The following is a 128,363-nucleotide window of genomic DNA, read 5'->3' as shown; positions in this document are numbered from 1 at the left end:
TTGTTCCAGCAGGGCTTTTGATGCCGACAGCTGGCATTTCCAACATTACACCAGACCACAAATAGACCCAGACACTCTTTCTCTCCAATTAAAAAATGCATGCTGCAAGCTTTATTAGGCTGTACAAGTCAAGTTTGATCTACGGTAAGATAGCGAGGAAAGAAATAGATGTTTATTTTGTAAATGAGAAAGGCACAAACAGATCACTGAGTCACACAATTCTTTCGAGACGACAGTCTGAACACCGATCTCTGAAATAACATTTCATTATCTGAGGCTCATTAAAGCAACTTTTTTTTTTTTTTTGAAAAGCCCTCAACACCCCTCACCACTCCCTGGTCCCACAGTTGCTGCACACGGCACACTCAGTCATGTGGCACACGCTGCCAGCAAAATGCCACGTAAAATCTGTCCGTGACCAATCTAAAAAATAAACTGTTTATGACGTGCTGGGCAGTGAACTCTCATATTGTCTCCAATCCCTTTATCATACAGATGTGTGAGGAAATGACACCACTATACTGTATGTACTTGAAATGGTAAAGCATTTACATCTTTTACGGAATTATTAGCAGAATAGTTTTGACTTGGTTTAATTTATTTGACAATTTAAAGGTAGGACAACTCTCCTTTAAGAATGACTTTTATTGTATTTGTGGTGGAAAAGTCTTCCAACAAAGTCGTATCCGAGTAGACCACTGCAACATGTTAGATAATAAAGATCAAGGTCTAAAAATACTCTGTGTCTCACAGTCTGACAGTCTTCTCTCATTACCCGATGTAATTAAAAGTAACTGAGGCCTTCCTGCTTGAAATAGCACACAACTGTTAATGTGAAGGAGTGACACTTGAAATCAAACACCTCGAGGTATAAGTTTGTTGCGAAAAACTGGAGCGGGTAACGTAGTGTTCTGAGTACTTCAATAAATGTGGGTCAGGAGAGAAGCTGCCCTGTTCGATTCAATGACCAAATGGAGTCAAATATTATATATCTGTGTGTAAATCACGACGTTGCGGGTCGACTCTGTTTGTCATACAGATTTAATGACGGGAGTGACATCGCAAGAGGTTTGTGATGTTTTCCCTCTTGTTATGTCTCACTTCAGCACAACTTTGACACTCTGTAGAAGGTTTTGTTGAGCGTCTCTGCTCCTCCCGAGGCACAGAATGACAGCACACAAAGGTCCCTGTGATGAGCTGGTGATCCCTCTTGAGATTCCCGTTCTCTTGGGTTTTTTAATGTATTCATCTCTGTTTATCACCCTACTGGATGCTTATCAAGTGCAAGGGGGGAGTATCCCAAACAACCACCGTTGCTTGTTTGCTTGACGGGTCCCTTTTTTCTCCAGCAGACGTACAAAGATCCAGATGATAACACAAGTTCTTTAATTATCTGCAATATTCACATGAGTCTATAGCTCCATTTATAAAATGTAGTCTCCATTGTACCGAGCTCATTAAAAATTGAACAAGGTCAGGAAGTAAATTATTCATTTTGTCCCTAATTCCAAGTATTATTAAATTAATCACCTGGTACAACTCAAATAATTCACTGTGTCATAAGTTGCTGGCTAATTTGAGCAAATTTCAATATACAAAACGTGCATCCTTGCATCTTTCCACACGCGTTATATAGAACAAGGCACCGTTAACAGTTTTTCCCCCTTTTTTCCTCAAAATTAAAGTCAGCAGAAATTTTCTTTGGCTACATCTATTAAAACGCATTCATCACATTCAAATCTACTTTCCTGGTTTTTAGGGGATAAATCTTTGATGTTATGTGAGTCTAAACGATCATTTTGTACTTAGGAATTTCACTGTTGGCTAATTTCACAGATTTTCTGACTTGATGATTGCATCATGAGCAAAAACGTGTGTAAGCGTGTCTGTGTACGTGTTAGTTTCTGACATCTCCAATGCCAGTGAGCAGGTGCCATCACTTCTCATTCCCACCATTTACGGTGAAAAGACATGTTGAGGACGAGCTGAATCAAGGGAGTCTGTAAAAAGGGAACGTGTGGGAGAAACCACTTTAGATTTCTGCCTCTCAGCCAGTTCTCCTTGGCATTTTGGTTATGATTACACATCAAGCGAAGGCTACTGTGATTCAGATTGTCAGAGGATGTCACAAAAAAACTGAGGACATCTAAATGTACCGTGACTGTACTCTACCTGAAAGCAAACTTTTTTTTAAAAGGGTGTTTTTAACTTTGTTTTAACACGAAACTTAAAATATGTTATATTGTGCATCATTTCAGACACGTTTGCATTCACAGATGTTCTATTATTATATTTTATGACTTGCTGCTACGCCGCTGCAATGCTGGAAAAAAAGGAATTAGCACAGTTACGCATCATCTCACTATGCTTCATTGCTGCTGAGTTGATTTCTGAGAACCTACCCTATCACGCATTTGTAGGTAGTAGGTGCCCAATTCTCTCTAAGCATTATGACTCACAACCAGGCATAGAGCAGCTATCCAGCTCTAATCCACGAGAGATAATTTGGTATTCATGTTTTACAAATGTGCTTGAGAGAAATCCCTAAATCTTTTTGGCAAGTGCAGCCGAGAAAGTCGTGCAAGCATGTCATCCACCATGAAAAGGCAGCGGCACCGTTGAGCAAAGCGAGGCTTTGTCTCCCGAATTCAGCCCCCAAGACGTTGCCATCATCAGCTTTCTTTGTTGCAGACTTTGTCTTTCCAGTATTTTACTGGTCTCTCAAAGGTAAATAGAGGCTTGACTCAGTGGGACACATGCAGTTTTCCTACAACAGGTAATAAATTTGCGTGTCAGGCCTGCGCGTCACAGATTAAACATGCTTTGTTTAGGATGATTTATGAGTGCAATGTCGTGCTGGGCGCACTTGGCTGTGAGGAGCTGTGGGTTTGATGGTGGTGAGGGTGTAGCAGGTGGGGCGGTGGGTTGGTGAGTGTCAGATTTGTCTTACAGGAAGACTGATCTGTAGCTGCTCCGAGGGTGCCCACTGCAACACACACCTCTGTCATTAATCACACACAGCCTCGGAGTCCAGAGTGCTTTGTCTTCTCCTCCTCTCACACCAGTGCAGCAAGCTGTCACCATCCCGAGAAAAGCTTGCTTCAGAACAACTATCAAGAAGTACACGACCCCGCCTGAACCCTCTGAAGCTGCAGGATATGGATGCGTTCTCACGGAGGAAGATGTAAAGTCGCAACGCGAAAACAGGACCCCCTCGCTCGTTATCCTCGCAGTGAAGCAGCTGTTGCACGCCAGTATCTCTACCGCCCATGGAAGTGTATCAAACCGAAGATCCTAAACCGTGCTATTCTTGTACTCGTCCTCCTGCAGAGAAGGTTACCTGAATATACAGGATTAAGATCACTCACTGTCCTTATGAGGAAACAGCTGATTCAGCGAGTAGCACAGCTAAAAGCATGTTGACTTATACTCCAAATACAGCTGACTGCTGATGCCCCACTTTCTACTAATGGCACTCACGCTCACTATTCAGATGCCAAATTCATGTAAATAATCACAGCAGGAATGGTATTAACTCCAGGATCTACTTTGAGGATGATTAGTTGATTTCTTACTGGAAACGTAAAAAATATTGCACTGCCATTTCCCTCAATAGTGATTGTATTTAACCCCAGTATTTACTAGTGGTAGCAGGTACCAAAGTAATCAAGCACTTAAGTTGATTATGCAGATAATTCTACTTGAGTATTTAATCTTCTCATACTTTTTCATACTCTGTACATAGGAGTATAGTTATCAGTACTTTTGCTCTTTCAGTCTGGCTCATTACCTGTTTAAACCTCTGCGTAGATGGCTTGTTGTAGGAGACGTAATAAAACAGAGAGTGGAAGTCAACCGGCTTCCACACGGCTTTATCCAAATTTGGGTTGCAGGATACTTGAACTGATCCGACTGATTATGGATGAGGACAGATGAGTCGCCAGTCTGTCACGGGGCAAACAGAGACACAGACAACCACACGCTCACACTACCAACTACGGGAAATTTAGGGTTACCAGTTCAACTCACACGCATGTTTTTTTTGATTGTGGGAGGAAGCCAGTGGGTCCAGGGGGAGTCCATGCACAACTAAGAAGAACATGCATGCGCCACACGGAAAGGCCTTGTCGCTGTGAGGCGAGAGCGCTAAACCACTGCACCACTCTTACCACTTGATGTCTATGTCTTATGACCTATCAACCTCAAGTTACCGTTTCTACTTTATTACCATGTAATATGATGGTGCTGCGAGTGTGAATGGGTCGATATCAGCTCTGACGAAGGAGGAAAGAAAGAAAGAAAGAAGATTAAACTTGTCAAAACCTATATGTACAGTATGAAAGTAAATAGGCCTTCACCTGAATGTCGTTGCTCAGTTAACTCAGTGACGGCAAATGCAATGAAAGAGGACAAATAATGTCATTGTGCTAAAGCTCTCGAAGGCAGAAGGAGATGTGCACTGATGTGTCTATGACTAAACATGTTATACCCCATGAAGGAATATGGAGGAAAGAGATGAAGAGGAATAGAAACCCGCTCATTATGCAGAACATACTCAATATGAGCCATCAAAGATTTGCATCAGGTTAATATCGGTGCATTTTAATGTGTTTTTATGCTCCTTGGAACTGTGAAAAATGTAATATCAAAATCTGTTTTCCTTGCAATGAAATATGGGTTCAAATTTGCCATCCACCCTAGGCATCTCATAAACAGTTAATTTCTGAATGTGACCCTAGGTGGTCAGGAAGGGGAATAACGATCTGTCAAAATAGAGCGCGCAGGTCCACAAAGCATGCTTTCACTGTGGAGAGCCAGATATGTGAAGTGTATAATTGCATGCACTGTTTAACATTTATTACATTCAGTACACCATTGCGGTTTGTTTATCAAAACATACCAGGCAAACAGAGTTAATGTGCCTAAGCAAATATTTGCAGCACTATATCAAATTCAGCTACCAAATTAAGAATATCAGAGGGGCCAAATAGGGTCGCGTGTGAAATAACAGAGTTGTTAGGCCATCCAGTGTTCCATACACAGATTGCCCTATCACACGAGTGGCTGAAGTGTTTGCACACAGAGCTTTGCCGCCTGCGGGCTTATATATCACACTGTGCCTTATTAAGAGCTTTTACAAAATCTGGCTTTCACCAGCCCCCCCTTCGTCACTACTCAGAGAGCAATGGTCTTCTGGACCACGGTTTGTACACAGCACAGGCTAAATGCTTAGTCCCCATAAACAGATTGGGCCAGTGTACATGTGAATGATAGATAAAAGCACAAGAATGGAGATATTATAGCTGTGGCGTATGAAGTCTGAGCAGAATTGGTTTAAAGTGATATCCTTTTCCCTCTAAGTGGTGTAGGAGATCAGACACGTTCAGCGTTATTGGATGTCATGGCTTGATGTGATTGAGTTTTATTTTTCACCACATTGAACTGCCTGTTAAGATGTGAGCCACAACATCCTTCACATTTTCCCCCTCAGCTTCTGAGTGTGACCCATATTCAAAACACTTCTACCCTTTCGAAATACCATTTCTAACCAAATTGCACGGTAACGAGTTCTGATAACCATGAAGACAGTGCGGTATTAGTCCCATGGTACAAGTTCAGCCGTCAGACAGACAAGCCATTTACTTTTATGCAAAAGTAATGAGCAGTGACCACTGACCCATAAATTAATTATCTCCAGCTGCACACTGACCCAATGAAATGACTTCACTGTAATCGTCAAAAGTTATGATGTGTGTCTGGGTGTAGCCTCGCTCTGTCCTGCCCCTATGGCCACCAAAATAGAGGACTCCATTTTATTATAGCATGCTGGGAATTCCCCACCATTTCCTCACACTGTTGACCTCCCACCCTCCATTGTATGTGGAAGGAGAAGGTCTGAGACCAGAGGCAGCCATGCAGCCCTGCCAGGCTGACAGATCGGCTCGACGTGCCCTCTGCTACTCCTTCTGCACTGCGGCTCCATTGTTCTGCCCTCTCAGGTCGAGCCACAGGGCAACTCCTCACCATTGTGTCTGACAGACCTGCAACCTGATACCATGGCAGGAGGCGCCTGCCTGCTTCCCAGTGGAGCGTTGATGCTGCATGTACTGTATGTGTGCATGTGGGTGCGTCTGAGCGCGTACATTCGTTTCTGACATTTACAATAAAGAACGCAAAAACTTTAAGACTTTTAGTGAAGGTGGGAAGTAATGAAAACCACATACTGAGCTGCTGCGGTATATTTATATATTTTTACATATAGTAATAGGACTTTACATATAGTGCATTTTTACTGCTCTAGCAGTTTCAACACACTTCACATGACCTATTCGCTCATTATCACACAACATTATCACAATGAGAGAAACTTGTAGTTCAGTATCTTCCACAATGACACTTGTTACAGGGGGTGATAGTTAATTCCTTATTGGTACTACTTTATTAGTTAGGTTGCCTCAAAAGAGATAGGAGAGAAGTATGCAAGAAAAAATTAAAATCAATCTATTTTACTTATTGTTGACTTCTGTACAATACCATAATACCATTCACACCAAAGGCTTTTTTCCCCCCTGAATGTTTACTTAAATATGTGAGTACGTTTGCCAACTCTTTGCCTTGAAACATTCCTGCAGCTGCTGTAAATATGGTTTAGGATTTGATAATTGGGAGCAGTCACCTGTTAGCAGTCACCGGCAGGCAACTTTCTTCACTTGGGTGCTCGTCGCGTAGGAAACATGAGCATGATCCAGGAGCCACATACGCAGGGACAAGCCAAGCCTATGAGTCCTGACGCTCCTATTTTGAAGTGAACTACACAGTCACATCTTCACTGCAACAAGAGGAAGACTGACATCTTATCGCACCTCCACAGAGAAATGGAAAGACTGAGCCTGAAGAAGCCTATAGTGCAGACACAACACAACAGCCTATACACATCAAAGCAAGCCCCAACCGAGCTGAGCATGCCGTTGTGTGTCACTGAGGAATAGTCCTCTTTTTATGTAACACACAGATGATTAAAGAGTTCAACACAGCAAGCAGACTAATGACTCCACTGGGTTGCAGGGGAACTCAGGAGAGAAGAAGGCAGGGCCTCTGGAGAATTCTTGCTGAAACGGGGATAGGTTCTAAAATATACAAATTTATTCATCAGAAAGCAGTCTTTTTATGTCATCGAAGTGTACGTATGCGAGTGTGTGCAGGTGGCGGAGAGTAAATGTGGCAAGGAAGGTGGAGGAGGAGAGGGAGGAGAGAGAGAGAGAGAGAGAGAGAAACGAGAGATGAGAGGGAGAAAGTCTGATAAGACATCAAGCAAACAGTAACAGCCACTGAAGAAAATGACAACTCCACCAGGGTGTTCACTTTCACTTTTCCTGCATCTTTGTTTTCTCCTAAATAGAATAATGGTTGTTGGAAATGGTATTAATAAGTTATCGTGCACAACTTATAGGATCAAATTAACTTTTCGTTTGCTTTCTTCCCAGTTTAATAGACCCTGTCATGGAAGCTGCAGCATGTGGGAACAAAGGAATCAGAATTTGCTCTGTGGCTCAGTGGACACCACTGTGAGTCTCACGTGAGAGGTTACGAGGTGATGAATGGATTTGGCATCTTTCAGACAAAGTGCAGAAGTCATTTACAGTTACAACTGGAAGTGAGATTAATTACTACCACCTGGTGAGAAAGCATAACGTACCAAAACACATGCAAAGAATAAGATTGAAATGAAACGTATCCAAGTTAATTGGGCTGTCAACTTTCACACATAGAAAGTGAAACTCAAGGCAGTAGCGCTTTCAAGATCATAAACCGCATGTCGTCTGTTTTTCAGTAACATATTTGAGTTGATGTTGTGCTTGCACAGGAATCACACACAAAGATTTTTCTTTTTTAGAACTGTTTGGATCATTATGGGCAATATGCGCTAATTAGAAGCCTTTACTATGAAAGTTAAAGTCTGCTGTAAGATCCGCTGCAACTGTTGTATCTATAACACTTATGGCTTTGCACTACAGTTGTTTGGGGTTTTTTTTTTCAACTGAATTACATTTCATTGCTTTTCCTTGACAATTATCACCTTTACACTCTTTTAATTCCTTTTTTTTTTTAAATCATGATTTCTTGTTAAGAATTACAGGAAATAAGACCTGCAGGTCATCCAAACTTTTTGCAGTGGCGTTGAATTGGATTTCAGCAGCAATATGCTAGTGACCAATTACTGTAATAAAATTAATAAAGTAGTTGCAGTTTTGTTATGCATAAGTTGGCGATCTGCATTGTCCTTAATTCATGTCTTTTTTTTCTCCCTAGAACAGGTGTTACGCCGAGTTCTGCATGCTTGCAGAAAATTGCCACCGCATTGCAGGAGTGTCATGCAGTTGAACAAACTGGACTTTAATAATGACAAATTAAATCAAATATGCCAAAATAACATGTCAGCAACACCATTTCATGTCAAACTAACTTAAGCAATGTCGATCTCAGTCATGGCAAATCTGAGAATAGATCAGTAAAATGTGAATTATTCTTTTTTTTTTATCAAAAATAGTCTCACTTTAGAAACACCCTCAAAGTAAGAAGGAATATGACAGTTTTAAGCCAAATATTGTTGTATGTGTTTGTTTTTTTTTTCATGGAGTTGATGGTGTTGCGATGTTCTATTTGTGTGTTTCTCCCCATCACTCATCCATTTTCTAATCCTGTTTATCCTGTTCAGTCGCAGGAGACCTGAGCTGTCCCTGCACACAGCGGAGAAAAGGGAGAGTAAAGGCTTCCAGGCAGATTCAAGGTCTCTCACAGACCATGTACTTTTTTTTTCATCTTTTTTACTTGCGACTCTGTTGCATTGCTTTGTACATTATAGCAGTTGGTTGTTTTTTCAATGCTATCATAACACAGGTTATACATATGGTATTTTAATCACAAAGACATGTGAATGAACCATCATTTTTCCACATTTTCTTTTTTTGTTTTTTTTTTGTATCCACAACAAAGTGGTACATTTTGAGTTCTGGGGGGATTCCATTCCTCTCTTGTTCACATTACTCTGGGGCTTTTGTTGTCCATTGTGTTGTGAGAGGAAACATACTTTGTCCTTAGAATGAGGTGCTATTTTTACAAAATCAGGTTACCAACAGACCAGTATGTACAATCAGTTTCATGATTAAAAAATAAATAAAAAAAGGTCTACACATGCCACTCTGTAACTGAACATAATGATTACGTTTATAAATAGTTGTATTTGTTTACGTCAAAGATTGCTTTAATTTCACTTTAATTGTCAACACACATAATGTTAAACATATATAAAATTATTTGTTTTAAGTATAAATTCACCATTTAAGCAAACCGGTTTGATTTGTTTTAGGTTTCCTCAAGTGAATTTGAGATTGTATCCCATCAGATTCAATATTAATCTCCGTCAATTTAATCTACGCTTGTGTAGATAAACCTTTTTTTTCATTTTCATCCACAAGAGATTTCTTACCACTTCTCCTTGGTTCAAGGGCTCTTTTAGAAATAGAACGTAATACCCAGAACATGCAAGGTTTCGGAGGAAGGGATCCTCATCCCTGGATATTGCATTGAAAATAGTAAATGCAAATCCACTAAAGTGGTTACTTCTCTTGAGTGCGATCCAGCAGGGATGACAACATAAACAATGGAGCAGATAGTTGTTCAAACCAGCTGCACAGAGCTATTGTTAGGATTAGTGGGGTAATCTCAGGGCTGGAAAAGCTCACCGTAGAGACACCTGATCAGCCAGGGTGGATAAGTACTTGTGTCTCTTTCAGCCTGCACAATTACTGCAAACAGCATTCCTTGTGATTACATATTTGGATAATTTCTTCGAAGTTTAAGTATTTTTCGCCACTGCTTGGTCTTCTTCCGTTTTGTTTTGTTTATTTGTTTTGTTTGCATTTCTTAGTTTGTCGACAGTTTTTTTCTGGACAAGTTAAAGTTGATTTCTTTAAATCTTTCTGACTTTCATATTCAGTGGAATATTGCCGAAAGTGAAATTTAGAGGTGGAAAACAATGTAGAGGAGCTCTGAAATGAAGTGAGAAAAAGAATGGAGGAAAATATAAAAAAAAAAAAAAAAAAAAAGGCGAACAAAATGAGAGCTTGTGTTTGTCTGGATGGGCAGAAGGCCTGCAGAGCTTGGCAGGAGTCCTGCTTCTGACGGCAGCTGCGGCCTCAGTTTTATATCTTAAGGTGGTGCCTTGACTCAACCACAGTCCTTCTATCTCCAGCTCTCATGTTTTCAATCAGAGGGGACCATAAATTATTGTCAGCAGTAATCACAGCTGTCCACTGTGGGGCTGCTGAGGGGTCCCAGCCTGTCCTGGTGCATTAAGTCACTCTGGATGGCAGCACCTCTGATATGGGTAGTGGGCTGGACCTGCGAGCAAACTGAGACGCGTCACAAAAGTTTCGAAGAGGCACTTAAAGAAGAACCTGAAGTCAGTGAAAATGATCTACTGAACTGTGTCTTAAAGACATAGCTTACCTGAAGCATGTGCCTTTCACCATAAGATATGCCAGGATCAGTATCTCAAGAGACCTTCTACAGCGGTGCGCAAATATGAGGGAAAAAAAGTATCAAACATACACAGTATTTTTTCATAAGGTACTGTAGATATCTGACCTCTGACCTACTGAAATTTTTTTCTGTCCTTTGTGATACCTTCCATTTTTCACTGGGATTTCAGGATAAATGATTGAAGCTTTTAATCTATGAGCATTTTGTTTTGGGTGAACTCGTTATTCTGTAACACTGTAACATTGGAAGGCAAATTCAAATGAGAGCCCGTACATCTGTGATCAAACACGATCATTAGTTGTTGCATTTGTGAGAAAAAAAAAAAAAGATGTGATTTTATTCAATTCTGATGAGATGACAGAATGCCCGTTAGATTTTCACTAAATGCTGGCACAGCGCTCCTCCCTAAAGTTGTAAAGCAGACAAAGTGGGTTTCCCCTCTTTCTTCCGTCCACGAAATTCATCTGGCTCTTTTGGCAAACTGCCTGGTTAGTCGTGGCACGGTTTGTGTTTTTCACGACAGCACTGTTATTTTGCTGTGAAAACTCTCAGCATGGGGTGGCACACCCACCTCTGGCAAGACACTGCTGTCAGAGCTGATCAGCAGAGAGCAGCCTTCCCTTTCAATTAGCCTTGTCTGTCTAAGAACAGGGCCAGGAGCACCAGCACACAGCCACACAGGCAGGCACCCAGTGAAGGAACAGCAAGGAGAGCAGGTGGGAGAAGAGGGGAGAGCTGGAGAAGTAAGCCCCAAAACTCCAGACGGGGACTGAAATACCCTCCACTGCTGTGCGCTAAGTCCCTCTGTACCAGAAAGGGCCCTGCCATGGCACGTCACAGTAAACACAGGCAGGCTCCATGGAAACACGGCCATTTGGCACGAAAGCATGGGATGAGATATGGCACCAATGAGGCAGATAATTCCCTAAATAACTATATCTTCCCCCTCTTGTGCTATCACGGTGATGAAGAGTGAGAGTGCATGTCTGCGTGAAAGACAGCATGGCGGCGACATGCAGGAAGCACTCGTATTTCATGGCAACCATAGCGTACCTCCGGAAAATTACGCCATCATTTATAAGCTACTAATCAAGCCAAATTAGAGGTTGTTTGGGGAACCTATGAAACGGGTCTGAGGGGCTTGAGAAGGAGCGCTGGCAGTGAAAAGAAGTGGTGGCAGCCGTGCCCCCAGGTTGTTTATTACAAATGCCACATCCAGGTGGGATTTGCAGCGTCGCACCCTAGCCACCATCTTCCTCTCAGTGGAAAGAGCCTGAGGTGAAGGATGGTAAACATGGGCAGCTGTAATGCAAGAATAAATGTCCTCTTATGCTCGCCTGAAGACTTTTCACAGGAGCTAAATGGAAGTTGTGCATTGATAACATCATTAAGTGTGGACATTTAAAAAAAAAATAAAAATTTCCAGTTCAACACCACCTTCCTAAAGCCGATGAAATTAGTCTGGACACACAGGAAGAACTTACATCAAAGGCCTGTCTCGAGATGAAACCATGCCAAGTTCATCATTTGCAATAGTAAAAGAAGACAACTAGAATTCACAGAGGGGAGAATCACTGTTTGCCAAAATGTTAAGTCAAGGTTTCCATAACAGCTGACAAGATAATCTATGATAATGAGCATCATGTGCTTAAAACTGCAGTAGAGGGCCGTTGTACCTAGAAAAGCAGCAGCTACGTGTGTTGACTAGCCGACTGGAATCTGGAAAGCCTGAAAATGTCATTTAAGCCTTAAAAAATTCTATACCTTAAACTTTAAGGTTTAGAAATTAATAACAAATACCCTAAACAACATTAATAAATAAAGATATTAAATAAATAAAGATAAATACTACTTTTGTTGATGTCATTTGTTCATCAGTGGCAGACCAGATTTGCCCAGTTGTGATGGAATCACAGATACTTAAATTTCTCCTTTTTGTTTTTTGGAGCACCTTTAACAATCACAAGAGGAGCTTGGAAAACACTGGGATGGTAGTCATTAGTGGGCAAAAACCCAATGTACTAATGAAGATCATGATTTTACTGAATAGGCCAAAACATGTTTTGTCAACAGTTGTTTCCAAGGTGTAATTATGTTTTGAGGATGTATCCAGCATTCTGGTAAAATGAGAAACTAAGTCAGGGCTCAAAATTCGTAGTTATTTCATTCTCTACATGGAGAGCACGTGTTGTTCCAGATGCTCCTACATTGTGGTTTTTTCTTTTTTTGTTATATCAGAATAGCTGAGAAGAAGCCAGGTGACTGTTTTGTTTTTGCACTGACATGGATGTGAGGCAGGAGTGAGTGTAATGATATTAGAGGTGCAAAGTTAGCTCTATTAGCAGGTGTCAAGCCACACAGAAAGTCTAAGTAGACAGTTGTTATCAATGTCACAACACAAGCACAATGTTATGATTATTAAGTGGTTCTGCATGTTCTATTTTTTGATTATTATGATGTGGGCTCTGTACCTCTGCACACTTTCAAGTGATGCCAAACGCCAAACTCCTGCTGCTTCTCTCATATCTCTCAGCCCATATGTATCCCGTTCCATCCAATATGTAAGTGAGGATGTGACTCGATCTCTTTGTTCTTTTGCCATTCACAAAGTTATCAATATAACATTTGTCGGAGAGTTTATGTTATCCTCATTTGACCAAACCGTGGTTGTAGTTTGAATTTTACTGCTGGGAAGAAAATATAGAAATCATGATAACAATAATAAAAGCAACATGATATCAACAGTGTTGTGAATGACATGTTGCTGTAAAAGGACTATAATATTCTAGTAACCAATATCTATTAAAAAAAAATTAATGATATAGTTATGATTACTGAAGTTATTGATCTTGGAGCTACATTTGTCATACTGTATGTGAAAACACTTGAGGAGCTGCTGTCTCTCTCTATCCTGCTCCTTGTGCCAACTGTTAACCTTTTACTTTTACCTAACTCTGACTGCAACATGTGAGAAGTCCAACTCGCACTGTTTGGTGCTTATGATTCCAAGCAAACATTAGTTTTGTCTTTATACTTTTGCTGTCTGCATGTTAATACTTTCTGTCATCTGTTTTATTGCCTTTTCTTCTTCTTCCTGTTCATTGATGTATCTGTTTACTTTGAAGAACTAGCCTCGCGCTGAAGTCTGCATGACTCCTGGAAGGTGCTTCCCCCTCACAGGAGTACTTGCAGTTGATTGACTGATTACTCAAACAGACCAAAATAACATGAGCGGAACCATTTTGACTTCCAACAAACTGATGTAACTTCAGTTGAACTCCACGAGCGAATCAGTCATTAATCCACCCACAGAGTGCTGACAGCTAAGCTATTGTGTCACAGCAATACTACAAATGTGTGCACATATTAGGACATTTTGATTAGGCAAGAAAATAAACAGTAATGCTCTGATCTAGTAGGTAACCACTACTCTTCCCCTATACTAAGAGTTTGAAGATCAAATTGTGATCAGATGGCACATTATTTGTTAGATCAGGCTTTCAATATGTTTTCTGCATTCTAAAGTTCTGTTTGAAGTATGTCACAAACGCAAAGCAGCTCATACGCATGAATGTTTGGTCGTTGATACGATGACTCCACATGTTATACTTTTAGGAAATTCAAGGAAGAGGCGAACACCTTTAGAAGCTGATAGAAGATCTTAGGGGGAGGACAGTTGGAAACAAAGTACAGAGGAAAGGACAGCATCCTCTCTCTTGCCTTTTCCAGCTGATGTGTGGGAAGGGGGCCCCTTCGGTGAGCGTTGTTGTCAGGCGAGACAAACTGCAGCTCCTGGGAGTGCCCCAGATCTGACAGCAACCTCCCCCTCCATCAGTCACGTCATCTGAGTCAGTGAAGGAGTCTGTGCCCTGCTCGCGGTCACACTAACCAGGAGACACAAGCTGTTCCTCTCCAGGTGCTCATTAATGCACTTGTCCTTGATACCTCCACCATACAACAACACAAAGACAAACACATGCCTGCCGTGTTCTAATTACACTTGCACGCACACACTCGCAAAGATGTGCATCATACATTTCACTAAGAGACTTGTAAATGTCAAACAACGGCAGACACCCCTTTACTTGCCCCTCCTGCTGTTGCTGTTCTTGTCTTTTAGTTTTTTGGTGTGTCTTTAGTGGAGGGGGGAGGGAGGTCTGTTGTTGGTGGAGTGCAGGAAGAGACAGAGTGAATGCAGTGATATGTAAAGACGGTTCAAGCCTTTGAAGTAGGGGACGTTGGGGACAGCTGATAGCGGAGCCAGCACTGAAGTGGAGAGCAAGGCTGGGAGAATTCATCAAGCTTCCTCAGCAATTAGCATATGGGTCTAATTATCACATGAAACCAATCCTCCATAACCAACTTCTGCCTCCAATATGACGTTCTATACCTCCACGTTATTGCCCATACGACTGCAAAACTGGTGGGCATGGTTGACCCTGGTATTGTCTTATACCTCTCCTCTCTAAGGCCTGGTTGAAAAACTACCATACCTCCGATGTTCCTTTTTCCATTATGCAGTTAAGCCAGACAGTTAATTATCCAGGAGCAGGGAGGCCAGGTCTCTTTGCTGCCTGCGATAACGATATGCTTTGCTGGGCAGAGAATGAAGAGGGCTCGCCCATAGGGGACCGTGCTGATGTCAGGCAATCTTTCAAAAAAAGGCCCAGGCAATTAGATGCACCAGTGCTACCAGGGATGACTAGTGTTATTGAGGATACTGGCTAGCTTCTCTAATGGGGGTATTTAGGGCAATTATGATAAAGATGTCAAGGCGACCTCCCTGCGACTGCTGCTTTTACAAGAGGTGCCTCTAAGTGCAAGATCACAGTGCAGAAATAAGGAGTGACTAAAGATGTGGCCAGTCCCGTGTGGAAGTCTTGCCACCAGCAGAACTGCACTTAAGACCCGTCTCATGTGGAAAATACTGTCTAGAGGTGCTAAATGGGCTAATCTTCCCCTTCAGAGTTGAGTTTTATGGGAATTTTGGAGTCTATTATAACTGTCTCAAGAAAATAAACACACCGGTGCTCAATTAAAAAGCAAAACCCGACTGATTTGTTTCCATTTCACATCATATCCCTTCAGCACATCTGGCCCGGGGAGACATGGAGTACTGTTATTATTTAATGGACGAGGGAAGCTGACCATCTGTATGGTAGCAGAGGCCCACAAAGGTTTTTTTTTTTTCATGTGGCCACTGTTGTTCACACCGCTTACATTTGAATTGTTTCCATATACACTTTTCACCTCAGCCATCACCTTTCCATCACTGGCATCCACCAACTCACATCAAAGTTACAGCTCAAGGACACGGCGAAGAGCTACTGGTCACCACACACACTTATAACCAGCCAGCCCATTTACGGTGTTAGCATATGCCATCCACATGGCTGGCATGACACTAAACACTCAGTGACTAATGTTTGAAGTAGGTTCAAAGAGGCAAAAGCAGAGGAAAAGTGCAACGTGAATGCAGCATGTATCCTCTTCCCTCCTTTAAAATAGCCAAACAGCTGGTGATGTTCTTACAAAGTGCTCAGTACATTTCCATGATTGTTTTCTACTATGTCTGACTGTGGATAATGCACCGTGATTTTCCTCTCTCTGTAATAACCTCTCAGGATAGACATTAGACCATCAGGAAACAGCAATCCTACTATCCAGATGACGAAAAGCTCTTCAGTGAAGCACATTCCAAAAGTAAGTGTTTCTTTCAGCTGTACTTCATGGAACAGAGCCATACACAAGAGAGACTGTGGAGATTAGATAAGACGTTTAATGCAATAAAACCCTCAAAGTACACTGAGGTTTTCATTATAATACTGTAATAAAAGAGAGCTGCTTCACAAAATTAAGAATTGAAGAGAAATATAGTTTAATAAAGCCCAAATTGTGGTCTTTAGTCATAGTAGTGACGAAGCTTTGTGCAGAACTCTATTGATCTTTGTGTGGTTGGTCAGTCAGTTTTGCTTATAATTAACAATTTCAAGAAATATCACATGGCTTTCCATTTGCAGATGCTCACTGTTCCCTCACCTGTAGACAAAGTCTTCTTAATGGATATCATCTCAATTCATCTCTTAAACCACTGGCAAATTTATATTTGTGGTGTCCGAGAAATATCGCAAAAACCGAGCCGTGCGTTGGTTCGCTTTCTCAAGAAAACCCAGGCTCCAGGCTTGGAGCCCTTACTAAGTGTGGCGTTTACATGTTCTCTTTTGTTGACGTGTAAGTTTTTCTCTGGGTAGTCTTGTTTCCTCCCGCAGTCCAAAACCATGTATTTAAGTTTAATTGGTGACTCTAAATTGCCCGTCGGCAGGAATGTGCGTGGGCATGTTGCCTCTCTCTGGCGACCTGTCCAGGAAGCACCCTGTCTGTGCCCATAATCAGCTGGTCTCAGCCCCCCCCCCGTATAGAAAAATGGGCACAGACTGTATATTGTGCCCACAAACGTGGAAGCTGATCTACTAATGGGACGTACGGAGCACTGCATCTGACAGATGGATGAACTGACACACACTGTTAATTTTGTGTTTGCCCTCATAAATATGGAATATCAGGCATGTGTTCCACATCCCGCAAAATATTTAGAAGAGCTTATGGTAATAAATGAAGATGAAACATCTGAAAACATTTGAGTTGATTAAGATTGCATTTGTTTTTTTTGACATTTCATTTCAGCCTTGAACAGAAATGCTGCTGGTATTGTGGTGAGGGATGGTTCCTCATCTGGCTCCCAATGATTTTTAATTGCACTTAATTGAAAGACCATGTGCCAGATATTAGGTCTTGCTTTTTAAAGGGATTATCATATAATTGATAACTTCCTTCGACAACAAATCCAACTCCATGGTATGACATTCATTTCTATTGTTTGTGGGGGGGTTCAGCACTCAGGAATGATGAAGACAGAAATTACATAATTTCCATTAAATCATTCTTGTGTAAATGCATGCAACAACTCAACAACAACTAATTGTGTTACGATGCTAAAGCATTTAATATTCCATTACTTTTCATTCTATTTCATCTAATAAACCATCAAAATTATGACATTTCCATCTATATAGGTTTGCAAAGGCATAAAATTACACCTCTTCTTCAATGTGTACTTTTTATGTAGCTGGAAATGGATTATTTGGGATTTTTCCTGTTCAAAAAGATTTCAGTTTTGTTTGCAGTTAGTAATTAATTCAATCCACGTGAGTTATGGTCATAAAATAAAGAAAAATTATATATATTAAAAAAAAAACTGAAAATGTATTCAATATTCCTGTGGAGGTCTTTCCACTTGATTAAAAAAGCAAAATGACTAACATAATATGTAGGCACCTAGCAATTAAACGGCATTTATTCAGCTTCAGAATTACTCCTCATGATGTCCTCCCGTGGCCTAATTCTCTCTCACTCCTTCTCAATAATTTGTCATCTCTCTTTGGATCCCATTCATTACATCTTTATTCCCTCCACAAAATGCCACCGAAGCATTCCAGTATTATAAGCAAATGGGCATGAGGGCCTCTCTGAAATACTAGCCAATCAATCAGGTCAGGTTTGCCCTTCTGGAGCAACAAGCCCCCATCCTACCCAGCCATCAGTCATGCGCCACCTCTGGTTGTCCTCTTGCCTATTTTCACACCATCCCTTCCACTCCGCGGCTAACACGATGACTTATTGTGCTTTCCAAACTTGATTCCCCTTGATGTTGATTTCTGTAGCCCTCTTTCCTTCTGCGAGTTACAGTCCCATCTGCCGATTTTTCCATCATGATAGCTGGAGAAGTCCTTCCAAGTGTTTGGCACCTGGGGGGAGAAAGTAGAGGGAGGCTTTCTGATCATGGTGGAATTTTACTGCCACCACTACATTGTCTTAACATGGTGTGTTAAAGGTTTGCATGAACTGTTGTGCACAAGGTCAGTTAATAAAAGGATAAGATCCTAAAAAGTATTCCATGATAAATTGCTGCCCGTGCAAATAAGTTCAGTGTGGAGGTATAATGCCTTCGTTGGGGTAAAAAAAAAAATCACCCTAGAGTTATAAAAATGAAACAAAAGTCAACCCTTTTCCCAAAAGGATGCAACATATGCCTGTGCAGTGCAAGGTCACCTTTAAGGCTGCTGTGCTTCACTGTGCACACAGAGCGAAGAGGCACATTTAAAACATCAGCTGAGCATCAACTCACAACTTCACAGCCTGGATGATTACAAGTGTTTTTGTCTGCCATTTACTGTAGATTGCTTGTGATTGGGGAGGTAGATTTGAGGGGGGCTCTCTGCTTTTTGTCACAGCTGCAGTGAGATTAGATTAGGGAACTTGATTTGCTATAATAAACCTAAATTGCGGGCAACTCAAGATTGCGGGAAAACACATTAACAAATGACTGCATTGCATATGTTTCCAAAGCGAAGGATAGCCTTTGAAATTATAGCGATCTGAGCTATTTAGTCACATTAGAGCGATGTGTTTCTCTTAATGTAAATGGATAATCAAAAGCTCTGCATCAGGTCTGGACAGAGCACCAGCATGACCTGCTGTGTGTACATAAACGCCAGCTGTAGTGATGGATGGCTGCTTGACAGACTGCCGTACTGTGATGTAGTAGAAGAATCCCACTGTGACGCCCATCTACCATTACAGCCACAAACACCTCGACACACCATATGGAGAGCTTTCTGCAGTTGCGAACAAAGCCAATGTTTGAAAGTGTAGGTGGAAATGAAGGGTAAACGTTTATGTCAATGTGCATATGTGTGTTTGTGGGATTGCATAATGAGATGCACATAACATTTGATTACATCAGCGTCACAACACGAGCCACCTTCACCATACTAGCTCTACTTCATTTTATGTTCCATCAATTGTCAACAGGATATAAGATAAAAAAAAGGGAGGGAAAAAAAAGCATACAGAGAGTGAGAAAGAGACTCACAATCCTTCCAGGAAGGACCCTGAAGGGTTTGGGGCCCTGAAAAATAAGGCTAATTTGAAGGTCATTTAAAGAGCGCCAGGCAGCGTAGCTCAGGAGGGGGGCCTGGAACAAGTGGAGGGGGAGCAGCTTGGTTCGCTCCGCTGTGAGGTAGGTGCTCCAACACTCTCCCTGGTGCTCTTCATCAATCTCGCCCATCCACCAAGACCCTCCTCTGACCCACATAGCGACCAGGGGGAGGGGGTTGCCTTTCTTGTATTATTGATACCTCAGCATCACACAGCCTGAACTTACTTGAACCAAGTCAGCAGAGAAGCCACGAAAGGTCAGAGAAGCACAGGAGGACATTTAGCCTCTCATTCAAACTTACAGTAAAAAGTCAATGATAAACCCCTATTTTGATATTTCTATTGTAGCCACACTATTAAATTTTAAAGTATGTTCTTGAATGATATATATATATATGATTATTGGAGTCTTTGAAAAAACATTGTAGGAAACAAAATTCAGTCACACTAGGAGTGGCACCACTATGTTTTGTGTTTCGTAGACAAAGGAGAATCGACGCTTCTAAATTGAGTGCAGATATGTATATGTGTATGTAAAGCATATGTGTGTGTGGTTATCTGTTTCTCTGCACTGTGATTGACTGCGGGTATCACGGTGTATAATATCTTTCACTGGTTGAAAGCTGAGATCAGCTCCAGCTCCATGCAACACTACATTAGTCAGCAAAATATATAAGAATGATGGATGAATGGCTATGTCGAAGATTCAATATTACGGGACAATAAATTAGAAATACATGTAAATATGGACAAAAGGGTTTTCTCTGCTGCCTAACAATTCTGGACAGACATAAGACAAACATATTAAGACGGACAGGTGACGCGTGTATGTCTTTAACTCATCGTTCCCTCCCCCTCTGCTCTTTACAGGACTTGACTTTAATACAAATTGACCATTTTCACATTTTCTCTGATTAAAGACAATTTAGAAGAAAGTGCAAGCCTGGATCTCTGTATACTAAAGACATAGAGCTGCATCTCCCCATCTACCGGGTTGTCCTTGGCAGTGGGTTTTCTGTGTATGTGTGTCCCTGAGTGTTTTGCTTTCAGGTGCACGAATACAAACGGTCCTCTTCGCATCAGTTTGGGAAATGTCTTTTGAATATAATGGTGCTTTAGTGGCTAAAATGTAAATGCAGACAGTGGAATGAGCAGATACACATATCTCCATGTCACCATGTTGCTAAAACTACGATTATGAAGGAATAGACATGCTTTCAGTGCACAAAGCAGAGTTATTGGTTTAGTCCCCTATTGTTTAAACAAAGAAAAGCAATATCACCTCCAAAGAGGTTTATAATCTTTGATTTTGACACTGAATGGAAATGAGAGAAAGAGGCTTTAGTGGTGAAACAATAGTAGATTTGCCTTCTGCGTTTGCTTCAAATTAGGCCAAGGTTTAGGTGAGGATACACACAAGTTTAAGCCATTCCAAGTCTGCAATAATGGAGAACAATGTGAATTTAAATACAAAACTATTGTTTAACAAATCACTGGAACAGAAGGATGCTGCTGGATGGAAAGAGAGCTCAATTTATCTGACTACCAGGTCTTTGCTATGGACAGCTCCAGTCAGTTCAAAGCAAAAGGTGCCAAGCTGAGGTGTCTGGCTTTGTTTGTGGCTCTTGACAACAGTATTACGTGCACAAATACTTTGATAAGGGTGCAGGAACACATTTTTGAGGATCGTCTAGCTTTATCTGAAGTGTAACAGCTGTTAGCACATTTACATATTCGCTCCGAGTCACAAGATTTCTTTGTTCGAGTGTTAAACCACCATGTTCATTGAACAGAAATAAAAAATTGCCAAATTCTCACAAAATGCAGACTTTTTTCCCCCCAAACTATGTTCAACGCCATCAATGCTGTAGATAAAGCACAAATGCTCTGACTCCAAAATTGCCTTATGTCCACCATAGATAGATTGTGATTATTGACAAGGACTATTCAAGACACTATACAAGAATATGTCGCAACAAATGTGTCTCTGTCCCTGAGCATTATTTGTGACAGCAGGGGATCGTGCTGACTGCTGAAGGTTTGGTGTCTGTGGGTTAACTAACAAAGGAAGTGGCGACAGCTGTGTAAAAGATAGGTACTGGTTGTGGTTTAAACAAATAACTGTGACATATATGAAAAAAAATAAGCAGCAGCATGATTGATGCTTTTTACTGATTATATGTGACATTATTACGAGACACGTTTGTAAGCTTCATTTAACTTTGGATTGGAGCCATAAATTGTTCTGTGTCACGCAGGACTGGAGCGATCCTCAGTGGAAAGTTGAACCTGTGTGGAGGTACACATTGAAACATAAGTTGATTTTACAAATTAAGTTTTTGTTATTTTATTACGAAGAAAAGTTCCATTTATGGGGCTGACACATGAAATGGTTTTAACTTTTTAATCATGGTGGAAAGACAGACATAAGAATGACAAGGCAAATTTGCAATAATTCATTTCTATTTTATTTTTTTTTAATTTTGTTTAATTTAGTGACGTGAATCTCTGTGATTATTTTGTGAAACTGTGCTGCCTGCCATAGACACATTCCTGCACAGGCTGGAGTCAGTGTGGTTTGCTACCTTGTCTGTCAGACAGCTGTGTGGCAAAAGTTCAAGCACAACTTGAGGGAATTCACCCAAATTTTCTTTGTAAGTAGATGAAAGGCAGCAATTTCACAACCATTCATACGACTTTCAAATCCCCAACTTCTTTTCCTTAAGCAGGATCAGTAGAAGTCTCCAGTATGTCAAGCAGCTGTTACCGTGCCCAGCTTTTCTGCCGTTGTTACCGTCCGACAAAAAAAAGGACGTTTTCTGTTTTCATCTTAAGCTTTTGGCTTCACAAGCGGAGTTGCCAGGGTTGCCATGAGCCTCTTCAATTGAGAACAGGAAGGGCAAGTGCTAAATTGCTTGAGGGCAGATTGTTTTTAATCAAATGTCTTGACAGATGAAAATGGGAGTAATTCCAAGCACACAAGGCAACCCATGCAGAAGATGTTTTAAGTTAGGAAACACTGCATGAAAAGCAAGCATTATTGCATTTTTTAAGAGCCACCATGTGTCATTCAACAGCAACGTAGTAGGAGTAAACTGACTGAAAGAAAAAAGCTTGAATGATACTGCTTGTCTTTTGGCTTCCAACTTAAACTGTTTCACTAAAGGCATTCACCCTGTGATGGTAATGGCCTGGATTTATGGAAAATGAAGCCAGGAGTAGGAAAGTCTGAGGGTGTTTAAGGCAAACACACATCACAAACATCTTTTTCTTCCACTGCCCGCATGGTCAGCAGCTAAACCGACAGGTAAGCATTGAGTGAGACTGGGAATCTCGAAAAGAGAAGTCTTCAGATCTAATGAGCGCATGTGGCTCCACTGTACGGAAGTGATGTGCAGTATGCAACGCTCTCAAAGTGAGTCTCATTGATACGATGCCTTAGATATCATCTAGATCTGAGCAATATTCTTTAAAAAACAAAAAGGTTTAATTGTCATCTATTAGTGCACTGTAACTTTTGGAATCCCCCCCCCCCCCACAATATGAGACACATAATGACAGCCTTGAATAAGCCTCAGCTTACCTTTACGTGAGTTAAATTCTGTTGTTTGTTGGTATGTTATCCCAGTTTGTTGCTGTTTCTTCATGTCATTAATTCAAAAAATCTGTTTCTTTCAACAACAGGTGCTATGTTGAGTTCTATATAACTGAAAAAATACATCCACCTGGCAGGAACATGTGCAGCATGGGCAGCTGAAAAAAAAAATAATACTGTAATAGACTGTAATAGACTGCCAGGCCTTTCTGTGTGGAGTTTGCATGTTCTCACCATGTGAGTATGTGCGTGGGTTTTCTCTGCGTGCACACGGTTTCCTCCCACGGTCCAAAAAAAATGAGATGTGAGAGGGAGCCTGAATTGACAATATGTCTGAATGTGAGTGCTTTTTGGCAAAGCAGGTTATTTCTTGAGCTTGACATTGGGAAACCCTGGTTGAAATCCCGGCTGCAGTAGGAACTTCATCCAGCTTACAAATGTGTCAAGTTGCAGCCTGCAGCTTGTGCGGGCTGAGGCTGCTTCTGTAAAAGGAAGAAGCCCATTGCACGCTGCAGATATCGCTAAAAGGTCTGAAGATGTAAACAGGAAGAACAAATGCCACGCCGTTCATAGTTAAATTAGTTTTGAAAGACCTTAGAACTTTGAATCTTGTGGCGCAGATGTGACTGCAGCTCTGTGAAGAGGAAAAACAAAATGTTCCTAGAAATTTGATCATGTGTAAAATAAAAATAGATAAAACAGGAGGGCGAAAAGTAGAAAAGAATTTTCTTTTTAACCCATGTGCTCTGTACGCCATACATTTACTATCACTGTGTGGTTGGACTACAAGGGAGGAATGTGATTAGAAGTGTCTGGACGGACTTTGGCAGGGGTGAGAAATTTTAAGTACTCGCTTTCCACCTCTCATCATCCACCCCCACACGCTCCCTTGAATGTCGACACATACACACAAACACACAGATGTCAGTGAAGTCTGAGTGACTCTACCCATGTCACTGGGTGCCTGCTGTGAAAACAGCCCCCCTCCTTTTTCCTCACCCCTTCGCCTCCTCTCTCCCTCTTTTCTGGACGCCAGCCTGACATACCAGACCTTGTTCGTTAGTGCATATTTTTACCCACCGTTACTAAATTAGGAAGCCAGAGGGAGCAAATGGAGTGTGGCTGCCAAAGCAGAAGAAGAAGGGTCTGATCAGGCCTGGGTTTGCTGAGGGTCCATGCCAACCCTACCAGCTTCATTACGAGCCACTTGGGTTGCAGAAATAGAAGCCCAAAAGGGACCTGGGCCAAACAGAGTCCTGAACGGCCAGCCAAAAACTCACGGGACAAACAAACAAATAAACGAGTTGTCTCATGGGCTGCCAGAATCAACCGGCAGCAGCCTTCCCAAGGAGCCATTTGAAGTTATCTTAGGCAGTCTTGCACACAAAATGTGCCCTGCCCCGAGTTTAAAAGTGGTGACGGTACACACACTGCCGGCCTGATACAGAATAAATTAACCTAGAAAGCTTCCTCCAGAGACCAATTTCTCAAAGCAGCCACAGAGACGTTACTTCTTGTTTATCTGGCATGGATATTGGGCACTGATGTAAGCAAGAATATTTTCACAAGGAAATGTACATTTCCTCTTTCCTCAATGGGCATAGAGCTTTCATGTCTATTAAAGCACAGAAACATGTGAAACATAGATATTCCTTATTCTTACTTTGAATTCAGATGTCTGTTGTTTTTTTAAAAAAAATCTGTTTTATTTCATTTTTGATGAGACATTTGATTCTTTATCTACAAATCAGCTCTACAGCAGAAATCTTTTATATATTATGAGGTAAATGAAATTAATTATAATTGCATCTACATATCAGAAATGCCTTAAGAGAAACTATCTTTCCCCTGAAGGATAAAATATCTTGCAATTCAAAGAAAAGTGGATACACCTAATATGAATAATATTTAAGCAATGGGTTAGTGGGCAAATAACATGTTGCAATGTATACAAATGTGAAATTTTGTGAAGTAAACCACTGGAAAGAAAATAATGAAAGAAAAAACATTATAAAGGCATAAAATGTATAACATCGAGAGGAATGCCTTCCAAGTTCATTGTTTACCATCTCATCTGAGTGGCATCCTTCAACCTGTGCACCACAGTGACTTCAGCCCATTTAACACCCACCCATTAAAACTAATGAGCTATTAGCAGATGACTTTGAACAACTTAAAGGTCAATGTTGCCTCCCCCCTGGTACATTAACCAATAAGAATACAGAAATGGCTTCCACAGATGCGTATAACTGACTAAAAGTACTGCGTGTTTTTCTTCTTTTAGTGAGAAGGTTTATAATTTTATGGCCCATACAGACTGCTGTCGTCATAAACTACTTTGATAGCATTGAAATGCTATTGTTTTTCACCTTTTATTTTTCCAGAAGTAAAACGGGTATAAGTATAGTGAAGATACGGTTTACAAATCCTAAGTATCTCTCTAGAAATGCTAAGAAAACATAAAATAAATGCAAATACAGTTCAGAAAGAAAGTTGAAAGATGGCCTGGGGTTTACAGATTACCATCTTACAGACTTTGAAGTGTGCATACCTTTAGGCATGGCCAAAGCACAAACTATCACTTCTTAAAAGACGAACACAACGATATTATAACATTCCTCTCAGTGCAACTGTGAAGCCTGCATGACTGAGGTCATGTCCTGTTGTGTTGCTATACTGACATCTTGTGGACATAAATTGTACAGCACGAGATCAGAACTTATTAACTATATGCAGCTTCAAATAATGAGACTGCCACTTTTTTTTTATGATTGCTGTGCTGGATCCAAATATAATAGGGGAAAGAAAAGATGTATATGGTAACATTCGGAAATTTAGATGGCAATGGCCATTTCTGAAAATGTTTCCAGCACTCTGCCAAGTGGCCATGAGCCACGATGAGATCTATAATCGGCTATGATGTCTGCAGTCATTTTTGAGTGCATTGAGAAAAAAAATCAAAAATCGATTTTCTTTGAAAAATCGTATATTTTTGTCTGAGGCCAAATCGCCCAGCCCTACGATACTCGCATAGGGATTTGAATAGGGGAGGTCTTTGACCAAGCAAGTAAAGTTTTAGACCCACTGTAGCGTGTACTACTGAGTTACATATCACTTCCTGTTTCATGGGGAACCACCAGAGATTTTGCCACATGGGCTGCCATTGCCCCGCACTTTGACTCTTGATATCCTTCTCATTGGAAAGGCCTGCTGTGTAGGCCAAGTTTTAGGTCTCTTGGATTTTCCAAGTAGAATGAGTTCTGTGAGAGCATTTTTCAACTTGGGCTCTCCGGTATTGGCATGGGGTTGGGTCTTCTCACCTGGATTCTTGGAAATACACCGTGTACTCTAGTCCGGGGAGATGTTGGGCCTCGTGCTGACCGGTCCAATATATTTATATTTCCACACATTCGTTGCCATTTGTCCGTTCCCACTGAGGTAGCTTTCTTTTGAGTTATATTAACAAAGTTGTAGTTGTTGTATACTCAGAAATACTAATTTAATTGCTTTAGTAGAGGTTCAGTGGGAGCTCAAGCTGAACACGACTTCCTCCTTTGCGGTCAAGCCACGCCCCTATTCAAATCTGTTGCTCACTAAGGCCCAGGTCATGTGACCCACTGACTCAGTATTTTTGCAGATCAAATGCCTATTACGTGTCTACACATGCTGGTTAAGACACATATATTTATATTAGCTTTTAATGGTCGTAATTTAATAATCATTTTTTTTATTTTGAAAACCGGAAGCTTGACTCCTCTCTGAGACATTTCCGTAAAGTGCGCAAACAGAAACGAGAGACGGCTGGCTTCTGTCCTCGTGTGTTTTTCTGCGAGGTAGCCGGGCTTTCAATGCTGGATTCTAAGCAGTAGCACCGCAGCGTTTCACGGATGGGGATGTTTTGGAAGTTATTTGAGGCCGGCGGACGGTCACACTTGCGCACTGTGTGTAGCACGCGCAGCGTAACCACGGCAACCAAACCGCGTAGACGCCACGTTTGCTGATTGCTCCGTGAAAGTGTAAATAATAAATACTGTGCGAATATGGATGAAGTAAGGACGAAAACAAGAACAAATTCTTCAGAGTCTACGACAGAGTAAATTTTCTGCTTGCACTTTCCTTATTTTACATCCTCAGATATTTGTGAATCAATTCCATTGAAGCACGTCGCCGATGTTTGTTGTTATGACACATTCAGGTCCCCTGAAAGTGTTGGAAGTACCATCAGCGGGAGTGTGGACGTGTATCCTGACTGCGGTTCAGACGTGGAGAATTCCTCTCAAGCAGAATATGGCAGGAAAGAATTTGCCATGTTGCCTCCTGAAGAAAAGCTCCAGTACTACAGCAGCCGGGCTCAGGCCAGAGAAGACAACCAACATGTGGGTGAAGCACACTGACTCACAGGTTTTACCTCTCATCCAATGCACCATGAAAATTGTGCTCCAGAGTATAACACTGAGGAAGAGTCAAAGGTCTATTTCTTATCTAACACAGAACCAGATAATCACTCAGATTCACATCTATGGACAATCTCGAGACATCAGTTAACTTATATCTAAATTTTTGGGAGATACACTTACTTCCTGCGGGGAAACTAAATCTTGCTGACTGCATCCAAAATTATGTTTGACTGATTGTTGTCATTGGAAGTTTGTTATAACGTAGTTTACATAATCTTAACTTTTACTTTTAGCACTTTAGGAATGGTTAGGTAAAAAGTATAAAAGTTATATTACTTTTGGTGGATGACTTGCTCAAAATAGAACTTCATAATTTCATGGAGGGGAATATGCAGATGTCAACTCATCTGCTTCATCAACAGACTAAATTTAAAACGATTCTGCAGGACAAGGCACTATTGATGTTGGAGAACTAACTTCGTGTGATAGCATATTATTTTTTTTATTTTTTTATCAACACAAGGCACAGGTGTATGCCCTCTGTTTTCTGTCTCACACTGATAACAGAGTGACTGTGTTTGGTAGAGAGTGAAACATGCTGTCATGTTATTTAACCTGAACTGGTGCAGTGGATGAATCTGTCCACCTGATGCTCAGCACATGTAAACAGTGAATGGAAGGAAGAGGTAAGGACACTAATACACAATTTATGTGTATGAGGGCACATCTAAAGATTTTTTTTATTTTTTTTATTTCATTTTAAAACCATGGTTAACTAATATACCATAGCTTATTTAGCTCTCCTTTTCCCAACCTCCAAAATGTCAGAAAATCTTTTGGTGCTCAGCCAATCTGATATTCGCAACCAAAATCTGAGACTAAGATGAATTTCTCTGAAATATTTATTCCGGAAACAGAATAATTCAATGTGGACATTTGCTAATGGCATTAAAGGGCAAATTAATGAATAATAGACAAAACAAAAACTAAAAAATACTTAAATATTTGTGACCAGAATCATTATGCTGTTATTAGAGTTCATCACTGCTGAGTGCTGATGTATATGGACATCCTATACTCACAAAACACAACAGCTATGCAGTATACCTTACCGTCCAGTGTTTTGTTGAAGGTCTTTTTTTTAAATTATTGGTTGCAACACTTTCTAATTGGAAACAGACTTCAAGAAAAAAAGTGGCTTGATGTAATTGTTTTTTCCTAACTTTTTTTTTGTCTAAGTATGTCTTTGTACATAACGTTCAATCATTCAAAACTAAATTACAAAACTGAATTGATTATTGAAACCTGTGAATCACTGGTTTAAGTAATGTGTAATAATGATTATATGAAGTCTGTCTGTCTCATGTGTTTTCTTGGTGTTACATTTGATCTGCGGTTTAGTTAGGTGTCAAGAAAGACGCCATGACTATCTTTTACTGTGTTATTCCAGATTGAAGCTTGCATCCAGGACCTGGTGCGTTGTGTTGCTCTGACGAGGCTGATGTATGGGGAGGCACATCTGAAACTAGCCCGGGCCCACGCCAGACTGGCTAAAGCATATTTACAGTTTAAAGGTAACTTCACGTTTGCATCATATCCTGCTGCAACAAATGAAAATGTTTATTTTTATTTATGAATGTTTATTTTTCTAATAGGCTGGGGACTGCAGGCGAAGGAGCACACCACCCTGGCACGAGAACTGCTCCTCTTCTGCTCCTCCTCGTCCTCCTGCACAGCTGATAAACATGAGATCCGCACATGTCTCCTGAGCCTTCATCTCACAGAGGGAGGCGCTTCACTCATCACAGGCACATATCCTTACTGGGTTTGACAATAAAGTTTTGAACTAAATGATTGATTAATGAATTTTGAATCGATTCAAATAGCAAAGCTTAACAAAAGCCTTGACTGGTCAACTTTAGAAGAAGCAGAGTCTTCTTTTCTGGAGGCAGAACGTGTCCTTGAGGATCTTCATCATCGCCGTGTTATCGGCCAGGAAGAGATGATGAAGACTCAGCTAGAAATCTTCCCTGGTCTATGCAGGTACTGTCAAGGAAATAAGCATATGTGTATTCTCAAAAACAAAAGTCGTAAATATATAATGGAGCGGTTGCTTTAATCTGAATTTTTAGCCAGTTGTGTTGACTAGTTTATGTTTATTCTGATCCTATTAGTAGTGCTCCTTAAAAGCACTATCTCGTATTTAATGCATGTGTCTCTTGACCCAGCAGGTGTTGTCTGGGAATCACATTTTGCTCTAAATCCAACAGCTCCATGTTCAAACTGGAAAAAATAACAATACACCATCCCCAATTGATAGAAGATATAAAATGTAACAATTTTTGTTTTGACAAATTTTGTTGCATTTATAGTAATTGCAAAGGAAATTGATTTAATTTGTTTTGACCACAAGATGGCAGCAAACCTCCACTCAGTACATCCTTTCAGTTTTTAAAAGCTGGATCTTTCTTGATGTATTTGACACACCATACCTTTATGTTCATATGAAATCAACTTGCTTAATCTGAGTTTCCCTTTTATTGTCCAGTCTCCTCAGCAGTAAGCATGAATGTTTTGTAATGATATTTACGGATAAGGTTTGGCTATTTTCCACACATGGGTTCATTGAGACATACTGTACATTACAAAGAGGCAATGTACAGTTATCCCTTTGAACCACAGCTACACTTTCTTTATAAATTGTGACATCTTATTTTGTTAGGCTTTATACACTTCACTTTGACAGCTATTTTCATTTTACTCCTTTGTTTTTGCATTTTTAAAATTAACATGTGTAACCTAATGGTGCTACTGACAGTCAAACTCTCAAGGGTAGTGCTACAAGCTTAGAAATGATTAAACAATTAAAGGGTCATGGTACCAGCAACTGCCACTAACGTCAAGTTTAGTGCTGGCTGATCATCTGTTATGGGATCAATGTGGCCCAGTAACCCCCAAACAATATGTAGCTCAGATGTCATAGCTTAAATCGCAAGGGATGAAATTACACAACTTAGAAAAAACTAGTCATGCTTTGGTTCAGCTTATCCTCTAATGTTTTTAACTTTATCCCATTAGAATTGCTCCATGAAATAGCGAGTACCGTTATTTATCATATATGACTTGACCCAGCAAATGGCTCGTGTCTTTCCCAAAAGTGAGCTCTCTGAAGTGAGGTGAGCTGAACTCGTTGGCGTTTGTATATGTTGCCTCCTTGATCTGTTTCAAAGAGTTGGGGTTTGTTGACATGATTTGTGTAATTGAAAAAATGTGCAGACTCTGGCTGGTGTGTAAGCTTGCTAAACCTCTTTTGTTATGTGATGACTCAGAATTTGGCATGCTTCTAAAGCTCTGTCAGTCAACACTGTTGTGGTGGAGGGGAATGTTCGCACAAAAGCCTGGAACAATAAAGTAAGCTCTGCTCCAGTTGTAGATCACGGTCCAAGCTTTCTGCTCAGTTTCAAATTTACACTCAAGGTGTGCACTCCCGATCCTCAGCAAAGGTATTTCTGCTGGAGCAGCAATATCTTAATTGCTGGAGTTAAAAATATCCAACTCTAAATCCATGGCCGCTATGAGCATGTATTCAGTTTCATGTTCTTGTCATGAATCCAATGCTTTTATTTACAAATCGTATTCAATTAACTTTAAATCGTAAGTTATCAGCTTCGACCATTTCGAGAAATTGTCTCCTTCAAACTGATTTTTATTTTTATACATCATAGTATTTAATTTGTATTTTTGACCCATGCACAGCTTTAATGTGTTTACTGTCATCGGTGGCACTGTCCTATTTTTTATTTAGAAAAAGACCTAGATAGTGTAAGCAGCATGGCGACTACAAGTCATCACATACTGATAATCTTGAGTTTGAGGACCGCAGTCGACTTGTGTACTTCTTAAGAAGAAAGCCATTATTATTCTCATTGGAATATTTTCCCTTAGTACTTCAGTGAAATGAAACCGGGAGGGATTTTGTCATTGTTGATCTCTGTAGTTATTCACTCCTATCTGAGCCACACAAAAAACCTGATCCAGAATGTGATGAGTTAAAAGAACTGTACACATTTGCTGGAGTCGGCTCTAGTCTGTCTGTTTTCGCTGTGGCTTTTGCCTCGCTGTATTATTTTTCCAAGTGAAAGCCCAGCACACTTGCGTCAACCCTGTTGAGGGAACATTTACAAAAGAGCACTGTGCGGTTCACTTGGCTCCACATCCCCAAATCTTTAATTATATTAATTCGCTGCCCTGTGGATTCTTGGTATATTTCAAGGGGATGTGGCATATTACTGTTATGCCAGGAAGTGTGTAAGGATGCAGAGTGAATGAGAGGATAAAGCAGCATTGTTTCTGTCTGTCCATGCAGGCAGAATGATAGGACTCCAGCCTGGTTGGATTGTAACTGATTCAGCCGGCGTTGCCGCCCTAAAAGGACCTGAAGTGCCGACCCAATGAACACTTATAGGTGTGGCTGTTCTAGCATCCATCAAAGCTTTTTAAGATAATCTAAGATTTTTGGGGAAACATAAGGTTATAAGCTTTCATAATGTTTTTGTACCCTGAGCTTCAGAGCTATAAATGCTAGAATCCATGTGGTCCAGAAATGAGAGCACCATGGAGCATGTTATTACTAGAAATTGACATTATCAAATAAATTACAAATTAGAACAATATACCTTAGGTTGTGTAGGTAGATTTTTTTCATGTATTGTTGTGACGGGGATGTGACTAGAGATAGGTTAGTAGTCGGCATTTTGTCCTCAGAGCAATGCCACCCTCTTGACTGGAGAGCTGAATTACATTTAGAGTCCATTAGATGGTTTAAAGCTGTTAGCCGAGTAGCTTGATGCATTCAGTGTCCTTGCAGTGGATAACACAGCCAGTGCACCAACCCCACCCCCTTACCCCACCCTACCCACTCGATCCATGTTGTATGATAGGAAGTAACCGTGGCATGACTAAGGAAGAATGGTGAATCTTAAAAGTTACACATTTAGGGTGACAACATCTTTCAGATACACACTCCAGTCCTGAGCCACCCTTCTGCCTATATTTTCAGCTAAGGTGATTTTGCCTGATATCATAAAAACATCTCCAGTTTTAGACATGTTGGAATTGAAGATATTTGGAGAGCAAGGAGACGTGTAATATTCCGTGCTGAGCGAAGTGATTAGGATTTGTGCATGAATTGCGAATGCAACCATAAGAGATCCGAGGGAAACTTTCCAATTTATAGTCTGCATTGCAGTAAGCTTTAACTGCAGCCATCGACAAAAGTCTCGTTTCTGCAAGACCCAAGTTTGGCACCCATAGTACTTTTTCTAATACTGTGTTTAAATATTTATCCTCCCATGCTTTGGAAACCTCTGCTATCCCAATATCCAACAGGCTCATATAATGTAAGCAGGAGTGCCATTGTGCCATGCACTGCACAATAAATCCAGACAGAATTCAAGTCACTAATGTTAGATTCCTAATTCCTCAGTCCATTCTCTGCATCCCAAAAAAACATTTACAGTATAGACAATCAGAGAAAGACAGTTGTAAACAATGGGCAATCTTTAAATTGGTTTTATGGTGACATCAACATGTGTGGATTTATTTCTCTGACAGTCTTTGTGTGTTCATCCTGCTCTGTAGGGTCTATAGGGGACAGAGCAGACGGGAGGAAGCACTGAGCCAGTGTGAGAAGTCTTTGCAGTTGCTGAAGGAGTGCACAGAGCCAGAGAAGACGTGCTCTGTTTACAAGGACATGGCTGCCATTGAACAGGACAGAGGTCTTACGGACAGAGCCATAGAGCATCTCTCCAAGGCAAGCGATATACCACTTACATAACTCACACGTGGTACATAACTCTTCTCTACAACATATAGTACACAAACACACAAGAGACCTTCTTGAGACTGACACTGGCCTGTTCTTAAATAGTGTTCCTACACCTCCGACTTGGTGAGCTGATCTGTCTTATTTCACATGCTTGTTTTCACTAGGCTCATGCCATTGCCATGAGTCATGGCTTGGAGGAGCTCGAAGGGGCTCAGATCTCTCACAGCCTGGCCCTCATCCTTTCTGCTGCAGCAGAGCCTCATCACAATGGTGAGTCTATTCACAAATACAGATTGGGAATGAGTGGCAAGGCACAAGGGGTTAATTAGGATTTGAATATCCCTTTGTTTTTCAATGTCAAATTCTTTAAGATGCTGTTATGGTAACCGACCCTATAATAGTGCCTCTGAAAACATATCCATGTTTGGCCGTGTCAGTATGTTTCGCCCGTGTCAACAATCGGGGACTAAAAGTACAGCGTGCTCTGCTGCAGCAAAGTAAAGCACAACATAAGAAAACTGAAATATTCTTTTACGTGGAACATTAATCTTACTTTTAACACTCAAGCATTTGTGTGCTCCATAAACTAGAACCAATTCTGTCAAGTGATTGTCACTATCATGCTTCTTTTCTTGTACTGTTGTAGAGTCTGCAGGTCAGTACTTTGAGCAGAGTCTAAGTTCCTACAGAAAGGCTGTGGGTGACCTGGATCCGGCCTTTCTTGCTGCTCAAGATGACTTCTGTCGCTTTCTCCTCATGAATGGAGAGCAAAAGGTGACTTACCCTCATAAACTGACATTTCCTTTTTCACAGTGCTTTCTTTCATCCACCGGCTTAATATAATAAAGCCATGTTTTTCAATTATTGTTTTTAACAACACTTTCAGATTTTCTCTAAGACTTCAAGTATCAAGTAGTTGTGACCTGTTGCTTTGTCAAAGTGTTTAAAAAAAATTATTCTATGTCGAATGTATTGTTGTAGAAATGTGTGGAGATCCAGAGAGCCTCTATTGATTCTAAAAGATCTGCATTTGGTGACCTGAGTGCCGAGGTAGCGGACACCCTGCAGCTGATAGGGAGTGTGGAGATGACCGGGGGCAGGTTAATCCAGGCCCACAGGACTATGATAAAGGTAATCATATATATCATGGAGCATGCACTGCATACATGGTTGTCTTGTATCACCACATGCATATTAGTAATCCTAGAGGGAGTACTAGTGTCTCTCATTGAGCATAAATTCTTTAGGGAGCTTTAATAAAAGAACAAACACACTCACACACATCTTAAACACATACACACACACACACACACACACACACAGACACACACTAGAGAAGCACAAAGCGTCCCTGTCATTTTGAGATGAGCTATTTCCACCATCTCTCCAGAGCTCAGTGTTATCAGAGTAACATGCTAATCTTGGAAGCTTGCAGTGTGCAGAGCTACCCTCCCTGGTGTAAAGTATCACAGAGTGACTTTGTGTTTTTTCGAGTCTGGTTTGCGCCAAGCAGATGGGCAACACAAGTTTGCAAAGAGAGTGGCGGCTCGGCACTTTTACCCTAATTAGTACAGTATGCCATTATGTCCTTTGAAACAAATGTGATATTCCTATGTCTTTCAGCGCACAGCCCTTGAGTTAATAACCAGTAGCCATTTAGCTAATTAACTCACGTTTCTCTTCTATAGTGACATATTTACCACGAGAGATGAGTTTTGACTTTGACTGAAAATGCAAAAATATCCCAAAACATGCGAGCATTGCTTCAAACGAGTAATGACACGCCCGCAAGTGAAGGAGCCTTGTTGCTATGTTGCTTTGTTATTGTTGCCTACGTGCAGAGGGGCTCCAGTCTGACAGGGGCTCACTCTCCTCTGCACCCCATCCCGCTGGTAACCTTTCTAAGTGCCCTGACACAGAGCAGATATATGACTGTGCCGGGGGGGGGGGGGGGGGGGTTTACTGCTGTCATCATGACCCAGAGTGCACTCTGAGTGAGTAACTTCGGCTTTTCCATAGGGAAGCGGGATCAAACAAAAGATACAGTGTTAAAAACTACCAAAAACAAAGAGAACAATAGTGCACACATTTTAACCACAACCCCCCTTTGCTTGTGCAGTTCCTCTGAAAAAGGGCCTTCCATTACATCAACCTTAGCAACAGTGAAAACATCCAGGAGGCCAGATGGAAATGTTCCAGACTGCCAGTGTTTTACTTTCCCTGGTGATGAGGGAAACTTGTCACTCCCCCCCACCCCACACCCACCCCACACCCCCCTCTCTCTTTGCTTTACAAACATCTCTTCAAATCATATTAGTGACGGTCGCAGTCTCTTGAAATATCTTGTGCGTGGGCAGGCAGTGAAGTCATATACATGTGTTTTCTGTTAAATGTTCTGACTTTTTTGAACTTTCAAGTTATGCAATAGTTTCTTACATCATGGAGCCGGGCAATCGGTCCTCTCCTTGGTTGAATCAAACTACAACTAGAATGAGATGTGAATTTCTAACTTCTAAACCATCTCACAATCTCTGCCCTTTAAAAAAAAACAAAGAACAACAATATCCTCTTTTTCCTGACACTCAGGAGTGGTCAGCGCAGGTGTCGTCTATGGTGGTTATTTTGGTATGTTTAGTGCATTCACATGTTGCCAGGAAGTGTGCCTTCTCCACTGAGTATTAGGTGTACCTCTCATCTTCCACTGACCACACTCTGCTGGTGTTTTTATAGTGCCTGAAGATCCAGAGTTTGTTGTTCGGGCCCCAGCACAAGAAGACCAAAGCTGCACAAAAAGCTGTGGACACGCTGGCTCGGTAAATTTGCCTTTTGTGTGCATGCATGCATGCTGTGCGTCTCTGTATGTCAATATCTTTATATATAGATAGATAAATAGATGCACAAATAAATAGTTTTATAAGATTTACAAGAACATATTTGGCTAGTGCTCAGGTGTAAATCACGTTTTACTGAAGTGTCGATTTTGTTAAAAGTGAAAACAACCACTTTGTCTGAATGTTCCGTATGATTTAGGAATCTGTCTGTATATGTTTGGTGTTTCAGGGCCCCCGAGGTGGCTGAGAAGCTGCAGAGGCAAGGTGGAGAGACGCCAAAACCTCACACATCGTCAGTCGTACCATCCATTGGTCATGATAGGAACTCCATGTCTGACTCTTGAAGTTTCACTTGACTTTTTTTGCACTGCAAAAGTTTATGTTATAATATCAAATGTTCTATTTTTGGTCTTATTTATCTATTAATGTAACAACATGCATTCTCTTTAGGTTGACCAACGATGGCCTGCATGAAATTGCACATCACGTTGAAGCAATTCAGCTCTGAAGAATGACAAAACATACCAATATTTTTTTTAATGTTTTAATTTGGATATGAGCATTTTTCTGGTGGGAACTTTACACATCTGCCATCCCAAATAGTTGTCCTTTGTTTAATAAAAATCTTGATCAATAAAAGCAATGATGTTGGCTTTTCCAATTCTTAGTCACTGAAGACTAACACACATTTGTTTCACACATTTCTGCATGCTGACGTACACAATTTGCAATCAAATGGCACATCAGGTCCAGATTACACCGTATACACAACTTGTGTTCAAATTAGTGTTAATCGTGTATGGGGGAAAAAATATTTCATTCTTCTGTTTTGCCAGTTAAATGCTGCTTATGTTATATGTTAAGTATGGCATTTATCTTAAACTTTGCATTTGCTGAAATAATACCAAGAAGCCGATCTAAGTAAGACTTGCTCTGTAGCTGTAGCATAATTGTCACTTATATCAGCTATACTTCTATTTAAAGTCACACAAACAGACTGTAATCACAATGCTTCCTTTTCACCCCTGCAACTAATACACACCACAACAAATCCTTGTGAACACCCAACGCCACTAAGCCGAGGAACCAAAAATAGTCCCAGTCGTATGCCGCCAGGTCAGAGCAGGGTTGAATAATTCACGTCAACACGGTGATCGCCAACAAATGTGGACAAGCGATAGGTGCCATAAACATGTATCAAAATAAGATGTGATTACATTATGGATGTTGCTGCATGCTTTCAATTTAATCGGGAGTTTGCTACTGTTTTACATTATTTTATCAGACTATTACTCTTGGAAAAAAGACAGCGGTCTTTGGCACCCTTTGGATAGTAGTAATAGTATGCCACCATGGACAAGTGGATTGTGAATATACTAATGAGACAAGAATATTGTTTTTGACTATTTCTTATCAATTATTCAAACTGTGTTATGTGCCATTGTGAGTCACGTTACATAATCTTAGCATTCCACATTTCACAAGTTAAGACAATAACCATGTTTTCCCCTCTCCCACTATACTACCCTTTGCCATAAGTTCAATATTTCTAAATAAAATAAAGTCTTTCAGAGCTGATGTGTACTAACACCATTCTATTTTTTAGAGATGTCCGAGACACATAAAAAATGTAAAGCCCCAGTATGTAAATGTTGCATAGCACCTCCATCACGCTGAGTGTCTTGTGTAGGTCTGCATTAAACATTAATATTAATCTTGACCAAGGAGACTCAGCATCGTGACAAAGATAACTATGAAGTGATGGTTGAGTTGATGGTATGCTGTAAAACACCCAATGAGGTGCTTCAGGTCTACAGCACAGGTTAGTACAAAAATAGAGGAATCTAACGAAAGCCTTTTGAAAATAAACTGCAAGTTTTGAAAAGGTTAACATTCTAATGCAACACACATCAGTGTTCTCTACCTTATAAAACGGACAGCATTTGCATATTCTTGTAGTTTTAACCCTAATTATATTCAGTCCAGTACTTTTGCAATTAATACTTAAGATCTGTAAAAATGTGGTTATTTTGTTGTTGTTGTTGTTGTTTTTGAAGACGGCAATATAAAATAGCACTCCCAAATTATTTATAATGTTGCAGAAATATTAGCACATTCACAACCTGCAACCAGTATGGCTGCTCCGAATGTGGACTCCTGTACTGGAACACACCCTGTATGTGCCCTTCAACATACAACGTCACGTTGGCAATCATTACATTTAAAAACATGCCATACTTGATGTTCTCAGTCCTCTGAAGGGCTATCGAGGTAAACCGTCGCAACTCGTTTCTCATGAGAAATCCTCACTGGGGTCTCAGTGATTTGAGAGTGCAGCTCGTGTTGGGAGGTTTCCCCTGCACCAGTTCCGTGTTCCTCCTTCTGGAAGGTGAAGGCTTTCCTTGTGATTTCCGACACTCCCTCGCCAGTGAAGCCTTCGAAGCCCCCACCATGCACAACCTCTTCTTTGGAAACTCTGATGGTGTATCCTTCTCCTGCCCCGCCCTGGAAGGCTTCCTCAAACCCTAAGTTAGAAGACCTCAGAGCTGCCATGATCTGCTCATCAGACAGATCCTCTCCCTCGCCCAGCAGCCCAGAATCCTCCAGGGTTTGAGAGACATTCAGCTCTGCAACTATTGTTGTGGTGCCATTGTCACTTGATTGTTGCACTTTTTTGATATCGACAGCCACGTTCTGTGGATTTTCACTGCTCACTTTTGTAAAATACGCCAATTCCTCCCTCAGTGGGCCAGACACTGAGCTCTGGAGCTTTTCGAGGGCTCCCTTCAGCTGTTCTTTGGGCTCCAATGAGTCTTCTCTCAGGAACTCGAGCACTGACTCCTGCACTATCGGAGAGACGCGGACCTCCTCTTCAATGATGCACTCTGGAAAGCCCTCCTTTGCAAACAGACGATCTCCTGATGTGAACTTGTAAGCGTCACTTTCCTCGACGGTCACTCTTTGCTGGGGAATGGCCTCATCTTGGTAATATCGTTCATCTGACAGGTCGTCGACGATGCCATAATGACCATAGGAAGTTATCCCACCACCTTCTTCGGACTCAGATAAGTTGTCGTCTGGGGTGGACACAAAATACTCATGAGACTCCTGGTCTTGGTAAAAATGTGAAGGTTCGCTCTCTCTGGAGAACTCCTGGCCTTGTACAGATCCACTCTTGGATTGGTCGGTGTCCGGTGTGTGAGATTTTGTAGCATCGTCATAACTTCCCCTCTGAAATTGAGTGTCAGGAGGGACATTTTCGAGCTCCTCGATCTGGAAATATGTTGAGGGCTCGTAAAAAGTAGATCTGGATTTCTGTTTAACTTCCAGTTCCTCATCACTGTGAGACTCCACCGGCGTCTCAATGATCTCTACGTTGACTGACTTATTTTGTAAGTTTTCACCGCCTTGCAGGCCGCTCAGCAAATTCTGAATCATACTTCCTGTTGCAGTACCCTTGATATCCTCCAGTGATACTTTCTTCACGCCTTGGCTCAGCAGTTCATCCAGCGCAGAGTCTTCGGAAACATCCAGCTCTTCCTCCACTTTGGACTCGAGCACAATCTGTGTCTTGGTTGTGCCATCCTCTTGCTCGGTTTTCATCACATGATATCTTACCTTTGAATCTCCTGACGAGCAAGCCTTTGCTTCTAAACCTGCCGGCTTAATCACTTTCTCAATGATCTCTTCTACAGACACAGAGTCCAATATCTTCTTCTCAGCTGGGCCTATAGTAGACTCTGTACCCGTCTTGTCTTTAATCTCATCGTACACATTACCTTTCTCCTTTTCATCGGACACTTGCTTTTTTCCTTCTGTCTCGGTTTTTGCACTGAAGCTTGTCATTGGTGGTGACGTCACTTTAATTGTTTTGGTCTCAGCAGTAGAAGACTTGATGGGACTGTCTACTTCAGAGACTTGTTTGATTCTTACAATTTTTTCCTCCATTGTTGTTTTTGCAATATTTGGACTCTTTTGCTTTTCCCCGAAGCCTGTTTGCTCATCTTTGGTGGTGGCCGTGGTGGTAGAAGTGGCTGAAGCAGCAGCTCGAGCTTTGTTGAATGAGATCATATCTCTTCTGGAAGCGGGACTCTGGTTGCGAGCTCTCTCTGCAACTGAAATGGGAATGACCCTCGAAGGACTTATGGACCCAGAGGAAGGTATGGGCGATCTTCTCAGGCTGGAGGCCGGTGGCGTATATCTGATATTGGTTTGTTGTCTGGTGGTTAAGGTGGAAGCTCTTGGAGTATAAGGCTGAGCAGGCATCTTGATATCTGAAGCAGACAAGTTATATATATAATATTGTTACACTGATGTTTTGATATTTGATTTGAACTGCCCCTGCAATGTTTGTCCGCAGTATCAGGGAAAACAATTAACTGGATCATTTTTAAGATATTACCTATTATTCTTTCTCTTTGCTGTTGATTCCCCCTCCTGTGAGCATCTTGCAGTCCTATTCTCTCACCTTCCAGGAGCGCCCTGAATAGAGACAAGAAACAAGATAAAACGGAAAAAACAGGGGTAAGATAAGTCGCTCAATATTTTCTTTATTTCAAATAATATTTCATATCGTGATTTAGAGAATAAATACCTCACAAGCTGGTGTACATCATTCAGCTCCGCCATTTCAACTCCCTTGAAACTATGCTGAACAGGCTTACAAGAGGGTAGGAATACAGATCCTGTCCATATAGGGTAGTAATTATCAAAACTTCAACAAACCACTGCCATTCAGTAAAAAACTTGTTTGCAATGAATGTAAACAGATCTCACCTCTCCTTGACCATGCTTCAATAAACAAACAGCAAACCCAAGTGCCTCAAAAAACAGAACAACCTCTCCGGAGAGCTCCTTCTGAAAGACTGACCTAAAAATAACCACCACAATGTGGGGCTGCCCAGGCTTCCCAATAAAACCTAAAGTAAAACCTGACTCGTGACACGTTCCCGAAAACACATGCCACTGCACGTCTCGACACAGGCATCCGGAAACTTCAAAACAAACCAAATGTACTTGTGGTCAGTCAATATAGGAACGTAAATAACTTCCCCAATAAAATGTACTTGTCATCAATAATCATGTGGGAAATCATGTGGGGAAACTTTAATTCTCCTGGAATAGAACGCCTCCTTTGCATTAACCTTTGATCAAAAATACACTACTTATTAAGTGGCGTATAAATAGCTTAACCTTTCAGTAAATATAGTCTGTTACTATGTCAACTAGTGTGATGTGTTCAACCTGTGAGCACGAAGTCTGGCCATACAATTCCATTATGGGATACGATATGCCAGATATAATTTGACTTGCTTCATCGACACCAACCACAGGGAAATTTTTTAAGACCTTTATGAAATATTTATGTGTGGTATTTACAAGACTGTAGAAGGCAACGACTCATTTAGAGTTTATTTAGGTGACCGAAGGAGGGGCTTAATGCCGGAAGCAGCAGGGGACGAGTATTTCATTTCAAAAGATCATCGACACAGTTCATTGTAAGTGAAGCTGGATGAAACAGATTGCCAAAAGCATGCATATTTTTGGGAAGAGAATAAATAATACATTTTAACAATCCAATCCATTATACTCAATAGATACACTAAAACTCTACCTATTAACTACCATGTAACTCTCCATAACTAGTGGTATTTCCTTACAGCCAAAAAACTTCATATTCTTGTTTAATTTAAGTTATTTTGAACTCTTTGCGACAAAAAGAACTTAAAAAAAATATTTTGGTTATGTGGTCCTCATGTTGGGCAGAATGACTCACTGTCAAGTCAGACCTGAATATGTAAACATAGAAGGGAGCCACTGTTGACAGAGGATAATATTTCAGCATGCTTTTCCTACTACAAATCAGACGGAAAATCCCCTGTCACACTTTGAGGGCTGCTATAAATACTTACTGTTTGAATCAGCTGAACAACAAACGGTCGAAACATCGTCAGTACCTGTAAGCAGCCACCTCCATGCCCAGATCCATCTTCACCTGGAGAAGGTGCTGATGCTCTCTCATCTTTTCTGCGATCGTGTCGGCCATCATGTTTCTCTCATGCTCAAGCTCATCAATAATTATCTGGAGGAAAACAAGCACGTTTTCACTTGGTTTATGATTGGACCAGTGTATGTCATATGCTGTCATTGATAAGCCACAATTCAACTGAAAAATCCTTCAGTCATGCAGTTTCCTTTTTAAACACAGGTTTGTAAACAGCTGATTGTACTCCAGCCTGCTGTGCTGTTTGCATTCGTTTATCTGAGAGTTTTCCTCTTATGCCCCCGACAGCCGTTTTTTGTAAGTTATACATGATCCTTTCAAGTAAATATAAATAAATGTCATCCAACTATCTTTAGTTCATCATGCGGTCAGTTTCACATGTACCACCTTAAAGTGCTGAGGGCTGCCTGGCTACATGTGGACAGTTACAGTCACTGGCTGGCGACTGACCTGTTTGTGGATCCATCTTTAGGAGACTAATAAGGATTTCCAAGTCTGACAGCTAATTGGTTTAAGTGGCTGGAAGTAATCTGGCAGCTATAAACTAGTAGAGTGGTGCAACGTTACGCTGTCACCAGAGCTATTCAATCCATTTATACTGAGGTCAAATGTTGCACGCAACATCCCTGTGTGACGTTTATGAGACTGCAGACATGCTACATATCACTAAATATTGGAAAAGCTACCATGCTTATTGAAGGGGTGTCTTGTCCAAGTGTTACAATACGGTATAATAGGACATAGACAGCATGCTTCTCACACACAGACACACACTTCAGTTCGGATTGTGAGGATACACTGCTTGTTTGGGAAGCAGCCTGATCCATGAGCGCTTGTTTGCAGCAGCAGCAGCCATTGGCAGCTGTGTCTGTGCCTTGAAGGCAGTGGGTGTGGCAGGTTAAAGAGGGACTGGCCTCTCCTTTCGGTTAAGGCCCATTGAGAAGCAGAGATTGTGATGACTGTATTTTTAATGGGAATAATAATAATAATAATAATAATAATAATAATAATAATAATAATAATAATAATAATAATAATAATAATAATAATAAATACATTTGAGCGTCTATATGTTTGAATAATAGATCAGAAGAATACTTTATTCACTGTGGGCTTGTCCTCACCTGATATTGACCAAAGTCCGCACGGAATTTCTCGTGCATGTGCACAAGTTGCTCCTCCAGACGCATCTGAATCTGCGCTTGTCTCTCCGCCTCGGTGCGCATCTTGTCCAGCTCGGACGCGTACAACGTCTTCTCCCTCTGCAGGTCGCCCAGCATCGCCTGGTCCTCTCTGATCGACTCCTCCATCTCCTCCACCTTCTGCTGGTACGTCTCGAAGGTGTGGATCCATCCCTCGGACAGCCCGCGGGCGTACTGTTGCACCTCGTTGGCGGAGACCACCGGCGGGCCGCGGTAAGTTTGCGTGACGATGGGCGCGAGGCGGGACTCCACCTGCTGCCGGAGATGGACCTTGTCCTTCCTGTGCGCCTCTTCCAGGCACTTGTACTGACTCTGCAGCTGCAGGAGCCGCTGCTGGAGTTCGCCGTTGATCCCGTGGGCTTGGCGGAGCTCCTTCTCGCAGCCTTTCAGGTCGCCGCTGATGTCCCTGCACACCTCCGTCTGCTCGCTGGACAGGCACTGGACCATCTGCAACTCCCGCCACAGCTTCTCCCTCTCCATCTCCGCCTGGGACTTCTCCAGCGACAGCTGGTCCAACATCCTCCTCAGGCCCTGCATCTCCGCCTTGTACTTGGACTCGTTGTCGGCACTCCTCGACACTCTCAGTTGATTGATTTCTGCCAAAAGATGCGCATTTTCTTGCTCCAGCTGCTTCGTCCTGGACAGATACTGAGCCAGTCTGCTGTTGAGCTGCTGCAGCTGCTGCTTCTCGCTGTCAAAAGTTCTCTTGAAAGGAAGCATCGTGGCATCTAAAAAGAAAGAAAAATCTAAAGTGATTTAAAATTGTGTAAATTAGATCGTGAAAGAGCCTGATTACGCCGGTGTCATCTGCGTGCGTGCGGCTGTGTGTGGGCACAACTGTGATGTAATTTGCGATCGGTGGCCTTTGACAAGTGCAGGAGCGGATGGGCGGGTCCTGAACGCATCAGCGGAGCGTCCCGTGCGCGTCCCAGTCCTGGCAGATGTGATGCTGCGTTCAGGTCCCGTGGAACATAACGTAGTCAGGAAAACTATGAAACAACAAGCAGATTCTCTTTAGTGAGTATGTGTTGTTCAGCTGGAATCCAACAAATGTGCCTCATCAGCATGCACTTTCTCAAGTGACCAGATATTTACTGATGCCTCATTTCCAGTATTGTTTTTGTTTGCTCATAAGAGGTCGTATTGAAAAAAGGGACTCGTTTTGAACTAATGTGTGTTTTTAAAGACATTTTTGGGAATTAAATATAATGTAAAGAAGAATAGTTTAAATTAAATTATTAGCTATAGTGACAGAAAGAACTGCAGGCCTTCCCTCAAAATCTCACTTATCAATTTTCTACAGAATTTATTCCATGATTCCAGTTGTCTTCAGATATGTTATACTTGGTCCAATACAGAGGGAGTCCAACACTTTCATATTTTAGTCTCCAATTAACATCATGTGGGAGAAGTGTGGGAGGATACTGGAGTAAAGGTGACAGGTCAGCGTTTGCGTGGGAGAATATGCAAACTCCACACCGGAAATCCCAGCCCGGGTCCAAACTCTGGAACATTGTCACAGGAGGCAATAGGGCTAACCACTGCACATACATTTACTTGACTGTATTTGCTGGTTGACTTCAACTATCCATGCTTAAGAGTTGGCTGACCTGCTTTACTTTGATTATGAAATACAACTCATCAAAATTAGTTGATGTGCTTTGTGTTATGAGATTTATTTAATTACTTTCATTTCAAAAAGGATAAGATGAGATGGATCAAATTTGTTATCATACAGACAGATCAACAGGAGAAAATTGTGTCACTACATTTGATGCTGCAGCTGCAATACAGGCAAACACTTTAATGCTGCTTCTTTGTTTAGAAATGTGTGTTTTGGCTGATTTATATTGCAACTGTAATTTTCTTTGATGGGATTTTGCATATAAATCGAACATATAGATATTGTATCCGACATATTGAGTGAATTGACTGTGTTGATATCCAAATGTCTGGCATCACCTCATAAATATGACTAATTCAGAGAAAGACTTCTGTAACTAAACATGTTATGGTTTTTCTCCCACATTTACGGTTGGTCCTAAAGTTTCCACGAGGCCCCTGAATGCCTCATTGCTCCAGCAACTCCTGGTTTCTCAGAGAATGGCGCCTCCAGGTGGACAATGAGTTAATGGCGAGGACCAAATGAACATGTGATGTGTTGCGTAGTTTAAGGGTTTGTAACTGTATACTCCCGACTTTTCAGTCTCGGCTGCACTATGACTGAGAGCGAAACTGTGGTTATTACAGGTAAATTAATCTGTGTTAGTGAGTCAATATAGAGCCGCATTGTGATTGGTATACTTCAATTCCAGGGTTTGGACCATTCAGAGAGTTCTTGGTGAACCCCAGCTGGACAGTAGCCCAGGTAATGGCAGTGTTACTTTTTTTTTTTTTTTTTGCATTGCTTGAACATGATAAACTGTACAAATTGTTGTAGGGGTTGAAGTTAGTCGGGCTGGGAGAGAAGACTGATGTTTACATCAAAGAGCTCCCAGTAAATTATGTTAAATCCAAGCAAATTGTGGCCGAGCTGTGGCAAACTCTTCACCCAAAGGTAAGAATAAGGTCTTTATATCTGTATAAGCCACTATTTGAATGATACAGTGCATTTCTGTTGGATTCAGCACAGTAATTATTTTTTTAAGCTTAATCTCCAAAAGCTGGCTAAAGTGTTGGGCCCATTCTATAACAATACAATATAATAACAGTATGGCCTGACTATAAGAGATGCTTGAAAGTCTGCAATAGGCTTTGGAGGAGAGATGAAAATAAGGTACATGTAGATGGATCTGGACTTCAGTCATTGTAGGAAAGTAACTTTTAATGCCGTGATAATCAGTTGTTAAGGCATTTATATTGATGTACAGATGCAATAAAACGATTGTAAAGGAATAATGTAATTCAAACTGGGAAACCTCCCTATAGTGGAGATTTAATACACATAAACTAAAATAGCTCAAGACCCTTTTTTTTTCTTAGCTTGTTTTTAATGTTTCTTTAACCAGAGTTAATTATGAGTCGCAATTTTTAAATAATCTTCTTTACAGTCAGTATGACTTCTGCAATTCATGTAAGATATTCAATCCTATTACTTTATGGTATTGCAGTATTTTTCAAAAGGCCTTCAGAAATGCAGGTTTTTCTGTTTATGACCCCATAACAGTGATGTGTTTGTGTGCATGTTGTGCAGTTTGCCGTGCATCTGGGTGTAGCCAGAGGTTCCAGCATCGTCATGTTGGAGCAAAGAGGAAAGAACAGTGGCTACAGAGACAGAGACGTGTGTGGCTTCTGCCCTGAGAGTCACTGCTGCATTCAAGGTGGGCCGGAAAAGCTGGACTCAATCATTGACATGAGGAGGGTCTCCAAGCATTTCAGACAGCCTGGGATGGAAGTGATTTCTTCCAGAGATGCCGGCAGGTAGGTTTCTTTTTCTGTTCACAGATGTTTGACAATATGAGCTATCCCCCCCCCTCTCTCTTTTCCAGATACCTGTGTGACTTTACGTATTACTGCTCACTGTACCAGGGGAGAGCAGCTCTTGTTCACGTACCATCATCTGGCAGCCTGGCCTCCCCTGAGAGACTAGTTCCACTTCTGCAGGCCCTCATACAGAGCATGCTCCATCAGCTGGAGAACCCTTCAAAAATTGCTTGAAGAGCTGCGGACAGAGGGAGGTAGAGGCTTACTGTTGTCCGCACATTTCACGCCACATCGAGCACCGAATCACTTGAAGTGATGTGAACGGACAAAAAATAAAAAAAAAGACCCAAAAACAATACTTCTCATTCGTTTATTTATTGAAAATTTCAGAAAAAAAAACTAAAGAAAAATACAAGAATTTCTCCAAAACACATTTTGGAGACAGCATGTCAAAAATACACCGTCTCAACTATAGTTGTGAAAAAACTTTGAGGCCTCAGATACAGAGCTTAAAAGAAGACAGTCTAGTGATTTATTAATTTTTTTTGTATTTTTCGGGATTATTTCTTTCCTCAACCATCAAGTAAACACTCAGATTTTGTGAAAGCGATAAAACAATAACAGTTGACCAAGGCCCCCTCAAGAAGGTAAAGGAATGCAAACCATAAACACAGAGGCATGATAATGATTGACCTCAAACTTATTGCAGTTTGAATGCACTGGTGCGTCCCCCGTGAGCCTGACGTCTGCATGAAGAAACATTCTGAAGAGGTCAAAGGATGAAGATGACTACAACCGGATGATTTTCAGTGGGCTGCTGTGTATTTAAGCAGGACGTCTCAAGTGAAGCAAAAAAAAAAATCAGCCGTTGTACATTCTTGTTCCTTGCTAGTCATGTTGCTGTTGCTGTGACTACCCGTAAATCTATGCAACATGCCTGTCCTACGCAGTGTGTCCGCACGTTTGCTGTGAATGCTGTAGCTTCGACGGGTTTGGGAGTTTCTAATAGTAAGCTAAAGTTATTACAACAGTTATTCACCTGACCACATGTCTACTAGTCAAATATTTTAATGATACATCCAAACTGGATAGACAGAAATGCACAGATATGTGAAGTCAAGCTGTTTGCTTGTCAGTGGTGATTTCTATGTCAGTGATTCAGCAGCACTCCAACTGCTCCTCTACCGAAACACGATTCACCGTTCGATTGGTATTTAAAACCCTAAATCCTGCTCCGATATAGCACCGATTTTCACGTCAGAAATTTCCTCACATTCGTATTATTATTATTATTGCCTTTTGAATGACATTTTAACCCGACCACAGAGACGTCACACTTCACGTAGTCACTGTGAGTTCCAGGCAGAGCCGAGGCTCGATGAGGATATCGGAGATGTAGAAGCTACTTTTGCCACCTTGTGTGTGTGTGTGTGGAACATGTTTAGTGACAATACGTCTAAACAGAATGTATATCATTAGAAGTAAATCGTTTTGTTTTTGTCTACCCCGTTAACATAGAAAGTACACAAATTGTGATACTTATGGCCTTCAGTTAAAAAAAAGGGGGGAAATAAATCACGAGAGTTGATAAATTATTCTGATATTTTGAGATAATGCAGTTTTGATTTATATCAGTTTTGAATAGAAATGATAAAGGATAAAAACTTAAAAGATTTGAAATAATTCTGTTTTTGTGAAATAAATCCAAAACATACAAAAGAGGTTTATTGTTTGAAGTAAATTACTTGTAAAATAAATGTTTCTGCTGTCCTCTAATTTTCATTTTAGCAAATCTTTTTAAGATCCGGTCATCTTGCTGAGCCAGCATTCAAGACTTCACGCTGGATGTTATTAGAGCTGGGAAGTTGTGGCATTCAGCAAAAAAAATAAAAAAACTCACACAGGAGAAATAATGACAATCTTTAAATCACAACGATACAAATGAACAAAACCAATGATATTGATGATAGTTTTTTTCCTGCTGCCTTGACTTCACCACTGATGTTTGTCCTTTCAGGAGCTGCTGTGTTCTCCATGACCGCCTTGTGTGGAACGTACAGAAATATCCGAGATTCTAAGTACTGATCCAATATAGTTTTTGAAACAGTGAATGTCATCTGTCGGTACGGAATAAACGTGACGTGTACAATGTGATGCTGCAGGTAAACGGCTTCCCACTCCTGGTGTTGTGGAGGTGAACGTTTCCCTTTTAAAATATTTCTCGCATAATGTTTTTTTTCGACATTTATACAATTACATTCGCACAGAAAATTTTTAAGATTACATTAGGCGTAACGCGAGTGGAGGTGTTTTATTGTGTTTTTTTTAATGTGTAGTCCCAGCTGTCGTTCTGACTAAAAACCGTATTACAAGGCTTAAAAGACTGCCACCATTTCGTAATATTACAGTTTAAGTTTACACATTTACAGAATGTTCCTCATATAAGTATCCCGCTGCGTAGATAAACTGCATTGGACACTGCTATCAATGGTATGCAACACATTGTCTCGTTTCTTTGTAATCTATGATATATAAACTCATTTTTTTTCCCCCAGAAGAGCTTGGGTCTTATATGAATATGCTGGATTCATTCTACAACACTTTTTCTTGTGTGATGGCCCACTCTGCTTTGTGGGGTTTATCTAGATCCCTGTGGGTTTGGTTGTTCTGGGTGACGTTACCGATGAGAAAGGGAGAGATGTATTTGTTTTCCATGCATGCATTTAAAAAGAGTGAGGTAGATAAATGCTCGTTGGGCAAAACAAATTAATAAATAAAATAAAACAGGTTTAAGTTCCCCAGTCATGACACCAAAGAAAATGAATACAAAAAAATCCAACTTTATACTGAATCAAATGGGGCATTTATACAGTGATTTAAACTGATATCACAAAAGGAAAAATAAAAAAAATAAATAAATAACACTCCTACAGAAAAGAAAGAAAAAAAAAAAAAAGGAGGAAAAAAAATCACTAGGCAACATGAGGACAAATCCTTCAAAAACACTTTCACTAATCAGCCATTTTAAGACCTTTTCCATTCATAACAATGAAATCTGTTCCCTTCACTGGACTTTAACCCATCCTTTATTTGGTTTTTCAGAAGCAATGATTATGAAGACGAACAATAAGTTTGAAGGGCGTGTACTCGGTCGGAGGAAGGGATGTTAACAGAAGTGGTGTTGTGTTGTGCTTTAACGATTTGGGGGAAGCCCCACCCCTCCACCCCCCCACCCCCCACCCCCCACCCCTCCCAAACACATTTTTTAAAAGATGGCTGGCATAATTAAGGCAAACGAGACAACCCAAATTGGCCCTATTTACTCGAGAAGAGGAAGGAAATGGATGGGTTAAATTGCCAGATCTGGTGTAAAGTAGATATCTTGTGGGGGGCAAATGGAAACAGAGAGAGAGAGAGAGAGAGAGAGAGAGAGAGAGAGAGAGAGAGAGAGAGAGAGAGAGAGAGAAAGAGAGAGAGAGAGAGAGAGAGGGCACTATGAGATTCAACACAACCTGATACAGACTGGAGAAAGGCGGGTTGAAGAGTAAAGTGAGACAAGTACAGGATGATTATGAGAATGTGTGGAGAAAGCAAAGCCTTTACTTTTGACCTGAGATTGAGTCGCACCTAGAGGGCAACACTAGGCGCAGTGCGAGACAACAAGTACAAAAAGGGTGCAGAAAGTACACGCTCACACAGAGAGCTAAGGTGTCCATTCCAAATAATAATAATAATAATAATAATAATAATAATAATAATAAAGACATCCACAAAACATACAGAAAGTAACATTTCATAAAAACAAAAGGCAATGAAAAAAAAGTAGTGTTACAGATACAGAATACCTCTTAGAGAAATTTTTTGTTTTATTTTTATTTTATTTTATTTTTTAAAACAAAGTTGGAGGACTTTTAGAAATGGACTAGTGGAGACCATAACATACCAAACCTGAAACCTGAAGGATATGTGTGTGTGTGTGTGTGTGTGTGTGTGTGTGTGTGTGTGTGTGTGTGTGTGTGTGTGTGTGTGTGTGTGTGTGTGTGTGTGTGTGTGTGTGTGTGTGTGTGTGTGTGTGTGTGTGTGTGTGTGTTTGAAATCTAAAAGAGAAAAAAAAGAATAAAATAGCAGCTTTGTTCTGTACAGACATAGAGGCAAACATTGTAACCGTTAGAAAGGTTTAAAAAAGTGACAAAACCAATGATGTGTATAAAAACGATCAAACAGTCAAAAAATACAACTGTAAGACCTTTATATGTGTTCAAAGTAGCGAGAAACAAATGCCTATTCTAAAAGAGACCTCCTGTGAACGGAGCGCTGTCCTCCAGCTACTGAAATCTGATCCAACAGCTTCTGGTTTTTATGTCTCAGGTTTGCCGCGGCGTTTATTTGGTGCTATTTAATTTAAACAGCAGTATCAGCGAACAGTGTTCGCCTTCCACATGAAAACAAACAAATTTACAAAGAAAAGGTGTGGGGGGGGGGGGGGGGGGGGGGTTGAGTAAATCAAAGTGGAGGAAGTCATACAGGTGTAACTGTGACGTTCAGCGTATTGCAGTGTGAGATTTCTGACGCTTTGATGTTTTTAAATGTTTCTTCTTTTTTTTTTTTTTTTAAACTAAAGTAAAGACAGACTGAGGCTGTGATTCAGAGCTCGCAGAGTAAAGTCAAACTTCATCCTACAGATGTTTGAAGGATGAAAGTGATGAAGGGAAAGTAAATTTACATGGGGGGGGGTTTGTTAAATTATGATTAGCCGAGAAACAACATAACTTAAAACACAGGTCTGAACTGATTTTCATTTTCATTCTCAATTAATGTAGTCGTGTGACAAAATCAATACAATTTTGAATGTCTTGAATAGAATGTTCATTCTCGACATCAGGGGTTTTCAAAGTGTGGGAGGATCATCTCCCCCCCGCTTCAACCGCATTGCACCCCCCAACTCTAACGCTGCACGTGCTTTGTCTCAATCACACAAGTAGTCATTTTTGGTTAAATGTTCCCAGTGATTTTATCGTAATAATAAAAAAAAATTTTAATAACATTTTTTTTACTACTTTTCATTTCTTTCTTGTATCATGATTTCTTCTCAAAATTAAAAAAAAACAACAACAAACAAACTGAGAAAAGACTTTCGCCTGACCCTCCAGATCATTCCTGTTGCTACGCCCCCTCTGAAGGAGACACACCCCACATTTTGAAAACCACTGTTGTAAAGTTTTAGCCAGTTAAATGATTATCAGATTTAAAAAAAATATATATTTATAAATAATCTTTCAATGCAATTGCAATGACCGCCCACTCAGGTTTATCTTCATGGATTTTAGTTACATGCCGCCTGTCATTCCTTTGTGTTTGTTGACAATCCCAATGACTACGGAAATCGGGGCTTTGGGACTTTAAAAGAGATTTATTGTGTTCCCAAACAATTGTCTGATCAGGCTAGTGGTTTCACATGGATCATTTTCAATAATTAAAAAAAACAAAAAACAAACTGATAATAGCTGTGTTCCATCCTGCACCCCCCCAGACAGACAGCTTTTTGAGGAACATTTAAGGAACAACCAGACTGTTGTGGTAAGATTGTCCAGACAGACTTTAACTCTGAATCACAGCTTTTAACATGAAGGGACACCGGTGTGAAACTGAAGAGGAACGCTTGATTTGGCAATAGTTTGACGGATACAAAATAGGCCCTCCCACCACTTTTGACCAACACTCGACGGGATCTCATACAAAATATCGATAGCAAAATGAAACAATGATCTTAGTCCAAACTTACTAATAGAGGCATCGTCACACCACTTGAGCCATTCAGCTCAAAGGAACAAAGTCATTTTCTTGGAAAGTCATGTCAGAAATGGAGCGATACCATACCGTGGAGAGAATGGTGTGTTTCGTATAAATATACACTAAAATATCCATCGCATCCTCTCTGAAATCATCAGGAAAAAGTGCTCTTCTGTTGGTTTTGCTGGCAGATATGCTAAAAAAAACAAAAAAAAACAAACAAACATAATTTTCTTGAAGTTCATGAGAAAAATCTGTAAGTCAGGATACATGCCTGCATTGTTTTCCTTCTTGTCGGATTTTTTATGCAACAAAAACGGAAATCCAGGCTGTGCAGGATGGAGTTCCCCAGTGTTGAGTCTGAGCCACAAAACTCCAAATGCTTTAGCTTGTCTCTGCCTTTTTTTTTTTCTTCTCTTTTTTTTGGGGGGGGGAGTTTGTGTTTGACGTTAAAGGAGTGGAGACCCCATCTACTGCCACACAGTAGAAGAAAGTATTTCTTACCTCCACCCATCCCTCGGTAAGGGAGAGAGGAGAGGTTGGAGTTACCCTGTATGAGAGGAGAAGGAGGAGCTGGTCTGATATCAGCAGGCCGATGACTGGGGCAGTGGTAGCGCCCGTTCGTTCTTTCTGCCCCCGTTCATGTGTGCATAGGGTTGTATGTCGTCAAAGTTTGGCCGCAGTACCACCACGGGCCCATTGGCCGAAACGTGTCCTGAGTGCTTGTCCAAGGCTTGCCCTGGAGACGCCAAGGCGGAGGCCACTGGGCCCGGGGGGGAGGGGGAGACAGGTCCCAGTAGTGGCGTACTCGGGCCTTGCATGGGGGATAACTGCTGGGCATTGGGAGGCGGCGTGGCGCCCGTGCACCCAGACGAGGAAACAACAACAGCGGCACACGGCTGCCGCGTGGATGCAGGATCCAGTGGAATGTTCTCCATTTTCTCCACCTCCATGTCCAGCTCCTCAGTGTCCGGGGGCTTGTTCTCCTCACTGTAGAAGAAGCTCATTTCCCTGAAGGGAGGGTCCAGTTCGTCTTTGATGCTGCTGATGATCTCCAGGAAGGCAGGACGCATCTTAGGGTTGTACTGCCAGCACATCCTCATCAGCTCAAACCTGGATGTGACACACAGAAGATAAAAGTCTCAGACTGTTCATTTAAGATGGGTTTTCAGCACAGTGCTTGCATAAAGCACACATTAGGATGATGTATGTACGCATTTAACAATTATTCATTTTATAAGACGGTGTCAAGACTTAGTAAAGTCTCATATTAAACTGATATGGACTGAACAGTGGCTTTTGGGGCCTCTATCACACAATGTGATGAACAAGGAGGAGAAAACCAGTATAGATAGTAAAAAAGAGCTTGTTTGACACTGTAACGCAATAAATTGTACCAGTCTTGTAACCCTATGTACAATTTGGCTTCTCATAACCATAAGTTCTACACCATTTAGAATTTTCCCACAACGCGAACATCCAATCACAGACAAGTTTTATCAGCCTGTCACAGACGCTGTTCAGTCATATTGAAGAACTGCCAAATAATGGAAATTCTCGTCAGGAAAAAATAAAAAGTCCCATAAAAATACCCTCAATGCACATTTTCAGAGGCATAGAATCTGAATAAATCCTATTAATCTAGTAAAAAAAAAAGAAATAAAAAACATATCCAAGGAAAGAGTTTCTTGCTTCTCACCAGCAGGTGGCAGTAGATACTAATGTTTAAACTTGGTTGACTATTGCTCAAGACTAAAAGACAGCAATACACGTGGTGTAATAATGCTGCAAAGACAACTACCATGTAAAATGTAACATTCACCTTTACCCGTTTTGAATTTCTATTGCACATGTTGTGGAGTATCTCTGTATCTGGATGACAATGGGACATGATCACTCTGTCCTTTTCCCTTTATGATGTAACTTCACGCAGGTTTATTGACAGGTTCAAACAAAAACCAAACACATGTAGATCTAATTTAAGATTCGAAAAATGTGTGGATATTCATAAATCATTTTATTTCTCTAAGACCAAAACCAATTTCAATGGCAGTTCAATCAAATTCTAATAGGTAAAAACACACAGAGCGATCAGATCAGTGTAGTCAGCAGGGCAGTAAATTATATTTAAGGCTACTGTGCCAGGCCAGTGACCGAGCTTTGGGAATGTCAAAACAACATCATAAAAAGGGAGAATTATTACAGTTTTGTGTGGCGCAGCACCACATGCCACAACTTCAATTATACACAAACAAGCTAAGAATACTCTCCAAGGCTCCCTGACATAAACACCTCAGCCATCCCTGCTCTGTTCTTGCCGTTCCTTCTTTTATTTTTTGTCTTTCCCAGCGCTCTCTTTGCCGCCTTATAACAAGTTTTGCAGCTGACTGCCAGCTCCTTTTCCGCACAGAGGAATTACGAGTAAGCACGTGCTTCGTCTCATAGTCTGAAGCAGTGGAGGAGAGGAGGGGGAGCGTTCTGACTTGTTTGTCAGAGGTGCAGCAGGAAGTGTTTCAAAGCTGACGTTCAGATGTCCAAACCCAGGCAGCAGGGACCTCCCATGAAAAGACGTGTAATGCTTGGAGCCGAGCCGACGTACCCGAGTAACCTGTCCGCAAAGTTCAGCCCCCTAAAAACGCTACCCCCGCCATCTGTTGCTGAGCATGGGGCTTGTTGATGCACATTTAGAGAACAAGCACCGCAGTAAATCCTGACTTCTTGTCAACGTTTTGCCAGTCATAGCAGACATGACACTTGTTATTTCCGCTACGCTTAATTAACTTACATTTAGCCTGTCAGTTTAGTGTGTGTGTGTCTGCTCACAGTGGCTCATGAGCGGTGTTGTGTATGGGTTGAGTAAGAGCCACAACACGACTGATGTCCCTTGTTCTTCAATTTTGTTTTTTTCTTTGTGCCTCAATTTTCTCAAGATTTTGTCTTTATGTACCTATTTCCACACTTTCGCTTTAGCACAGTTGTTTTCAAGGTGTAGGGTGAGCTCGTCTCCGCCCTGGGGAGTACCTCATCGTAAGTGTAATAGGGAGGAATTCAAATGGTAATTCTTTTTTTTGCATAAAACCATAGAATTTCCTGACAATCACAGTCTCTTTATAAAGCCTTGGCAGATTTGGCTAACAGAAGATTTACAGTTTTTATTGCCTATAAATTCCAAAAATATAATTTAAAAAATATAAGGAATTCCAGCATCAAGTGAAATGATTACTTGGCGTGACCAAGCATGTACAGCCTGAGAGTTAGACAGCCAAAGGTGACTCATCCTATCACACTTTGTTACAGAACAGGACGTTTTATTGTTGCCAAAATGCAGTATGAATACAGTTTGACGTAGTGAGCGGCAACTATCGGTGGATGAAGACAGCGCCTGAGATGCCAGCCATAGTTGTGTGTGTTCCTTTAAACTTCTGCTCATTCGAACTTCATCGATAGATATTTTTATCTACCCTCCTGTGCGATATAATGCCACTCTCTAATGTGGCCAGCTGCACTGTTTTGGTGGCCGCTAATTTGAGCTGGAGTCAAATTCTAATACATGGCTACACACTTGGTCAAGAAGCAGATCTTGAATCTTTGGGATAAGTAAATGGTGAGTGTTACCTGCGTCTGTGAATATTTGTGTTAAAATTGTGTTTATACAAGAGAGTAGGCCCATAGCCAAGATTTAACTGATGAGATGAGCCAAAAAAGCTTTGCAAAATCAAAAACAGACACAATTTGAGTGTGGAACAGTCAACAACAACAGAAACTATGGTAAAGACTTCATAATCTACAGCAAAATCGCTTCAAACAAAACAACACAAACTTGAACACATGCGATGTCCACGATGCGGTGAAGCCTTGACGTATAATAGCGCAGTAAGTGATACTGCACATTCCGCAGGAAATCACAATGTTTAACATGATTAGAGACTGCATTTTATTTTCAACAAACCCTGCGAGGAAGAATGCACTTTTGTCTGTCGGAAACTGGAGACAGAAACATGGGAAATCCAATCAATGACCCACAGCTACCTGAGAAAGACAGTACAAGGAGGAAGCATTCAAAGCGCTCCAAATATGACTCATCCCACTGTGCACTATCCTGCCCACTTCCACTTTTTGTATCCTTCCATTCAGTCTTTGTATGAATGTCTGGCTTCACTACACTTCGGCACTCGTCTGGAAATCTCCATTAAGTCTCTGCAGCAGGGGCGACCATCGGCAGTGGCCTGACTCCCTTGTGTGCCGCTTACAGACCGGGAGGCTGAAACCCCCTCCCTCCTCCACCATCATCCCCACCACCACCACCACCACCACCACCTCTGTAACACAATCCACACACTCCTGTAATCAGGACAAAACAGTCAGGCTGCCATAGAAACCAGAGGTTTGTGTCTGCACAACACTCCTCTCTCTCTCTCCTCTTTTTTTTTTTTTTTGTACTTGCACTCTCTAAGGTGAGGTCAGCCATGGAGAGTGGGATTGGAGAGTGCAAAATGCCTTCTTGTTGAGGTCAGAGGGAGAGAGCAGAATTGCATATATGCAGCACGCATGTTGACGCGACAGCTGTTCTGTTTTCTTTAACGGCCTGGTTGACTCATCAAAGGATTGTAAATAAATAGATAAATTATTCCTGTCGCTCTCGTTCTTTTGGCTGATGGACAGACACCGTCTCCATAGCTGGAATGAGTTGCATCTTTCACACGCTCGCCGTGGCATCCCTTCTATGGGCTCAGGCTGACGGGTGAGGAGGCTTCTCACCGCCAGCTGACCACCGAGGCCATGTCGTCAACGCACCACATTTAACCTGTGACATTAATGTCAGCCCGCGTTTTGGCTCCGAATCAACATCAACACACATGATAGCCTACACATTCTGAACCCCAACCTAAAATAGACGTTCAAAATATTAATGGGGAAGAAGACATGCCGGGCGGAGGCAGTCAAGGATAAAACAATGCATCCTTTGGGGCTCTTGCAAAAGAAACACGAAGGACTTCAATGTGCAGTGTTACAAAATTGTTGACAACTGATAGAAAACAACTCACAGCATGTCAGGGCAGTTGTCAGGTTTGTCCAAGAGTCCTCCCTCCATGACGAAGCGCAGCACTTGTTCGTTGGACATGCCCTGATAAGGCTGCTCCGCTAAGGTGGCGATCTCCCAAAGAACGACTCCGAATGACCTGCAACAAGAGATGAGAACACACATTCGTGTAATGTGTTTTTGTCTCTTATCCAAGCTTCTGTCAGTGCTGTTTACATTTGATAGGACGCAAGACAAAGTTTAATCCCTCAGTAAGTCATATCTCGAAGAACATTTCACTACGTCCGATTAAATGTCGCATCTATAAATCTTCATGACAAAGTGGGCAAATTGATTTGCAATCAATTACTTCATACAATATGGTATGCAAGTTGGCTCTGGTGTGATCCTCGTGAACAAAAACGCCCTGAGCCAGTCCTCTGTTTGACCCCTGGCTGGCTGGAGCTTCACAAAAATTACTTTTTTTTTATAGTTTAATCCAGAGGCATATTTTATCCCATTTCATGCTGTCTGTCTTTGTCCTAATCTCCTGCTGAACTGCAAAGTGTTGAAGGGCTAATTGTTTACCACGACAAGTCATTCAAAACCAGTGAACAAAAAAAACAAAACACAAAAGAAAAAAGAAAATCACTTTTAACCACAAAACACTCTCTTCTTTTTAGAGTTTACACACCCAATCAATAAGAAATGTGCTTCGTTTAATATGGTGAAATCAGAGTGTATATGTTCCTTTAAATGTCCAAAATGCCACTGAGATTTTGATTGAATTGCTCAAAATGTGTCTGATGTGTAATATTGTCATTTCTATATTAAGTATTGACAATTAAAAATGTATTCAAATCAACACACAATCTAATCAGCGGGAGACTTGAACAGAAGATAAAGGAGGACAGTGTGACATCAAGTTTAACCCCCCCAAAAAAGTAAATCTATGTCATGAAAATATTTAAATTTGATTTAGTTCAATGTAACACTTATTTCTATCCCGGGCTCTGGGTTTTCTGTGTAACATTTGCTTTTTGATTTTCTCTGGGAACTCTGGCTTTCACCCACAATCAAACAAAAGACTTGAGTCAGATTATTTGTTCACACAAAATACGATACCCAGGAATGTGTGTATCTCTCTGATTGTGTGACTCTATTTGCCCTGTGACGGACTGGCTCCCTCTCCAGGGTACACTGTTTCTTGTCTTACTACTAATGACTCCTTTTGTGATCTATGCATAATATCCTGCTCAGATATTCATTTTGAATATATGAGCTGGGAAAAGCCCTGACGTTTTAGCCCTCCACCTCACCACCCACCAAGAAGAGACTTCATCCTTCGACCTGAAGTCGGCTCCAGTGAGCAAATCACGTTGATTTCATAACTTTTGAACCAGTTTCGGTATGAAATCTTCCCAGCAGAAATCTCCTCAGGCCACGCTGTACTGACATCATCTTGAGGCAATTCAGGAAACTTTTTCACCAAACTAACAGGCCACAGTTAGTTATTTGTTTACTTTGTCACATGTCCACGCGACAGACAGACACACACACACACACACACACACACACACACACACACACACACACACACACACACACACACACACACACACACACACACACACACACACACACACACACACACACACACACACACACAGAACCAACATTGCATATAAGTGAGCGCAGTGGTCTTCTGTTTAGTGCATCCACAAAGTCACCTCCTCATTTAGGCTGGAATGGGTTTGTCCAACATCAAACTTCTGTGCAACATCAAAGAGGGAGATATAGTACACAGAATGTGGAGGTGGGTTTGTGCTGGCACTGCAACCTCTAATTTAAGAACATCTGGAGCAGTTTAAGCCCACTCGTAGAGACTGACCCGTGGGACAATTTGAGTAAGGAAACAAAAACATGCAGGGAGCTAGTAAACACGTGTTCTTTCCCAAGTAGTAAAAAAATGTGTCTGAGAATCCTTGAATCCTTTACTTTAAAAAAAAACAAAAAGAAGAAAAAAAAAGAAGAAGAAGAAAATATTCCTGGCCTTTACTATTCTGTTGTTGCGTACGGAATTTCCAAAGAGGCCGCCAGAAAGCAAAGATTTCGCCGGTTCAGGAAATACTAGCTGTCGTGGCAGGACATGCATGTTCAGACAGTTAAGTAAAAAGAAAAAAAAAATGTTTGGGTGTAAAATCATCGGTACATTTTTACAGTTTTGACCCTACAGCATGAACTGTTTCAGAATACTAACACGCACAAAAACACAAAAATATGCATGCGGTTTCTGAAACATTCAGCAAGCCCCCTGGATCAGAGCAGGTCCACACATGTATAATGGCAGTTTTTTTCCACGTGAGAGTCATGTGTTCTCATACCAAACATCAGACATTGTAGTGAACACGCCGTCTTTGAGTGACTCGGGAGACATCCAGCGGACGGGCAGCAGGCCTTTCCCTCCTTTTCGGTAGTAATCCGTCTCATAAATATCTCTGGTCATGCCAAAATCTGAAGACAGAAATGAGAAGAGAGGTTAGGGAAACCACTATAAATCACTCACTGTGTGTGGGAGAGGATGCTCCAGAGAGCTCATCGCTCCCCCTCACCTCCTTCCCCCCCTCTGTCCATCTACATTAAGACTCCACTGCCTCAGGCACTCACTGAAATCCAAACACTTATTCTCAAGGCCGGCAGAGCGAGTTCAGCATTGAGCAACCTTGAGGAGGCTGAAGGCATGTTATTAACTTGACTTACCTCCAATCTTAACAGTGAAGTCCTCTGCCACCATGCAGTTCCTGGCGGCCAGATCTCGATGGACAAATTTGTTGGCATTTAGGTACGCCATGCCATCGGCGATCTCCCCGGCCATCTGAATCATCTTTTTGAGAGGGGGTAGGACCTGGGTGGTGGAGTTCTGCAGCACAAAAGACGGAAGGAGCTTTAAAACTATTTTCAGTCAGGAATAAAGCAACGTGGATGCTGTGTAAATGTAGGATGGACTCTGGGAATTTATGTAAAAACAAACAACAACAAAAATGTCACATCCCCTGCTTTTCTGTATGTAGCACAGGCATGAAAGGTGTCTGTGTGTGTCTGTGTTTGAGGAAAGCTGCTTACTTCTTTGCGCATGGAGCGCAGGTGGCTCTTGAGATCTCCGCGGGTCATCAGCTCCATAATCACCAAGGTTGGCTGCCCCTGAGAGACCACGCCCAGGAGGCGCACCTGCATTCATCACAACAGAGCACGGGTCAGCTGGGATAAGGCAAAAGCTGCATCCCAAATCCACAACACACAATACACTGAAGAAAGTAGTTCACACACAGGAAGAGAAGAGACACTTACAATTGAAGTGTAAAAAGTGAAAAAAACTGAGTTCATTTCCCATCTTATGTCTGCATTTGAAGAAATCTTTTCTCTTTAAGCCTTTTAAATGGTTCAAGCTGAATGTAAGAATGGAGCGTTTGGATTTTTACACTAAAAAGTTTGTAACAGCAGAGAGGAAATCTATAACACGTGTACGTAATGTAGGTAATGACGCTGTGATCACTCTGATGAGAGAATACACACAGTCTTCCTCAGGCTGTAGCTACTCGAGTGAAGCCAGGACCAGAGTTCTCAACACACATGACCTGCTGACAGGAAAACCTTCAAATGACGTCGCATCTTACCACATGGTGACAATTGAACTCCTTCATGACAGAAGCTTCGTTCAGAAACTCGATCCTCTCCCTCATGCTGGCCGACTCGTTGACCGTCTTAATGGCCACTCTGGTCTCAGGGTCGTCTTTGACCACTCCCTTCGCGAGGCCTTCGTACACCATACCGAAGGAGCCCTGGCCCAGCTCTTTGTGCATGGTGATCTTCTCTCTGGCCACTTCCCACTCATCCGGGACGTACACTGACACAGCAAGCAGACGAGGCAGGTCAACAACGCATGAGCACACTATAAAATGTAAACGATAGAAAATCAAGAGGATATCGGATATACTTACTCTCAGCAGCACTTATGTACTCCGGATTGACAGATGCATAAAGGACTCCATTCCCCAGCCTGTCGTTATTCCTGTTAACACAAACTCAGCTCAGTTAGACGGCAGGCGGCTCTGACTGTGGAAGAGATATGCAATCCTCAATAGGAGGGGGTAATGTAAAGGAAAGCAACGCCTATTGACTGTAATTAAGATCTTACTGGTCATTAAACTTTGATAGCGTGGGCAAAGAAATGGAGAATAGACCAACTTAGCCTGGCAACGTGGAAACTGCGTTCACAGGAACACTTGCCTTTTCTTGTTGACAAAGAAGAGGATGGTGGTCAGGCTGGCGATTAAAAGTGTCACCAAAATGGGGATTATGATGACCAAGTAGAAGGTGATTTTATCTTCTCCTGTCCAGAAAACAGAAGAAAAACAATGAACAGCACTGACCAAAGGGTGTCACACAGTGGCAGTCAAACTTCCAATCACAGATTTAACGTAAGCAGACGTGTTGCATTACGTGTAGGTGGAGGCACGTAGAAAGACACGCTCTCCGTCCAGGAGCCGTTCCCTGCTAGAGAGGTGGCGCGCACACGGGCAGAGTAGTTTCCCGGGCTCAGGTTGGTCAGTCGGGCTCCTTTGTACTCGCGATAGTGCTGTCGTGACACGCAGCCTTGTTTCTCCGGCTGGAGGAAAACACCAGATGGTTATTGCTCGAAGGCAGCACAAGGTCGAGGTCAGACACAGAGTGTAAGGCTGAATATTGTCTGTTCTTTCTTGTGTTTGTTTTTCTTGTTTTTAATTTTTAACCAGTGTTGGACAAAAGAAGTTACTTATCACCAGAAAGAAATATCCTCGTCCAGGGAAGATGTTTTTCTATAATGTTTTCATCCAGCCAAATGTGTATTGTGATTTCACATACTGGAGCTCCACAGTAGAGTAAATAGCTAAAGTGGTAATTTTTTACACTCATCTATCTCAATAATCCTTTCTATTATTGTCCAAACTTAATTATACCTTGTTAAATTTATTTTTCTGTGAACATAATTTCTTACATCCTGATAACTTTAAAGCTAATCTACTATTCATAGAAACATTATGTACCAATGTACAAAAATATGTCCATCTGTCCTTCTGAAGTCAAAACACTGCATCAAATCAAATATAACACACTCATTTAACAGGAATGCTTATAGTGAGTTATGCAAACATACTTCCAGGAGAAAACAGACCAAAAATAGAAATATGCTCCGTTTTTGTGTTTTAAAAAGATTCTTATTATTCTTATTGCACAGACTCTTAAATTGAACTTTCAATTCACCTTAAATTGTATGTTTGGAACCAGTTTGAAAACTTCAAATAAAACATGTGGAGCTTTGATCTTTTGAGATCCAATAGGCCCAAAATGTGATCAAAATGAGAATCATGGCGACTTATTTCATGATAACAACTAACGTCATGTCTTTAAAGGTTTTTCTTCTTGCAGTTTTACTGCATGTTTAATTTGAAAAACATGTGGGCAACAACAAAAGCTTTATGCCAGATGCCCTTCCTGATGCAACCTGGATTAAGGGCCTTGCAGACACATACCCACGTGCGGCGGGATTCAAACCAGAGAATGTATGGTGACAAGCTCGCTTCGCTAACCTCTGGGCCTCTGCTGCCCAAACTGCATGTTTCTGAATAATTATAACATACTTGATATTCTTCACTTACACCACTATGGATCCACTATAATTTCAAGTTTGTAATACAGTAATTATAGAGTGATTACAATTATTACCTGGTTCAAATGTGGGGGGGGGAATAAAATCCTTTTCATATCACCTGTGAAACCAGTAATTCATAGATATTTGAATAGTGGGCTGTGGGCCACAAAGAATGTGGATAGGGTCCACCGGCTGCCCTGCCTGCTTCAGTGGTTTTACTTTTTCTGGGTGTTACAATTATTCATAAGAGACCCATTTCAATCAGACGAGACACAAGTTACTACAAGCAGTTGTAAAAGTGTCCCACAAGCACAGACGTTTATAGAGTATCATTGGTGTGTGAGTATACACATGCATGGCACCTCTATTTATACACAGCGTGGCTCACCTCAGTCTCAAGGCGGTATTTGATCTCGTACATCAGGATGAGCCCGTTGGGCATGACGGGCTCCGGCCAGTGCAGCACCACGCGGCCATGAACCTTGTCATGACTTTCGTAGCTCACCTTCCCGGGGATATCATCTGCTTTGACTGCGAACAAAACAAACATCCACGACATCAAAACAAGCATAGATAACTCAGAAAAATATGTGGCCACAGACCACACCAGATTTCTGTCCACAACCTTTTCGTGTGTGTGTGTGTGTGTGTGTGTGTGTGTGTGTGTGTGTGTGTGTGTGTGTGTGTGTGTGTGTGTGTGTGTGTGTTTCTCACCTGCAGGTTTGGTTCTGGAGAAGACAAAGGCTCCGGCGCTGCAGCGGCCCACCTCCTCGTTACAAGCATGGATGTCAATACGGTAGACAGTGAATGGTCGAAGGTTATGGATCTCCAGAACCTCTGCTGTGCTCTTGTCTTCTGAGAATGGGTACTCTTTAATAGGGGGGATACCATCTGTATTGTTGTCCCCTGGGCCCAGAGTGGTATTCCCCCGACCACCCTCGTAATACAGAGTGTTGTTTGCGATACCAAAGACATCTCGGCGGCGGCGGTCTTGAGGTCTGAAACACAGAAACACAACAGTTAAAAAGATCCTGAAAGAATGTTGACTAACACCATTAAAACAGGAGAATAGAAACGTGTGTTGAATTGATGTTACTGTAAAACATAGTTGTAATTAGATACTTTATCAACCAAGAGGACGACAGGAAAGCAAAAGCAACATGTTTCAATACTCTTATTGTTGTTCACAGTGCCAGAAGGCTCAGGGAATAAAAGCTTCTTTACAAATCTATGTTTGGACCAGCAATACTGCGTCTGTATTACTTTTGAAATCGTCTACGTTTGTCTACATATTTGTAGATTTTTCACTACCAAAACCTTTTTTCCCCCCCCAATGCTGAAACCTCTCCTGGGTCAATCAGTATATACGACGTGTGTTTTGTATTTGTGTCTGCATGCAGTGTGTTTCCAGATGCTGCACACTACTCCCAGAGGTGTTGTATTGAACAGTGAGGTCAGACGGATCATGACATAGATGACAGATGGAGAAACAGTAAAAAAAACAAAATACAACAAAATAAAAAAAAGTCTCTCGGGATTTGAGCATCTTTTTCTTAAATATTCAAACATTGAACAATGCTCAGCTGCCAAACACAGGGCACTGGGGTGAATGTACACTTCATAGAGTTGACGATACGCAGAAGAGTTGCCTGGAGCTGTACATCGTCACTAGAGAGGTTCAAACACGCGGTGACAGATGTGGCTATAGAACCAGTCGCATGAGAAACACCCCAGGGCTTTTTGTCTACCTGTGACACCCGCAGGATATTCAGCTCAGACGGACAGCAGAGAGAAAGGGCTCTGGGCTCTGAGTTGGAGAATAAAAAGACGTATTGACAGTTTCACAGAGCCTTTGCTGCTGTGATGAATGTTTTTAATCAATCAAGTCATAAAGGTTTATTTGTACGGCACCTTTCAGACAGGTAAATGTAATTCGAAGTGCTTCACAGCAGAATAGCAGTAAAAGCTGAACAAAGAAATGAAAGAGTTTACTCACACAGTCAAACATTTCATTCTTAAGTGTGTGTGCGCACAGAAAACACACATACGTACAAACACACAAAGCCACGTCAACATTTTTACTGAGATTAAAGTAAGTCCAAAATAATGGAATAAAAGGAGACCGGTCAAATGTGCCAAATTACAGTAAAGCAAAGAGTGAGCAGATGTACTTGTAGTAGTAATAGCGATTAAATAAAGTTGACCAATTCAAATAAATAAACGCGTAGATGATAATAGTCAGGCTAAGTTTACATTTGACAATACAAACCATATAAGTTATTACAAGATGAACTAAAGTAATAAGAATTCAAATGAATAGATGAGTAAACAAGTGAATATACACTAAGCCATAACATTTAAAGATTGTAAAGGGGCACTATGTAAAATTATACCACTGTTGCACATTGGGTGGTGTTGAGTAACTCTCCTTTTTAGTTAGTAGTTGCAGTGTGAAGATCCTGGTAAAAAAATGTAGACATTTTTAAGAAATCACATTTCAAATCTGCAAATTTTGGCATTAGTTTGAATATGAAATTAAGCATTTCACACCAAACATGGAGAAATTTGCAACTCACACAATGCAGTGCAACCAACTTGATGATGATGAAGATGATGATGATAATAATGATTTTAATTTATAACGTGCTGCAAAATACAGATAGAATTTAGAAGGCAAGTAAAAAACAGTTAAAAATGTAGGGTTTTTTGGGTTGTAACTTGTGACCAGCAAAACCACAAAATGACACTATAGCTTCAGTTTTGCCGAATTTAGCTGATTATTTCAATTTATACTGATCTATAATTCATATAAATATGGCACGGTTCAAACTATGGATTTTTATGTCACACAGCATTGATTGATTTATTAATATGCTCATCACTGGATTTCTTAAATGAAAACTGTGTCCTGACTTCTCAGTCAATCGTCTGATTGAATTAAATTTCTTTAACGTTACTGACTGAGCAAACCTAAAGTCAACCATTTGTTGATTTTATGCAAACTTGTACCTACTGGAGGAGTGCAAAGACACCGACGTTCACGTGGGAAAGACCAGTCACACTGACGTGTCAACATTCCCCTCTGACAGCTGTAACTGGTGCACTCCAGTAACGCAGAGCCGAGAGCCGAGCACTTCAGTCACCGCTGACACTAACATCACAAATTCATTATGAAAGCGAACAGCAGAGCCGATGGTACAGACACAAATACACAAGATGTTTTCACACTGACACGCAGCGAGAAGAGGCAAGATGTCCAGATGAAAGAAAGCCCGAGGGATCTCGTTTCTGTTCTGTGTGGGTAATCAGAGCAGTAAGAGAGGCAGCCCAGTCGTAACACTGTGAAAAGGCTCATCAGCTGACTTGAAGCGGGACTTATAAATAGTGACTTACTACACAGTTGGTGTCCTGACCTCGCCCGCTAAAAAAAGAGCTACCTTTATGCAATGGAAGCCAGGAAGGAAAGCCGTGACTACACGATCAGTCCGCGGAGAGAGGGGGGCACATTTGAAATGCTTGGCAACTCAGACGTCACTGCGAGTTCAATGAGAAAGGTGAAACACTTGTGGATGTGATGCAAAAGAAGATTTAACTTTCAGCCAAGGGCAGAAATTAGGATTTGAAACCGGATTGCTGAACCGGCAAATTCTCTGGTAAATGATTGAGCACATCGAACAAGCTCATCAAAAAAAATGTTGTGGTTTATTTTATTTTTTTTCGGGGGGGGGGGGGGGGGGGGGGGGGGGTTTCCACCGATAGATCACCACGAAGGCTGTTGGAGACTTGATATATACATTTTGACAGCTTCATAATGCATCACAAGAGGCCTCATGGTGCTGCTTTTAATGAGCATGAATTGAGGAATCCTCTTAATAAACATTTGACCTCAGTTGACTTGTTTGAGAAGCAGCACAAAACCTTTGTTAAATAATAATAATAATGCCTATAATAATAATTCTTCTTCTTCTTCTTCTTCTTCTTCTTCTTCTTCTTCTTCTTCTTCTTCTTCTTCTTCTTCTTCTTCTCATTATTATTATTATTATTATTATTATTATTATTATAGGCATTTCATGTAAATCACTGAACGGTTGTTTTCTCAGTACATTCACAACTTTTAAAGTTGGATTTGCGATAAATAGAGCTTCAATTAAAGATACAGGACAATCTCCAATATTTTGCAATACTCTAATACAATGAGATTCTTTAATTTTAGATAAAATATGAACGCCATGATAATTTTCACATGATAAGTATGATTTCCAAAATGGAGTGGGAAAACCAAAATGAAAGACGACCTGTTTGAATTAAATTGTAAGTGGAATGATCATTTTTGTTGTAGTTTGAGATGGACCTGTATAGTTGTAGATCTTTCCACAAACAATATATTTTAGGGGATATGTATTAGTCTTTTCAAGGAAATGGGGGGGATTATACCCCCTGTTCCCAACTGATTTCTGCCAAAGCTTTTAGGGAGTCTATTTCTCTGTAAGTATTCATCATGAGTTTCAACCGTAGGTGATTACAGTAAATAAAAGCTCCAGTCGGCTGATGACAGGTTTTGAATCATGCTAAAAAGTCTGCTGAACAGATACTGGCAGCCATCGTCTCTGTGCAGCCGCCCTCCTCCCCTCCAGTAAATCAGTCTGCCTTCCCTATTTTCTGTTTGTCTTCAAGCGCTGATGGGGCTCTTCCCTCATTCATTTAAATTCCAGATGGATCCACTGTACATTTCCTGGCAGCTGTCTCTCTCCAGAAAAAAAAAGGGAAAGTCTCGGACAAAGAGAGTGTGCAAGGGGAGGAGTAGAGTGGAGTGCCGAGTCGAGGGGGACAGAATGGAAAACATTTCCTCTTCTTTCTGTTTCTGTTTTCACGCACCCTCTTTCCCCTCACCCTGGGTCTAAACCCTGAACTTTTGTTTAAGAAAAAAAAAAACACTGAGCGTTTCGAGGCCTTTCCCTGGAGTAGTTTGTAATAAAGCTGGCTGTGTTACAGTGGAGAGGCTGTGCATACACTGGCTGGGACACTTTGCTTCAGGCCAGGGACCTGCCACTCGCCAGTCTCCTAGACAGCTATATGATAACAAATCAACATAGCCAGAAACAGGGAGGAGGAGGAGGACATATATGAGTTCAATTACAACAGAAAGCTATGTTGTATTATTTTCCCCCAAACACATATTGATCCAATTCAATGGCAGCGTCGTGAAAATAAGGGGAAAGGTCACAGATACAATGAGTGAACTGTGGATGTTCCTCGTTTTGAGATATGGATTTATAGGATATCTGATATGAATATATGCATGAGTAAGTGTTCAAAGCAACAAGTACATCAAAGACCTCCACATTCTACTGGGATGGATGGATCGCATGGCGAGGCAGATCCCAAATGCATAAGCCATGAGTCCCCGTCTCTCTGAGCAGTGTGTGAGAAGAGTCTTTGAAAACAATGAACATACGTAGCCCTGAGCAAGTTAAATGATAACACAATACAGATGTCAGTGCCTATTGTGGGGAACGAAATGCGAAGCAGCGAGTGCGCAGCCAAACTAGACCCTTCAGAGTCCTTAATCACATCTCTCTCCTGGGCTTGTTTGTGTTGCCTAAATTGCTGCCTGTTAGCACCAAACATCTCCTGTGCCGCCGTTGCCACGGCGACAGAAAGCCACAAGAGCACTAAGAAGGTTTTGAATCCTACTCAGCGGGTCTCCTCATCTGCTCCTCCCAGCCAAAGGGCCGAGCCCAGCAGGGCCATCTCGGCCCCCGCCCAGCCCAGCCCTTCCACGCCCCCTGAGCGCTTGAATCCCGTCAGCCCCACAGAGGAGCCATTACAACTTAGACAACGCCGCAGCCCTCATTTTGACCCGTCAAAGCAAACAAGTTTGGCTTTTTGATGGCCGGCATGAGAAGAGGCACAGATATGACCTAAAAACAGGACATACCTCGGAAAAAAGATGGCATTGTGGAGGAAGTTCTCAAAGACTTTAAAGAAGACTCGGTCATCCTTCTCCCTGTCCTGCTCCTCTGGCGTCTTCTGACAAGCACAGCACGGACCTTTCTCTGCCCCTGCCAGGTCCGACTTGGTGGGCTTGGTGCTGTCCTCCATGTCTGTGAGCCCTGTGGCGGGGATCCGTTTGGGAATCTTAATCTCTGAGATCAGAAACCAAGACAAAGTTTTCAGTAAATGGCAGACGTCTTTACCAGTCATTAACATGCTACTATTTGGAAAGCTCATGTTGAAGAAGTCTGGATTAAAGAATTCAGGTTGGTGTTGTAGAGTTTGTCAATTCAAACAATACAAGTTCAACTCAAGTCGTCTTGGGGTTCAAAGTCTGTTAGCAATAATGTACTTGGCTTGATGAATCCAGGGTGGGTCAAACAGGCCCTTATCTAGTCTTAGGTATCTGGGTCTTCTTGAATGACCCCAGTTCTGATTTTAAGAGTCCTGGTCTAAAATAAAACCACAGCTATATTTTAAAGCGGTCAAAACTCTTAAAAACGCAAGATTCCAAGTCTGGATTAAATAATGCAAGTCATATTTTTAAAACGTCGAGGTCGAGTACCTGCCTGTAAAGAAAGAAAAGTAAGAGGAAGAGTAAGAGTCCTTGTGGATCCAGGTGGATCATATTGAAATAATCATATTTAATCTCAAATGACTTTCAAAATGAACAACAGACCCTGTTGTTCATTGATCATCATGACTTAAATAGCAGAATAAATACAAAAGTTTTTATGATTTTTTCAGGAAAGGCAATTGTATTGCACATTTCAGTGACAACGCAATTTGAAGTGTTTTTCATTAACTGGCATAAACAGCAGTAATTTATGTATATTAACAAAGCCGATAAGTAAGATAAAAAAAGCAAAAAACACTGACAAAATCCTTCTTTAAAAAAAAAAAGGAGGGGAGGGGGGTGATTAATGCAAACCTTTGGAGCAGTAGTTGTGTTGGTAGAGCTCCCTGTCTTCAGGCTGCTGCTGCCAGCGGATCAGATAGTAAGTCAGATTGCCATTAGGAAAGACGGGAGGTGACCACTTCACCACCAGCTTTGTAGAGGAGTTGGCGAATGCACGGGCATCTTTGGGCATAGATGGTACTGAAACATGGCATCACATTTCAATATTTAAATGTTGCAAATATGGGGTAACAACTGAAAAAGCAGCATCACTCATTTTTAAAGTGCAGAAACTTACGTGATGGGCGCGTACGAATGTAAATAATATCACTTTTTGCCCCAGAAATATGTTTGTCCTCCACCTGCAGGGTAATGGCCTTTACAAAGATAGCATACTGGGTCCAGGGCTTGAGGTGTTGGAGACTGATTTTGGGGTCATTCTTATCATCCTGGGTGAAATCGACATCCATCATGTGCCAGCTGTTTGAGCCACAGCCATCCTGACCATCAAACTCTGTGATGTTCTGGAAAGGGCTGGAATTAGACAGAAATAGAAGTCATTCAAACATGCCGTGGACATAGAAGGTAAGGACTTGTAGAAGCATCTATTCCCGAAGACATACAGAAGCCGGAGCAGAATAAAATCAATGAATCGTCTAGGTCTAGGTCTGCTCTAGATCTCATAACGCTCTCTTGTCTTAGTCCTTGGTCCAAGCATTGTTCTAAGTAATATTGCATTTATGTTAATAAAGATTGGAAAATAATAATTTGTATATATTTTTCCCATCAGCCATTACTTTTCTTATCTCACATTTCTTCCATTCCTTTGGCTAAATCCAAATACCATGATGGTTGTAAGTTAGGTGAGTCACAAAGGATTTGTCTTTGTAAAACATGTGGCCATAAATCAAAGAGAACACTAATTATAACTACTAGGGTAAAAATTGCTGATGAGATTATTTAAATCATTTGATCATTAATTCTGGTCTATTAAAACTTCATCTACTCCGTTTCTCTGGGACCTTCACAATCTGCACAGAGGTTAACACAATGTTCATCCACAAGGTACTCACGACTCTTTGTAGTAGACGATGAAGCTGATAAGGTCTGCGTAGTCCAGAGGCTGGTAGCGCTCCCATGTCAGCCGGATTGTGTAACTAGATGTGATGTTGGACTTAAACTTCAGGATATGGCTCTCACCTGTATGACAGAGCAGGTCAGTGACGTACGTGTTGTCTTTTTAAAGGAAAAATTGCAAGAATAGAAAGGATCCTTCTGTCACGTGGCAATACTCACAGCTGGCTCTTTCACCATTGTTACGGAAGTCCCCTTCCTCGGGCTTCATTGCTATGCCGGTCTTCTCCCACATTGTGTGGATCTCAGACATGCACAGTTTGGGGTTTCGACGAAAGAAAAGACGTCCAGCACGAACTGTCAGGTTGTGCTGACTCCAGTCCCACAAATACTGCAGATTCTGGTTGTTGATGGCGGAGAACGAGTACATGCTGATGATAGAAGATCAGAAGATGGTGAGAAACATCTTACATATTGTGGTTCAGCGTTTTTATCTAATACAACCTTGTTTCTGGAGGGTCCACATGTTTAACCACAACCTACATGACACAATACTGTTGTGCATAAACATGAGCTGCCTGGATTATCTTTTGGTTTTATTGTTTTTACCACCTGATGGCAGCCTCAAGCTCTCACAAAGGTTTGCGTCAGTTGGGCTCAAGCGTGCGACTAACATCGATCCGGTTTCTGAGACAGATTTAGTGTTGTGCTGACACCAGACTCAGTAGTGCAGCACGACACCTCCACAGTGAAGAGAATGTCTGCCATCCTCAACAGCATTCCTCGGACTGAAACTTAACCCTCGGAGAGACGATAACAAGACGGGGCGACAGGTTTTCCCATTTCCCATGACCTTTGTATCGTACTGCTGCTGATATTGCGATGAAGACACTAATGGAACGGAGAGTTTTCACTCTGCTTTGTTGCGAAAGTCATTTATCTAGCTTATGCGAGCTTTGCACATCATCTTTAAAAAAAAAAAAAGCATTACACTATCTGTAAACAGTGTTGCAAGACATGAGGGGTATATTAAGATTAAGCAGTATACGTTAACGTACACATCTATTAAAAGAGAAGTCATTTCTGTATCTACAATAATGCGTGGGCTGTAAGCCTGACGTTTGCTCATGTCTTCAAATTCAATATAACTATGCATTATATTATATACAACACTCATGCATACATTAATGGCCAAAAAGTGCAAACAAAAAGCACAGACAAGCCTTACTTGTCGATAAGTTCCTGCCCATTGATGTAACGCAGACCCTTGAGAAAGGACAGCGAGCCAAGTGCGTGGGAGTGTCGAATCTTCACATAGCCCTTCACCGTCTGGATCAATCCCATGAAGCTCTCCAGTTCAGACGCAATGTCGTCTGGGGACAGAAGATGGAAACGCATTCAATCACACGGAAATACAAACAGGTCTATGAAGTCCATAATTTAAAAAAAAGTGCGAGACCTTTACTGCTGCTATGAAACCCAGATGAGCTCTTAACGCAAACATCCCCTGGAGGACTATTGTATGAGCTTCATCATATGTGCAGATAAGCTGGTGAGCCACCCTTTCAACCGAGCAAATAAACAGCATTGTAGCGTAATGTGATAATTAGGTTAGCGCGCAGGAAGCAGATGTAATGTTGGTTTTGTGGCTCTCTCTTTGCATCCCACCAGCTTAGACAATCAGGCTTTCACTATCTCTCTCATCATAATAACTGCCGTGAAGCCAAGTGGAGCGTGCTTTTGTAAAGTTTGTATACCAAAGTCAGATGTGGAAGTATTTAGTTACAAATACTCCGATTTTTAAAGTTTGGAATTTTACTACTCATTTTGACTGATGTTGAGACCTTAATCAATATCTCAATTTCATGCATCCAGACCATCACTCTGTTTATACAAGACATAAAATACAAGACATCCATTCCTTCAGTATGTATGAAAAACACAAAACTCTCCTAATTCAGCTGAACCTTGATGTATTCACTGACACACCTACAGTTTAAAATTCATGAAAAGCTCAAGAGCATGCTCACAATTTTGCAGACATTGTATTTTTTTAAACAATGAAAATGTCTGCTTTATGTCTAAATGTAATTACAAAACAAAGATTATAATTCGATACATTTTATTTGTTGTCTGAGAAATGTGTTTGGAAGGCAAATATGTAATAGGAATAAATTGAATCAAGGCCTGAACTGAACAAAGCAAATACAGTCATTTTGAAAAAGAGAACCAAGTGGCTTTATCAGTAATTGTACTCGAGTACAGGTGATCAGTTACTCTTTCCACTTCTGCTCATTATAGAATATTTGATAACAGATTCTAGCCGCGTTAAATATCCTGTTGGCTCGTGGTCTCCAGTCCGAAAAAACTAGACTGCGTATGATCTGCTTAGTTGCAGCTGACGGAGTTTAGTCCATCATAAAGTCCTGGAATTTATTGTAGTATTTTCGGCTCAGCTGGGTTTTGACACCACAGTACAGGTGGTGCTAAAGGCTGCGTCCTTCATAGCTGCACTCACTTCCACGGCGGATGTTGATGTCCAGATTGCCTTCAATGACGGTGCAGTCCTTCAGGGACTGTGCAGCGTCCACAGAGTCAATGATGGGGGACGTGCAGAACTTATCACACAGGCCATTGCAAGCGCTGCACAGCATACTGTGTGCAACAGAAGCAGAGAAAACGAGTCAACAACAAAGAAGAGGCATGAAGGGGAGGGGGGGAAAGAGAAACTTTCAAATAAAGAGCAAAATCCTATGTGAACATTTCTAACCTCACCCTAAAATGATTTGTCCATTCCCTCACTCCGAAGCGTTCCGGAGAATTTATGCAAAAAAACAACTATAAGGTCATATCTCACACGGCGAGTTTAATCTTTTACGGGCCCTCAAATGAACTCTCTTTCTTGAGAGGGTGACTCATCGTATTGACCTCCCAGACGAAATAGCAGTGGTACGGCCAAAATATATCCAGAGAGTCTGCATGAAAACTCAAAGAGGTAGAAACTGAGGCAATAAAAGAGCTCTTATCTGTGGTGAGACTCAAACAAAAGAAATGTCAAGTGTTAAGACACCTCACTCAAATCTTCACTTAAAACCTTTGCGTCTGTAAAATCTATTAGTGTCAAGTACTGAAAACAAGGCACTGCCTTCAGCACATTAAATTTTTTCTAAGTCGTTAGGATCATGAATAGTGTGGCATGCACTGAACCTTCCAGTACTGAGACCTACCTAAAGATAGGAAGGTGTTGGAGGTCCGGGTCGGGTTACGTTCAGCTCAACTATACTTTATGCTAAATAATTAATTTGGCACGAGGGCTCTGTGAACACAAGTGGCTTTATAGTATGTGATTAGTGAAGTATAAATGCACATCTATTTCTAGAACTTTAGCCCGGAAATGATGCTGTTTTCCAGTTAACTGTGACCTGGGGAATCTGGGCTGTTTTTGATCTTGCGAGGCAGAAGTGATAAAAGGTCAGATAGGTCAGTATCAGGAGGGTAAACACTGGTGTGAGGAACTTGAGTTTTGTCTTCGAAGACAGCTACACTGAGAGTTAAATGTTAGTATACATACTGCTTAAAAGAATTGTGGCATCATTGTTTTTCTAATTTACTCAAAAGAGCTAGCACAAGAACAACTTCACTGGATATATTCATACTGTTTTGCCAGGTAGTGGTGAACCAAATTCTACAATCTGTGAAGTCAATGCCCTGACGTAAATGGAAAGCAGCAAAACAAGTGGACTTGAGGCTCTCTGACTGAAAATAACATGTTCACAATACCGCAGAAAGTCAATAAGGTGATTTCCATCATGTTTTCAAAATTCAGAGTGTTACAATCACAATCTAAACGGTGAGTCTTTACCGGTTAGTCTCGTTGCGGGTGAAACCAGAGGGACAGTCCAGCATACATTCTCCGCCATGGATGACAAAGTGTGTGTCACTGGGCAGGTGCACCTGAGAGCACAGCTCCATAGTGATGCAGCGCCAGCCCTCAAACTTGTAGGTGCCCGGGGGGCAGTCTGGCACGCAGCGCCCCTCGTGGTAGTAGTGCAAGCAGCCGGCGCAGGCCATGTCGTTGTGGGGTTCAGTGCAGCTACCCAGGCACTGGCTGTGGCAACACTCCCCTCGGTCTGTACAGGCAAGCTTGCAGTGCGCCGGGCATACTAATGGAGACAGAAGGATGGGGAAGAGGTCAGTTTTGAACCGGAGAGAATAACCATTACAAGTTTCACAACATCGGGGACAATCAAGATGGAAAATAAAAACAGATAAAACACAGACTGCATTTGAATTGTCAGGGAAGACGTAGAAACACTCCACAGCATGATAAATAATGACAAGGAAAGAAGGATCATGAAGATATAATATTGTTGTTATCTGCTTGGTTACAGAAAACAAATAAACATGTTGAAGAGGAGTACACTGGAGTATTGTGTATCAGTAGTGAAGACATGCAATCTCGTACATCTTGTTCTTGGAGCTTAAAGCTATGAATATTGCCTGAAGTTTGTTCAACTATATTTATAACAGAGGTCTGACGTGCTGAAAATGTTGTAATGGACTGCATTATACTGATTTAAATGTTTTCCCCTCCCATCTGGGAAGAATATAACACAGGCAGTACACAGCACAAGCCTGAACCGCTGCGTCCTCATAAATATACAGTGGGGGATTTTGATACATGCACAATGGCAATCTGCCACATAAAAAAAAGTTTTTTCTAAAGTTTTTTGTTTTTTTGTTGCAAGAAGTATGTTAAGTTCAAGAGGAACAAAGCTTGACTGAAACCTTCAGCCAGTTCAGCTCGTCAGCTGGAGGGCAAAGTTGCAAAATGATCAGAGATATCAAGGTTAAAATCAGAGACAGTTTTTTTAAACAAACTGCAGCATTTACTTTATAATCTATTATATCCCATTTTATTAATATCCACCAACTGGAGGAAGTGGAATTCTTTTAAGCAGACCCAGATTTAGGGGTAAACACCCATCTGCCCCGAGTCCTGGGACTGATCGAGTAATAAGGGAATCAGTAATGCGAACAGGGATAGCAGCTGGCAGAAGTACTCAGAATTGTGCATAACTTGCAGATACTTCAATATGAAAAGTCAAAACTCAAAAAACACTGGTTCAACATTTCTCTCAAGTGAATCAAATCGAGCCTTTGAAATGTTAGTATTAAAGTAAAGAGCCGTCCTTTGAAGAACATGTCTACTAGTCATTTCTACTCTAAGCTGACAATTTGAAACATCTCTCTTAAAAAAAAAAAAAAAAAAGTCTTGCTGCTTTTAATTTGCACCATCATCAATGTAACACAGCTCTGATCTGGTTCATTTAGGTTCACAAGTTCTTCTCGTGTTACATATCACTACAACTATTTTCTCAGGAGTAAAATCCATGTGTTCCGTCTCGTCCACCAAATTAAGTCATTTCTCTTGTTTTGTATCTGCCATGCATGAAATCCACTGACTTGGGGTTCGGCCTTTTCACTAAAATTAACCCTGTGAAAAGGCAAAAAAACTCTTCACAATTACCAATGACAAAACTACAATTACGTCAGCAATTCTAATTTTAAGAAATACGGAGAAGAGAAATTTGTGTAAGGAAAAATACAAAGAAAATACCATCTGCTCAAGATACAATAAGATACAATGACAAAGTATTGTGATGTTGCACTCCTTACAGGTGTTGAATATGCAAACATCTAACAACATCTATTCCTAAAAATATCATTATTGTGCCATAGTTGTTGTTTTCAAACCATTCACCCGATGAGAACCACATTGAAGCTTTTATATTCAATCATATTTGCAATAAAAGTTATGTTACTTGAGTTTCTAAATGCAAAACTGAAAGAAAAACCAATGAAAGTAGGCTCTCTCCTACTATCACTACTGTTTCAAACAAAGAATTACTCCATTTCCCTTCAGTGAGAAGCAGATGATGATGGTGCACGGTGTTTTGAATCAAGCTTGAGCATCATGAATAATACAAGCGCCTCACTGTTTACTGGGCATCACTGAGAAACCAAACATACATAACAATATGTTATCAATAATGTTGCATTCTTCTCAGTCAGAGCAGAGACTTAATCCAGACAAGTTTGTGGGAATCAGCTTTCAACATAATCATTAATATATAAAATGTCATCACTGAAGAAAGGGTCTTTTCAACCTTCCACGCTTACACAGAAAAGACAAACCTGGAGGTATTTCTAAAAGTAATAATTCATTCATTGTCTTTTTATCAACTTGTGCTCTATCAATGACACAATAAACAATGTTTCTGTGTTAGTAATGTTCAAAAACATTTTTTGACTGGAGCCTATTTACAGAAGAGCTCTTCAAGAAAAACAGATGTAGGAGGAAGAAAGCAGATGTTTCCCACTGTTCACTAATCTTGACACACTGCAGGCAGGGGTGTCCTAGTTTCAGAAGAGTCCACCCCATAGAAAGAGCACCTGGAGTGTGTCTGTGTGTGTGTGTGTGTGTGTGTGTGTGTGTGTGTGTGTGTGTGTGTGTGTGTGTGTGTGTGTGTGTGTGTGTGTGTGTGTGTGTGTGTGTGTGTGTATGCAAAGCCATACAAATGATTGTGAAAGGCCTGGTGATGAGGTATTTTCTGCTAACGAAAGTTAAATGAGGAGTTGTCTGCTCAGATAAAAAGCTGCTCCGTGAAATGAAGAATTCGGGTTTCACGTCTTAAATCTCTCCCAACCCATCAGCCTTTATTTGCACGGTAGACAATGTGCAAACAGCAAAGCCCTGGCTGGCCTCCACACCCGTGTGCTGTTTATATTTGGGGGATCTAAAGTGTTTACTATTTATTGTTATGTTCTTTGTTATTGCTGCAAGACAAATTTCCCCACATGGGCAATAAAAGTGAGCTGAACTACACTGAACTGAACTGAAATACGAGGCACCGCACTCCTGGTTCCTTAGCAACCGCCTCCTGGTGCAAAGCCAATGCTGAAAGGAAATGTGCACACATGCAGAAACACACATTTCACCAGTCTCTTTCACGTGTCTCGTCATAATTTGCAATACCATGACAATGCACAAACCACTCAACCTGTATTATTTTAATCATAGTTAAATTGAATGAAATATTTAGATTACAGAGTTTAATGGATGTACATGCATGTGTATACATGCCAATCCTAATATGTGAACAGTGTACTGTTTTAAATAACAGCTGTGAGTACCTTATAATATTTCTTTTGTGAAAGTTTTAAATGAAATTGCTTGGTCCCAATTCAGTTCACATGAGGCTGGAGCTGATTCAAGCTGTCAAAAGCAGTGTACACTCTGTACAGTTTATCAGTCCATCGGAGGGGGAACACAGAGATACAGACAACCACTCCACTTTTTGGCTGCAGGAGAGAAACAGGACCATCCAGAGAAAAAGCCACACATAGGAAGAACATGCAAACTTCATGCAGAAAGCATCACGAAGCTCTCTAACCTCACAGCAAGAGTATCCCCAGTATTGGATTTAGGATGCTTTATCCTACTTTACAAATTATCTGTGTAGGTTAGGATTGTGAATGTGCACTATACTGTAGAAACACTGCAAAGCAAACACACACTCCAACTCCAGTTTCACTCCACAAAGAGAAAGGTATACTGATCCCTCTCACTCCTCAGCGTTTCTCAAAAGCCTGCCATTTTTTCTCACAGTCGGTCAAAATTAATAGAGTAGAAGAGGTGAAATGGTTTGAGTGGAAAATTCTTTCAGGATTTTATGACAAAAGAACAAAACCCGAAATGTAACTTTTTTCCCACCAAAACAAGGCAGAGGAATCAAATACCATGCAGTACATTTATCATAATGTATTTCAACAATATGCCAATGTATTCGTCTCCTTATGAGACTCGGAGCATTCAGCGCTCATAAAGGTACCTATGTGATGGCACATAGTAGGCGGGGTAGTTAACTATGAGGCCTGTCTTGTGCTATGTATAGCTTCACACTGCGCACAAGCTCTGTCAAACCAGGAGTCGAGTGGCTCTGTGACACCTTATGAACAGTGCATGCAACTATTGTGGAGCTGGTCCAAAACAAATGGCAACAGTCTTTTTTAAAACCACCGCATGAAATGGCAACACACACCGGTTTACACATAACAGCTGTGATTTCATTGGAAATATGACACTGACATTCATTTGTTTAAAGCAGGCAGATTAGTGTTGCACATTCGCAGAGTTCAGAGAGAGAGAGAGAGAGAGAGAGAGAGAGAGAGAGAGAGAGAGAGAGAGAGAGAGAGAGAGAGAGAGAGAGAGAGATTGAGAGAGAGAGAGAGAGAGAGAGAGAGAGAGAGAGAGAGACATATAAGTAAGGCTTCATTTAACTTGGAAATCTACCAAAAGGGGGCAGCCAAGGCAAACTGTAATGAGCCTTATTGGAGGAGGTCCACTCCTTCCGCATCATTTTAACAGATTCCTCAATGAAGAAAAATTCCAAACATGCATACCTTCAGCCAGAAGAGAGGGGAGAGAGGGGGGAGTCGCCGCCTGAAATCCATATAAGTCGACCTGGTTTCACTGCGTGACCAAACAACTCGTGGTATCAAGGATACAATCCCCTATTTATAGATGCTCCTAATGCGGCCCTATTTCCACACTGCTGCTCTCTACACATAGCTATGCAGGGCACTGTAGGTTTCCAGTACTTCAAAAGGAAAGGGACAACCTAACAAGGGGCTCCTCTCCAGATAAGTCGTCATCATCCTCCTCGAGGTCCCCTGAGTGGATGCTTAACATGAGCAGGAATAAATCAGAGGCATGAGCAGGTTGGAGTTTCACACTGTTTAAGTGCACATTATGGTACATTCAGTGACTAAATTGCAAAAACAAGCTGCAGAGACAAAAACATTTTTAACAATGGTCCGAAGCTGCAGACTCAATCACTGGAAGTCAAACTGCCGGTAGTGGGGGTAGGGAGGTTTATAATGTTGTTCCTCTCATACTGTAGTTACACAACCCCCTCCCCTCCTGCTCTTCTCCCTGTGCAAACACAGTCAGGTCAGACACCATAGCCAACCACCAGCCTGCCCCTGCTGCTCACCAGAGCACTGCGACACGAGGAGTGGCCGGGTCTGTTTCATCAATAGTGAACAAGACAAGGGTCAGCGCAGAGTAGCCTCCTTCTCAGTCTCCACTGCATCCCTAGAAAAACTATTAAATACAGCAGCAGGAGGGGATAGGTGTCACTAATAGGCTGAAGAATGGACGGGGGTGGTGCATTGCTTGTTTTCATGGTCAAAAAGTAAAATCCAGTGCCTGGATTATGTGAACAATCTACAAAATATGCCAGGCTGCAAAGGATCCAACAGGCGAAATCTCAATCCCCGGGAAAAACTTCAGCGATTGCAACAGAAATCTCGAAAAAACAAAGTTATTTTGAGCTTGTTTTTTTAAAGTCTGATCAACAGCATGCACACAGATGCAAGTGTTTCCTACAACATCAGGTTCATATGACCTATAGCCCTTCAACATGCCTCACTCCTCCCCTAAACCCTCAGTGTGTATTGACAAAAAGCAGCTTGCATCTCATAACAAGATGGCTAGATTTCAACGCTGTCTGCGGTGTGTGTGTGTGTATGTGTGTGTGTATGTGTGGGTGTGTGTGTGTGTGTGTGTGTGTGTGTGTGTGGTTGGATGGGTGAGAGGGTTCAAGGCTGGATTTTCAAACAACTGCATCACTTCATAGGATAAAAACGCCGGTGCTGGAGAGGAAAAGCATTGCAGTGCAGCAATGCTGCTCATCTGAATGCGAGTCATGTCGTGTTTGCTGGAGAGCATGCTGTGTAAGTAGACTACTACACTGTTTACATTGGGAGGCTGATGACACGTTTACTGCCAGCGGGCCACTGCCACCTCTGAAGATGAAGTATGGTGTGGAAATACAAGAAACTTGGAGGAAAAAGATCACATTTTTCCAGACCAATCACAGGTGTCAGCCGTCGCCAAACATAAAAACGAACCAAGAGGAGATAAAATGTGTCATTCTTCATAACATATCAAAGCACAGCATGTTTTCCTTGTCATTGAGGACAAGTAGGAAGCGTGACAGACAGTTGGGAAATCATTCATTATTCACAGTGGGGCTCAAGGGAGAGAGAGAGGGGGTGTCTGGGACAGGGAGGGTGGGGGTTAAACCGGCAGCCATCTGCTGGACCAATAGCAGGCGGGCAGGGGAGGTCCTAATCCTGATGATTGACATGTTATTGAGTCTGGAGCAGAGATGGTAAACAAGTCCTCTCTTGAGCACGCGTTGGGAGGGGGAGTGGTAACCATAGTGATTAAGCATGACTTTTCCACAGATTCAGAGAAACCATAAGTTAAGGAACGCTTTAGTAACTGTATTCCTGTAAATATAGTCTTGAGAGGAATGTGAGTTAAATTTAAAAAAAAATAATAAATAAAAATTCCAAGTCATACAGCGGTCGAGAGGATGGAAAATGCAATATTTCAACAAGTATAAATGTTTACGTTCACAAGCGCGTCACAAAAAAAAGTGTTATTTCTAAACTTAAATTAAAAGAAGTTAAAAACATTCTCAAAAAGTTTCATGGCATTAATCATGACCTGTAGTGATGCTTTTTTTTTATTTTATTAATTAATGAGTGGAAAGCATGAAGACTAAAACCAAAAGCCTTAAAGGAATAAATTTCAGTTTCACTGTATTAATTATGTTATGGAAAAAAATGTACTTGTATACGAATTTTTGCACCCTACAACATTTATACCTCACACATACTTTGTTGCACCTTCTTGCTTCTTGTTGTAAAGCTGGTTTCTCTGGAGGCTGTACATTAAATGCCAATCACACTTCCTGCTAACAATATAAATGGGGCCATCAGTCCGCTAAGACATAATTACATTTATCTCTACATCATCTCCATTTAGTGAAGTAGTCATTCATTTGCACACTATAGTAGTCCACTTATCTGTGAGAATGCAAACCTTCCACTTTGTGCACCATCAACACTATTGAGCTGAAGTTAATACATTTGAGAGCAGACAGTAGGATAACTAAACAGAAATATGGTAACAGACCTATCATAGCCCCCCACCCCCTCGCTCTCTAAACTCCATCAGGCCACATCCTCATCCGGCAATCCGATCCTCCCCAGGAGCCTTCAGTGGATCACTCCAGACACTTGTTTAAACCACATCAGCCCAGGCGGCTGGAGAGAGCGAGGATGCTTCATCCACTCGCAGCCGAAGGCAAACCGCATGAGAGATTCCAGCGCTGTCTTCGCACTGCAGCGATACAGTCTCAGGTGCTGGGATAGACTGATCTAATCTAAAGTGGTGTTTTTCACCTTTGCAGACCGAGTGTGTCAGTCCGTACGCAAGATCGGCCGTTCTGCTGATCAGAGGATGTTTTGTTTAGAGCGGGCAGCGCAGCATCGTGATGTGATTTTCTCGTGCAGACAGCTGGCTCAGATGAGCTTGGCTAAATCTCTGTTCAGGCCTGAGCACAAAGGTGTGTGTGAGCCCGTTCCTCCCTCTCCCCATGTCTCTGGGTCTCTTCCACCCCCGTGCCCTCTAAAGAACAGCAAACGTGTTTTTCACACAACTATGTGCTGGTCTGTGTGTTCAGGCATGCGTGGCATTTCCCCTCACTCGTGCTCAGTCATAACAACAACAACAACGCATGCACACACACACACACACACACACACACACACACACACACACACACACACACACACACACACACACACACACACACACACACACACACACACACACACACACACACACACACACACACACACACCTTCCTTTGGCCCTCAGGCCTTAGCTCAATTGGCAGCTGCTGCTGCTGTTGTTGCTTTGTTGTTGTTGATAGATTGCACGCTCTAAGAGGACACAGATACGCAGCACTGCTACATGTTTATTAAGAACCCAGTGATTTTATCAATGCAGAGATGGTCTGACAAAAGTTGGGAACAAGTTAAAATACACTTACGACAAAGTATTTTTCATATTTCACTCAATTCAAACGATCACAAAAAAATTGTATGTTTACATTTTAAGATCTAAATAAAGCAAATCCGCCAACTCTTGTGTATCAAGTGTCTCCATCATATAGTGTCATATCTTATATTTACAGCAGTTGGGATCTTTAAGCAATAAAGTAACATGATGAGAATGACAGTTCTCCTGTGAAACTGTATCATGATAAAATATGTAACATGTATTGTTATATTACAATACAGGGCTATCTTTGCTCTGCATGGCAGCACTGTACGTTTGTAGTATCATAAATGTCTATCAGCTTTGACTTTTGTCAATAGATTTAAATATGACTGCAATGTGGGTGACTGCACACTGAAAAGATCTGCTTAAACTGAGAATATCCATCAAAATGTTAGACAGCCTGACACATTTTGGGTATCTATGGGTATTTTTGATAATGTAAGTTTTGGTATTAGATTATATTATCATAAAATCTCTTGTCGTAATCCTAGTCAAAGATAGTTTAAAACCCAAAAATATTTTTGTTATTCAGTTAGCTGACTGACTACAAAATCAATAGACAGTCAATAACAAACCTGCTATAGTAATTTAGGAAGTCACTTTAAACATGAGCCTCACATTGAAGAGAAACAAATAATGGGCCGGGCTTGTTAATCAATAAGTGAAATTGTATTTATATTCCACCTCTAAAAGGTCAATACAAGTCTAACTGTTTCACAGATGATTAACAAGCTGACAGCCTCAGTGAGGTCAAACCCCATAAATGAGCCTGGACCCAGACTGAACTTCTGAATCCCTGTGGTTTGGACTTTGAGAAGACGAAAGATCCCAAAGTCCCAGCTCATCCCCCTCCCTGAAGCCTTATTTGTACCAAAAAGACCGGCCTCTGCAGCAAACTTCTTTATTAAATCAGGCAACTCTCCAACTTGAGAGGACTCACACAAAGTGGCTGACATTACTTCTTGTGTGGTTTAGAACAGACCCACTAAGCTGTTGTTCACAATGATGCCAAATAGAACTATTGCTTGGTGTTTATTTGATGCCGATATGCTCATTTGAAGAGTGCAGAAAGATTTGCAAAAAAAAAAGAAGAAGAAAAAAAAAAAGAAGTGCACATTGCAAGTGACGAGCTGAATAAGGCACTAAGATAGAATTTAGCATGGGAAAGCTATTTTAGAATAAGAATTCCAGCAACGTTTCCTTTTTTTTTTTTCACAGATACTTGGGGTGTTTCCTCTCACTAAAAGAGGTTTCTAAAATTACCTGACTTCCCAGATCTGCTTCATTAAATACACTGTTTCCTGGCAGCACTGTGTTGGCTTGCTGTTTTGTCGCTGGGTGACTAGTTGGGGCTGTTGTGAGTGTGTCAAACCCTTACATCCCTCCAGCCTCCTCCACTGTGCCATCTAATCCCTCATGTGAATGTAGGAGACGGCCATGAAGAGAATCATGCTTAGTAACGTGTATAAACTGTACATGGTAGCCACTAAACACAAGCTTTACTATGCAACAGGGGAAAAAAACTTGGTTTTTTTTCAGGCACAGAATAAGACCTGGCGTTGTACCCACCTGTCCCCTGACAGACAGCAGCACACAGAAAGCCTCTAGTTTTATGGACTTTTAAACTTAATCCACAACTTTTGTTCAAAAAAATGTGACTTCCAGAATAATAGCGCCAGCAAAATATTGCAATGTGCAACAGAGTGTGCGACATTTTTAGCCCATACTGAAACCCAGCCTATCATCAGGGTATCGGAATAGTAGTGGCTCTGATGCCAAGGCCTATTTCTGTAAATGACCATCTACAACTTTGCGACACACTGTGCGCAGATTTCATCCTGGCATGCTGTCTGGCATACATTCTCCCTGCTGGCATAACGTCTGGATTCAAAATGACACACGCACTCATGCGCGCACATTTCTCACGTTATGTTGTATTTATTCTATTACGCCAAGAGAGAGAAGAGTTTAATCCAGCCGACATACACAGGAAATGTTAGTTCTGGAAGGTGTGTTAGACAACTTTATTGTAGAATTTCTGGAAAAAGAATTGTGTGTAGATTTACTGACATTTTATACTGTTTTCAGTGAAAAAATATGCAAACACTAGACACTGATTTCTCTTCTGTTCATTCACTTTGCATTGTGATAATTCAGCAAAATGAACCAATAAGACGTCTATTTTGAAACTGTTTTCCTGCAACATTTTATCACTCTTGCTTAAGATTTTTGCACAACCATGTGCAAATATTTGTGGTGGTGGTGGTATGGCATACATAGCCTGTGTGGCAGCCTCTGTTGCCTGACTGCAGTTTCCTGGTTTTTGAAATGACAGTGGCTGGATGCTGGCACACTCAGTCAGACTGCAGTGAAATGATGTTGCTCAGTCCGTCTCCCCAGTGTGTCTCAGTCTTTTCTTTAGGGCACGCAGCTCCAAGTTTTGCACCTCAGTGAAGCCTGCTCAGTACCTTTCAGAGTTCACCGTTTTCTTCTTTCTCCTCCTGATTTAAATTTTAAATGATAGTTTCTTGGGGGTACAGACCGTTCTTTTTTTGTGAAGTTGCACTTTGGAGGAGAAATGCCGGAGGTTCAGCAGGGACAATTGTGTCAATAGTTAACATTTGTTATGACAAGACACCGAGATTAGTCTCACCAACTGCTCCCAGACATTCTGCTGGTCCTTTCAAGTGTGATGGCCTGATAAGACACCAGTCTCAGTGCCACAGTAAAATAGTTTTGCACTGATGCAATAACTGTGCACACAAAGGTTCATTTTGCATGCAAGGCGCCAGTCAAAGGCTCACCTCTTTCTTATGCAAACATGATATTTTGCTTGAGATCAGGCAGCACAAGAAGTTAAAAACCTATAGCACTCAGGTACTTTATACCAGGGCTGGAAATAATGTGTTACAAAGTAACATTCTACTGCAACGCTGCTACTTTTAGAAGTAATGTGCTGGTACTTGATTACTATCCTGATGTTTCTGTAAGGTCATTACTTACTGTATGTCTTAGATGAAAACAGTTGAAAAGCTGCTGTCTTTCTCTCTCCCTTGCACCCAGAGACCTCAGTAATCTTTACCTTCATAAAAGCTGTTAGTATGTCGGTTGTTTACCTGTCATGGTGTGTTCAATAAATCACTCATTTCAGGTGTGACGGTGAGTTTTGCATGACTGCTGAAAATGGTATCCCTCTGGAGAGAGTGCAGGCAGTTTGGTCATTTTCATCATGGCTGACACCGAAACAACATATGTGTATTTTGTGACACTATTTATTACCAACAAACTTTTGCGGAACCTAATGAGTGAATCCTTCAATAAACGTAATTATAACACAATGCTGACAGCTCAGCTGTTGCTTCACCGCCAATACAACACACCAATGAAGAGAGATCAGTAACTAATAAAGTTGGTCCACTTCTTTTTGAACAAGTAACTGGGAACACTTTAATGGAAAACTGAAGAACACAGAAGAATAGAGGCACTTACTGCAGCCATTAACACCGATAAGGCCGACAAGGACCAATGGTGTGGAATGTTTTGCAGCATTGAACAGTGGAGCTCATTTTCACTTGATCCTCTCACATCAAAGAGAGACCGAATGCTTAAAGTACAGGCTACATTACCTTAAACGTGCCCTCAAATTTCAAGTAACTGAAGGTGACAATCAAGATGCCGGTGTGTGTTACCAAGCAAAGGAAAAACTTACAGTTGCACTAATAGCCATTATAGCCAGTAAACAATGAACTCACAAACCTTTACTGTCATTAGTAATTGGGTAACTGAATAAATGAGCTGCACAGAGCTTTGCTGTGAGTCTCCATGTAGTCGCTGCTTACAAGTATCAAAACAAATCGTAGGCTGTGTCACTTCCACTAACTTTTCCTCGCACACTTGGCTCAGACATGACTTCTTGTTCTCTAACTAAGTTTCGGTGTTAATCTGATTTCGCCATGTCTCCAATTCACATTAAACACAAACCGCACACTCTTGATAAACTATAGAGGTGACAGACTGCAGACCCCTGTCTAATCCGCACCATGTTTAGTTCTAGCGTTACTTTCTAGTTTCAGTAGCAAATCAACAACAGTGTAAGCGAGGCGACGGGCTGAGTCTGGCTGTTTGGGGTTCAGTGACACTGGAAGAGGACAGGTTCATGAGGGAATGGTCAGAAGCCATAGGCCAGTGGCCTGAGGTGGGTCAGTGAACGGATAAAGCTGTGGTGCTGGTCTCATCACTGTACCGGCAGCAAACGAGGACAGCCAAAGTGGATGGAGCAGGGCAGCTGACGAGCTCTACACGGTCCCCAGTCCGCACTTCCTATTGGCTGTCGGTGACATCATGGCTTTATCCCCATTTTTCACCTCCTCTTTTAATGGTGGGCGGCGAGCTCAGTCTTCTCTCTCGCTCTCTCTTTTTCTCTCTCTCTTTCTCTTTCGCTCACACACACCCACACATACACACAACTTTGCTTGCCCCTTTTAGGAACCTCATCAGCTGCAGGAGGAGGCAGAAGAGATGCAAGGACAAGACGGGACAATTAACAAAATAACTTTTCAAACTATTAAAACCCTGTAACCGTGTGAAACCGTAGCAAATCCCAGCTATCTATTCATCTACACTGGAGTATGCACCAGTGGGTTTCCTTTTCCATTGATGTGAAAAGTACATGCTCTGTGTGTGACACTTACAGGAGGTGGCATCCTCACAAGGGCTGTGGAGCGTACACTTTTCACAGTCCTGCCCCCCCCCCCCCCCCCCCACCACCACCACCACCACCACCACCACCACCAGCAATTCTGCCACATCACAGTTAGTTATCATTAACGTTCTCCATGTGCTCCCTGATGGGACAGTGTGTGGTCTGTGAACATGGAGTTGAATGCAACACACATCGCCACACATTAATGCAAACACAGACATATAAGACACGCTGCATATGTGCCATGATATCATGTTCCAGACTCAAGCAAGTCTTTCTTTATTAACACAAGCCAAGTGAGGAGATTTGGTTGGAGCATCTTGCTTCATAATATGTTAGTTTAGAAATCTCAGTCTGACATTTTCGCTCACAGACAGTTACATTACCAGCTGGGCTTTACTTTGATCTGTCTTCAGTAATGAAGTAACAACATTTTCACAGCTAAAGAGAGTGAGACACACACAGACCAGGACACTGTGAAGATGGACAAAGAGAAATACTTGGTCAATACCAAAAAGATGTGCAAAAAGAATAATAGAAAGCAGAAGAATAATCCCCTTATCGTCTGAACTAAAGCACAGCATTAGCAGAAAAGTAGCGGTTTTTAGGGAAATCTTGATTACGGCTGTTTCATTTAGAGAAGGTGAGAAAATTGTGGCCAGTCGTTCAGCTGCCATCCCACTGCAACAGTCAGAGGACTCCAGGATCACATCCCTGCATGAGAGATTAGCTTTTAGTCGGATTAAGGAGGAGTCGGTCCACACAGGTGAAATGTCATCATAGCACTGCAGGAGGAACCATCGAGTCTACAATGGCCTGTAAGTGTGGGGCAGACGAGACAGATGGAAGGACCTGCTTTATTGTGCATGGATTCTACAAAGCATGACATTTCTGACCGCCTGCAGCATCAAGACACTCCTAATGCTTGTCCCGCATTAATACTCAACAAAATATGTGTTTTGAAACATTTGAGGACATTGAAGTCAAAATCAAGATACATGATCAGATATTCATTAAAGATATAAAATAAATCAAACATATTTCAACCATTTCTGGTAAAAAAAAAAAAATCTAAATTGGTATACCCTACTTAAATATTTCCTATACATTATTGACTTCTGTCCTACAATACAATGTGTAATTTACAAAAACACTACAGTAAATATGACTTATTACATTTGGTTATGACACTTGCAGCGTACATGTTTCAGCACTCATTGGGAATAGGAGACGCTATATAAAAGCGGCCAAATACAATGGTGTTTCTACTATTATAACAATGTGTTTTTTTTCCTATGATGCAGTCTTTTACATCAATGTACCATTATATGTGTGGAAAAAACTAAGAGATGCATAAGTAAGTAAGTAAGTATGGTCACAGCCCAAATGAAGGGATGAAGGAAATTCCAAAAATGTGCACATCTGCAACAGATGTGAACAGACAATAAATTAAAGCATTAAAAAAAACAAAAAAAAAAACAACAACACAGAGGGCACAGAGGACAGATGCCAGTATGGAGGCAGGGAACTGGGCACAGACAACAAGCCTGCCTCCAACCACAGGAAGCACTAAGCCCCCACCATGTCAAACATAAGACTTCCAGAAATTATTGAAACAAAATGCCCACGCTTTCTCCCCCAAACAAACAATGGCCCCCATTGTGAAAACACTGTGGCACAATCACAGTCAGGGGAGACATAAAGACACAGTTTTAAAACAGTGGGCCTTTCCCCCTCCTCTTTTTCTCCTGTCTCCGGGCTGCAGACGACGCTCTCCTTTAGCTGGGATCCAGACGTGGGGCACACAACCCTTTGGCCCACTTTGGTGCCCCCTGCTCAGAAAAATATGCTTTTGTTTTCCTGTTGTTATGGGCCTCTTGCCACTTGAGGGACTATACTGCAACAGGGGGCCTGTGCAGTTGGATAAAGGCACACTGCACTGCACACAAGTTACACACATTCACACAGAATACAAATACAAGGCTGGGGAAGTGTGGATTGCAAATATGTCAACTAAAATGCAGTAGCCCAAGAAATGCAGGGTTTTCCAACATCTAGGACAAGGGAGAAAGCGCACAGAACTCCCCTCTCAACTTGCCCAACACCCATGCCACAAGTGCTTTAATTCAACTCAAGTGGTAATTTCTGTTTTTTTTAATGTGGGACTGTTTTTCTCAAACATATATTCATAAACATATATTGTGTTGCCATTACACTTCCAAATGTAGTTTGATTAAATCATTTCTGCTTTTACAATTGAAAAATGTATTTAGATATATATATATACAGTATATATATGATGTGTTCTGAAATATAAAATAAAAGGAAAAATCATGCTGGGAAAAGGCATTGCCCTAATCCATCAATTTTTCCCTCTGCTGCACCTCACTATGACCGTAATGTGAATGTGCAATGCTTCTCATTTGCATTTTACCTGTTTACACGGAGACTGAGACCAATGTGTTTTTGTTTGATTTTTAGGATATGCACAATGTCATGTAAACAAACATCCAAATTGCAACTAAAGTCGACTGTTTTCACTTGAAAATGTTGTCATGTAAACAGGGCATGAGACTTAAGAAAAAAAAAAAAGCTGAACAATCTTGTGGGTGAAATTGCTTTTTAAATACAAATAATCTGTTTTTCTTCAACAGGAAGTCATGCACAGAACATTTATGATCATATGTAGCAAAAAGCATTTCAAATTATCTTTACAATGCGCAGCCTGAACTTTTGCTCATGATATCACAAACCTTTTTTATCATTTCACTGGCATGGTTTCACTGAGCCTCAGGGTTTCCTCTGCAGGATCAGTTTACATCGGTTTTATGCCATTCATGAGAGATCACTTTATTCCTCTCACATGCGAGTGGTAACCTGCATAAAGAGGACACTGCACCAACTGTTTGCACTGCATTCACAGGATGAGTCGTTTTTATACTTACCTAAGAACTACTATATCCCCACTGTCCAAAGATGCAGCGATTTATTGGAGGTATTTCATAAATGTCTTGTTAACTATTATTGGTCTGAGTGCCTCTAAACTGAACATTAAACATGGTAACAAATAGTAAGCCTAAGGCTATATTTATTGTTGTACGGAAGCACTGCTGCAACCATGGAACACGTTCAGAGAAAGGCTGTAACAGGGAGCAGCACTCAACTATAACACTTAAATGCACAAGAAAGCATGCAATGATGACACAATGAGCCCTTTGTTACATCTGAATTATCAAAACAACATTATCTTAACCATAAGTGAAATAAAATGGTGTGAAATATTGCCCGACTGCGAATGCGCTTTGAATTGCACAACATCTATCCCTTACATTTCAACAATGATTCCGCAACAAGATGCCGCGGGAGAGGAGGAATCCCACCTGCTCCATCAGTGATTTCCACCAGAATGCACTTAGACAAACATGAATGTACGCACACACTCACATACTTCCGAACAGCTGGTGCTGGGTTGGCTGACTACATATGGCCAGGGGACAGATAGCTGGCTGAGAGTGGGAATGGGAGCATGCTGCTCAATCAATGAGCCATCAATCACATACATACACAGCGAAAAGAAGCAAACACAGGAAACAGGAGACCGTATCCTTTAACTACCACTCAAAAGAAAGCCATCAAAGTGCTGGCTCTGACTCCGGGCTTTTTTCATGGCCAAATTTCCAGTCACTGCTTTGTCTTGTGGTGGTTTGATTAGAGTTACTTTTACTCTGCTCTTTTATGTTGTTTGCTTTTCAGATTTCCAATTCAAACAGTCAGAGAGCTGCTGTCTCTTCCTGTGCCTCCACAGAAGGGCTGTGTGATAAACATGCTCGATACAAGAATGATAAGGATGATAAGCTTCACCTGATTTTCTCAATAACACAACTGTGGTGCGCAGCCAGGGCAGGAAAGCTCCAGAGAGAGATGGAGAAAACAAAGTGCAAAGTGTTTCTTGTGCACCTGTTAACACTTGTGCAGTTTTTACTTTCAGAGTCAGCGGTCAACAAATGTCATTTATTGCCTGTGGATCAGCTATTGTTATATTTTATTGTTTTATTTATTTAAAAAAAAAATTCAAAGTAACGAGTAACTGTCTATAAGTGACAATTTTGAGTAACTTGCCCAACACTGATTTTTTAGATAAATAAGTTCAGGACAACATCAGAAAATCTGTGTAAAGACAAGAGAAATGTCGAGATCAAAGAAACCCTGAGGAACAATTCCTACATCTTCTTTCTGCCTGCAGGGTCACATTCCTGTTACATGTAGGCACACCTGATGCACGCATTGCGCCTGTCCTCGAGGAGGAAAATAACAAGTTCACCGAGTTGCCCTGAGAGCAAGCGAGCTCACAGAGCTCTCAAACTGCTCCCAGTGTATCTTGGACACAGAGCGGATCCAACACGTAAACAGCGTCTTGCATCGTCTCCAGGCCAAGCGGGAAGAAAAAGCAAGAAAAGGCGGCCGGTGTTGTCGACACGATCAGCAGAGTTAATGTACACAGTGAGGAGTAAACAACACCGGAGGACGTCCTTATGTCCCTGAGCCACAGTGACAGCATGTCCTCCTGTCTGCACTGTCACTCTGTGTCAGCTCTCATTACCTACAGCACCGCACGGCCAGCACTGACTGACTGAGTGACTGACTGACTAATGGCGCCCGCTACCTACTGCTTCATGGGTGACAGTGGAGGGCTGCGATCACCATGACAACAAAGAGGTTTCACTATCCCTGACCTTGTTCTCAGAGGCCAACGGGCTTTTTTAAACATTGTTTATTAATTCATAATACATGAGAAACCAATTTCAGCAGTATTATTGATATGTAAAATATTCATGGCTTAAGAAGACATTAAAGCACGCATATCTCAACAAACAAAAGAACATTTAAAAACAAAATTACTCAATAAACTGGATCAAGCTAATAAAAGAGCTCAAAGTAACCATTTTCATCCTGCTGTCATCTGGAAAATGTCACAGTGATTACACAACCATAAATAATAAAAGCATGGACATATTTCTATTGGCACAAGACTCAATTTGTTCCATGAACCACATGTATGATGGGACGTGCATCGTACATCTGCTTTGTAACCACATACAGAAACTCAAGGATCATCCTGTGTCAGCGGTAGAGTGTTGATGTGAGTCAGCTGGTGATGGAATCAATACTCATTGGCAACTCCTCACCTCATGTGAAGAGCATCCATACACTTCCTCAGAAAAGGAAAACAAACAACAAACTGACAATAAAGTATTTTATTCCCCCCAATTCTATTGTAAATCTCAACAAAACTAAAAAAGGGGTAAAAAGATTTTACGGTTGCAACTTTAATGAGAAAGTGCTATTATGCAATTTACAGTGTCCCTGCTTCCGATGAAATCAAAGTCTTTTGACAAAAAAAAAAAAAAAGTGAATAGGTTTACATTTGCCAAAACCAGCCACAGAGTAAAGACAAAAACCTACGTATTTCAAGTGGAAAGAGAGGAAAAAATGTCGTATGCATTTACTGGAAGGCTTCAATGAAAAAAAAAGAAAAAAACCTTCTTGTGAACTTGTTTAGCAAACCCTTGGGACTTTGGTTTAAAATAACAGCGGGGCAGATTTCATGATGCGACTGGGACAACAGTTGAGCACAAAAATTATGTTTACAGACATGCACACCTCGTAGATAAACACCTACAAAATGGGGAATTCATTCGAGCTGCCCGGAGACTTTATGAAAGTGTTGAGGTGTGCTTGTTGCTCCTCACTCTGACAACTGATCTGCAGTGGAGCTGCAGCGAGCAGCCTCAGGCGGAAGCACAGCCCAAACTGGGCCTTTGTTCCAGACTGCACAGTGTCTTAGCAGAGGCATGAACAAAACACACAACGCCTGGATAGTCACATACACACACACACACACACACACACACACACACACACACACACACACACACACATAGAGAACCGACGCCACCACAAGCGCCTCTGAGCCGCGTCTCACCCACCCACACATACACTAAACACAACCTGACCAGCCTCCCCTCTCGCTCTCTCGCCTTCCTTATTCCTCTCGGTCTCTCGCTCTTTCCTTCTCACTCTCATTCATAAAATGGCCGCTTCACAACTCCAGCTGCTGGCATGGAATTTATGGATAAGGGGTCAGGGGCAGCAACGGGCCAGGAGGGACTTGTTTGTTCTACCCCCTCCCCTCCTTCAATCTCCTCATGCACGCCTTCCCCGTCTGCCTAACCAATTCCATCCCACACCAAAGCTAAGATTTGTCCGCCTAATTCTCCTCCTCACATATGCCAGCCTTCCTCATCCCTGTCCCTTCCTCCATGCCCCCCCCCCCCCCCCCCCCCCCCCCCCCCACAAAACAAACCTGATACCCTTGTGGCCTGGGAGGGAAACTGAAGCTATGCATCTGGCAAAGGAAGGCAGGCGCAAAGCAGAGCGGGGGCAGAAGCAAGAGCTGGTGGCTCCTCCTCAGAGGCCAGCAAGAGGGGAACAGGGACATTCTCAAGTTCCATCCCTGGAACAGAACCTCCATGTTTCTGCAGTTTTACCACATCACACAGACACATATGCAAACTCTTGAGGCATGCCTTCAAAGCAATTTCACATTCATTGCTGCAACATTTGCTATTTTTTCCCCCTCACTCTTTAAGTTCCACAAATAGGAGATCTTTGTCTTTTTTTTTTTTTACATAACCCAACATTTTGCAATTTCTGTTAAAGCAGGAACAAGACGGGGCTGAGCAAACAGACCGTGTCGCCATGCAGCTCACTGCCGCCTGTCACTGAGTTTTATAAACTGATCAATCAGCCAGGAGGAAAAACAAAGGGTTCAGACACAAAAAGAAAACACAATGGTGCACACATGTGTCACTGTGCGTATTTGTATAAATGTGATGAAGGTGTGTGAGGTGAATGTGTGCATGATGCCAGCACATAACCCCACCCCCCACTTCATATACACATACACACGCCATGCTGCTGCTCCTTCTGTTAAGCACACAAATTAAAACTCAGTCAAGCAAAATACCCCCCAGTCCCTTCCTCACCTACAGCCCCCCCCATCCCTGACCCTCCATGTGCCACTCAAAAGGCCCACATGTCAGGTGAAGCAATTCACGAAATGAGGACACAGACTGAAGTTACACTGATGCATATGTGGTTCAATAATGCATTTCCTGGAAAAAGAAGCAAATTTAGGTATGTGTTCAATTCTCACGAGGATATTGCATTTCTCCTCTTCAGCCCATAGGTTTCAGCACCACATTCAGCCCACCCAACACTCGTCCCCTGCTTGCCTCTGTTTTAGTCCCGGCTCCACTCTACTTTCAAACTTTCCACAGATGGGCATAGAGCCATGTGAATGTGCATTCAGCATTTAGTATATGTGCGACAGTCACACCACGAGCCCAGGATCAGAGGTCAAGCAGGGGGACAGTGGGTGGGCAACATGGATCAGAGGAATGTGAATATCAGACTGCATATCTGTGCTGGTGGAACAAAAAGAAAGACTGAGAAATGGATAACAGTAAACAAATGGACCAACATCCAGGCTGTGCTGCACGATGTGGTTACGGCTGCTTGGCTATTTATATGTGTTCCTCCTTCAGAGAAGGAAGCCGCTCCTATTGGATCCAGATGTGAGAGGAAGGACAGACAACAACTCGACTGAAAGGTGACAGCCTGGACCCAGTGGAGTTTCTGCTGCTGCAGAGCTACTGTGCAGCAGTTTAGGAAGCTGTTATGACAAGTGTAGAGGCCCAATCACATTAACCCTTGAAGGGAAACAAAATAATTTAGAGGTCATATGTTTGGTTGTTCTGTTTCTTCTTTTTTTTTTTTTTAAGTGGATGCATGTGGATTAAAAAATGCATAGATGCACACATCCACAAACATATATATTTTTTTAAATCTGAAACAATCTGAGTTCAGAACTATTTTCAATATAAATATTTCATTGATTGGAGTAAATCTTTTTTCGTCATTCATGAGATGAAGTGGCTACGGTAAAAAGCTGTTTCTGGCAATCTAAGGTTGTAGCTCCATTAGAGGCTCCAAAGGGTAAATCACACTGCAAACAGTGAGACATCCAAGTCCAACATAATATAATAGTGTGCTCTTCTTCCCTCCCTTTGGCCATAGCACTTGTGAGAGTCAAGAGTGCTTGTGAGACAAGGCTAAATGTGCTGTGACCCCTAATGATGGATTGGCAGTAGCTGGCCCCCAGTGGGCTATGAGCCCATGGATGTACAAAGGGGCTCCAATGACACATTATTGATCTTGAAGCTGTGATTCCAGATATGTAGGTGTGCAAAGATGGCAATGATGAGTACAAAAAAACCCAAGTTTCTTTTCTGAAGAACAGGATAAAATATTCAAAATCTTCTGCCGGTCTACAGCCCCTCTTTTCTCTTGCATTCTCTTACTGCCACCACAGATAAGGCAGCATACATTAGTGGCTGTGGACAGCTGCTAATCTAGTCACATCTGGCTCTATTGGCCCACACTAACGCCTCTTCCAGAGGGAACGGATACGAAGGGGAAGACTATTCTCAGAAATGACATACTGATCCCTTGATCCGCTGTTGCATCAGATATGTCTGGCATGAGATAGTTGATGCAAGTGTGGACACACACACACACACACACACACACACACACACACACACACACACACACACACACACACACACACACACACACACACACACACACACCAACAATGTCATTTGCGGACTGCGGGACACGAGGTCTGAAGAGCTGAAGAGGAGCCATTGTGGACTGTGCTACTTTGCAAGCACACAGACACATTCACCCCTCTGATATGGGGCTCGGGCCTGAACGCCGACGTCAGCCCACAAGTGGCCAATGTGACGTCAGCACTTGTGTGCTTTTACCAGACGCCTGTATGAGCTGGTTTCACGCAGAGTTTGCATGGCGGGACGCAAATGGAGAGTTGCATGATCTGGTTGTCACAGCCGTTTGTGGCCAACTAAAACAGAAGCTGAGATCAGCTTTGATTAGAGCAAGCAAATAAAACCTTAGCATTTCATAGTGAGCATCTCTGTCAAGTCTAATGGTATAATTATATGTCTGCTCTCAAATAACTCTGAGGCATTCCTGGTACCCACACTAAGGCCAGTGTTCAAATAAAATAGTGCTGTCTGGTTGACCAGCAGCTGCTGGCTTGCATTTAAAGAGAAATGATACACATGGCAAAGGAGAAAACAGTAAAATAAATCATTTCATCAGACATGGGTGCATCAGTGTCATGTTAGATTGGATAAACAGTGTCCTTCAAATACGGTCAACCTATGTATAATATTCTGCTCCACTACTCGTGCTTGTGGAATAAAGTGTCGTGATCTGTTTGCTGTGTCCAGTGGAGGACAACAACGACAGCCATGACCGGTGTTATATTACATTAGCTAATAAATTACATCTGATGCTGAGCTTTATTGTCTGTTTGGCTCAATGAGAACTGCTAAAAGGATTGTCTCAAAGGGTAAAAGGTAGGTTTACCCATGGAATGAAATCTTCTCTCTGTCTCTGTCTGTCTCTGTGTCTGTCTGTCTGTCTGTCTGTCTGTCTCTCTGTCTCTCTCTCTCTCTCTCTCTCTCTCTCTCTCTCTCTCTCTCTCTCACAGAGACAAAAATACTAACTCCAGAGCACATTCCATTGATCCCCGTGTCGCCCCTGCACCCTCCTGGTACCCATTTGGCTGGCTCCACCCGCCGAGGCCACCCGCCATGAGTGAAGCGGGAAAAGGGTTCAGCATTCCACAGGCCTACGTGCTACATGACACAACTCCACAGCAGCATTTGCAAAGGGGCAGGGGCAGGGGCAAGGGGCCCCTAACCCTCACAGCACACCCCATCACCCTCAATCACAACCACACGCAGGCAGACATGAACACAGTTTGGCACAGGGGCACAAAACAGTGGGGCTTTGGGGTGTCTTTAGCAGATCTTTTGCCAGTGTTGGTTCAAACATCACTCATGGCTCCAACTGAAACACCAACAACAATATCGTGAAAACAGTTTTGAACTTGGAGCTGTTGACCAATGGGGAGTAAAGAGGACCTAATGGGCTTAAGTCAGAGACCAGGCTGCCCACTGCTCTCCTAAGCCTGTTTGACCAGCTGTCTGCCTGCCTGAAGACAGGCTAGAGAGCGCTTTGCGTGCAAACACACATCCACTTGAGGGAGGGAGCACCAAAGATACTCCAACCTCCACCCACTCCTTCCATCTGCTACACCAACCGCCAAAATCAAATCACAACAACAGCCCAAAAAACGTGCACCTGATATTCCCCATAAAACCTCCAGAGATCAAAACATGCAAATTTATCCACATAGTACATCGTTTCTCACCAAGTTTAATGGAGCTAGAAAGGAGTCCTGGTCCATCAATAACAAATTGTAGAGGCCTTTGAATTTATTTGTCTGGTACATAAAATAGTTATTTGTTATGGTCATAATAGTTGTGTGTATTTTAAATATATATGTAATAGAGAGAGAGAGAGAGAGAGAGAGAGAGAGAGAGAGAGAGAGAGAGAGAGAGAGAGAGAGAGAGAGAGAGAGAGAGAATGTCACCTGAGCCCCAGAAAGACTATTAGAATGGCAGTGTGGCAGCTAACCGATCCTCACATGTGTGGTTAAGTTTAACTACAAAACAATGGGAGAAAGTCATTTCCACAAGATGGATCAGTGCACAAAAAAGTCTTCATCTTCTTGTAGGGGTATATGTAACTACCTACTCACCTGTCTTCCTCTTTCAAAGTAACCCCTCCGATAATTGTGTTTGACAATAGATCTCAACAGCTGTTATCAACAAAACCTTTCATTGTGAAATACCTTCTGAAGTTTGTCATCAAGCAAAATTTGCTACTTAGCCTAAAACTCTACATGCCATCTGAGCTTAAAGTTTGGAGCAGAACTTTGACTTTCAATGGACTTAAGTTCAATTTATTTAACATCTCAGCTTTTACATTTATTTAGATGTGTGTTGTCTGGGCTGCTGTGAAATAGATCCAATCACTAAGTTAAATTTTACAGTCATTTAGCATGGGGGACCATTCAACCAGAGGGAGGTTAGATTCTGGCTATTGCACCCCATCACTGTTTCACCCACAAATTGATTTAATGAAAATAATACACACACTCATAAAGGACCTTAAAATCACAAACAAATGTAATAGAGTATGTTACTACACACCAGCAGTTAGGTGTGACAGGCAGAAGCTGTAAGTGAGGAGTAGGTGTGAGTGCATCCCTCAAACTGTGTGTTTCTCTCTCTGCACTGCATTTTTCTCCACACACTCCAGGTTGGCAAAGAACAGGCTCACTCAGCAGCACGGAGTTTGTAAGACCTCGTTCATCAATGTACATGCCCTCTGCTCTCTATTTTCCATTATTTCCTCTGGTGTTAACCAGAAAGTGCTGTGAGGTGAGCGACAACGTTAATTGTCTTTGATAGCTTGGGGATCTGCCTCGCACACAGGGGAGAACAGTCTATATGTGTTGGCCAGAGTCATTTTGCATCCCTGTGTAAGTGTTTGTGCCTGCGTGGCAGTGTGCCCAGACACTAACAAACAGTGAAATTTGGACGGGTGCTTGATGGACAATTTGTCTGTGCGCATTCAGTGGGTCTTGCTGTAAATGAAACACATAATGGGACATGGCAGCGGGCTCTTAACCCCACTTTGTCAGATGTGCACATGACTGTTTGGTCTCGTACTCTCTCCTCTTCAGAGGTGAGTCTGTGTTCTCAGATTGCCGCAGCTGTCAGGAAACAACTCTGGCTGTTTCCTGAGCTCAGTGAGGAGACACTCCATGACTTTCACACACATTTTCTCTGCATCTTCCTCTCTCCATGGGGGTAAGCTCTGAAGCAGTAACGCTGCGAGACAGTGCATTAAGGTGGAGAGCAGTGCAACAAATGCTTGTGTCAAAGCAGGCATGGGTGTCAGGAGGGACACTTTGTCATATCCACACATCTGGGAGATCTGGGTTCTCAGTCACACAAAGAATCAGCATGCCCACCAAGTATGAAAGCTATGCATGCAGGGTTTCCTCCATGTGTTGTTGTGCTGTGGTGCTGTATTATTATGGCATCTTTCTCCGGGGGGTACTTCTAATCCAGTTACAGATTTAAACAAGGAAATGGTTCCAAGACATCCGTCTCACTTATCGTCGGATCCCAAGGGGGACAAAAAAGCTTTTCCATCAGTCCTGTGGGGACTTCAGAGAGTTCAAAAGTCTAAACACTTGAAGACATTTGTGGAATTCAACAAACTTAATTGTGCCTGACTTGCAAGAAGACCTAAATCATAGTCCATTAATCAGACCCTTTGATGAAACTGACAAAATATTAAAACCTGGTGTGTGGGGCATAAAAGAGACAGAAGTGAAACTCAATTAGTTCTTGCTGGGGAAAAAAATCTAGAACAACTTAGAACTGGCACAGTTTGTTTAGCTGGCCAGCGGTAGATGCATGCAATAGTGGCATGGCAGGGGCGCATGATCTTGTATCTCTAAAGTTAGGGAAGAATTTAGATAAACAAGCCAAGAGCAACAACAACTATACAGCTGCCCTATTCCCACACACAGAAGCCATCGGCACTACATATACAGGAGCTCTAAGCCAAACCCACACACACACAACGCTTGTTATGCGGAATTGGCATCAATCCGAACAAGGAGCAAATGAACCTATGAGAGAATTGATAACATTTAGCTTACAGGAGAAGTCCACTCTATTTGGTCAGTGTCTTTGAGCCAACAGAACACAGCAGCGTTTTGTAATACAACTTAATATTATCCAGGTTGAGAAAATGAATAAATATGACGTCACGGCCTAATCACTATTAAGAGGAATAAGAAGGGGAATTTTCTAAAAATACCCTGATTTGTTGGGGTCTTAGAGGATAAACACCACATTCTGGAGAAGCTAAGCCGAGTGCAAGTGACGTTTCAGCGGCTCACTTACCGTCATGCATTCTTTATTTGGGCTGTATCCCTTCTGAGAGGCCTTAGGTAACCTCACAAACAAATGCAGAGCAATATCAAATAGAACGGGAGGAAAACAACTATCCAAATCAGGATAACGAGGTGGTGGCAGACAAAAGTGTACAAAAGTGTTTTAATTTTCTTTGCACTTGTACTGGTCTAATGCATGATGGTTGTTACAAAACCTCACGACGTGCTGATGTGTCAAAAGCCTTTAAGAACTCATTCATATTTTCTTTTTGATGAAAAGTAATGCATTGCTAAGCATAATAGCTGGCTGGTATTGTTTAGTGATACTGATCTGCTGAAGATGTGGCTATATAGAAAGTTATCTAGTTGATCAACATATATGCTGAAGGAGAGTGGATTCAGAAATTAAGTTTTTAGAAGATAGGCTTTATGTCCTCTTTGTCTGTGACATTACATGAAATTTGCAAATTGTTATCCAATACAATTTAAATTAAACTGTACCATCTGCAAACACAGTAGTGTTTTTAGTAACTGAGTTCCAGACCAAGAGTTTGCTTTGTTTTGTTTTATCCTGAGTAAGCAGGCCAATAGTGCCCAAAAGCTGAGAGGAGGTCTTTCAGATCGGCAACTGCTTGGGTGAAGATCAGCAGGAGAGCAGTGAGGAGGTGCTGGGAAGAAGTAAATCAACCGAGAGAGAATGTCTAAGGCATGGGGACAGAGTAAAAGAAGAGTGAGTGCTGAAGTGCCTTCGACTATAGCACTATAGAGTTGGTCAGGGTTTATCAGACAAAGCAAGTGATGAGGAAACAATAGGCATTCTTCCAGATCTCCCCGTGAGGGTCAGACAGTGAAAAGAACAACTCCCCCCACATGCTGTGTCCAACAAAAGCATGTAAAGCAAGCACTGTCTGTGTTTTGCACAAGCTTTAACTGAGGCATATATGAGGTATTAAGAACAACAGACAATTTCATGAGGCAGACGTGACATCATCAGGAGAATAATACCAGCACTGTGACAATATGTAAGACTCAATAAACCTGTGTCAATACCATTTGGCTCTTTTGCCAGAATCTGCCCATTGTCTGGCCTCTGTGGCATCGCTGTACTCCTCAATACTATTGTATGTCTTCTCCTTATCTCTCTCAGAGACAGAGGAATCCTCAGTATGCAACACGAATGCCAGCAGAAAGAAAAGCTGCTTATAGAGCCTTGGCTGTGGAGGTAAAGTGTAACATGGTATGAATGTGATGAAATTCTTGGAAAAGCGACAGCTCCTCTGACAAAAGTGTGTTGACTTTAGATTTTGTCAGGATTTTGGTTTATAGTGGTAGAAGACAGGATGCAATTTACCAGAAGGTGGGTGGGATACCTTTTATCGCTCGCACCTTTCGCTGCAACTCTGAATCGTCATCTATACAAGTTGAAACAAGTAACAAGGAAAAGAAAATGAATAGAAACTATAAATATTCACCTAAAAAAATCTACTTAGGTTTAGTCATCTGTACTAATCCTGGCAGAAAGACAAGAGCTCAGTGAGATCCATGGCGAGGCCTTTTTCTATTCAAGAATCAACTTTTTCCTTGAGCTTAGTTTTGTTGGTTTACAAGAGCAGAACATCTCGAGTGGATTTATGGTCATTCACTCAGTGTACACGGCCACTCACACAGTAAGTAAGGAGATAAGAGTCGTTAACAGAGTGAAAAGTCTAACAGTAGAGCAATGAAAAGCCTTCGATTCAATAACACAGGGGCCATGCACCTATTACCTCAAAGAAATCAATTCAAAGGTGATCACTCTGACGATAACCAATACTCAGAATAAATAAAACACTATGGGAAAATTTTCAGGGACAGGAATCTGAATACTCTCTCGATAAAAACCCATAACTATTGATAATTGAGGAAACAACAGGCAGTGATCTTGGCTTTCGTGTTACTTTGAAGAGCTCTATGTCAGACACTGAGTGTCCAATATTAATGGAAAGTGGAAAGGCCCAACAATAGCTGCACTGCCTCATAATGCCTGTGATTGAACTCAGATAGAGTCCAAACTCAACAAATGGACCATTAAGAGAGCATTGGCACAAGAAGGTTAACTCATTTCTGGAGAACAGAACAGCTTAGTCAGAGCAAAGATACTGGATGATGAGGGTCTGAGGCCACACTTGAATTAGCTTATGATCTTTACAGTTAATCAGAGCAAAAGGGGCTCAGAGAGAGAGGGAGCGAGAGAGAGAGAGAGAGAGAGAGAGAACAGGGGGAACACTGAATGACAGAGGACTCCAGCAGTAGATACCATAAGCCAGAGAGTCTTTACTTGATGAAGGTGCCCACGACAGGCCTAAGATGGGGAGGGATGCCAAGCAATTAACTAGAAAACTCACTGGTTCAATAGTCACAGTCTGGAAGCATTTTAATAAGCTGGAAACTATTTCCAAAATGGTTGACGGTTCCGATGCCGACCAGAGACAAAGGCCTTCATTGTAAAGGCAGAGTGTGTATTTTTCTTTGCTGATCAAGTTTACTGCCAAGAGGCAGGGAACAGGCGACAGACTCGGGAGCAGTCACTGTTGTTTCTTTAGGCCCCACCCCACCCCCTACTCCACCTCCCAACACACACAGACACACACAGACACACACACACACACACACACACACACACACACACACACACACACACACACACACACACACACACACACACACACACACACACACACACACACAGCACCACAAAAGCAGACATACGAGACCTCCTCCATTGAGCTCCGTCAAAAACTGCCATGCTGCAGACCATCCCCACTGTGGCCTGTCGCCAATATCCTGCATCAATCTGCAGCATGATAGCCCTAATTTGGGCCTTTCAGTGGGTAAGTATTTACATGAGAAGTCAGTAAAACCACCGGAGATTCCTGGAATGGGCGTGTCACTTTGTTGACCAAAAAAAAATGAAAGGAGGGCAAAAGAAATAATGTCCCAGACAAAACACTTCCAGCACAATGCCTCTGTGTGTCACCCTCACACAATGGCCTTTTCCCCACAGTCCAACCAATCAAACATGAACATAAACACACAAACACAACTAGCACATCTAAACAATTGATGAGTTGAACTGTTGAAAAAAATGGGAGATTAGACCCTTGTCAGAGTGCTCGTTACATTTGGGCTCTTTCTCTACGCACAGCTCCAACAGCCAGTGCTGGTGGTGATTAGTGGAGGGGAAGTGTTATCAGGTGGTCTGGTCATAGATCAGAGCTTTGGGGGTATTTCTGTGAAGGTGACAAAAATGTTTGATCTTTACTATGTCAGATATAGAAGTGAGGGTAGATGTGACTTCAGAGCTGGGTAGAGATACGTGAACCCCCCCCCCCCACTTGCTGGGTCTCGGCCTCTTTCCCCTCCTCTTCTCAATCTCCATTAGCCGGCCGCGGTGGCAGGACATGACTTGCCCAGCTAATACTCATTCCATAAATCAAGAGCTACATCTCTGTTGTTGCACTTAAAAAGAGGTGGCAGCACTGCTTTCTTTGCTGTGCCATGAGAGGCCGCTTCCACCCACTGCACCAGAGCCAAGAGTTTAAGAGTGTGCAAGCATTTTCTGACACCCGCAGGCACTAAGTGATGCGTCGAATGCAGAGGTGTCTGTCTCCATGGCAGCACCAAAGAGCACGTACTTATATGCTTTATATTTACATATACTCCGATGCAACATCACACGAGGTTAGTGTTTGCTGCAATGACGATTGAATGGAAATAAACAGTGCAAGATGACATAATTGTTTTATTTGGTGTATTTACATAGTTAAAATGTTCGTACACAGGCTGACACAAGAAAAGGTCACAGTCCCAGTCTTACTGGCATCTCTGGTGGTCTGGAATATTCCCTTTCCTTAGGCCAACATACTTGTGCTGCAGCCACTTAAGTCTCATGTTTAATTACATCATGGTGTCCAAAAACAGCATAAAACTTCAATAGCATTCCTGCTTTGTTTCTCAATATGTACCTCCACGTCTCACCAGGCCAAGGTGAACACCCTGGGGGCCTCCAGAGGATACAGACCGGTAGTAATGCAGCAAATGGGTAAAGTCTGGTACAGTCAGGTATATAAATGCTTGGACATTCAGTGAATACTAAGGTGGGGGGCACTTATTAAATGTGTTGCAACAGTTACATCGTTCACATGACTTGGGTGTAAATGCCTTCAAATTAAAAAAAAAAATTCAAAATCTGCACTAAAAGCACAGCTTCATAGTTTCATTACAAATCGATTGGTGGTGCCATAATGCTGACAATTCTGTTGAAATCTTTATGAACACCAACTGTACATTGTTCCCATTTCTTTTTTTTTGTGTGTGTGTGCGTTTGTTTAGTTCTTTTATGTGTTCTTCATCCAAGTTACTCACAACCTGATCCATCCTTCCAGGCTGTAACCGTCCAGCAGTGCTTAAACACATTTAAAGTGGATCTGCTTCTGGTAACGCACAAGTTGGCCAGACAGACATTTGCGACTATAATCTATACTTGATCCAAAGAAGTGCACCCACTGAACCCACCCCTCTCTGTACCGGGCTTCAAGGTGAGTTAAGGATTCTCCGGTGCTTACGCTGCAGTTCTCAGACCTTTCCGCAGCTAAGTGATAAAATGAAGTCCCTCCACCCCCAGCGCTCTTCTTTCCATCGCTCTCAAACACATACAAAATTGAACTCTGTCGTATAAGCCAGCTATGACCATTTGGGAGTTGAATGATTTCAATTTTGGTTGAGGCTTGCAGTATGTGACATGCTGTTCCACAAATAACGGCAGACAGACATATGCGATATCCACACATCAACAGTGCAACCTAAAACGGTATCCCGCTTACTTTATCGCTAAGAGTTTACATTAATCTTATAATTTACATTTGCTGTTACCTAACTAAAACGAAGTTGCATGGATTAATGCTAACAAACCAAAGAAAGTGAAAAAAAAACGAGTGAAGGCTTGAAAAAATAATTGCTACGTCTGGTTCTCTTTCAAAAAGAAAAAAAAAACACATTTTGAAATAGGGTAATAATCAAATGTATCTTAAAACCTATTTATCTAATATTTTGCAAACTTTTGAGAGATCTCAAGCGATGTGTGAAATTTTGATATTTCACAAAGAAAAATATCCCTTTTATGGACGCCCTTCGGCGTTAAGCCAAAAACCTTTGTCATCAAAGGCTCATGTATCAAGTTTCATGATTGCAGAGTTGCAGGACCCCTCATATTTCACGTTGTAAGTACAGCAGTACTTCATTTCTGGTGTTTTCAATGATAAACTAGCGTTCTCACTCAGTTGACAGTAATCTGGGTGGTAATGAAGGAAAAACCAAAACATCTCAGTCACACATCTCACAAAGTTCAATGGAATCAATCAAACTGGATGTTTAAGCTACTCATTTTTTATTATCGCCAATTTGTTTGGCTCTAGTGGTGTTTGGAATAAAGCAAAAGCCAAAAGCTAATCACAGTCATTGTAGACTCCAATGCAAGTCATCCATTCAGTTATAAAATAAGAAGCCATGGAGTTGAGAATAACTTCTTAGGCCAGAGGAAACTGAGAACAAATAACTTACACACCTCAGCTCTTTGAACAAAAGCTACTTTGTGTTTAGGCATGTTTAAAGTACGCAGATACTGTACATACATGCATACACCAAGTAAAGAGCACAGTGTACATCCCAGGAGATTGTTACACACATCCATTCTCTTGCACCTTCCGGTGTAGATTCACTTTCAGGAAGATACACATCTGGAGTTGGGTTATAATGTTTAAACACCGAGTCGAGTATTTTAACCTAATCTCGCTCGTTAGAAAAGCTCCTTCGGACTACAAGTTGTGCGATCATAGTGAAAACACTCTTCTGTGTCAAAACAGAACAAAAATGTTCAAACCATGTTTGTAATGTAAATATTTGAAATACAACTATTCATACTTCAGTTCAGCTTTTTATTGCTAAACAGAAAGTTTGTGTACAGCATTCAAAATAAGACAAAGGAGAAAAAAAGAGTGCCGCACCCTTTACAGTAAATGGCACATTGAGCAGGAAATTGGTGCTTTCATAGAAACATCAAGGGAAAAAAACAGGACCTTAAGACTTCCTACTTTTGTTCAACCACAAATAAGGAAAAACAGAACTTCCACTAATGTATAATTTGCATTTAATACATGGGAGTCTTTTTTAATAGACAACACTAATGGCTTTCAATTGGATTAAGCATCTTTTGCCTGTCTCGTCTCCCTGCCACACTCAGGCAACATTCCCAACCACTAATACGGTTGTTTTTCATCTATACTGTTGCTGCAAGCATAGCACAAAACAGCCAGAAAAACTCCAAGCAGGACAAAGTTCACGGGGTTTTCCTAAACAGGACCTTCGGTGTCATTACCCCACACACAGACGGAGGAAGAGAGAAGAAAAGAGAAAAGGGCTGGAAGATAATACCATATATTATGCAGGGAAGTAGGTGGAATGCAACAACAAGCTTCTTACAAGCAAGTACATGTCTGGTCTGGAAAAGTGCTAACAACAGTACATATAGGACAGAGGAGCGTCTCGCTTCTGGGAAGGCTTGAGACACGGACAACAACTCAGCAACTCTCGCTGACTTTTTTTCCACTCAACATGCTGAAACGCTGCATTTTGACTTACTCATCAAGAGTCAGTCGTGGTATTTTGTAACCAAATCATACTTAAAAGGAAAGGTGTGATGGAACAAAAGATGAAAAAATCTGGCAAACACAGTGTGGGCTGACAGAGGAGTGTCTATGCCGACTAGATTAGTGTGACAAACGAAATATGAATGACAATGGGCAATGTTTACATGTACGCTGTAGGCTGGTGTCCGTCATGTTTATCAGGCAGTTACGGAAAAAGGTAATTCCTTATTCACATTCAAGTGCAAACAGGCCCCGCAAGCCTTGTTTCCATAATTGATGCACTAATAGGAGTGGGTAGTGGAGGTGGGTGGTGGCAGATGAAAGAAGTGCTAATGCACCACCTCCACTACTCCCATCAGGTCCGCCATACGAGCATGCTTGGTTTCAAAACACTCAAAGACACAAATAGAGTGAGTCAGTCTTCAATTTTGTACTGAAGTGCCATAACGCATACACTAAATAGGTTTGCTTGGCTTTTTAACAAATACCAATGAAAAGTCTTACACAGTGTGTTCACACTTGGTAAGTTTGGCTCTAATAAAACAAATTCTGAAGCGACTGGTTTGTTACAGCGTTCCATTTGTGGAAGCGTAAAAGATCCCATCAAAACAAGTATATTAAGTCCCCATCTGTCTCTAAACTAATGCAGGTGCAATTCAACTGATCTATGGAGGTAACACAGCCCAAATACGCTCAAACAAACCCAACAGAAGGTGTGACAGGTGCCCTTGTGGCGTGATATATATATATATATGTATATATATATATATATATATATATATATATTTTTTTTTTTTGGTGGGGGGGGGGGGATTTTATTTTTTTTTTTTGATCCACTTTGAGACCAAACTACACGATTTAAGTGTCATGTGTGACTGCTGCTACGATCTCAAGCTACCTGCAGCCATTATGGAAGCAGAAAATGGCTGTCAATGCATCACCTGTACTATAACAAAACAGTGATGAAGGAGGTAAAATATAGGACGATATCCATATTCTCTGTCTACGTCTTTGCCTTCCTTAATCATAAATGCATCAAGAACAACCGTTTGATTTCAGTGCAATTCAGTGGAGGGCAGCATGCAGTCAAACTCATACCCAAGTTATTAAGATCTGTCGCACAGTGTGGGAAGTAATAAACGTTCAAAATGAATGTTCAGATTTTTAAAGTTGCACATTCTGGAGGAGCCTCTCTGCTCCAGCACACCTGATTTTAATGAGATTTGTGTTAAGAAACTTTCTGCACAGACTGATGATGACACATAATCACATTTTGTAGAGTGGGAGCGTTGGGATGTCTAAAACATGGAGGGCAGTGGCCCACCAGAACCAAGACCACACTTATCTTTAAGTGCTTTAATTAAAAAAATCTACTGAGTTGTCTCAAAAACAACTGAGATATCTCCTAGTGAATACATTGTGATGCAGTTAAATGGTTCACAAATGCTACAAAGCTCCAACTGTTTTGTTAAAATGCCACTTCAAGGTTAAGATTTGGCCTACATGCCCACAAAAAAAGAAGATTAAGGCTTTCCTTATGCCACAGGGGACATTTAATTATGTTGATGTAGTTTGAATTAAATGAAACCAAGTTCTGATATACGTTTTTTGTGGAGATGCCAAACTTTAAAAAATGGAGATGAATGGATTTTTTTTGTTTAAAAAGAGAAAAAAAAACCCTTGTTAAGCCCTAGACCTTGCCTATGTGACAAATCTCTTTAGTTAGCCTGTTGTGAGTCAGCACTGTATTGTCAGGCTGGCTGCCCTGAGGGGGATAACTGGACAACACTGACAAAACTGTCCTGTCACTTCACCTTAACCCATTTGCCACCACCAATTCACAATGATCTTTAATAGGCTGCAAATCTAAAGCCAATTTAATGAAGATGAATGAGGATAGTGACAGCTCCCAGGTGACACGGCCTTTTCCTCTCTTCAAGCAGCAAGCGGAGATAGAGCTGCAGAGGGGAGCTCCAGAGACCTCTATATTTATCTGACACAGTAACAAGCCACTGTCTGACTGCTGCATGGTGCAATACAGCTGTACAGTTTTTCCTCACCCAATCCCCTGCACGCCCTCCCCATTCCTTCAGGCTATGCTGCACCGTGGCCAATGACAAGGGAAGCAGCAATGACCGAGCAACATGTCATCACTTTGTGAGATGTCATGAATGAAATTGCATTTGCATCCGCCGCTGGGGGAGGAAGAAATACACCGAATTCTGATCATCACTTCACACGCGGCTGAATTTCTCTCTGGGTGGAGCCATATGTTAGAGCGGAGAGTCATAATTCATCCCGGGCCACCCCAATGCAAACAAAGCACCAACTGGTGATTACAGTGCTGGAGTGGCCCATTGAGGCACCCGGCCAAGGAGGTGCCGGTCTGCCAAGAGAACCATGCCAGAAGGGCTGGAGAAGGCAGAGGAGCCCCAACCACCTGTGCCCATTAGGCTGTGCGCTGACAGCTGCACTGGACCTTGGGGATCCCACCCAAACAAGACAAGGAGAGGAGGAGCAGGCAGCAGGCAGCACAAGGTCATTTTACAGTCATTGACAGAAAGAAGACACATGAAATTAGACAATTGAAGCTGCTTGATGGATTGTTGACGCGGATGTTTACAGATTTGGAAAGAATTCACGTCAATCGAACGTTTTGTTGTTGGTTGTTCACAAAATGTCTGTTTCTTAAGGCGCCGTACAGAAAGGTTGAGAGGATGATTTGAGAGGAAGTCAGTGGTTGTCACAATCATTTGATTGAGCTGTGTAATTCATGAGGTTTCCTTTTGTAATTGCATGATGTTCTTTCATCTCCTCTTTGTGCACATGCCCTGAAAAAGAACCAAGAGTAACACACCGCCGGCACGCCGAGACCTGCTCGATATCCCTTTTACAGATAGAGTGCACACAAAAGACACACCAACACACCCATGAGATCCATGAATCATCTCTCACTGAGCTGCTGCAGGACACAATAACTCATCTTTGCTTGATATACAATAGCTTTTCCATAGTTGGCATAAGATTTAGCCCAACTCAAATGTTCTGTTTATGCACTGCCGAAGCCACTTGGTCACAGAGCTTTTTAAAAAAGACACCTCACACATGGCCTTGGGGAGTAGATTGGTTTTCAACAAACAGAACAGTTTTCCGCCATGTGTGGCGGGAAAGGCAGCGGGAGGCTCTCTGATCCCCCTGCATCTCTTTACCACACACACACAACAGGAAGAAAATAGAGGAGCAGTGTCTGTGTGACCTCAGTGAACCTAAATAACTATTATGGCAGAGCAGGATGCTCCCCTCTCTCTCTCTTCTCGCCCTCGCTGTGGAATGCCAGCGCACATCCTCACCTCTGCAGGAGAGATTTGTCAGCGGGAGATTTCTTTTTTCCGCCATGGAATTAACCCATGCTCTCAGAGCTTACTTGCAGGCACGGCACATTATCTCCCAGGAGCCACTGCCAAGCCCAAGAATGTGTAAATGGCCACTCTGGCCTGAGCTATATGGATTGATAGAGTTGGGGCAAGCAGGCAGACAGAGGCACAGTTCAGGCGCCGAGGGCAAGCGCAGGCAGCAGACGCGGACACTCGTCTCTCTCACCTCTCTGAGAGGCATCACGAAGAGGCGGCAATAGCCTTCATCCTTCCTGCCATTTAGAGCAGGACACAAGAGGAACCTACCACAGAGCTCGGGGGGGAGTTGGCGGGGGGAGGTGGGGCAGGAAGTTATAGTATTCACTCAGATTTATGAATGAGCGCTGAGAGTAAAGGATGAGTCACAGTTTCCGAGCTGCGGAGTCAGAAGGCAGCAGGCAGCCTATCACCAGAGGCACCGAGTGAGTCCAATATGCATCAAACAGGCAGGAAACACACACACACACACACACACACACACACACACACACACACACACACACACACACACACACACACACACACACACACACACACACACACACACACACACACACACACACACACACACACACAGAGGCACAGTCGGCACATGCAACCTGGGCACAAATTGAGGAAAATTTGTCAAGCGGGATCGCACACGAGACACGAGTCTGAGTGAGTGTCTATGTACTTGGATGCGAGAACAAGTGTGTCAGTCAGTCTCTCTGGAGGCCGGCAGCATGACACACAGGTCCTATTTTGGTCAATCATGTCTGTGAGAGGAAAGCTAGAAAAAAAAAAGAGAGAGACTGATCTGTCAGTGCTTTCAGAGGAGACCTCTGTGGCCACAGAGGACATGAGTTGGATAAACTCACAGGGCTAAGCATCAATGGACAATAAGTCCTGCTGTTAAAACATGGACAATAACACTGTGTATAACCGTGTCACCATGACTTTGCGAAACTTTGCTAACTTGCAATCAAAATGCGAATCATACCGAGACCAAGAGCAGTGTTGACATTAAAAGTCAGTAATAGCAGTCGACACGCGTCTGTGGCTTTCCACCACACACTGCTCAGGCAGTGGAGCAAATATAAGATGTTAAGATTTTGTGTTTGCAGGGAACTCGAAACACATTCAAGTGTGAGGCAAAAAGAATTCCTCTCTGACCGATCACAGCCCGGGCCTCTCAAAAGTCCAACAGCAAGCAATAAAACCAATTGAGCAGAAAAACTATTTGTAACCCAAATGAATTTTTCCCTTTCGTTTTAACAGGGCTCAGGTTCGGGGTGCTTACTGAAGAAGTTCTGTGTTTTGGATGGAAGTACTAACATCAGCTGTGAACGGATCCCGAGAATGACATTTATGAACGTGGCATGGATGGAAGAAAATGCGGTGAAGGCCAGGAGAGTGGGTGCTGTGAAATGTGGATGGAATGACTGCATCGAGACAGAAACACACACACTAATGGACACCAAGGAGTGGTAAATAATACACAATTAGGTCTTTATACATCAGTATGAAAAAAATATGTAAAACAGGGGAATTGGTAAAAAACTAATCACATTTTAAAAAAATTTTTAAAAGCCATGTTTTAATCTAGGGGTTACTTCTTCATTTATGCAATGATGTGTGCTCCATAATTACATTTTGCATAATTACATTTTATTGTTGAGATATTTGATTGATTGGCTTCAAAATACAGCTTAAAAGAAATTGATGAATGACTCAAATTTTGGGCATACTCAATAACATACAAAGTGTGCTTTTACAAGTATTGAAGTAGATTACACGCCGTATATTGTTTTTAAGCAAGAGTAAAATTACTGCAATAAAAGTACTCAAAAGTGCTACTAAATTACAATAATGTGAGTATTTGTATTTTCTCCATGGCTTTTTGTTTTTATTCTGCATTAACTATAAATGCATATGGAATGATAGGAGTCATGTCCATACAGTTAGATTCTATGTACATAACATCAATAATATCCTCTTTTTGTTTTAAATTGTTTTCACTGACAACACTGAACATATAAAATCAAACATGAGTCCAGCAGTCAGTTAATCTATGAAAGCTCCACATGACATTGAATAACACACCTACACAAACACACACACACACACACACACACACACACACACACACACACACACACACACACACACACACACACACACACACACACACACACACACACACACACACACACACACACACACACACACACACGCACAGACACACACACACACACACACACACACACAGAAGTCTATATACCTTCTTACATGTTGCATGTTGGTACGTGAGCGTTGTCTGCTTTCTAATGTGTTTATTTCAATGACACCACAGAATAGTAAAGCTGGGAATCGATAGTTCCCTGCTCCTCTTGGGAAATAACAAAGACAAGGATATGCACATACACAGGGAGCGCCTGTGGGGCCCGAGTTAAATGAAGAGGACACTCGTGCCACAAATGTTGAATACGTCCTCCTGAAGATTCCTCAGGTCAGAAGAAAGCACGCTTTTATGACTTGTGTGCTACTTTTTTTTTTTTTTTTAAATGCCCAGATTAGAAAGATCTCTTATTTTGTTATTTAGAAAACACTGCTAGTAAAGAGAATAATTTTCTGAGACGCTAACAGCCTCTATAACTCTGGTTACATGACATGTTTTTGCTCAAACAGACACCACTAACTAACTTATCAATTTCTTGATAAAGTTGTGAGTTACAAACAACTTGGCATTTACAAGTCAGTCACATTTGGCCCTTATTTTTAACAAACAAGCAACAACATCTATCAGCGTCGGAAGGCTGTCAACAGTTAACATGGAAATCAGTGCATCTGACAAATATCTACCATGCTTCTTTACTGTCCACTGTCTCATGCTCTGCCTGACAGCCAGTTCAGCATTAACAGGATGCAACAAATCATCTTTTATGATTAGTAATGTTGTCAACGCTTTTGACGAGTATGAACGAACGTGCCTGTAATTGAGAAGTCTTGTCTCTCTGCATATAATTGTTAATGGGTATATTTTTTTAAAAGGTAAGCAATCTACCCAGACTACCGTTTGCAATCCACCATCCATCCATCCATCTTCTATACTACTTTATCCAGTGTAGGGTTGCAGGGGCTGGAGGATATCCCAGTTGACTTGGACATTTCTTAAGGTTTTGGAATTATTTGTTTTTGATTGTGGGAGGAAAGAAAGGTCCAAAGCCTGGATTCAAACAAGGAATAATCTTTTGGTGTGATGAGGGTGCTAACGTCTACATAACAGTGGGTCACAATCTCCATATTGGGCCCAGTTGCCTAAAGTGTATGTTATACAGGGCAGCACTGCAGCTATATGATTAAAAGCCTTCATACCAATTCTGCAACAATTAACATCAATTAACATCTGAAAATTTATCAAAAACTATTTTGGCAAATAATTAATCAGGATTATTTTCATGACTTTACATTTTTTTTAAGGAGAAATAACTAAAAGAGCTGCAACAAGTAACTGTTTTGAGGAAACAAACAACACTTTCAAGGCTAAGATCAATTGGGATTCTTTAAACTTTTTCTTTTTACAATTGGAAATTACTAAACGAATGCTAATCAATTAATGAGGAAAAAAAAGTTGTACAGATAAGTCAAATGATGAAAGATCACAGTTTTTCTGAGCTCTAATCCTTTCCCAGCGAGCTGTATTGATTCCTCTGCCCAGAGAACAACTCAATCCGCAGCGGTGGATAACTTGACAGATTTGCTTATTCCACTGTTGGTCTGGCGCTTTTGGGACAGCAGGAGTGAATGAGTCTGATCAACATGAGCACCATCTCTCTGGCACCAACACTGGCAGGCTGCCTACGCTTTGTACAAAATGGAGCAGAGTGAGTGCGAGCAGTTCATGCCCAGTGGAAACAGCGGATGTACGGGCACTGAGTCACGTCTCTGAGTGTGCCCCCCCCCCCCCCCCCCCCCCCCCCCCAGGAAAGCACCGGACTCTCTCAAGACTGGAATCTGAGCTGTTTTCTGTTTCCTTTGCCTATAACCGCAAGACTTTGATAAGCTTCAGAAAAGCAATTAAATATTTACAGGCTTCCTTGTATCTGCTGTTGGATGTTGGTTAAACAAAAAAGAGGGCCGACATGATCACAAGATCCCGGCTTATTATGGTACACAACAACCCCAAAACCCACACAAAAAAAACCACATGCCAATCAGTTGAACATTTTCTTATTCCAAATGCAACACATAACAGTCTCTGTATGTCTCTTTGCATGTAGTGCGCACATACTGCTGTGTATTTCCCCCTCTTTATCCCCTCACAACTGCAATGACTAAGCCAGCAGGAATTTCTACCTTATATACTTAAAGGGACAGACTCAGTTCATCCAACTTAAGAAGCACGGCGTACACATGACTGTCAATGAATGTGACTCACGGCTTCCACAAAGTGACTGTGTTTCATCTACAGGTTAATCAAAATGTCCCTTTTGAAGTGGTAGCATCAGAAAAAAATGTAAAACCCTCTGACTGAGAAGTATTTGCATCGCTTTCTCTAAGGAGAAATAATGATAATCTTTTCTTCAACTAATAAACACAGGGAATCAAGTAAAAAAGCTAACCAAATAGAATATTTTTTCCTATTAGAGAATGCTGTACTTTTTAATAGCTACTAAAATTACAAATCATGTTTTTACTTTTCAAATTGACACTGACCATTTATGACTCATTAAACTATTTAAGAATAAATAAAAAGAAATATCAAAAGTAACACACCCTGAGGAGCTTTTCTGGGAATAAGAAACTTAACTTTAGTGTTTACCATATGCCCTATATATTACATTTTTCTATCTTTACTTTCTAGAACAGGGTGGGAATGTGAGCCCCCCCCCCCACACACACACACACACACACACAGTCTAAATCACATTCAGCCTTCAACTCTCATGCCGCAAGTCGTAATTTTTATTTGAATGCTGGACTTCTTAATGTTTTTCACATTTGTTCTTGGGATCCATAAAAAAACATAATTTGTAGTGTATCTGGAGAATATCTGGAATTTCTTTATGCAGTGTTACAGCTCGTATGCATGTGATTTGATTAATCTCCATGAAAAATGTATTTTCATAAAACATCTAGTGGTTCTGTCATCGAATCCTTTCTTTCTCATGAGCATTTCCTCTAAAAGGAGGGAATATTGTGCAAGGAAAAGGCATCTTCCTGACCCCCCTGTGGCTCTCTGGAGCCCCCTAGGGGAGACCCACCACACACTTTGAAAACCACTGCTCTAAAATATTTACCTTCCCCCTACTGTGAGGTGGGCATGGGTCAGAGCACTGCAGACCAAAGATATTAGGTCTGTCTCTGGCACAGGGGAGGTAAACATGTTATCAAATGCAAAAGTCTCCGAGGCTGCTGAGTTTTCTCAACTGCAAAAAACTCTGAAAATGTATTTGCTCTGCTGTGTTTCCTCTGGGTTCAGTACAAGGACAAACAGGGCAAAGACTGTCGTGGCAGAAAAGACTTTTCACCTCACGTCACTTTCAGTGCAGTTTTTTGAAACACATTTTATGACCCTGCTCAACTGGTAACGTGCAACTATTAGTATTTTAAAAAAAAAACACACACACAGCCAACATGATGTTCCTTCACATCGCACAGGATATGGAAGCAAGAGTTGAGAAACTGGACCAGAGCGCCAGTGAGGCTGAGCATACGGTAAGTTAATATTTCATCGTATAAAAAAGACATGTGAGTTATGTGAGAACTAGCAAGAGTGTGTGTCTCCCCGTGGAGTTCTGAAGACTAACCTGCCTTGAGACTGAGCACCGCTTGCTGCTCATCAGCCTAACTGTGACAGCCTCTTGTCAATCAGGTTTTGGCTCAGGTCCAGCAGCGGAGGGCAGGCCTGTCTGAGGAGGTGATCTGAACCCAGCCTGATAAACTTCAGTGAAGGGAACCCCTCTGCTCCCCCATAATGCAAAGCAAACAGCATGTGATGCCAAAAGAGTCAAGGCCTGGACAAACAAGCAAGCTGGATGGTTGTATCCATTGTGTGAGCTAGAGAATGCCTGCCCCAACACCCCCCTCCACCCCCCAATCAAGTAAACAGCGGAGAGATATCTGACAGCCAGAGCTGTTAACAGCCCCTGATAAGGCCTGGAAAAAACACTGAGGTGAAAATAGAAGAGCAAACAACAGCAGAACAACTGACAAGGACAATCAGTGAAGATGAGGAAAAGACCTGCAAGGAAGAAATGAAAGATAGCGTGTGCAAAGAGGGGGGAGAAGGCAGTGAAGATACTGAACGAGGCGTGCTGTGGTGGGGTGGGGTGGGGGGTTTAAAGAAGGAGTGGGAGGAATGAAAAACAAGGGGAGGAACAAGCCTTTTTCAACACTCTTCAACAGGAGCTCGCCGTTGAGTTTGTATACTTGACATTTGTCTGACATTTCCCCTCAGCGCCCCTCCTCCTGCGTACGGGCTTCTCGGTAAGGGCCTCTCCACGCATCACTGCCTGCCACTAAAAAGCACCCAGAACCTCTGCTCCAATCTGTACTTCCCAACACAGTCACTCCCACTCACATCTATCCAGACATAAGTACAGCATTAACCTGGCTCAGTCTGTCCAGCATCATATTAACATCCCCCGCCTTCAAGGAGGATTTAATGTACCCCAAATTGTTGTGGGGAAACAGCATCTGGTGAGTGAACAAACATGTGGAAAGTGCAGGGTTTTTTTTTTTTGTTGTTGTTGCTCTGTGAAGCCCTGGAAGGCCCAGAGGCTAAAGTAGTGAGCTAGGCAGACAGCACTCCCTCCTCATGTAGAGTAATTAAAGAGGAGACCAGGCCGTATTGACGAGAAAACCACTGCATGCCCTTGAAGGAACATCTGTAGTGGAGAAAAACAAGGCAATTATGCAGAGGGGTGGAGGGAGGAGAGAGGAATCTTAAGCAGGAAGGAGAGGAGCAGACACATCAAGACTGAAAACAACAAAGACAGGCATAAAGTCAAGAATATTAAACAACATCAGCAACCTGCTCTGGCTTCATTCTGTCTTAATATTGCTCTAATAACGCCTCCTTTCCTACCACCGTGTAGCTCTCTGAACCCTTTATCTGCAGCCTTGAGACCTCAAAGCCCCCTAGATGAATGCATTTAGCCTGACCTCGGCCTGGGCCTGTGAGAGAAGTGAACTGGTTCAAACAATACTCTTGCTTTAACTCTCAAGTCCCCCATGTGAGAACAACAGAGGGTTTCACCACAAAACACCACATAGCATCCACTGTGGGTAGAACGGACGTGAATAAAAAGCCATTGCATGCGATTGCACCTTCCACAGCGCCGGTATTTTGTAAATGAAGGAACGTCTTTTTTATTTAGGCAAATATACTCATATGAACCTGCGACATATTTTAGCCATATATGGATCAAGAAACAACAGAAAGTTCCAGCAGGTCACTGCATCCAAGAATAAACTGAGGTACAAACAATAAACGCTATAGCTTTTCTATAGATGACAGAAGCAGCCACTGGGGAGAAGACGCAATCTTGATTTCCACTATTTGTTCAGAGAGTCCCTGGGGGAGAGGAGGGTGGTGTTTGAAACTGCAAACTGAGCGGGAGAAGGGGGGGGGTCTACAAACAAGCTCTTAAAAAAAAGGCTGGATGGTGGTTTTCCCACAATTATTTTTCAAAGAAAGGAAAACACTAAATACCACAGAGTAGGAGTATAAAACCAAGTCCTGTTATATCGCTTCTTTTTTTTTAAACTACAAAAACAGCCGAGAATCTGTGAGGTATGATGCAGTGAAGCTACTTTAACTCCAATAAGACAATTGTCCAGTTGCTCTGTAGTCCCTATTGCCTGTGTGTTCACAGAATATGCAAAAATTAACAAATAATGCAAATAGGAGGGAGAGAGCATTGTCACCGATATTGAAATTTCTCTGACTTGAATTACGTACACATTTAACTATCAAAGCAGAGCAGAAAGGGACACAAGGTTACATCCTATATCTTTCTATTCGTAAACAACAGTTGTTGTTTTTTTTACCAGCAGTCTCTACACAATATGACTCTTAGTACTCTTTTGTGGGGTTCAGCGAATGAACACATGAAAATATACACCTGTTGGTATATGGAGGTGATTTCCAAGATGTGTAAGAAAATCTTTTGTGAGTTTTAATTCAAATATATATTACTGTGCTTAAGTTCTATCCATTTGATTTCAAATGCTACTAATACATCTGTAACAGCAGCAGGAAAAACACCTGAAATCTCCACATTTCCTCTGCAGAAAAGGAAACCAGCACTAGACATACAGCCAGTGTTGATTAAAAACTGCCTTCAGCGTAAAGAAGAACAAGGGGTCCTGGACATGATGGTGTGGCCACAAAAGAGCCCTGATCTTAACAAAATCTGTCCGGTGTGGGTTTACGTGAAAACAGAGGGATCTGAACCAGACTACATCTACAGAAGATCTGTGCTTAGTTATCCAAGATGTTATCAAACCTGATGCTGAAGGTCGTCACATCAAAAACAAATCCTATCTCCTGTTAATTCACACTTCAATTTGCATTGAAGCACCAGTGTGAAACGTTTGCACAGCACTGTTCATCAATTTTATATGATTTCACATCAATGACGATATTCAAGCACAGTCTGTGGAGTAATTCAAATCAACGAAAAACCTCAGAGGGCCCTCTTAGTACTTGAGGACAATGTGGCAATCACTGCAACCTTGAAAAAATATTATTGACTGACCCTGCCCATTGAGCCTTTCAGAAAAGTTAAAAACCTGGTATGAGTCACGAAAGGAAAACTACCTTAAGCTGCAGGATAGCAAAACATACACATGACCATGGTTTACCAGAAAGCAACTAAACATTTCAACCAGTTTGTATGTCTGTGTCAAAACAGGCTGTGAAAAAACATTTTAAAGGTTTGCAAAGGTTTAAACTGTCTCATTGAGCAGTTTGAGGACGTGTATGTTGATAGTTGTCCTCATATCTGATCTGAAAGCACAAACTGTCTCACACAGGGAAATGTGTGAAAAGAAAGTTGAAATACATCATGTTACCAGAAATTGCTACACTCACCTTAGATGCTCTATAAAATACTGAATGCTGGCATCAAATGCCAGCACTGAATTAATTCAAATCCACAGACAAAGAGGAATTCAATGTTTAATATATATAAACGATATGACCCTCCCCTGAACTGTTTTAAAAAATGCATGACCCTAACACTCGGCCAAAGTTAAGCAAGGATGACCCTCCCCCAGATTCTTCAATATGCCCCTTTTCATAAATTGCAAAATGTCCCTCAGGCAAATATTTAGCTGACATGGTCCAGACAGGTAGACTACCTCATTTCTTGGCAGAGCAACTTTAACCTCAACTGAGTATGTCTTTCTAATACCTGGTGCTCCATACTGCAGCCATCCTTCACTCCACAAATAGCCTGATCTAAAGACAAGGTCTCTATAATGAACAGAGAGGAAATGTTTGCACTGGCCCGTGGACAATCCAGCTGCCTGACGGAAATGAAGGAAAAACACTGCATAGATTCATGGGATTTGTTCGCGGCTGCAGAAATGCACAATTTCTGAATGTTTGTGAGCTGGGAAACCACCGACCCAGATCAAAGTCACATCCGCATTTGCTCTACTCATACAGCGAACTACCACACCAACACTGCAGAGATCCATTCTCTCCCAACATGCAGTGCAGAGACAAAATATACAAAACACAAGAGAACTCAGATTACCTTTCTGGCACTGGTTGGAGGTCCAGCAGCGATAGTCAGTGTTGTCATTAAAGGACGTCCTCTGACAAAGAGGGTTATCCTCCATGATGCCAGGGCAGACGTTGGCACACTCCTTTGCCTTCTTATTCCCATTGATAATGTTGTTGAACTCCGAATCCATAATGAGCGACCAGTCCACAGAGTCCATGTAGCACAGCTCGGGGTTCTTTTCGATCCGCATGGCTCCTCGTGTGATGTTCCTCAGGTTGTACAAGCCGATGTCCTTCAGGCTGGTCATCTCGTAGATCACCAAGGCGTAGTTGTAGAAGAGATTACGCCCCCGGATGACACTCAGGTTCGGAAAGAGCGTGCTCAGGCTATCCAGGCCCGAGACGCGAAACAGCAGCAGGTAGTCGGTGATGACGGTGAGCTTGGGGAAGCTGAGGGAGCGGAAGACCTCCTGGTTGACATTGTTGGTCTTGTCGTAGATGAGGAGGATGTGCAGGTAGCCCTCCACCACAGTACAGTTCTCAAGCCGCTTGAATTCGTTGATGTCATTTCGTATGTCGATACTTGGACCACAGACTGGGGGACACACAAAGAGACGATCCATGAGATTGTATTATGAATATTTCAAAAATCTCAAGTAAAATGACAGCAAACTTTACATTTAAGCATTTTCATCAGAAACTAAGGAATCAGATGTTGTGTTGTGTTACATATAGATTAACAAGGAGATTCTGCCTGTGTACAGGTTTTAATGTGTCATACTTACATACTGTTTCAAACCTTATTTTGACATAATGTGTTCTCTTTGCTTTCTCTATGAGATTTTTTTATAGCAATAAAGGAGATGTATCACATCCACCATGTGGTTTTTAAATTTGTTATTCAGTTTCAAATCACGATGTGAATGTTAAAATGTTGAAATAACATAAAGCCTTACAGTCGCACCCTGCATTTCGCTGCTAAATGCTTCAACTACCAATCCTCCATGAGCCTATCTGCCATGTGCACAAACAACAGTCCTCTGAAACGACTGGTGCCTCTCGAAAACTTTGAATAAAATGGAAAAGTTATTTTTTGAAAACTGAAATCTACATGTATTTCATGTGTATAAGACAGAAAACTAAGTATTTTAAGCATGTTTTATTGTTTATCATCTTAGATTATAATTCTTTACAAAGAAAAAAATTGTATCCCTTATTTCATAGTATCTGATAGATTGTGTTTTCCTGCAGGATATAAATATGACAATTAAAATGTTGAAAATGCTTTAAGTTTTTTATTTATATGTATGAATGTAGAAAACAATTGACTTTGCTTTTTTAGGGTGCGTGGGAGGGATGCACAGATTCATAATGAAGATCTGTTTGATGTTTTACAATAGGCATCCTTGTTTACAGTGTTCATCTGGCATACAAACCCAAAATAAACTGAGCAAAATGTGAATTTTTTTTCTCTCACACTTAAAAAAAATGTCTTTAAAATGTAACAAATTCATTGGTTTCATTTATACCATTATCCACCCTTTTTTTTTTTTATTGCAGGTTTTTACAGTTTATGGCAACCATTCAATACAACATTATGAATATAATCTAACTTCCTGCACGTCATTCTTATTATATCTGTCAGCATAATGTAGTTACCACTGTTGCCTGCAGAAGACACCATAGCTATAGGTCAAAGAAAGCTACATAGTCTTTCTTTAATAAGAGATTATTTTCTTATATAGCTGTGCTCTATTGCTCCACTGGATTTTTTACTGGACAAAAATAAATACCAATATAAATTAAATTTAACTTTATTTCCATAAACCCAAATATATTTTTTTAAAAACCAATCAAACATCGCAGTTAAGCTGAAATGCTGCAACTTTCAGGATACAATTCAAATGACATGTTTTAAATAAAAACTAGGCCCTTCAGTCTAAATTATTGAGATATTTATTCACTTCAATACATTTCTATTGCTTTTAAATAACCATTTCAACTACTACTGTTGAACCATTACAAATGTAATGTTTAGCCATTACATTTGAGTTTTTTTCAAAAGTTTACACACACAGTAACTGTTGTTTAATACATTTTCTTAAAATAAAATGTCCTGTTCAAGCCAGTTATCAATTGTTTCCAATTATTTCAACAACGTAGCCTTAACCTTTTTCAGTGAGGGAAGTGGTGAATTTTCAGAAAGTTCATTGGTTTGAATCCCTCTTCTGTCACATCACTGTGGCTCCTTGAGCAAAACTCTTTACTTCCAAGTTGTCGGGTTGGTAGAGAAAAGACAGTGTAAACTTGTGCCAAATCAAACCCCGGAAGTGACTTCTTTATTATTCAATGCAGACTGCGTTTCCTGTCTGGAATAGTCACATTTCCATATTGTTTAGAAGCGCTGTGTAATATCAGGTGAACATGAAATATGTGATCATTTTGTTGAGTATTGTGATAATGATAAGATTAATGATAAATATAGTTACGCTGTGTTTTGAGATTTGACCTTTAACTTATTGACACCAGCAACTGGACCACTGTTTTCTGCTGTTGTTATATATTTAAATCACATCTGCAGTTCCAATCAGCAGCATCAGACGTGAAGCAGTTTGTTGATTTTGTGGTTTTTGTTTCTTTTTTTCTGTCCTTCTGTCCTCTTTGTTGTGACAGCAGTGGTAAAAGTTGTTCTAGCATATATATTTATTATTTTGCAAATGAATTGCTATTGATTGCAATTTTCAATTTCTCACAGTTTAGTCAACATTTTTGCAACATGTTTACTCTGCATCTTGACAACACAAAAATAACGCTACATTTTTGATAAACATCTTAATCTTTTTTTCTCCAATAAAACAAAATTTGTCTCAAGGTTTACTCCACAAGTTTCCCACACGTCTTCGCATGAAAACACCAGTTAATCTGTTTCGAAATCATGTCTCAATCAAGTAGTTGTGAAGTGTTTGTGTAACGTGAGGAAATCAAAAGCTTCTAATTATATGTTTAATACTTATCAAACTGTGAATTGTATATGTAATCAGATAATTAGCACACACTGCAGCTTAAGTGTCGCATATTATTTTGAGTGGTCTCTCGGAGCAACTCGATTCAACAATCGGCACAGGAAACGCGTTGACACATGAGCTCCTTGGCTAAACCTGTTAAGTTCTTACAGAGGCTTAGGGACGATGTCATAGTAAGCAAGACTGTCGCAAACATGTTTTCAATAAGAGTCTTTGATCCTTGTCGAAACTCTTGTCTAATCACAGCTCGGGGATCAAACAAAGAGCTGAATTCTTTACCGTCCCTACATAAATACTGGGCCACTGGACTGTTTTTATAGGAGAGAAAATGGCCATAAAATTGTATAAAATGGCTTTTAGTGACCTCTCCTGTACACGATTTCGAAAGCTCTCAAAACGTCTCCACGAGTAAATTTGCTCCACTTCAGCACTGACAAAACAGCCATGTTTGATGTGCTTTCGTCAAACTACTCGGCCAAAAATAGAAGCCACATTGTTTATAAGGATGAATGGGCTATAATTTGTTCCTGTCAGGGTGTTTCACTTGTCCAAATTTAGAACGGAAACAATTACTCCAGCAGAAAATAGTATTTGCTTTCTCCAATCAACACCAAGGCCCCTGGGCTCCACTCGTGAGCCATCGAGCTGCATGTCTTCTTTGTTTCATTGAGAATTTTCTTCCAGCTTCTCCAGCAGCCGGGGAGAGGGGGAGGAGGAGGGGTGGAGCCACTCAAATACAAAGACTAATTTGTTTGTTAGTAAAGAGAAACTCTAGGCCCCACTTCCTGGTGAGGGCATTAATAAAATCAGGGGGTGTCTGGCCAAGGAAAGATAAGATTCCTGCCAAGTTTGGCTATATCAGAGACCTAAAACCACAACAGAAGTCACTGTGTATCAGAGCAGCAAAACTTGCTGAACAGTTCTGGATCTTGATTCAGTCCCCCCCCCCACAAAAAAAACAATACAGGAAAAGGGGGAATACAATGGAAATAAAGGAATGACATCAGCCTCCCCTTTGTGATTCCCTTGTTCTGCTCATTAGGAATGTTAAGTACCAGGAATTCCAATCATTTCCTCGCAAAAAGACTTGAGAAGGACGCTGCCTCAAGCTGAGCTTCCAGGCCTCCCTGCTTCATGCCATTTGTTTGTTGAGAGGACAACTACTGCTTCAACAACATTCAGATACCAAATCTTTCATTCACTACTATACAAACAAAATACATTTCAACACAAAGTGTCCACACAGAGTGATAAGCCAGCATGTGTGCGCGAGTGTGTGTGTGTGTGTGTGTGTCTTTGCTCTTCACGCTGTTGAGTAAACACACATATCTCCACAGTGTAATGAGATCCATCGGCTCATGTTTATGATTGATAAACCTTGCCCGGGCCCTCTGTGGAAATGTCATCACATAAAAACACACCTGCACAAGCACACACAGACACACACACACACGCACACAGTCAAACATGACCCGAGGCCAGTCGGTGTAATTAAGCCAAGGCTAATGGTCAATGTTTATCTTAACGTAACATAAAATCGGACTCAGATCCAGTAAACATACTTTGCGTGTAAATAAACATCATCTCAGTTTTTGGCTGACAGAAAGAGAAGATTGAAATCTGGACCACATGCAGTGTTGTTTATTAAAAGACCACAAACAGGGGATTCTGGGAAAGCACTTAAATGCATCCTTTTCCAGACACCCAGCTGTAAAATCCAGGAAGGTTATTAGGGAAGATTCCTCTCTCGTGTTTGCTTTAGGACAGTATTTTTCCCAGCTTTTTCTCACCTCACATTTTCGGGGTCCTAAACCTCTCGTGACCCTGCAGCTAAACTTATAAAGTTGTCACTGTGCTGTGTGCCAAGAACAAGCAGGACTGCAAATAATAATCTTTTCCAAAAATGGATTCATCATTAAGTCCCGCACTGGACGCCAAGTCTGTAAATGTTTTTCATCCGTACTGGAGGAATACGTTTAAAATCCAACCAGGCTTTACTGGATGATATGGAAATTGTCAATTACTTATTTATTGGCGCATTTGTTTATCTTCTTTAAAATAAACCTGAGATAAATCTTCTATTTAGAGGCATTAAACACCATAAAAGGATGCTTTAAGCATAAAATACTTAAAATTGTAAGTCTGAGGAACTATACAGGTGGATGAAGAGAAATGTGTTCTGATCTGACACTGTATTTTGGATCAGAACATAGAAAATTTGCCAGAATTTGGAAAAAAAAGTCAGTTTGTGTGCAACAAGTCTTAAAAAACATGGACAAAATATTAACATGCGTGATCATTTAATTTGTTTGAATAACAAAATTATTTTGGATTATAAACATGCTTTTTAAAGTGTTGAGTTTTTTTTTCCCCCAAAGTTTATTGGCAGCTTTAAAGAATGTTTATTTGTTTATTAACAAATCATTTAGCTTGCCGAAACTTCATGTTTTGAATAAAACAAGTGTTGTGAACCGTATTAACCGACAAAATCTCGGTGAGCTTTTCGTGTTTAGCTGGTCACTGTGTGGTCACATCCTGCTGCACCTGCCACATCAACTGGCTCTAATCCGCAACATACTGGAAGTCATCTGACCAGTGGCGTGGTAGGCCACTTCCACACGGTCAAGTCGCTTCAAACACTGTGTCTCAGATATCACCAAAAGCCCAAACAGTAACTCTACACTTCCCATCATAACAACTGTCGCACAAGGACCCCCCCCACCCAAAACCAGGACAGAGGGCATGAGGTAACTGACTCCTTGTTTACATCCACACTTTAACATACTAATAACAGCAAAATGGTCGGAAATCTCCTCATTTTTTGCTACAATAAGCTTTTTTCTTCTATCAATAATATGCATATCAAAATCCCCAAAATTGGCAATTGGAGTAGGTAGTAGAAAATTCATGAGGTAAATGCAAAAAAAAAAAAAAGAAAAAAGAATAAATAGAATTATATAATTGTTATTAAGAGAAGGAGCCGAATTGTTTTCATCAGCATATTTCAAATGAAAATCAGATTCTTTTTTTAAATAAATGATGCTCCTTGGAAGTCTATAGCCAGTAGCTCACAGGGTACAAATACATACGAGCACGATCGAAATAAGTAGTTCTGTTGTCTACATGTGAAGTAAAGGCCACAAAGTCCTAAAGAATCAGTTAGAAAGCACGACCATAACAGTGGGGACAAATGGCAGTTTCTCCTTTCCCCACTGACTCTAATCAAACCAGGGATTCAAACCAGTGGCCTTCCGCTCACAAGCACAATTCTCTAAACTCTAATCCAACACTGCAACCATGTAAAGTGTGAAACAAAATCATCACTTCCATGAAAGCATGTGTGGGTTATTTGTGAGTTTCTCCACAAATGTACATCTTGAAACAATGATTAAAATCTTTCCCTGTCTCTACAAATGAATAACTAAAGGTTAGAAAGGATAAAAAGTAAATGAATGTTCCAATACTATCAATGGTGTCCTGATGCACTGACTATGAGCTGGTGTGTTTAACAGGATCAATGTAATGCCGCGAATTTCAAAGTGTGAGGCAGCCTCGCCTCAGGACGCTGAAGAAACTGGAAAAATCTGCTTTTCCTAAAATGTTTTTTTCCTTTTGCTTGAGTAGAAACCACGAGAAAAGAAAACTGGCGGCAAAAGCTATTACTATTACTTTGTCAAAACATATATTTTAGATTTGAATGCAACGCAAGTGCAATGAAGATGAATTAAGATTCTAACATCTTAAAACCTGAAGTGGAACAGGTACATAAGTTACTTATTCAAAAGTGTCCAACTAGCACTGGATGGGTTACGCAGTTTATTGCCTATAGATCCCAACAGCTGTTAACAATGATATCTTATAATGTGAAAAACATTCAGAAGTCCAGCATTGGCGTGAGACAAAGCATGTGCAGCACCCCGAACTCTCACGCTACAATGTGAAGCTCTGTGACAGGGGCTCATCCTCCTTCACATTGAAAACATCCTGAGAAGGGATTTATAGAGTCATAATACTGCTATAATCTGAGCCATAACCAAATCGAGACACACGCAGCCTGTTACTGTTACAATTTGGTGATAATTTGAGCTGATTTAACAGAAGCTTTTATTTATTAACGCCGCAAACACTGCTAACCAAGTAAGAGGATAAATGAGTGTGACGCAACACTAAAAAGGTTTCCTCCTCCTCTTCTGTGGAGACAGAGAGAAGAATAAATCTCTGGGTGATGAATCCTGCGTTTGTGAAGCAGTCACGTTCAGCTCCTGATAAACCGCTGTCAACTGATAAGCTGAATGCCATCCATTAGATGAGCTAACAATCACAATCGTATCGCGGGTTGTAAAATACTCCACAGAGATTTAAAACAGCAGCCAGAGATGATGTATGTGCCGTTGGCCGGAGACTGCGTCTGAGCAAATCCAACGACGTGCCACTTGGAATAAAGCGTTTAATTAAGCATTGTAAACCTCAGCTGGCAGAACAGAGGCGCTGCAGGACTGCATTTGACTGCACTCTCCCAAACTAGCCCAGTGACACACTTTCACATCCTTACTGTGGGGCACGCCACTGACTCAGGCTG

General features: G+C 41.5%; 3 protein-coding genes across 4 annotated transcripts; 1 reads left to right on the top strand and 2 right to left on the bottom strand.

Annotated features, from left to right (window-relative positions):
• Positions 1-26,750: 26,750 nt before the first annotated feature.
• ttc23 (tetratricopeptide repeat domain 23) lies at positions 26,751-36,844 on the top strand. Of its 2 annotated transcripts, XM_080475462.1 has the most exons (11): positions 26,751-27,227; positions 27,330-27,510; positions 28,982-29,105; positions 29,187-29,343; positions 29,449-29,574; positions 33,172-33,343; positions 33,523-33,628; positions 34,005-34,132; positions 34,340-34,489; positions 36,089-36,171; positions 36,419-36,844. In XM_080475462.1, the coding sequence occupies exons 1-11, from the start codon at positions 27,175-27,177 to the stop codon at positions 36,531-36,533; spliced, it is 1,395 nt and encodes a 464-aa protein (XP_080331588.1). In that variant the 5' UTR covers positions 26,751-27,174; the 3' UTR covers positions 36,534-36,844. The 2 variants fall into 2 exon arrangements, with proteins under 2 accessions (XP_080331588.1, XP_080331589.1); XM_080475463.1 differs by lacking the exon at positions 34,340-34,489 and having other exon boundaries at positions 26,884-27,227; positions 36,419-36,821.
• Positions 36,727-44,271, bottom strand: synm (synemin, intermediate filament protein). Its single transcript, XM_080475461.1, has 4 exons — positions 43,318-44,271; positions 42,147-42,271; positions 40,592-40,671; positions 36,727-40,463 (listed from the first exon to the last, which is right to left on the bottom strand). Exons 1-4 carry the CDS (start codon positions 44,113-44,115, stop codon positions 38,437-38,439), a joined length of 3,030 nt encoding a protein of 1,009 aa, XP_080331587.1. The 5' UTR covers positions 44,116-44,271; the 3' UTR covers positions 36,727-38,436.
• An 8,762-nt stretch (positions 44,272-53,033) lies between these two features.
• On the bottom strand, positions 53,034-121,329 carry igf1ra (insulin-like growth factor 1a receptor). Its single transcript, XM_080475195.1, has 20 exons — positions 120,793-121,329; positions 75,146-75,446; positions 73,802-73,938; positions 72,512-72,656; positions 71,506-71,714; positions 71,283-71,409; positions 70,508-70,743; positions 70,243-70,410; positions 69,256-69,463; positions 64,032-64,315; positions 63,706-63,848; positions 62,129-62,294; positions 61,916-62,018; positions 61,627-61,697; positions 61,303-61,532; positions 60,752-60,856; positions 60,389-60,548; positions 60,013-60,142; positions 57,654-57,788; positions 53,034-53,721 (listed from the first exon to the last, which is right to left on the bottom strand). Exons 1-20 carry the CDS (start codon positions 121,067-121,069, stop codon positions 53,193-53,195), a joined length of 3,864 nt encoding a protein of 1,287 aa, XP_080331321.1. The 5' UTR covers positions 121,070-121,329; the 3' UTR covers positions 53,034-53,192.
• Positions 121,330-128,363: the final 7,034 nt, after the last annotated feature.

The sequence above is a fragment of the Lipophrys pholis genome, assembly GCF_963383615.2.
Source record: "Lipophrys pholis genome assembly, chromosome: 11".
Classification (NCBI taxonomy): Eukaryota; Metazoa; Chordata; class Actinopteri; order Blenniiformes; family Blenniidae; genus Lipophrys; species Lipophrys pholis.
The sequence above is the reverse complement of the archived record's forward strand: the minus strand, read 5'-3'. Positions and strand labels throughout refer to the sequence as shown.

What these genes read in the sequence shown, in the direction of transcription:
- synm (XM_080475461.1), bottom strand. Translation starts at nt 44,115, where the DNA reads ATGCTTCCTTTCAAGAGAACTTTTGACAGCGAGAAGCAGCAGCTGCAG. An exon ending in CGGACTTTGGTCAATATCAG is followed by an intron (nt 42,272 to 43,317) that starts GTGAGGACAAGC and finishes GTTTTCCTCCAG; the next exon opens with ATAATTATTGATGAGCTTGA. An exon ending in ATGGAGGTGGCTGCTTACAG is followed by an intron (nt 40,672 to 42,146) that starts GTACTGACGATG and finishes GTCTCTATTCAG; the next exon opens with GGCGCTCCTGGAAGGTGAGA.
- igf1ra (XM_080475195.1), bottom strand. Translation starts at nt 121,069, where the DNA reads ATGACCAGCCTGAAGGACATCGGCTTGTACAACCTGAGGAACATCACA. An exon ending in ACCCGCAACGAGACTAACCG is followed by an intron (nt 73,939 to 75,145) that starts GTAAAGACTCAC and finishes TGTTGCACACAG; the next exon opens with TATGCTGTGCAGCGCTTGCA. An exon ending in GACAACTGCCCTGACATGCT is followed by an intron (nt 53,722 to 57,653) that starts GTGAGTTGTTTT and finishes TGTCACATCCAG; the next exon opens with GTTTGAGCTGATGAGGATGT.
- ttc23 (XM_080475462.1), top strand. Translation starts at nt 27,175, where the DNA reads ATGGATGAAGTAAGGACGAAAACAAGAACAAATTCTTCAGAGTCTACG. An exon ending in CCAGAGAAGACAACCAACAT is followed by an intron (nt 27,511 to 28,981) that starts GTGGGTGAAGCA and finishes GTGTTATTCCAG; the next exon opens with ATTGAAGCTTGCATCCAGGA. An exon ending in GCTGTGGACACGCTGGCTCG is followed by an intron (nt 36,172 to 36,418) that starts GTAAATTTGCCT and finishes TTGGTGTTTCAG; the next exon opens with GGCCCCCGAGGTGGCTGAGA.